Here is a 144179-nt window from a genome sequence, read left to right on the forward strand (position 1 = left end):
GGTAAACTCCAGATAAACTCCAGGTAAACTCCAGATAAACTCCAGGTAAACTCCAGGTAAACTCCAGGTAAACTCCAGGTAAACTCCAGGTAAACTCCAGATAAACTCCAGGTAAACTCCAGGTAAACTCCAGATAAACTCCAGGTAAACTCCAGATAAACTCCAGGTAAACTCCAGGTAAACTCCAGGTAAACTCCAGGTAAACTCCAGATAAACTCCAGGTAAACTCCAGGTAAACTCCAGGTAAACTCCAGGTAAACTCCAGGTAAACTCCAGATAAACTCCAGGTAAACTCCAGATAAACTCCAGGTAAACTCCAGGTAAACTCCAGGTAAACTCCAGGTAAACTCCAGGTAAACTCCAGGTAAACTCCAGATAAACTCCAGGTAAACTCCAGGTAAACTCCAGGTAAACTCCAGGTAAACTCCAGGTAAACTCCAGGTAAACTCCAGATAAACTCCAGGTAAACTCCAGGTAAACTCCAGGTAAACTCCAGGTAAACTCCAGGTAAACTCCAGATAAACTCCAGGTAAACTCCAGATAAACTCCAGGTAAACTCCAGGTAAACTCCAGGTAAACTCACTCCAGGTAAACTCCAGATAAACTCCAGGTAAACTCCAGGTAAACTCCAGGTAAACTCACTCCAGGTAAACTCCAGGTAAACTCCAGGTAAACTCCAGGTAAACTCACTCCAGGTAAACTCCAGATAAACTCCAGGTAAACTCCAGGTAAACTCCAAGTAAACTCCAGGTAAACTCACTCCAGGTAAACTCCAGATAAACTCAAGGTAAACTCCAGATAAACTCCAGGTAAACTCCAGGTAAACTCCAGGTAAACTCCAGGTAAACTCCAGGTAAACTCCAGGTAAACTCCAGGTAAACTCCAGGTAAACTCCATATAAACACTATGTAAACTCCAGGTAAACTCCAGGTAAACTCCATATAAACTCCAGGTAAACTCCATATAAACTCCAGGTAAACTCCAGGTAAACTCCAGGTAAACTCCAGGTAAACTCCAGGTAAACTCCAGGTAAACTCCAGATAAACTCAAGGTAAACTCCAGATAAACTCCAGGTAAACTCCAGGAAAACTCCAGGTAAACTCCAGGTAAACTCACTCCAGGTAAACTCCAGATAAACTCCAGGTAAACTCCAGATAAACTCCAGGTAAACTCCAGGTAAACTCCAGGTAAACTCCAGGTAAACTCCAGGTAAACTCCAGATAAACTCCAGGTAAACTCCAGGTAAACTCCAGGTAAACTCCAGGTAAACTCCAGGTAAACTCCAGGTAAACTCCAGGTAAACTCCAGGTAAACTCCAGGTAAACTCCAGATAAACTCCAGGTAAACTCCAGGTAAACTCCAGGTAAACTCCAGGTAAACTCCAGGTAAACTCCAGGTAAACTCCATATAAACTCCAGGTAAACTCCATGTAAACTCCAGGTAAACTCCAGGTAAACTCCAGGTAAACTCCAGGTAAACTCCAGGTAAACTCCAGGTAAACTCCAGATAAACTCCAGGTAAACTCCAGATAAACTCCAGGTAAACTCCAGGTAAACTCCAGGTAAACTCCACGTAAACTCCAGGTAAACTCCAGGTAAACTCCAGGTAAACTCCAGATAAACTCCAGGTAAACTCCAGGTAAACTCCAGGTAAACTCCAGGTAAACTCCAGGTAAACTCCAGATAAACTCCAGGTAAACTCCAGATAAACTCCAGGTAAACTCCAGGTAAACTCCAGGTAAACTCCAGGTAAACTCCAGGTAAACTCCAGATAAACTCCAGGTAAACTCCAGATAAACTCCAGGTAAACTCCAGGTAAACTCCAGGTAAACTCCACGTAAACTCCAGGTAAACTCCAGGTAAACTCCAGGTAAACTCCAGGTAAACTCCAGGTAAACTCCAGGTAAACTCCAGGTAAACTCCAGGTAAACTCCAGGTAAACTCCAGGTAAACTCCAGGTAAACTCCAGGTAAACTCCATATAAACTCCATGTAAACTCCAGGTAAACTCCATGTAAACTCCAGGTAAACTCCATGTAAACTCCAGGTAAACTCCAGGTAAACTCCAGGTAAACTCCAGGTAAACTCCATATAAACTCCAGGTAAACTCCAGGTAAACTCCAGGTAAACTCCAGGTAAACTCCAGGTAAACTCCAGGTAAACTCCAGGTAAACTCCAGGTACACCAACATATAAGAGAGGGTTGATAAGACACATGCAACAGTCAGGTTTCTTTATTTCGAAACTTCTCGCCAACGCAGCAGCCTTCTTCAGCCGAGTACACAGCAGCCTTCTTCAGCCGAGTACACAGCAGCCTTCTTCAGCCGAGTACACAGCAGCCTTCTTCAGCCGAGTACACAGCAGCCTTCTTCAGCCGAGTACACAGCAGCCTTCTTCAGCCGAGTACACAGCAGCCTTCTTCAGCCGAGTACACAGCAGCCTTCTTCAGCCGAGTACACAGCAGCCTTCTTCAGCCGAGTACACAGCAGCCTTCTTCAGCCGAGTACACAGCAGCCTTCTTCAGCCGAGTACACAGCAGCCTTCTTCAGCCGAGTACACAGCAGCCTTCTTCAGCCGAGTACACAAGATTTAGCAGCAGAAGATACGTGAACACGATGTTATCAGTCCATCAGCCTTGTAGACGAAGTTGGGAGGTGGTCAGTCCCTCAGCCTGGGGAAGAGTCCAGCACCATGGTCTGGAACAAGGTGGTCAGTCCCTCAGCCTGGAGAAGAGTTCAGCTTCATGGTCTGGAACAAGGTGGTCAGTCCCTCAGCCTGGAGAAGAGTTCAGCTTCATGGTCTGGAACAAGGTGGTCAGTCCCTCAGCCTGGAGAAGAGTTCAGCTCCATGGTCTGGAACAAGGTGGTCAGTCCCTCAGCCTGGAGAAGAGTTCAGCTTCATGGTCTGGAACAAGGTGGTCAGTCCCTCAGCCTGGAGGAGAGTTCAGCTCCATGGTCTGGAACAAGGTGGCCAGTCCCTCAGCCTGGAGAAGAGTTTAGCTCCATGGTCTGGAACAAGGTGGTCAGTCCCTCAGCCTGGAGAAGAGTTCAGCTTCATGGTCTGGAACAAGGTGGTCAGTCCCTCAGCCTGGAGAAGAGTTCAGCTCCATGGTCTGGAACAAGGTGGTCAGTCCCTCAGCCTGGAGAAGAGTCCAGCACCATGTTCTGGAACAAGGTGGTCAGTCCCTCAGCCTGGAGAAGAGTTCAGCTTCATGGTCTGGAACAAGGTGGTCAGTCCCTCAGCCTGGAGAAGAGTTCAGCTTCATGGTCTGGAACAAGGTGGTCAGTCCCTCAGCCTGGAGAAGAGTTCAGCTTCATTGTCTGGAACAAGGTGGTCAGTCCCTCAGCCTGGAGAAGAGTTCAGCTTCATGGTCTGGAACAAGGTGGCCAGTCCCTCAGCCTGGAGAAGAGTTCAGCTCCATGGTCTGGAACAAGGTGGTCAGTCCCTCAGCCTGGAGAAGAGTCCAGCTCCATGATCTGGAACAAGGTGGTCAGTCCATCAGCCTGGAGAAGAGTCCAGCTCCATGGTCTGGAACAAGATGGTCAGTCCCTCAGCCTGGAGAAGAGTTCAGTTCCATGTCTGGAACAAGGTGGTCAGCCCCTTAGCCTGGAGAAGAGTCCAGCACCATGGTCTGGAGAAAGGTGGTCAGTCCCTCAGCCTGGAGAAGAGTCCAGCTCCATGGTCTGGAACAAGGTGGTCAGTCCCTCAGCCTGGAGAAGAGTTCAGTTCCATGGTCTGGAACAAGGTGGTCAGTCCCTCAGCCTGGAGAAGAGTCAAGCTTCATGGTCTGGAACAAGGTGGTCAGTCCCTCAGCCTGGAGAAGAGTTCAGTTCCATGGTCTGGAACAAGGTGGTCAGCCCCTCAGCCTGGAGAAGAGTCCAGCTCCATGGTCTGGAAAAGGGTGGTCAGTCCCTCAGCCTGGAGAAGAGTCCAGCACCATGGTCTGGAGCAAGGTGGTCAGTCCCTCAGCCTGGAGAAGAGTCCAGCTCCATGGTCTGGAACAAGGTGGTCAGTTCCTCAGCATGGAGAAGAGTCCAGCTTCATGGTCTGGAACAAGGTGGTCAGTCCCTCAGCCTGGAGAAGAGTTCAGCACCATGGTCTGGAACAAGGTGGTCAGTCCCTCAGCCTGGGGAAGAGTCCAGCTCCATGGTCTGGAACAAGGTGGTCAGTCCCTCATCCTGGAAAAGAGTTCAGCTCCATGGTCTGGAACAAGGTGGTCAGCCCCTTAGCCTGGAGAAGAGTCCAGCACCATGATCTGGAACAAGGTGATCAGTCCCTCAGCCTGGAGAAGAGTCCAGCTCCATGGTCTGGAACAAGGTGGTCAGTCCCTCAGCCTGGAGAAGAGTCTAGCACCATGGTCTGGAACAAGGTGGTCAGTCCCTCAGCCTGGAGAAGAGTTCAGCTCCATGGTCTGGAACAAGGTGGTCAGTCCCTCAGCCTGGAGAAGAGTCCAGCTCCATGGTCTGGAACAAGGTGGTCAGTCCCTCAGCCTGGAAAAGAGTTCAGCACCATGGTCTGGAAGACGATGAGGGTAATAGTAGGCCTATAACGTGTACTGAGGAGGTCTTCAAGACCCCAGCAGTAACAGCAACAGCAGAAGGAGCAGCAGCAGCAGCAGTAGCTGCAGTGATAAGCAGGTACACGCACACATACATATATTAAGCGAGCTTCCGCAATCACTATCTACTGTTATTCTGCACTGCTTGGCACTGCCACTGCTTCATATTAACTGCCTGGCACTGCTACTACTCCACAACTCACTGCCTGGCACTGCCACTGCTTCATATTCACTGCCTGGCACTGCTACTACTCCACTACTCACTGCTTGGCACTGCCACTGCTCCACATTCAGTGCCTGGCACTGCCACTTCTCCACAACTCACTGCTCCAGAACATACATGGAGCCAGGAATGGCTTCCAACATATCCATAGTTCTAAGCATCATCTTGGTAAGTACACCACCTCATAGACCACCTCATGTGGCTGATAATCCCACATAATCACCTCATAACCCTCATCATGCTGATAATCCCACATAACCACGTAAATCTAAATGATTGTGGAGGTCCTGTGAATGCCATGAATGCTGTGTGTATGCTGTGTATACCATAATATATCCCCTGGATAGGGACAGGCTTAGAGCTCAGATGAGTACTAGTAAATACTCACAGAGTTAGCTATATTGCTAATCTAGATTGGTTAAGTTAGTGAGCTTAAAACCTTTTTAATATAGGAGGGTTTTGTAGGCTGGAATTAGCTAGTGGAGAATACAGGTACTTCTCAGTGTATATATTGTATGCTTTCAGATTATTAGTAGTAGTAGTTATAGTAGTAATGGCAGTAGTAGTAGTAGTAGTAGTAGTAGTAGTAGTAGTAGTAATTGTAGTAGTAGTAGTAGTTGTAGTAGTAGTAGTAGCAGTAGTAGTAGTAGTAGTAGTAGTAGTAGTAGTAGTAGTAGTAGTAGTAATTGTAGTAGTAGTAGTAGTAGTAGTAGTAGTAGTAATTGTAGTAGTAGTAGTAGTTGTAGTAGTAGTAGTAGCAGTAGTAGTAGTAGTAGTAGTAGTAGTAGTAGTAATTGTAGTAGTAGTAGTAGTTGTAGTAGTAGTAGTAGCAGTAGTAGTAGTAGTAGTAGTAGTAGTAGTAGTAGTAGTAGTAGTAGTAGTAGTAGTAGTAGTAGTAATTGTAGTAGTAGTAGTAATAGTAGTAGTAGTAGTAATAGTAGTAGTAGTAATTATAGTAGTAGTAGTAGTAGTAGTAGTAGTAGTAGTAATTATAGTAGTAGTAGTAGTAGTAATAGTAGTAGTAGTAGTAGTAGTAGTAGCAGTAGTAGTAGTAATTATAGTAATTATAGTAATTATAGTAATTATCGAACAGGCGATAAATGACATGCCCATGCACTCTGCCCCAGGGCCAGACTCATGGAACTCCATGTTCATCAAGAACTGCAAGAAGCCCCTATCACGAGCCTTTTCCATCCTATGGAGAGGGAGCATGGACACGGGGGTCGTCCCACAGTTACTAAAAACAACAGACATAGCCCCACTCCACAAAGGGGGCAGTAAAGCAACAGCAAAGAACTACAGACCAATAGCACTAACATCCCATATCATAAAAATCTTTGAAAGGGTCCTAAGAAGCAAGATCACCACCCATCTAGAAACCCATCAGTTACACAACCCAGGGCAACATGGGTTTAGAACAGGTCGCTCCTGTCTGTCTCAACTATTGGATCACTACGACAAGGTCCTAAATGCACTAGAAGACAAAAAGAATGCAGATGTAATATATACAGACTTTGCAAAAGCCTTCGACAAGTGTGACCATGGCGTAATAGCGCACAAAATGCGTGCTAAAGGAATAACAGGAAAAGTCGGTCGATGGATCTATAATTTCCTCACTAACAGAACACAGAGAGTAGTAGTCAACAGAGTAAAGTCCGAGGCAGCTACGGTGAAAAGCTCTGTTCCACAAGGCACAGTACTCGCTCCCATCTTGTTCCTCATCCTCATATCCGACATAGACAAGGATGTCAGCCACAGCACCGTGTCTTCCTTTGCAGATGACACCCGAATCTGCATGACAGTGTCTTCCATTGCAGACACTGCAAGGCTCCAGGCGGACATCAACCAAATCTTTCAGTGGGCTGCAGAAAACAATATGAAGTTCAACGATGAGAAATTTCAATTACTCAGATATGGTAAACATGAGGAAATTAAATCTTCATCAGAGTACAAAACAAATTCTGGCCACAAAATAGAGCGAAACACCAACGTCAAAGACCTGGGAGTGATCATGTCGGAGGATCTCACCTTCAAGGACCATAACATTGTATCAATCGCATCTGCTAGAAAAATGACAGGATGGATAATGAGAACCTTCAAAACTAGGGAGGCCAAGCCCATGATGACACTCTTCAGGTCACTTGTTCTATCTAGGCTGGAATATTGCTGCACACTAACAGCACCTTTCAAGGCAGGTGAAATTGCCGACCTAGAAAATGTACAGAGAACTTTCACGGCGCGCATAACGGAGATAAAACACCTCAATTACTGGGAGCGCTTGAGGTTCCTAAACCTGTATTCCCTGGAACGCAGGAGGGAGAGATACATGATTATATACACCTGGAAAATCCTAGAGGGACTAGTACCGAACTTGCACACGAAAATCACTCACTACGAAAGCAAAAGACTTGGCAGACGATGCAACATCCCCCCAATGAAAAGCAGGTGTGTCATTAGCATGTTAAGAGACCATACAATAAGTGTCAGGGGCCCGAGACTGTTCAACTGCCTCCCAGCACACATAAGGGGGATTACCAACAGACCCCTGGCAGTCTTCAAGCTGGCACTGGACAAGCACCTAAAGTCAGTTCCTGATCAGCCGGGCTGTGGCTCGTACGTTGGTTTGCGTGCAGCCAGCAGCAACAGCCTGGTTGATCAGGCTCTGATCCACCAGGAGGCCTGGTCACAGACCGGGCCGCGGGGGCGTTGACCCCCGGAACTCTCTCCAGGTAAACTCCAGGTCCAGGTAGTAGTAGTAGTAGTAGTAGTAGTAGTAGTAATAGTAGTAGTAGTAGTAGTAATAGTAGTAGCAATATTGGTAGTAGTAGTAAAAGTAGTAGTAGTAGTAGTAGTAGTAGTAGTAGTAGTAATAGTAGTAGTAGTAGTAGTAATAGTAGTAGTAGTAGTAGTAGTAGTAGTATAGTAGTAGTAGTAGTAGTAATATAGTAGTAGTAGTAGTAGTAGTAATAATAGTAGTAGTAGTAGTAATAGTAGTAGTAGTAGTAGTAGTAGTAATAGTAGTAGTAGTAGTAATAATAGTAGTAGTAGTAGTAATAGTAGTAGTAGTAGTAGTAGTAATAGTATAGTAGTAGTAGTAGTAGTAGTAGTAGTAGTAGTAGTAGTGATAGTAGTAGTAGTAGTAGTGATAGTAGTAGTAGTAGTAGTAGTGATAGTAGTAGTAGTAGTAGTAGTGATAGTAGTAGTAGTAGTAGTAGTAGTAGTGATAGTAGTAGTAGTAGTAGTAGTAGTAGTAGTAGTGATAGTAGTAGTAGTAGTAGTAGTGATAGTAGTAGTAGTAGTGATAGTAGTAGTAGTGGTAATCAAACAGTGTAATAAGTAAGTGTTGTATCCACAGATGATGGTGAAGTGTGAAGCCTCTCTACCCGCATGTGAGGTCAACTGTATCATTCCTGATACCTTAGTTGCCGACCCCTTCGATTGTAATAAATACTACATATGTACGTCAGATGGTGACTACATTAAGGACCCAGTTTCCTGTCCCGACAACCAACTCTTTGAACCAGTCGACCAACGATGTGTGGATCCCAATGTTGTAGAAGTCATCTGTCCTTCTGACTGTGAGAGATGTACCTATAACTGTGATGATGCTATTGTCAAAAAGGCAGCAAATGAGTTCGACTGCTTGTCTTATTACGACTGTAGTAATTTCCTGCCAGTGCTAATACAGTGTGAAAATGGCTTATATTTTGATGGTAATACCTGCCAGGATGATATAAGCAAGTGCTGTGCATGTAGGAAATTCTGTACCCAAGAATATCTTGGATATAACATTTCTGATTTACATAACTGTACTAACTATTATCGTTGTGATGAAGTGGGGTTCCCAGACGAGAGTCATCATGTTCACTGTACCTTAGGATATTTCGACGAAGCGACACAGTCGTGTTCAACTAGTAACGACTGTGAGAATGCATGTCGAGACAACCATGGTTGTACTTACGAATATGTCTGTTCGGAAATTGGCTATTTCCCTAAGTGTACTGAGGGTTGTTCCAGGCATTATTACAGTTGTGATGCCTCTCATATTAACCAGCTAGCAGAGACAATTACTTGTTCTGATAGCATGCTTCTCCATCCTGATCTGATGTTGTGTGTTGAACCTATATTGTGCCCTTATCCCCAAGAATAATAAGAATTCTGTAAGGTTATTGTCTACTAACCCATTGGTGCACTAGAGTGCACGTAAGAACAAGCTTGAGATGATGCTCTTCTTAATCTGGATTGAATGGTGGCTGTACAAACAGACATAGTTGGCAGTGTGAGTGCACTCATGGTATACAGCCCTTGAAAGCGGGACTAAGAAAAAGAAATTCTCAAAACACAATTCTCCAAATTAGGATAATTAGGTTAATTAAACAAGGAGAGAAGTAAACAGCAACTATTATAAAACCGCAGTTTACAAAAACTCAACCCCATCCAGCAACTCTCAGTTCACGGTACAGTACCACCATGGTACATTCAATCATCTCAACAAAGTGACCAACAATCACATTCTCTCCCAACACACTAAGAAATCTCTCTACCAAGAAACACAAACATTCAGCTACACGAGACACACCAGAAGTTTACCAGATACCATGTGAAGACTGCAACCAAGTATACATGGGACAAACAGGACGAACACTGTCTACCAGATACCATGTGAAGACTGCAACCAAGTATACATGGGATAGACAGGACGAACACTGTCTATCAGCTACCATGTAAAGACTGCAACCAAGTATACATGGGACAAACAGGACGAACACTGTCTACCAGATACCATGTGAAGACTCCAACCAAGTATACATGGGACAAACAGGACGAACACTGTCTACCAGATACCATGTGAAGACTGCAACCAAGTATACATGGGATAGACAGGACGAACACTGTCTATCAGCTACCATGTAAAGACTGCAACCAAGTATACATGGGACAAACAGGACGAACACTGTCTACCAGATACCATGTGAAGACTGCAACCAAGTATACATGGGACAGACAGGACGAACACTGTCTACCAGCTACCATGTAAAGACTGCAACCAAGTATACATGGGACAGACAGGACGAACACTGTCTACCAGCTACCATGTAAAGACTGCAACCAAGTATACATGGGACAAACAGGACGAACACTGTCTACCAGCTACCATGTAAAGACTGCAACCAAGTATACATGGGACAGACAGGACGAACACTGTCTACCAGCTACCATGTAAAGACTGCAACCAAGTATACATGGGACAAACAGGACGAACACTGTCTACCAGCTACCATGTAAAGACTGCAACCAAGTATACATGGGACAGAGAGGATGAACACTGTCTACCAGCTACCATGTAAAGACTGCAACCAAGTATACATGGGACAGAGAGGATGAACACTGTCTACCAGCTACCATGTAAAATTGCAACCAAGTATACATGGGACAAATAGGACAAACACTGTCTACAAGGACCATTAAACACAATAACAGGATAACCCAGCCATTTCTCAACATGTCATCATCAATAATCACAACATTCACTGGGAAGCTGCCACCATCAAACACAAAATACTCTTCAGTACCTGTCTTCTCACCCCGCCACTGCTTGACACCTCCCTACACTCACCTGTACAGGGAAAGGTGTAACCTTCCCTGTGTTCTTGTTCTCACTTCATTTATGTATCTGCTGAAGAGGACCCCAGAAGGGGGTCAAAATATACAAATTAATTAATCTTCTGAGTTTCTGTCTCCAAGTGTGTTATTATTGAGCACTGACAAGTGCCCAAGTATATATATATATATATATATATATATATATATATATATATATATATATATATATATATATATATATATGCAAGGAATTCGCGAGAGCATGCGAAATATACACAAACACTGATCTCTGGCTGAAGGAGACTCGAACCTACGAACCTTAGGACAAGGTACGCAGTGCTTTACCAATCTACCCACACTGGACCAATACCTTGGCGTGTAGCACGAGCTACACGTTTGATCCAAGGCAGCCAGCTTTCAGGGAGAAGGCTTACAGCTTTTCATCTCATCCCCTGCATGCATCAGCCTTACTAGAGATTTGAACAATGCAAGGAATTCGCGAGAGCATGCGAAATATACACAAACACTGATCTCTGGCTGAAGGAGACTCGAACCTACGAACCTTGCATTGTTCAAATCTCTAGTAAGGCTGATGCATGCAGGGGATGAGATGAAAAGCTGTAAGCCTTCTCCCTGAAAGCTGGCTGCCTTGGATCAAACGTGTAGCTCGTGCTACACGCCAAGGTATTGGTCCAGTGTGGGTAGATTGGTAAAGCACTGCGTACCTTGTCCTAAGGTTCGTAGGTTCGAGTCTCCTTCAGCCAGAGATCAGTGTTTATATATATCTAGATATATATATATATATATATATATATATATATATATATATATATATATATATATATATATCTAGGCCTTTCGTTTTGCAATCAACACATCATCAGGAGCTTGCAGTGTTGCAGAAAAGTACATGAAATCTGAGCAAACACTTTCAGAGTGAGCATTTTTGCTAGATTGAGGGAAACAGTAGAGGGTAAGTGCTCTAGGCATGCCAGCCAGTGCCCAGTACCCAGTGCCCAGTGCCAGGTACCTGGAAGACTGAATATTTCTTAAGTAAGTTTATTCAGGTATACACAAATACAGTTACATAAATTATCATACATAGCAGTGTATATGTAGTTATATACATTATCATACATAGCAGTATAATAATAATAATATCTTTATTTACTACAAGTACATGTACAAGGTATACAAGTACATGTACAAGTACATGTACAAGGTATACAAGTACATGTACAAGGTATACAGTCCTAGCTGACAACAATGACATACTACTATATAGAAACTCCCTTGTTATGCTCCACATTTCGGTACATTTCGGGCAAATTAGGTCAGTGTCCCAGGATGCGACCCACACCAGTCAACTAACACCCAGGTACCCATTTTACTGATGGGGAACATAGACAACAGGTGGAAAGAAACACGTCCAATGTTTCTACTCTGGCTGGGAATCGAACCCAGGCCCTCACCGTGTGAAGCGAGAGCGTTAACCACCAGGCCACCAGAGACAACCTCCAGGATAACCCCAAAAGAGTCAAAGTGACTTAGTATTTCCATTCCATTATAAGCCCACCAGCAGCCCACAAGCACTGATATTGTCGTGGCAGCCCAACAAGGATAACAATTAGTGGTATGACAATCATCAACAATTCTGTCAACTTCAGTATGATGTAAAAGACATGGCATTGTAAATACAGATGTCTGGCAACTATATAAGCATTTTTTGTACCTTGGAAAAAGAGGTCCACCAGTGATTCATTTAAAAGTAGAGACATTTTGGAGGCAGTTGAACAGTCTTGGGCCTCTGACACTTATTGTGTTGTCTCTCAACGTGCTAGTGACACCCTGAGTTTTGTTTGATGCTTTCAGTCAACCTGGATAAACCAGCATGTACCTGAGGTGAACTAAGTCACCCTTGGTAAACCAGCATGTACCTGAGGTTGAGTGGGTCACCCTTGGTAAACCAGCGAGTACCTGAGGTGAAGTGGGTCACCCTGGGTAAACCAGCGAGTACCTGAGGTTGAGTGGGTCACCCTGGGTAAACCAGCAAGTACCTGAGGTGAAGTGGGTCACCCTGGGTAAACCAGCAAGTACCTGAGGTGAAGTGGGTCACCCTGGGTAAACCAGTGTGTACCTGAGGTGACATGGGTCCACCTCTGTAAATATGAGGATCTGACCATTTGGCTGCTTCCAAAGACTCATTTTGATATAGTTACATGATAGATACTTTCAATTATAGGTATTCAAGGTTATAGGAGACAGGAGGAAATACTTATTGGGGGCACTAACCCCCAGACACACCCAGGTATACTCCAGGTATACTCCAAGCATACTCCAGGTAGACTACAGGCATACACCAGGTATACTCCAAGCATACTCCAGGTATACTCCAAGCATACTCCAGGTAGACTACAGGCATACTCCAGGTATACTCCAAGCATACTCCAGGTATACTCCAAGCAAACTCCAGGTACGCTCCAGGTATATTCCAAGTATATAACAACCCAAAACCAAATCCTCAGTCACTATAACACATCTTTAGAATGGAAATTAATTAGGTTTGATCCGAGGCACGGAGAACTGCTCCGGTTCCTTGAATCACAGAAAAATGATGAGGAAGGCGAAGAATGTGTATTGCGTCGTTCAGGTGAACGTTCTCACGGGTAATTTGATGCCTCGTTTATCACCATGGGAATGACGAGTGTGTATCAGTTCACTGGTGAACACATGAACGACAATAACACTCCGGTAGATCTCAAGAACCACAGAGTTCATTTCTTCAAGGCAAATGTTAGAATCCGTGTTGTTTACGATATCTTCCCAGCTTGTTTCATTTAGGACATGGTTGACTTGGTCCCATTGTATGTTTTTGATACTGAAATTGAATTTTGTGATATACAGTCCAACTCCCCCTTGTTGCCTGTTTAGTCTGTCGCATCGGAATAGGTTATAACCTGGGATCCATATTTCGTTGTCGTAATGATCCTTTATCTGGGTCACTGTGAATGCTGTAAACATCGCATTTGACTCCGTGAGCAGCCCCTTGATGTAAGGAATTTTGTTGTTTTTTGACGGTTTTAGACCCTGTATATTTGCAAAGACAAATGTCGTTATATTGGTGGAATTTAGGGGGGTTTTATTTGCTGACTCTAATATCTGTTGTTCTGGGGTAGAGGCCAATGTCCGTGCCTCTGCTCCAGAAGTGTTTTCAGGTGGTGTAGGATTATTGTCATTTCTTGCCAGTCTTTTTTCCCTTCTGGCCCTAAAAAACCTCTGTCCCTGGAGAGGTTGTGGCTCCCCCCATTTGTTTCCCATAGTCTGGCTGGTCTGTGTCTTCTAGTCCCCTTAAGTTGATGTGCCTGGCAGTATGCACTGTAGCGTTTTCTTTCATGGCTTGACGAGTGACGCATTTCTGGGTGAAATAAGTTGCAAAAAGTTGCACTCTCTTGTTGTCATGTGGATGCGGAAGTTTTCTGGGATGCTCAGAGGTGCATGTCCCACCTGTTTTACCAGATATACCCTGCCTGGCAGCAGTGATAAGCAGATACACGCACACATGCATATATTAAGCGAGGTTCCACAGTCACTGTCTACTGTTATTCTTCACTGCTTGGCACTACTACTACTTCATATTCACTGCCTGGCACTGCCACTGCTACTGCTCCATTACTCACTGCCTGGCACTGCCACTGCCACTGCTCCATTACTCACTGCCTGCCACTGCCACTGCTCCATTACTCACTGCCTGGCACTGCCGCTGCCACTGCTCTATTACTCACTGCCTGCCACTGCCACTGCTCCATTACTCACTTCCTGGCACTGCCACTGCCACTGCTCCATTACTCACTGCCTGCCACTGCCACTGCTCCATTACTCACTGCCTGGCACTGCCACTGCCACTGCTCCATTACTCACTGCCTGCCACTGCCACTGCTCCATTACTCACTGCCTGGCACTGCCACTGCCACTGCTCCATTACTCACTGCCTGCCACTGCCACTGCTCCATTACTCACTGCCTGCCACTGCCACTGCTCCACAACATACATGCAGCCAGGAATGGCTTCCAACATACCCATAGTTCTAACCATCATCCTGGTAAGTACACCACCTCATAGACCACATTATGTTGTTGATAATCACACATGATCACCTGATAATCCTCATCATGTTGCTAGTAATCCCATATAGTATGTCAACACTGCCTTTCCTGGTCCTTGTATTACCATTGTGGTCCTTGTATTACCATTGTGGTCCTTGTATTACCATTGTGGTCCTTGTATTGCCATTGTGGACCTTGTATTACCATTGTGGACCTTGTATTACCATTGTGGACCTTGTATTACCATTGTGGTCCTTGTATTACCATTATGGACCTTGTATTACCATTGTGGTCCTTGTATTACCATTGTGGTCCTTGTATTACCATTGTGGACCTTGTATTACCATTGTGGACCTTGTATTACCATTGTGGACCTTGTATTACCATTGTGGACCTTGTATTACCATTGTGGACCTTGTATTACCATTGTGGACCTTGTATTACCATTGTGGTCCTTGTATTACCATTGTGGTCCTTGTATTACCATTGTGGACCTTGTATTACCATTGTGGTCCTTGTATTACCATTGTGGACCTTGTATTACCATTGTGGTCCTTGTATTACCATTGTGGTCCTTGTATTACCATTGTGATCCTTGTATTACCATTGTGGACCTTGTATTACCATTGTGGACCTTGTATTACCATTGTGGACCTTGTATTACCATTGTGGACCTTGTATTACCATTGTGGTCCTTGTATTACCATTGTGGTCCTTGTATTACCATTGTGGTCCTTGTATTACCATTGTGGTCCTTGTATTACCATTGTGGTCCTTGTATTACCATTGTGGACCTTGTATTACCATTGTGGTCCTTGTATTACCATTGTGGTCCTTGTATTACCATTGTGGTCCTTGTATTACCATTGTGGACCTTGTATTACCATTGTGGTCCTTGTATTACCATTGTGGTCCTTGTATTACCATTGTGTTCCCTGTATTACCATTGTGTTCCCTGTATTACCATTGTGGACCTTGTATTACCATTGTGGACCTTGTATTACCATTGTGTTCCCTGTATTACCATTGTGGACCTTGTATTACCATTGTGGACCTTGTATTACCATTGTGGTCCTTGTATTACCATTGTGGTCCTTGTATTACCATTGTGTTCCCTGTATTACCATTGTGGACCTTGTATTACCATTGTGGTCCTTGTATTACCATTGTGGACCTTGTATTACCATTGTGGTCCTTGTATTACCATTGTGGACCTTGTATTACCATTGTGGTCCTTGTACTACCATTGTGGTCCTTGTATTACCATTGTGGAAATTGTATTACCATTGTGGTCCTTGTATTACAATTGTGGACCTTGTATTACAATTGTGGTCCTTGTATTACCATTGTGGACCTTGTATTACCATTGTGGTCCTTGTATTACCATTGTGGACCTTGTATTACCATTGTGGACCTTGTATTACCATTGTCGACCTTGTATTATCATTGTGGACCTTGTATTACCATTGTCGACCTTGTATTACCGTTGTGGACCTTGTATTACCATTGTGGACCTTGTATTACCATTGTGGACCTTGTATTATCATTGTGGACCTTGTATTACCATTGTCGACCTTGTATTACCGTTGTGGACCTTGTATTACCATTGTGGACCTTGTATTACCAATGTGGACCTTGTATTACCATTGTGGACCTTGTATTACCATTGTGGACCTTGTATTACCATTGTGGACCTTGTATTACCGTTGTGGACCTTGTATTACCATTGTCGACCTTGTATTACCATTGTCGACCTTGTATTACCGTTGTGGACCTTGTATTACCATTGTGGACCTTGTATTACCATTGTGGTCCTAGAATAACAATTACAATGGATAATGGTTAGTCATTCTAGACGTACGACCTGACTACTATAAGCCCGGCCCCTTCAAGAAGACTCCAGGAAAGACTAGTTGAAGTGAGGACTAGAGAAGAGAACCAGCTACGAACCAGGGATGAACCAGCGACGGACCAGGGATGAACCAGCGGCGGACCAGGGATGAACCAGCAGGGGACCAGGGATGAACCAGCGGCGGACCAGGGATGAACCAGCGACGGACCAGGGATGAACCAGCAGGGGACCAGGGATGAACCAGCAGGGGACCAGGGATGAACCAGCGACGGACCAGGGATGAACCAGCAGGGGACCAGGGATGAACCAGCGACGGACCAGGGATGAACCAGCGACGGACCAGGGATGAACCAGCGACGGACCAGGGATGAACCAGCGACGGACCAGGGATGAACCAGCGGGGGACAAGGGATGAACCAGCGGCGGACCAGGGTTGAACCAGCGACGGACCAGGGATGAACCAGCGACGGACCAGGGATGAACAAGCGACGGACCAGGGATGAACCAGCGGCGGACCAGGGATGAACCAGCGACGGACCAGGGATGAACCAGCGACGGACCAGGGATGAACCAGCGACGGACCAGGGATGAACCAGCGACGGACCAGGGATGAACCAGCGACGGACCAGGGATGAACCAGCGACGGACCAAGGATGAACCAGCCACGGACCAGGGATGAACCAGCGACGAACCAGGGATGAACCAGCGACGGACCAGGGATGAACCAGCGACGGACCAGGGATGAACAAGCGACGGACCAGGGATGAACCAGCGACGGACCAGGGATGAACCAGCGACGGACCAGGGATGAACAAGCGACGGACCAGGGATGAACCAGCGACGGACCAGGGATGAACCAGCGACGGACCAGGGATGAACAAGCGACGGACCAGGGATGAACCAGCGACGGACCAGGGATGAACCAGCGACGGACCAGGGATGAACCAGCGACGGACCAGGGATGAACCAGCGACGGACCAGGGATGAACAAGCGACGGACCAGGGATGAACCAGCGACGGACCAGGGATGAACCAGCGACGGACCAGGGATGAACCAGCGACGGACCAGGGATGAACAAGCGACGGACCAGGGATGAACCAGCGACGGACCAGGGATGAACAAGCGACGGACCAGGGATGAACCAGCGACGGACCAGGGATGAACAAGCGACGGACCAGGGATGAACCAGCGACGGACCAGGGATGAACAAGCGACGGACCAGGGATGAACCAGCGACGGACCAGGGATGAACAAGCGACGGACCAGGGATGAACCAGCGACGGACCAGGGTTGAACCAGCGACGGACCAGGGATGAACCAGCGACGGACCAGGGATGAACCAGCGACGGACCAGGGATGAACCAGCAGGGGACCAGGGATGAACCAGCGGCGGACCAGGGATGAACCAGCGGGGGACAAGGGATGAACCAGCGACGGACCAGGGATGAACCAGCAGGGGACCAGGGATGAACCAGCGGCGGACCAGGGATGAACCAGCGACGGACCAGGGATGAACCAGCGACGGACCAGGGATGAACCAGCGGCGGACCAGGGATGAACCAGCGACGGACCAGGGATGAACCAGCGACGGACCAGGGATGAACCAGCGACGGACCAGGGATGAACCAGCGACGGACCAGGGATGAACCAGCAACGGACTAGGGATGAACCAGGGATGAACCAGGGATGAACCAGGGATGAACCAGGGATGAACCAGGGATGAACCAGGGATGAACCAGGGATAAACCAGGAATAAACCAGGAATAAACCAGGGATGAACCAGGGATGAACCAGGGATGAACCAGGGATGAACCAGGGATGAACCAGGAATAAACCAGGAATAAACCAGGGATGAACCAGGGATGAACCAGGGATAAACCAGGAATAAACCAGGAATAAACCAGGGATGAACCAGGGATGAACCAGGGATGAACCAGGGATGAACCAGGGATGAACCAGGGATAAACCAGGGATAAACCAGGGATAAACCAGGGATGAACCAGGGATGAACCAGGGATAAACCAGGGATGAACCAGGGATGAACCAGGGATGAACCAGGGATGAACCAGGGATGAACCAGGGATAAACCAGGGATGAACCAGGGATGAACCAGGGATGAACCAGGGATGAACCAGGGATGAACCAGGGATGAACCAGGTATGAACCAGGGATGAACCAGGGATGAACCAGGGATGAACCAGGGATGAACCAGGGATGAACCAGGGATGAACCAGGGATGAACCAGGGATGAACCAGGGATGAAGCAGGTATGAACCAGGGATGAACCAGGGATGAACCAGGGATGAACCAGGGATGAACCAGGGATGAACCAGGTATGAACCAGGGATGAATCAGGTATGAACCAGGGATGAACCAGGGATGAACCAGGGATGAACCAGGGATGAACCAGGTATGAACCAGGGATGAACCAGGTATGAACCAGGGATGAACCAGGGATGAACCAGGGATGAACCAGGTATGAACCAGGGATGAACCAGGTATGAACCAGGGATGAACCAGGGATGAACCAGGGATGAACCAGGGATGAACCAGGGATGAACCAGGTATGAACCAGGGATGAACCAGGGATGAACCAGGGATGAACCAGGTATGAACCAGGGATGAACCAGGGATGAACCAGGTATGAACCAGGGATGAACCAGGGATGAACCAGGGATGAATCAGGTATGAACCAGGGATGAACCAGGGATGAACCAGGGATGAACCAGGTATGAACCAGGGATGAACCAGGGATGAACCAGGGATGAACCAGGGATGAACCAGGGATGAACCAGGTATGAACCAGGGATGAACCAGGTATGAACCAGGGATGAACCAGGGATGAACCAGGGATGAACCAGGGATGAACCAGGGATGAACCAGGAATGAACCAGGGATGAACCAGGGATGAACCAGGTATGAACCAGGGATGAACCAGGGATGAACCAGGGATGAACCAGGGATGAACCAGGGATGAACCAGGGATGAACCAGGGATGAACCAGGAATAAACCAGGGATGAACCAGGGATGAACCAGGAAAAAACCAGGGATGAACCAGGGATGAACCAGGGATGAACCAGGGATGAACCAGGGATAAACCAGGAATAAACCAGGAATAAACCAGGGATGAACCAGGGATGAACCAGGGATGAACCAGGGATGAACCAGGGATGAACCAGGGATAAACCAGGAATAAACCAGGAATAAACCAGGGATGAACCAGGGATGAACCAGGGATGAACCAGGGATGAACCAGGTATGAACCAGGGATGAACCAGGGATAAACCAGGAATAAACCAGGAATAAACCAGGAATAAACCAGGGATGAACCAGGGATGAACCAGGGATGAACCAGGTATGAACCAGGGATGAACCAGGGATAAACCAGGAATAAACCAGGAATAAACCAGGGATGAACCAGGGATGAACCAGGGATGAACCAGGTATGAACCAGGGATGAACCAGGGATAAACCAGGAATAAACCAGGAATAAACCAGGAATAAACCAGGGATGAACCAGGGATGAACCAGGGATGAACCAGGTATGAACCAGGGATGAACCAGGGATAAACCAGGAATAAACCAGGAATAAACCAGGGATGAACCAGGGATGAACCAGGGATGAACCAGGGATGAACCAGGGATGAACCAGGGATGAACCAGGTATGAACCAGGGATGAACCAGGGATGAACCAGGGATGAACCAGGTATGAACCAGGGATGAACCAGGGATGAACCAGGGATGAACCAGGTATGAACCAGGGATGAACCAGGGATGAACCAGGGATGAACCAGGGATGAACCAGGGATGAACCAGGGATGAACCAGGAATAAACCAGGGATGAACCAGGGATGAACCAGGAATAAACCAGGGATGAACCAGGGATGAACCAGGTATGAACCAGGGATGAACCAGGGATGAACCAGGGATGAACCAGGGATAAACCAGGAATAAACCAGGAATAAACCAGGGATGAACCAGGGATGAACCAGGGATGAACCAGGGATGAACCAGGGATGAACCAGGGATGAACCAGGGATAAACCAGGAATAAACCAGGAATAAACCAGGGATGAACCAGGGATGAACCAGGGATGAACCAGGGATGAACCAGGGATGAACCAGGGATAAACCAGGAATAAACCAGGAATAAACCAGGGATGAACCAGGGATGAACCAGGGATGAACCAGGGATAAACCAGGAATAAACCAGGAATAAACCAGGGATGAACCAGGGATGAACCAGGGATGAACCAGGAATAAACCCGGGATGAACCAGGGATAAACCAGGAATAAACCAGGGATGAACCAGGGATGAACCAGGGATGAACCAGGAATAAACCCGGGATGAACCAGGGATAAACCAGGAATGAACCAGGGATGAACCAGGGATGAACCAGGGATGAACCAGGGATGAACCAGGGATGAACCAGGGATGAACCAGGGATGAACCAGGGATGAACCAGGGATGAACCAGGGATGAACCTAACATCAGGAATATGAACAGCAGGAGTAGGCCGTTGTCCAGTGATTTATTTTTGGCTAGTTGGTGGAGGCTAGCTAGCTGACTGGCTGGCTAGATGGCGGGCTAGATGGCTGGCTACCTGGCTGGCTAGATGGCGAGCTAGATGGCTGGCTACCTGGCTGGCTAGATGGCGGGCTAGATGGCTGGCTACCTGGCTGTCTAGATGGCGGGCTAGATGGCTGGCTACCTGGCTGGCTAGATGGCAGGCTAGATGGCTGGCTACCTGGCTGGCTAGATGGCAGGCTAAATGGCTGCCTACCTGGCTGGCTAGATGGCAGGCTAGATGGCTGGCTACCTGGCTGGCTAGATGGCAGGCTAAATGGCTGCCTACCTGGCTGGCTAGATGGCGGGCTAGATGGCTGGCTACCTGGCTGGCTAGATGGCAGGCTAAATGGCTGCCTACCTGGCTGGCTAGATGGCGAGCTAGATGGCTGGCTAGGTGGCAGGCTAGCTTGATGGCTGGCTAGATGGCTGGCGCATGACTCGTGGAGCTCCGTGTTCATCAAGAACTGCAAGAAGCCCCTATCACGAGCCTTTTCCATCCTATGGAGAGGGAGCATGGATACGGGGGTCGTCCCTCAGTTACTAAAAACAACAGACATAGCCCCACTCCACAAAGGGGGCAGTAAAGCAACAGCAAAGAACTACAGACCAATAGCACTAACATCCCATATCATAAAAATCTTTGAAAGGGTCCTAAGAAGCAAGATCACCACCCATCTAGAAACCCATCAGTTACACAACCCAGGGCAACATGGGTTTAGAACAGGTCGCTCCTGTCTGTCTCAACTATTGGATCACTACGACAAGGTCCTAAATGCACTAGAAGACAAAAAGAATGCAGATGTAATATATACAGACTTTGCAAAAGCCTTCGACAAGTGTGACCATGGCGTAATAGCGCACAAAATGCGCGCTAAAGGAATAACAGGAAAAGTCGGTCGATGGATCTATAATTTCCTCACTAACAGAACACAGAGAGTAGTCGTCAACAGAGTAAAGTCCGAGGCAGCTACGGTGAAAAACTCTGTTCCACAAGGCACAGTACTCGCTCCCAGTGTTCCACAAGGCACAGTACTCGCTCCCAGTGTTCCACAAGGCACAGTACTCGCTCCTATCTTGTTTCTCATCCTCATATCTGACATAGACAAGGAAGTCAGCCACAGCACCGTGTCTTCCTTTGCAGATGACACCCGAATCTGCATGACACTGCAAGGCTCCAGGAGGACATTGCAGACACTGCAAGGCTCCAGGAGGACATTGCAGACACTGCAAGGCTCCAGGAGGACATTGCAGACACTGCAAGGCTCCAGGCGGACATCAACCAAATCTTTCAGTGGGCTGCAGAAAACAATATGAAGTTCAACGATGAGAAATTTCAATTACTCAGATATGGTAAACATGAGGAAATTAAATCTTCATCAGAGTACAAAACAAATTCTGGCCACAAAATAGAGCGAAACACCAACGTCAAAGACCTGGGAGTGATCATGTCGGAGGATCTCACCTTCAAGGACCATAACATTGTATCAATCGCATCTGCTAGAAAAATGACAGGATGGATAATGAGAACCTTCAAAACTAGGGAGGCCAAGCCCATGATGACACTCTTCAGGTCACTTGTTCTATCTAGGCTGGAATATTGCTGCACACTAACAGCACCTTTCAAGGCAGGTGAAATTGCCGACATAGAAAATGTACAGAGAACTTTCACGGCGCGCATAACGGAGATAAAACACCTCAATTACTGGGAGCGCTTGAGGTTCCTAAACCTGTATTCCCTGGAACGCAGGAGGGAGAGATACATGATTATATACACCTGGAAAATCCTAGAGGGACTAGTACCGAACTTGCACACGAAAATCACTCACTACGAATGCAAAAGACTTGGCAGACGATGCAACATCCCCCCAATGAAAAGCAGGGGTGTCATTAGCACGTTAAGAGACCATACAATAAGTGTCAGGGGCCCGAGACTGTTCAACTGCCTCCCAGCACACATAAGGGGGATTACCAACAGACCCCTGGCAGTCTTCAAGCTGGCACTGGACAAGAACCTAAAGTCGGTTCCTGACCAGCCGGGCTGTGGCTCGTACGTTGGTTTGCGTGCAGCCAGCAGCAACAGCCTGGTTGATCAGGCTCTGATCCACCAGGAGGCCTGGTCACAGACCGGGCCGCGGGGGCGTTGACCCCCGGAACTCTCTCCAGGTAAACTCCAGGTAATTATATTTATTTATTTATTATATCATTTATCATATTTAACAATATTAACATCGCAAATATCAATGGTTAGGTGTTAGTCACATAAACATGTCACTTTATCTATACATTAAACAAGTGTTATTTTTGCAGGTGTTGGCGGTGAAAAAACAGACAGCAGTTAAAAACTGTGCCGTTTCTTGTTCCTCTGCTGGATCACTTGCTGCAGACCCCTTCGACTGTCAGAATTACTACGTGTGTTTGAGCTCCACTTCCTACAGTGACTTTCCAAATTCCTGCCCTGATGGTGAGAATTTTGACAGTGTTCACCAGGTGTGCACGACTTCAGCAGTGACTTGCCCTTCTTTCTGCTTAAAGTGCACATACGACTGTACAAAAAAAATTGTTAATAAGGCATCAGACCAGTACAATTGTTCCGTATACTATGAGTGCAGTGGGACGACTCCACTGAAGATGGAGTGCCCATCAGGCCTGTATTTTGATGGTCACATTTGCCAGACAGATATGAAGAAATGCTGTTCATGTCGACCAGATTGCACTGGTGCTCCAATTGGTCAAAAGTATCCAGATTATCGTAATTGCACTAATTATTATCTTTGTACAGCAAGTGGAATACCAGACGAAGCTTATCACTTTCACTGTCCAACTGGTAACTTCGACGTTGTACAACAAATCTGTGTAGAAGGCGCTAAATGTGAAACCCAGTGCGATGAGGTTCCATATTGTGATGATTCCTACATATGTGCTTCAGTTGGGTACTTCCCTAGGTGCTATGGCATGTGTGACACATATTATTACCTATGTGATATAAATATGATCGGCCAGCCAGGAGAACTCTTGGTTTGCTCAGATGGGAAAGTCATCGACCCTGACATAGTAAAGTGTGTTGATCCAGAAGATTGTCCTTACTAACACTCCTGAAGGATCCTTGAAGTTTGTACACTAGGTTCCTTACTGCAGGATCCTTCAGTCTTATACACCAGGATCCTCACCGCAGGATCCCACTGGTGTTTTTAAGGTCCCCACTACTGTTATTAAGGTCCCCACAACTGTTATTAAGGTCCCCACTACAGTTATTAAGGTCCTCACTACTGTTATTAAGGTTCCCACTACTGTTATTAAGGTCCCCACTACTGTTATTAAGGTCCCCACTACTGTTATTAAGGTCCCCACAACTGTTATTAAGGTCCCCACTACTGATATTAAGGTCCCAGTACTGTTCTTAAGGACCCACTACTGTTATTAAGGTCCCACTACTGTTATTAAGGTCCTCACTGCTGTTATTAAGGTCCTCACTACTGTTATTAAGGTCCCCACTACTACTATTAAGGTCCCCATAACTGTTATTAAGGTCCTCACTACTGTTATTTAGGTCCCCACTACTGTTATTAAGGTCCTCACTACTGTTATTAAGGTCCTCACTACTGTTATTAAGGTCCCCACTACTGTTATTAAGGTCCCCACTACTGTTATTAAGGTCCCCACTAATGTTATTAAGGTCCAAACAACTGTTATTAAGGTTCCCACTACTGTTATTAAGGTCCCCACTCTGTTATTAAGGTCCCCACTACTGTTATTAAGGTCCCCACAACTGTTATTAAGGTCCCCACTACTGATATTAAGGTCCCAGTACTGTTCTTAAGGACCCACTACTGTTATTAAGGTCCCACTACTGTTATTAAGGTCCTCACTGCTGTTATTAAGGTCCTCACTACTGTTATTAAGGTCCCCACTACTACTATTAAGGTCCCCATAACTGTTATTAAGGTCCCCACTACAGTTATTAAGGTCCTCACTACTGTTATTTAGGTCCCCACTACTGTTATTAAGGTCCTCACTATTGTTATTAAGGTCCTCACTACTGTTATTAAGGTCCCCACTACTGTTATTAAGGTCCCCACTACTGTTATTAAGGTCCCCACTACTGTTATTAAGGTCCAAACAACTGTTATTAAGGTCCCACTACTGTTATTAAGGTCCCCACTACTATTATTAAGGTCCCACTACTGTTATTAAGGTCCTCACTACTGTTATTAAGGTCCCCACTGGTGTTATTAAAGTCTCCACTGGTGTTATTAAGGTCCCCACTGGTGTTATTAAGGTCCGCACTGGTGTTATTAAGGTCCCCACTGGTGTTATTAAGGTCCCACTACTGTTATTAAGGTCCCCACTACTGTTATTAAGGTCCCCACTGGTGTTATTAAGGTCCTCACTACTGTTATTAAGGGCTCCACTACTGTTATTAAGGTCCCCACTACTGTTAGTAAGGTCAAACTACTGTTATTAAGGTCCCCACTACTGTTATTAAGGTCCCCACTGGTGTTATTAAGGTCCCACTACTGTTATTAAGGTCCCCACTACTGCTATTAAGGTCCCCACTACTGTTATTAAGGTCCCCACTACTGTTATTAAGGTCCCCACTACTGTAATTAAGATCCCCACTACTGTTATCAAAGTTCTTACAACTGTTATTAAGGTCCCCACTACTGCTATTAAGGTCCCTACTACTGTTATTAAGGGCCCCACTGGTGTTATTAAGGTCCCCACTGGTGTTATTAAGGTCCCACTACTGTTATTAAGGTCCCACTATTGTTATTAGGGTCCCCACTTCTGTTATTAAAGTCCCACTACTGTTATTAAGGTCCCTACTACTGTTATTAAGGTCCCCACTACTGTTATTAAGGTCCCACTACTGTTATTAAGGTCCCCACTGGTGTTATTAAGGTCCCCACTACTGTTATTAAGGTCCCCACTGGTGTTATTAAGGTCCTTCTATTGTTATTAAGGTCCCCACTGGTGTTATTAAGGTCCCACTACTGTTATTAAGGTCCCCACTACTGTTATTAAGGTCCCCACTGGTGTTATTAAGATCCCACTACTGTTAGTAAGGTCCCCACAACTGTTATTAATGTCTCACTACTGTTATTAAGGTCCCCACTGGTGTTATTAAGGTCCCCGCTGGTGTTATTAAGGTCCCCACTGGTGTTATTAAGGTCCCACTACTGTTAGTAAGGTCCCCACAACTGTTATTAATGTCTCACTACTGTTATTAAGGTCCCCACTGGTGTTATTAAGGTCCCCACTGGTGTTATTAAGGTCCCCACTGGTGTTATTAAGGTCCCCACTGGTGTTATTAAGGTCCCCACTGGTGTTATTAAGGTCCCCGCTGGTGTTATTAAGGTCCCCACTGGTGTTATTAAGGTCCCCACTGGTGTTATTAAGGTCCCCACTTGTGTTATTAAGGTCCCCACTGGTGTTATTAAGGTCCCCACTGGTGTTATTAAGGTCCCCACTGGTGTTATTAAGGTCCCCACTGGTGTTATTAAGGTCCCCACTGGTGTTATTAAGGTCCCCACTGGTGTTATTAAGGTCCCCACTGGTGTTATTAAGGTCCCCACTGGTGTTATTAAGGTCCCCACTGGTGAATTTTGTTTAATAAAAATATTCACACTGTACCCACTGGAGTAATTTCATCCATGTGTCTTTTAGAAGTATTTAATAACAAAAAATGGACTATTGATTTATGGCTTCATCAGTCCACCAATGACTGAGGTAATCGATTCCAATCTGAGGGACTGATTACCTCCAAGTCCTTCTGATCTTCATCATTCTTCTCCGTATTGGACTGATGAAGCCACTGATTAGCGAAACATCTCCACAATAAAGACCCCCAGTTGTATGACCCCCAGGTGTATGACCCCCAGGTGTATGACCCCCAGGTGTATGACCCCCAGGTGTATGACCCCCAGGTGTATGACCCCCAGGTGTATGACCCCCAGGTGTATGACCCCCAGGTGTATGACCCCCAGGTGTATGACCCCCAGTTGCATAACCCCCAGTTGTATAACCCCCAGGTGTATGACCCCCAGGTGTATGACCCCCAGATGTATGACCCCCAGGTGTATGACCTCCGCTGGAGCTATTGTCTACGCCAGGATAACCTTACGAGGTTTGGCTTAGTTGTTAATTAGGTACGGTGACTACAGGTGCTAGTTTGTCTAGTTAGGTACAGGAAGGTACTGGAGCCAAATACTGAGGGTAAAGGCTGGTATGGACGCTTCGTACCAATCATTGTTACGTTATACCTTTGAAGAGTTTCGAGAGTTTATCTACTCTCTGAGACCGGCCATGGGCCAGGCTTGGATAATGCATTAACTACAGGTCGATCAACTGCTCCTGGAGAGGATGGTATAACCTATGATATAGGTCGATCAACTGCTCCTGGAGAGGATGGTATAACCTATGATATAGGTCGATCAACTGCTCCTGGAGAGGATGGTATAACCTATGATATAGGTCGATCAACTGCTCCTGGAGAGGATGGTATAACCTATGATATTCTCAGAACTCTAAGGCACGTGCCTGATAACCCTTTGTTGGCACTGTATAATCTCAGTTACATTGAGGGCGTTCTTCCTACTTCCTGGACCAATAGTCTCATTGTGCCTATCCCTAAGCCACAACAGCAACATCCCCCCAATGAAAAGCAGGGGTGTCACTAGCACGTTAAGAGACCATACAATAAGTGTCAGGGGCCCGAGACTGTTCAACTGCCTCCCAGCACACATAAGGGGGATTACCAACAGACCCCTGGCAGTCTTCAAGCTGGCACTGGACAAGCACCTAAAGTCAGTTCCTGATCAGCCGGGCTGTGGCTCGTACGTTGGTTTGCGTGCAGCCAGCAGTAACAGCCTGGTTGATCAGGCTCTGATCCACCAGGAGGCCTGGTCACAGACCGGGCCGCGGGGGCGTTGACCCCCGGAACTCTATCCAGGTAAACTCCAGGTAAACAGCCTGATACATTTAGGCCGATCTCCTTAACTAATTGTCTTGTAAATCTTCTGACAGAAAGATACTTAAGACTGTACTACAGAATCAGACATCAACTTTCCCCCTACCTCTATGGGTTCATGACAGGTAACAGTGTGCAGAACTGTATTTCCACCTTTCTCACTGCACACACCTCTACTAGTTTTACCACTTTTCTTGATCTAAAATCTGCATTTGATATTGCGAACAGAACCGTTATACTACATGAACTAGCCAAAATGAATATTGGTGGTAGCTTACTCTGCTGGATAATAGGATACTTGTCAAATAGAGTATCCTCTGTCCTTTACCAAGGCTTCAGAAGTGAGTCTAAAGAAATGTCTTTAGGTACACCGCAGGGAGGAGTTCTTAGTCCCATGCTATTTAATATTCTGATTAATGCTCTACCTGCCTCACCTAAACATATAGCTATTAGCTATGCTGATGATATCATGATCCATACAACAGGGCATAAGATGAGTACCATTCTTAATGAAGTTAAAGCAATTTGTAATCGACTAGGCCTCATAATGTCTTCCGGTGGCCTGGTGGCTAAAGCTCCGGCTTCACACACGGAGGGCCCGGGTTCGATTCCCGGCGGGTGGAAACATTCGACACGTTTCCTTACACCTGTTGTCCTGTTCACCTAGCAGCAAATAGGTACCTGGGTGTTAGTGGACTGGTGTGGGTGGCATCCTGGGGGACAAGATTAAGGACCACAATGGAAATAAGTTAGACAGTCCTCGATGACGCACTGACTTTCTTGGATTATCCTGGGTGGCTAACCCTCCGGGGTTAAAAATCCGAACGAAATCTTATCTTATCTTAAAACTAAGATATTAACAAGCAAACGACATCCCCCACCCATCTATTTGCAGGGTGAAATCATTAGCTACGTTAAAACTTACAGATATCTTGGTGTAGATGTACCCTTTAACAAATCCACTATACCACAACTAAACAAGAAATGTAAAGCTAGGCTAAATGCTCTCAAAGTTGTTGCTGGCTACAACCCCAACTATGGTGCAAATGTTGCTGGCTACAACCCCAACTATGGTGCTAATGTTGCTGGCTACAACCCCAACTATGGTGCTAATGTTGCTGGCTACAACCCCAACTATGGTGCTAATGTTGCTGGCTACAATCCCAACTATGGTGCAAATGTTGCTGGCTACAACCCCAACTATGGTGCTAATGTTGCTGGCTACAACCCCAACTATGGTGCTAATGTTGCTGGCTACAACCCCAACTATGGTGCTAATGTTGCTGGCTACAATCCCAACTATGGTGCTAATGTTGCTGGCTGCAACCCCAACTATGGTGCTAATGTTGCTGGCTACAACACCAACTATGGTGCTAATGTTGCTGGCTACAACCCCAAGTATGGTGCTAATGTTGCTGGCTACAACACCAACTATGGTGGTAATGTTATTGGCTACAACACCAACTATGGTGCTAATGTTGCTGGCTGTAACCCCAACTATGGTGCTAATGTTGCTGGCTACAACCCCAACTATGGTGGTAATGTTGCTGGCTACAACCCCAACTATGGTGCTAATGTTGCTGGCTGCAACCCCAACTATGGTGCTAATGTTGCTGGCTACAACCCCAACTATGGTGGTAATGTTGCTGGCTACAACACCAACTATGGTGCTAATGTTGCTGGCTGCAACCCCAACTATGGTGCTAATGTTGCTGGCTACAACCCCAACTATGGTGGTAATGTTGCTGGCTACAACCCCAACTATGGTGCTAATGTTGCTGGCTACAACCCCAACTATGGTGCTAATGTTGCTGGCTACAACCCCAACTATGGTGCTAATGTTGCTGGCTACAATCCCAACTATGGTGCTAATGTTTCTGGCTACAACCCCAACTATGGTGCTAATGTTGCTGGCTACAACCCCAACTATGGTGCTAATGTTGCTGGCTACAACCCCAACTATGGTGCTAATGTTGCTGGCTACAACCCCAGCTATGGTGCTAATGTTGCTGGCTACAACCTCCACTATGGTGCTAATGTTGCTGACTACAACCCCAACTATGGTGCTAATGTTGCTGGCTACAACCCCAACTATGGTGCTAATGTTGCTGGCTACAACCCCAACTATGGTGCTAATGTTGCTGGCTGCAACCCCAACTATGGTGCTAATGTTGCTGGCTACAACCCCAACTATGGTGCTAATGTTGCTGGCTACAACCCCAACTATGGTGCTAATGTTGCTGGCTACAACCTCCAGTATGGTGCTAATGTTGCTGGCTACAACCCCAACTATGGTGCTAATGTTGCTGGCTGCAACCCCAACTATGGTGCTAATGTTGCTGGCTACAACCTCCACTATGGTGCTAATGTTGCTGGCTACAACCCCAACTATGGTGCTAATGTTGCTGGCTGCAACCCCAACTATGGTGCTAATGTTGCTGGCTACAACCTCCACTATGGTGCTAATGTTGCTGGCTACAACCCCAACTATGGTGCTAATGTGAGAATCGTGAGAATGATGTACATAGCCTATGTTAGGTCCTTAATTGATTATGCTGCTCCCATGTTGATATTAGCTAGAGAAAGTTCTCTCCGACCCTTGGAGTTAATGCATAATGAAGCTCTCAGGATTATTCTTGGTTGTCCCAGATCTACAAAAGTTCTTAACATGAGGAAGGAGCTTGGTATTTCTAGTATCAGTGATAGAATTGTTGAGATTAGCACTGTACTCGGTATTAGAATGTTGAGAAACGAACCAGACACTGTCACAGTGAATCTTACCAAGTGTCTAGAGGTGAATACACACAGATCTAAATGGATTGTTAAAACGTGCAATTGCATTAAGTTTTATAACCTGCATGAACTGTATCACTGTAGGCAACAAGAGCATTTCACCCCTCCATGGAAGATGTGTTCATTTAATATCACATACCTACAAGTCCCTCCCAAGAAGATCATTGCTAGTAATCCCTTCCTTAAATCTCTTGTTAGAGCAACTGCTCAAGAAGAAATTTCTCACCTAGCTGGTAGTAATAAGTTATCACAAGTTATATACACTGATGGATCTAAACAGGAGTCTTCTGGCAGGGCTGCATCTGCTCTTGTTGCCACCTCCAGCAGGAGTCTTCTGGCAGGGCTGCATCTGCTCTTGTTGCCACCTCCAGCAGGAGTCTTCTGGCAGGGCTACATCTGCTCTTGTTGCCACCTCCCTAGTTAAGAACGATAATAAATTTGTTGAGTTAGGCATAAGAATTAACAACTGGGCGTCTACACTGCAAACTGAATTGTTTGCAATCCTAATGGCGCTAAAGCTAACCTATGACACTGAGCTTGACTCTATCATCATTACTGATTCTATGTCATCATTGAAGGCTCTTGGCTCATATAATAACTCCAACAACATGCTCATTGGGGAAGCCAGGTATAGATACTCAAAAATTAGGGACAAAGGAATTAATGTACAATTGCTATGGATCCCATCACACATTGGATTACTCCTTCATGATAAAGTTGATATGTTAGCCAAGAAGAGTATCGAGAAGGAGAATGTAGAATATAACTTTGGTATAACTGTGTCTAGCATTAGGAATAATATTAGGAGAGAAGTAAATAATGAAAATGATTGTTATAGGAATGCAGTTAGAAGCCTGAGTAGATCTATAACCCACTATGATAACATGAACGTAGATAAGTATGTTTATGGAGCAACTTGCAATGTGAACAGACTGACTGATGTTGTAGTGGCCAGGCTTAGTCTTGGTTACAAGTACTGACTGATGTTGTAGTGGCCAGACTTAGTCTTGGTTACAAGTACTGACTGATGTTGTAGTGGCCAGACTTAGTCTTGGTTACAAGTACTGACTGATGTTGTAGTGGCCAGACTTAGTCTTGGTTACAAGTACTGACTGATGTTGTAGTGGCCAGACTTAGTCTTGGTTACAAGTACTGACTGATGTTGAAGTGGCCAGGCTTAGGCTTGGTTACAAGTACTGACTGATGTTGTAGTGGCCAGGCTTAGGCTTGGTTACAAGTACTGACTGATGTTGTAGTGGCCAGGCTTAGGCTTGGTTACAAGTACTGACTGATGTTGTAGTGGCCAGGCTTAGGCTTGGTTACAAGTACTGACTGATGTTGTAGTGGCCAGACTTAGGCTTGGTTACAAGTACTGACTGATGTTGTAGTGGTCAGACTTAGGCTTGGTTACAAGTACTGACTGATGTTGTAGTGGCCAGACTTAGGCTTGGTTACAAGTACTGACTGATGTTGCAGTGGTCAGACTTAGTCTTGGTTACAAGTATTGACTGATGTTGTAGTGGCCAGACTTAGTCTTGGTTACAAGTACTGACTGATGTTGTAGTGGCCAGACTTAGTCTTGGTTACAAGTATTGACTGATGTTGTAGTGGCCAGACTTAGTCTTGGTTACAAGTATTGACTGATGTTGTAGTGGCCAGACTTAGGCTTGGTTACAAGTACTGACTGATGTTGTAGTGGTCAGACTTAGGCTTGGTTACAAATACTGACTGATGTTGTAGTGGCCAGACTTAGTCTTGGTTACAAGTACTGACTGATGTTGTAGTGGCCAGACTTAGTCTTGGTTACAAGTATTGACTGATGTTGTAGTGGCCAGACTTAGTCTTGGTTACAAGTATTGACTGATGTTGTAGTGGCCAGACTTAGGCTTGGTTACAAGTACTGACTGATGTTGTAGTGGTCAGACTTAGGCTTGGTTACAAATACTGACTGATGTTGTAGTGGCCAGACTTAGGCTTGGTTACAAGTACTGACTGCTGTTGTAGTGGTCAGACTTAGGCTTGGTTACAAGTACTGACTGATGTTGTAGTGGCCAGACTTAGGCTTGGTTACAAGTACTGACTGATGTTGTAGTGGTCAGACTTAGGCTTGGTTACAAATACTGACTGATGTTGTAGTGGCCAGACTTAGGCTTGGTTACAAGTACTGACTGATGTTGTAGTGGTCAGACTTAGGCTTGGTTACAAGTACTGACTGATGTTGTAGTGGTCAGACTTAGTCTTGGTTACAAGTACTGACTGATGTTGTAGTGGCCAGACTTAGTCTTGGTTACAAGTACTGACTGATGTTGTAGTGGCCAGACTTAGGCTTGGTTACAAGTACTGACTGATGTTGTAGTGGCAAGACTTAGTCTTGGTTACAAGTACTGACTGATGTTGTAGTGGCCAGACTTAGTCTTGGTTACAAGTACTGACTGATGTTGTAGTGGCCAGACTTAGTCTTGGTTACAAGTACTGACTGATGTTGTAGTGGCCAGACTTAGGCTTGGTTACAAGTACTTCTGGCAGTTTGGGAGACACACAGATGATGATCAAACTAAATGTAAATTATGTGATCAGGCATATGGTCACTCTCTTGAACACTATGTGCTTAATTGTCCACTTATTGAGGAATACAGAGACAGACAGTATAATAACCTATGTGACATGTCAAGATATCTTATTAATGAAAATAAGATACCAGATATACTAAGCAAATTTCCTAAATTTGCTTGAAACAGATAAGTGAACTATAGATATGTAGATATAAATCCATATGTATTCCTGTTAACCCTTTGGGGCCTAGTTCCTAGGCCTTTTGTGTATCCATATGCTCTCGCGCTACCGTCCACAGGATGGATATGGGGTGCACAATAAACTAGCCACTTCGGTGGCAAAATCTAAATCTAATCAGTGGCCCTATAACCCACAACAACAACAACAATGATACAACATACACTGTCAGTGGCCCTATAACCCACAACAATGATACAACATACACTGTCAGTGGCCCTATAACCCACAACAACAACAACAATGATACAACATACACTGTCAGTGGCCCTATAACCCACAACAAAAACAACAACAACAATGATACAACGTACACTGTCAGTGGCCCTATAACCCACAACAAAAACAACAACAATGATACAACTTACACTGTCAGTTGCCCTATAACCCACAACAACAACAACAACAACAATGATACAACTTACACTGTCAGTGGCCCTATAACCCACAACAACAACAATGATACAACATACACAGTCAGTGGCCCTATAACCCACAACAACAACAATGATACAACATACACAGTCAGTGGCCCTATAACCCACAACAACAACAATGATACAACGTACACTGTCAGTGGCCCTATAACCCACAACAACAACAATGATACAACATACACAGTCAGTGGCCCTATAACCCACAACAACAACAATGATACAACGTACACTGTCAGTGGCCCTATAACCCACAACAACAACAATGATACAACATACACTGTCAGTGGCCCTATAACCCACAACAACAACAACAACAACAACAACAATGATACAACGTACACTGTCAGTGGCCCTATAACCCACAACAACAACAACAACAACAACAACAACAACAATGATACAACGTACACTGTCAGTGGCCCTATAACCCACAACAACAACAATGATACATCATACACTGTCAGTGGCCCTATAACCCACAACAACAACAATGATACAACGTACACTGTCAGTGGCCCTATAACCCACAACAACAACAATGATACAACATACACTGTCAGTGGCCCTATAACCCACAACAACAACAATGATACAACATACACTGTCAGTGGCCCTATAACCCACAACAACAACAATGATACAACATACACTGTCAGTGGCCCTATAACCCACAACAACAACAATGACCACAAATTGACCACTGTCTGGAAAACCTTCCAGCTCCTGCACCCAACATCTTGCTCCTGGGGGATTTCAACTTATTTTTTATTGTTTTTTTTTTATTATCACACCGGCCGATTCCCACCAAGGCAGGGTGGCCCGAAAAAGAAAAACTTTCACCATCATTCACTCCATCACTGTCTTGCCAGAAGGGTGCTTTACACTACAGTTTTTAAACTGCAACATTAACACCCCTCCTTCAGAGTGCAGGCACTGTACTTCCCATCTCCAGGACTCAAGTCCGGCCTGCCGGTTTCCCTGAATCCCTTCATAAATGTTACTTTGCTCACACTCCAACAGCACGTCAAGTATTAAAAACCATTTGTCTCCATTCACTCCTATCAAACACGCTCACGCATGCCTGCTGCAAGTCCAAGCCCCTCGCACACAAAACCTCCTTTACCCCCTCCCTCCAACCCTTCCTAGGCCGACCCCTACCCCGCCTTCCTTCCACTACAGACTGATACACTCTTGAAGTCATTCTGTTTCGCTCCATTCTCTCTACATGTCCGAACCACCTCAACAACCCTTCCTCAGCCCTCTGGACAACAGTTTTGGTAATCCCACACCTCCTCCTAACTTCCAAACTACGAATTCTCTGCATTATATTCACACCACACATTGCCCTCAGACATGACATCTCCACTGCCTCCAGCCTTCTCCTCGCTGCAACATTTATCACCCACGCTTCACACCCATATAAGAGCGTTGGTAAAACTATACTCTCATACATTCCCCTCTTTGCCTCCAAGGACAAAGTTCTTTGTCTCCACAGACTCCTAAGTGCACCACTCACTCTTTTTCCCTCATCAATTCTATGATTCACCTCATCTTTCATAGACCCATCCGCTGACACGTCCACTCCCAAATATCTGAATACGTTCACCTCCTCCATACTCTCTCCCTCCAATCTGATATTCAATCTTTCATCACCTAATCTTTTTGTTATCCTCATAACCTTACTCTTTCCTGTATTCACCTTTAATTTTCTTCTTTTGCACACCCTACCAAATTCATCCACCAATCTCTGCAACTTCTCTTCAGAATCTCCCAAGAGCACAGTGTCATCAGCAAAGAGCAGCTGTGACAACTCCCACTTTGTGTGTGATTCTTTATCTTTTAACTCCACGCCTCTTGCCAAGACCCTCGCATTTACTTCTCTTACAACCCCATCTATAAATATATTAAACAACCACGGTGACATCACACATCCTTGTCTAAGGCCTACTTTTACTGGGAAAAAATTTCCCTCTTTCCTACATACTCTAACTTGAGCCTCACTATCCTCGTAAAAACTCTTCACTGCTTTCAGTAACCTACCTCCTACACCATACACTTGCAACATCTGCCACATTGCCCCCCTATCCACCCTGTCATACGCCTTTTCCAAATCCATAAATGCCACAAAGACCTCTTTAGCCTTATCTAAATACTGTTCACTTATATGTTTCACTGTAAACACCTGGTCCACACACCCCCTACCTTTCCTAAAATCTCCTTGTTCATCTGCTATCCTATTCTCCGTCTTACTCTTAATTCTTTCAATTATAACTCTACCATACACTTTACCAGCAAATAATATTGTTGCAGTAATAACACCAGGAGGCAGCTCTGATGAAAACTCACACTCACGCGAGTTTTTAAATCTCTGCACAAAATTCAATTTAACCAGCAAATAATAGAGCCTACTAGACTGGAGAATACACTAGACCTCATCTTCACTAACAATGATGATCTGATAAGAAATATCACCATATCAAAAACAATATACTCAGATCACAACATAATTGAGGTTCAGTCATGTATGCGCGGAGCCCCAGACCGACATAATGAGATTAGTCACGAGGGAGCATTCACCAAATTCAACTTCAATAACAAAAACATAAAGTGGGACCAAGTAAACCAAGTCCTAACCGATATAAGCTGGGAAGATATACTAAGCAACTGTAGTGATACTGGTCCTGTGGGGAGCAGCAGCAGGATAATACTGCACCACCTCTAGGGGCCCTTAACAACAACAACAGTTTGGTGTGCGTCATGGGCACCAACATATGGTGTGTGATTCTCTCCTACTTTATCCATTTATCACCGATGCAGATTACATGGTGAGTTTAAATATGTGGCCTGTAGTTATAACTTTTCTCTTGACATATGCAAGACATCACCATCCCTGTAGAAGCCATTATTAGATGTACTAGTCATTATATTTTGTTGTTGCAGAAGTACTATGAAGATTCTATGTTCAATAAAGCCTAGAGATAAGGCCTGTGTTTCTATCACAACAGCAACACAGACCCCAACTTATGCCTAGAACAGATTAACTCGGTGGCACTCGATGTATGCACAAGGCTTATTCCTCTAAGAAAAAGGAGGAGTAGATGTAAAACAGAAAGAGACAGGCGCTCCCTTTACAGGCGACGGAAAAGAATAACAGAGCGGCTAAAAGAGGTCAATATATCTGAAATGCGTAGGGAGACACTGGTCAGAGAAATAGCAAGCATCGAACTTAAGCTAAAAGAATCCTTTAGGAGTCAGGAATCGCGGGAAGAACTAAAAGCCATAAATGAAATCGAAAGAAACCCAAAGTATTTCTTCTCCTATGCCAAATCAAAATCGAGAACAACGTCCAGTATTGGGCCCCTACTTAAACAAGATGGGTCCTACACAGATGACAGCAAGGAAATGAGTAAGCTACTCAAGTCCCAATATGACTCAGTTTTTAGCAAGCCGCTAACCAGACTGAGAGTCGAAGATCAAAATGATTTTTTTATGAGAGAGCCACAAAATTTGATTAACACAAGCCTATCCGATGTTATCCTGACGCCAAATGACTTCGAACAGGCGATAAATGACATGCCCATGCACTCTGCCCCAGGGCCAGACTCATGGAACTCTGTGTTCATCAAGAACTGCAAGAAGCCCCTATCACGAGCCTTTTCCATCCTATGGAGAGGGAGCATGGACACGGGGGTCGTCCCACAGTTACTAAAAACAACAGACATAGCCCCACTCCACAAAGGGGGCAGTAAAGCAACAGCAAAGAACTACAGACCAATAGCACTAACATCCCATATCATAAAAATCTTTGAAAGGGTCCTAAGAAGCAAGATCACCACCCATCTAGAAACCCATCAGTTACACAACCCAGGGCAACATGGGTTTAGAACAGGTCGCTCCTGTCTGTCTCAACTATTGGATCACTACGACAAGGTCCTAAATGCACTAGAAGACAAAAAGAATGCAGATGTAATATATACAGACTTTGCAAAAGCCTTCGACAAGTGTGACCATGGCGTAATAGCGCACAAAATGCGTGCTAAAGGAATAACAGGAAAAGTCGGTCGATGGATCTATAATTTCCTCACTAACAGAACACAGAGAGTAGTCGTCAACAGAGTAAAGTCCGAGGCAGCTACGGTGAAAAGCTCTGTTCCACAAGGCACAGTACTCGCTCCCATCTTGTTCCTCATCCTTATATCCGACATAGACAAGGATGTCAGCCACAGCACCGTGTCTTCCTTTGCAGATGACACCCGAATCTGCATGACAGTGTCTTCCATTGCAGACACTGCAAAGCTCCAGGCAGACATCAACCAAATCTTTCAGTGGGCTGCAGAAAACAATATGAAGTTCAACGATGAGAAATTTCAATTACTCAGATATGGTAAACATGAGGAAATTAAATCTTCATCAGAGTACAAAACAAATTCTGGCCACAAAATAGAGCGAAACACCAACGTCAAAGACCTGGGAGTGATCATGTCGGAGGATCTCACCTTCAAGGACCATAACATTGTATCAATCGCATCTGCTAGAAAAATGACAGGATGGATAATGAGAACCTTCAAAACTAGGGAGGCCAAGCCCATGATGACACTCTTCAGGTCACTTGTTCTATCTAGGCTGGAATATTGCTGCACACTAACAGCACCTTTCAAGGCAGGTGAAATTGCCGACCTAGAAAATGTACAGAGAACTTTCACGGCGCGCATAACGGAGATAAAACACCTCAATTATTGGGAGCGCTTGAGGTTCCTAAACCTGTATTCCCTGGAACGCAGGAGGGAGAGATACATGATTATATACACCTGGAAAATCCTAGAGGGACTAGTACCGAACTTGCACACGAAAATCACTCACTACGAAAGCAAAAGACTTGGCAGACGATGCACCATCCCCCCAATGAAAAGCAGGGGTGTCACTAGCACGTTAAGAGACCATACAATAAGTGTCAGGGGCCCGAGACTGTTCAACTGCCTCCCAGCACACATAAGGGGGATTACCAACAGACCCCTGGCAGTCTTCAAGCTGGCACTGGACAAGCACCTAAAGTCAGTTCCGGATCAGCCGGGCTGTAGCTCGTATGTTGGTTTGCGTGCAGCCAGCAGCAACAGCCTGGTTGATCAGGCTCTGATCCACCAGGAGGCCTGGTCTCAGACCAGGCCGCGGGGGCGTTGACCCCCGGAACTCTCTCCAGGTAAACTCCAGGTAAACAACAATTATACTACATACACTGTCAGTGGCCCTATAACCCACAACAACAACAACAACAACAATGATACAACATACACTGTCAGTGGCCCTATAACCCACAACAACAACAACAACAACAATGATACAACGTACACTGTCAGTGGCCCTATAACCCACAACAACAACAACAACAACAACAATGATACAACATACACTGTCAGTGGCCCTATAACCCACAACAACAACAACAACAACAACAACAATGATACAACATACACTGTCAGTGGCCCTATAACCCACAACAACAACAACAACAACAACAACAATGATACAACATACACTGTCAATGGCCCTATAACCCATCAACAACAACAATAATACAACTTACACTGTCAGTGGCCCTATAACCCACAACAACAACAACAACAACAACAATGATACAACATACACTGTCAGTGGCCCTATAACCCACAACAACAACAATGATTCAACATACACTGTCAATGGCCCTATAACCCACAACAACAACAATAATCTCCGGTCAACTGGCCGGTGAATTAAGAGTATTCATCTAGTTGTGGTTGCGGGGGGTCGAGTCACAGCTCCTGGCCCCGTGAGTATAAGTCCACGTTACTGATGACATCTATCCTGGTAATATGTCTCATAGGTTGTTATATTATGTAATTTTCCGTCAGGATATTCTCATTCACACCAGGTGTTGTATGATCTCCCAGGTGTTGTATGATCTCCCAGGTGTTGTATGATCTCCCAGGTGTTGTATGATCTCCCAGGTGTTGCATGATCTCCCAGGTGTTGTATGATCTCCCAGGTGTTGTATGATCTCCCAGGTGTTGTATGATCTCCCAGGTGTTGTATGATCTCCCAGGTGTTGTATGATCTCCCAGGTGTTGTATGATCTCCCAGGTGTTGTATGATCTCCCAGGTGTTGTATGATCTCCAGGTGTTGTATGATCTCCCAGGTGTTGTATGATCTCCCAGGTGTTGTATGATCTCCCAGGTGTTGTATGATCTCCCAGGTGTTGTATGATCTCCCAGGTGTTGTATGATCTCCCAGGTGTTGTATGATCTCCCAGGTGTTGTATGATCTCCCAGGTGTTGTATGATCTCCCAGGTGTTGTATGATCTCCCAGGTGTTGTATGATCTCCCAGGTGTTGTATGATCTCCCAGGTGTTGTATCTCCCAGGTGTTGTATGATCTCCCAGGTGTTCTATGATCTCCCAGGTGTTGTATGATCTCCCAGGTGTTGTATGATCTCCCAGGTGTTGTATGATCTCCCAGGTGTTGTATGATCTCCCAGGTGTTGTATGATCTCCCAGGTGTTGTATGATCTCCCAGGTGTTGTATGATCTCCCAGGTGTTGTATGATCTCCCAGGTGTTGTATGATCTCCCAGGTGTTGTATGATCTCCCAGGTGTTGTATGATCTCCCAGGTGTTGTATGATCTCCCAGGTGTTGTATGATCTCCCAGGTGTTGTATGATCTCCCAGGTGTTGTATGATCTCCCAGGTGTTGTATGATCTCCCAGGTGTTGTATGATCTCCCAGGTGTTGTATGATCTCCCAGGTGTTGTATGATCTCCCAGGTGTTGTATGATCTCCCAGGTGTTGTATGATCTCCCAGGTGTTGTATGATCTCCCAGGTGTTGTATGATCTCCCAGGTGTTGTATGATCTCCCAGGTGTTGTATGATCTCCCAGGTGTTGTATGATCTCCCAGGTGTTGTATGATCTCCCAGGTGTTGTATGATCTCCCAGGTGTTGTATGATCTCCCAGGTGTTGTATGATCTCCCAGGTGTTGTATGATCTCCCAGGTGTTGTATGATCTCCCAGGTGTTGTATGATCTCCCAGGTGTTGTATGATCTCCCAGGTGTTGTATGATCTCCCAGGTGTTGTATGATCTCCCAGGTGTTGTATGATCTCCCAGGTGTTGTATGATCTCCCAGGTGTTGTATGATCTCCCAGGTGTTGTATGATCTCCCAGGTGTTGTATGATCTCCCAGGTGTTGTATGATCTCCCAGGTGTTGCATGATCTCCCAGGTGTTGTATGATCTCCCAGGTGTTGTATGATCTCCCAGGTGTTGTATGATCTCCCAGGTGTTGTATGATCTCCCAGGTGTTGTATGATCTCCCAGGTGTTGTATGATCTCCCAGGTGTTGTATGATCTCCCAGGTGTTGTATGATCTCCCAGGTGTTGTATGATCTCCCAGGTGTTGTATGATCTCCCAGGTGTTGTATGATCTCCCAGGTGTTGTATGATCTCCCAGGTGTTGTATGATCTCCCAGGTGTTGTATGATCTCCCAGGTGTTGTATGATCTCCCAGGTGTTGTATGATCTCCCAGGTGTTGTATGATCTCCCAGGTGTTGTATGATCTCCCAGGTGTTGTATGATCTCCCAGGTGTTGTATGATCTCCCAGGTGTTGTATGATCTCCCAGGTGTTGTATGATCTCCCAGGTATTGTATGATCTCCCAGGTGTTGCATGATCTCCCAGGTGTTGTATGATCTCCCAGGTGTTGCATGATCTCCCAGGTGTTGTATGATCTCCCAGGTGTTGTATGATCTCCCAGGTGTTGTATGATCTCCCAGGTATTGTATGATCTCCCAGGTGTTGCATGATCTCCCAGGTGTTGTATGATCTCCCAGGTGTTGCATGATCTCCCAGGTGTTGTATGATCTCCCATGTGTTGTATGATCTCCCAGATGTTGTATGATCTCCCAGGTGTTGTATGATCTCCCAGGTGTTGTATGATCTCTCAGGTGTTGTATGATCTCCCAGGTGTTGTATGATCTCCCAGGTGTTGTATGATCTCCCAGGTGTTGTGTGATCTCCCAGGTATTGCATGATCTCCCAGGTGTTTCATGATCTCCCAGGTGTTGTATGATCTCCCAGGTGTTGTATGATCTCCCAGGTGTTGTATGATCTCCCAGGTGTTGTATGATCTCCCAGGTGTTGTATGATCTCCCAGGTGTTGTATGATCTCCCAGGTGTTGTATGATCTCCCAGGTGTTGTATGATCTCCCAGGTGTTGCATGATCTCCCAGGTGTTGTATGATCTCCCAGGTGTTGTATGATCTCCCAGTTGTTGTATGATCTCCCAGGTGTTGTATGATCTCCCAGGTGTTGTATGATCTCCCAGGTGTTGTATGATCTCCCAGGTGTTGTATGATCTCCCAGGTGTTGTATGACCTCCCAGGTGTTGTATGATCTCCCAGGTGTTGTATGATCTCCCAGGTGTTGTATGATCTCCCAGGTGTTGCATGATCTCCCAGGTGTTGTATGATCTCCCAGGTGTTGTATGACCTCCCAGGTGTTGTATGATCTCCCAGGTGTTGTATGATCTCCCAGGTGCTGTATGATCTCCCAGGTGTTGTATGATCTCCCAGGTGTTGTATGATCTCCCAGGTGTTGCATGATCTCCCAGGTGTTGTATGATCTCCCAGGTGTTGTATGATCTCCCTGGTGTTGTATGATCTCCCAGGTGTTGCATGATCTCCCAGGTGTTGTATGATCTCCCAGGTGTTGCATGATCTCCCAGGTGTTGCATGATCTCCCAGGTGTTGTATGATCTCCCAGGTGGCAATATAAACACAAATGCAGTATAATGTGATCCTTTATTGACTACGTTTCGCCCACACAGTGGGCTTTTTCAAGTCACAAACAGAACTACCTGGGGTGGAAGGAACGCGAGTATTTATAGTCCAGCTGAGGTCAGGTGAAGAATGCTGCATCTGATGATGTACCGAGTGGGGTTATAGAGTCTAAAAACTTGGGTAGCTTGGAAAGGAGATTGGATAAGTTGTGAGCAGACCTTCTACAGTGTTCTTATGTGGGATAGCGATGAAGAAGTTTCTTGGCAAGTGGTTCAGCTATGTTATAGAAGCCACTATTCTGGTTGAAGTTGTCGGATATAGAAATGAGTGATGATTCCAGGATTCTTCGGTATTGAGTGTTGTGTTCTGTGGCGATAAGTCTTGAGTTTCTGTAGTTTATCAAGTGGTTGTGTGAATTACGGTGTTGTACGCAGGCATTCCTTGTGTCGTCAGACCTGCTTGCATATTGGTGTTCTGAAATACGTGTTTGGAGGTCCCTTGATGTTTCGCCCACGTATAACTTGTTGCAGTCATTACAAGGGATTATGTATACCCCTGCAGAGGATGGAGGCTTGTCCTGTCTACTACTGGTGATGTCCTTGATGGTCGTGGTTGTGGAGGTAGATACTTAGAATGATGTTTTGGCAAAGATGTTGGAAACATGTTTGGCAATGGAGTTGGTGGGAAGGACTATGTATCTCTTCTCGGCAGTGTCTTCTCTGGGTGTGTTGAAGATGTTTAATGCCCGTCGTCTGCAGTCTCTGATGAAGTGACGAGGATAGTGGAGTTTAGAAAATACTTGTTTAATCATCGTGCATTCTTCCTCAAGGAACTCGTTGCTGCAGATTCTGAGTGCACGCAGGAAGAAGCCTATAATTACACCACGTTTGGTTTTGGTGTCGTGGTGAGAGTAGAAGTGGAGAAGATCGTTTTGGTTGGTGGGTTTTCGATAGACTTTAAAACGAAGTTCATGGTCAGCTTCGCAGAGCAGAACATCAAGGAAAGGAAGAGTGTTGTCGACTTCTTCTTCAAGTGTGACCTGGGTTGAGGGCTCGACCTGGTTGAGCTTGTCTTGGAGAGCTTGAACGTTGAAGCGTCTGGGAGTTATGAGGAGAATGTTGGTGTTGTATGGAGGTGTTGTATGATCTCCCAGGTGTTGTATGATCTTCCAGGTGTTGTATGATCTCCCAGGTATTGTATGACCCCCAGGTGTTGTATGATCTTCCAGGTGTTGTATGATCTCCCAGGTGTTGTATGATCTCCCAGGTGTTGTATGATCTCCCAGGTGTTGTATGATCTCCCAGGTGTTGTATGATCTCCCAGGTGTTGTATGATCTCCCAGGTGTTGTATGATCTCCCAGGTGTTGTATGATCTCCCAGGTGTTGTATGATCTCCCAGGTGTTGTATGATCTCCCAGGTGTTGCATGATCTCCCAGGTGTTGCATGATCTCCCAGGTGTTGTATGATCTCCCAGGTGTTGTATGATCTCCCAGGTGTTGTATGATCTCCCAGGTGTTGTATGATCTCCCAGGTGTTGTATGATCTCCCAGGTGTTGTATGATCTCCCAGGTGTTGTATGATCTCCCAGGTGTTGTATGATCTCCCAGGTGTTGTATGATCTCCCAGGTGTTGTATGATCTTCCAGGTGTTGTATGATCTCCCAGGTGTTGTATGATCTCCCAGGTGTTGTATGATCTCCCAGGTGTTGTATGATCTCCCAGGTGTTGTATGATCTCCCAGGTGTTGTATGATCTCCCAGGTGTTGTATGATCTCCCAGGTGTTGTATGATCTCCCAGGTGTTGTATGATCTCCCAGGTGTTGTATGATCTCCCAGGTGTTGTATGATCTCCCAGGTGTTGCATGATCTCCCAGGTGTTGCATGATCTCCCAGGTGTTGTATGATCTCCCAGGTGTTGTATGATCTCCCAGGTGTTGTATGATCTCCCAGGTGTTGTATGATCTCCCAGGTGTTGTATGATCTCCCAGGTGTTGTATGATCTCCCAGGTGTTGCATGATCTCCCAGGTGTTGTATGATCTCCCAAGTGTTGTATGATCTCCCAGGTGTTGTATGATCTCCCAGGTGTTGTATGATCTCCCAGGTGTTGTATGATCTCCCAGGTGTTGTATGATCTCCCAGGTGTTGTATGATCTCCCAGGTGTTGTATGATCTCCCAGGTGTTGTATGATCTCCCAGGTGTTGTATGATCTCCCAGGTGTTGTATGATCTTCCAGGTGTTGTATGATCTCCCAGGTGTTGCATGATCTCCCAGGTGTTGTATGATCTCCCAGGTGTTGTATGATCTCCCAGGTGTTGTATGATCTCCCAGGTGTTGTATGATCTCCCAGGTGTTGTATGATCTCCCAGGTGTTGTATGATCTCCCAGGTGTTGCATGATCTCCCAGGTGTTGTATGATCTCCCAGGTGTTGTAGTGATCTCCCAGGTGTTGTATGATCTCCCTGGTGTTGTATGATCTCCCAGGTGTTGTATGATCTCCCAGGTGTTGTATGATCTCCCAGGTGTTGTATGATCTCCCAGGTGTTGTATGATCTCCCAGGTGTTGTATGATCTCTCAGGTGTTGTATGATCTCCCAGGTGTTGTATGATCTCCCAGGTGTTGTATGATCTCCCAGGTGTTGTATGATCTCCCAGGTGTTGTATGATCTCCCAGGTGTTGTATGATCTCCCAGGTGTTGTATGATCTCCCAGGTGTTGTATGATCTCCCAGGTGTTGTATGATCTCCCAGGTATTGTATGATCTCCCAGGTGTTGCATGATCTCCCAGGTGTTGTATGATCTCCCAGGTGTTGCATGATCTCCCAGGTGTTGTATGATCTCCCAGGTGTTGTATGATCTCCCAGATGTTGTATGATCTCCCAGGTATTGTATGATCTCCCAGGTGTTGCATGATCTCCCAGGTGTTGTATGATCTCCCAGGTGTTGTAGTGATCTCCCAGGTGTTGTATGATCTCCCAGGTGTTGTATGATCTCCCAGGTGTTGTATGATCTCCCAGGTGTTGTATGATCTCCCAGGTGTTGTATGAACTCCCAGGTGTTGTATGATCTCCCAGGTGTTGTATGATCTCCCAGGTGTTGTATGATCTCCCAGGTGTTGTATGATCTCCCAGGTGTTGTATGATCTCCCAGGTGTTGTATGATCTCCCAGGTGTTGTATGATCTCCCAGGTGTTGTATGATCTCCCAGGTGTTGTATGATCTCCCAGGTGTTGTATGATCTCCCAGGTGTTGTATGATCTCCCAGGTGTTGTATGATCTCCCAGGTGTTGTATGATCTCCCAGGTGTTGTATGATCTCCCAGGTGTTGTATGATCTCCCAGGTATTGTATGATCTCCCAGGTGTTGCATGATCTCCCAGGTGTTGTATGATCTCCCAGGTGTTGCATGATCTCCCAGGTGTTGTATGATCTCCCATGTGTTGTATGATCTCCCAGGTGTTGTATGATCTCCCAGGTGTTGTATGATCTCCCAGGTGTTGTATGATCTCCCAGGTGTTGTATGATCTCCCAGGTGTTGTATGATCTCCCAGGTGTTGTATGATCTCCCAGGTGTTGTGTGATCTCCCAGGTATTGCATGATCTCCCAGGTGTTTCATGATCTCCCAGGTGTTGTATGATCTCCCAGGTGTTGTATGATCTCCCAGGTGTTGTATGATCTCCCAGGTGTTGTATGATCTCCCAGGTGTTGTATGATCTCCCAGGTGTTGCATGATCTCCCAGGTGTTGTATGATCTCCCAGGTGTTGTATGATCTCCCAGGTGTTGCATGATCTCCCAGGTGTTGTATGATCTCCCAGGTGTTGTATGATCTCCCAGTTGTTGTATGATCTCCCAGGTGTTGTATGATCTCCCAGGTGTTGTATGATCTCCCAGGTGTTGTATGATCTCCCAGGTGTTGTATGATCTCCCAGGTGTTGTATGACCTCCCAGGTGTTGTATGATCTCCCAGGTGTTGTATGATCTCCCAGGTGTTGTATGATCTCCCAGGTGTTGCATGATCTCCCAGGTGTTGTATGATCTCCCAGGTGTTGTATGACCTCCCAGGTGTTGTATGATCTCCCAGGTGTTGTATGATCTCCCAGGTGCTGTATGATCTCCCAGGTGTTGTATGATCTCCCAGGTGTTGTATGATCTCCCAGGTGTTGCATGATCTCCCAGGTGTTGTATGATCTCCCAGGTGTTGTATGATCTCCCAGGTGTTGTATGATCTCCCAGGTGTTGCATGATCTCCCAGGTGTTGTATGATCTCCCAGGTGTTGCATGATCTCCCAGGTGTTGCATGATCTCCCAGGTGTTGTATGATCTCCCAGGTGGCAATATAAACACAAATGCAGTATAATGTGATCCTTTATTGACTACGTTTCGCCCACACAGTGGGCTTTTTCAAGTCACAAACAGAACTACCTGGGGTGGAAGGAACGCGAGTATTTATAGTCCAGCTGAGGTCAGGTGAAGAATGCTGCATCTGATGATGTACCGAGTGGGGTTATAGAGTCTAAAAACTTGGGTAGCTTGGAAAGGAGATTGGATAAGTTGTGAGCAGACCTTCTACAGTGTTCTTATGTGGGATAGCGATGAAGAAGTTTCTTGGCAAGTGGTTCAGCTATGTTATAGAAGCCACTATTCTGGTTGAAGTTGTCGGATATAGAAATGAGTGATGATTCCAGGATTCTTCGGTATTGAGTGTTGTGTTCTGTGGCGATAAGTCTTGAGTTTCTGTAGTTTATCAAGTGGTTGTGTGAATTACGGTGTTGTACGCAGGCATTCCTTGTGTCGTCAGACCTGCTTGCATATTGGTGTTCTGAAATACGTGTTTGGAGGTCCCTTGATGTTTCGCCCACGTATAACTTGTTGCAGTCATTACAAGGGATTATGTATACCCCTGCAGAGGATGGAGGCTTGTCCTGTCTACTACTGGTGATGTCCTTGATGGTCGTGGTTGTGGAGGTAGATACTTGGAATGATGTTTTGGCAAAGATGTTGGAAACATGTTTGGCAATGGAGTTGGTGGGAAGGACTATGTATCTCTTCTCGGCAGTGTCTTCTCTGGGTGTGTTGAAGATGTTTAATGCTCGCCGTCTGCAGTCTCTGATGAAGTGACGAGGATAGTGGAGTTTAGAAAATACTTGTTTAATCATCGTGCATTCTTCCTCAAGGAACTCGTTGCTGCAGATTCTGAGTGCACGCAGGAAGAAGCCTATAATTACACCACGTTTGGTTTTGGTGTCGTGGTGAGAGTAGAAGTGGAGAAGATCGTTTTGGTTGGTGGGTTTTCGATAGACTTTAAAACGAAGTTCGTGGTCAGCTTCGCAGAGCAGAACATCAAGGAAAGGAAGAGTGTTGTCGACTTCTTCTTCAAGTGTGACCTGGGTTGAGGGCTCGACCTGGTTGAGCTTGTCTTGGAGAGCTTGAACGTTGAAGCGTCTGGGAGTTATGAGGAGAATGTTGGTGTTGTATGGAGGTGTTGTATGATCTCCCAGGTGTTGTATGATCTTCCAGGTGTTGTATGATCTCCCAGGTATTGTATGACCCCCAGGTGTTGTATGATCTTCCAGGTGTTGCATGATCTCCCAGGTGTTGTATGACCCCCAGGTGTTGTATGACCCCCAGGTGTTGTATGACCCCCAGGTGTTGTATGACCCCCAGGTGTTGTATGACCTCAGGTGTTGTATGTCCCCCAGGTGTTGTATGACCCCCAGGTGTTGTATGACCCCCAGGTGTTGTATGACCCCCAGGTGTTGTATGACCCCCAGGTGTTGTATGACCCCCAGGTGTTGTATGACCCCCAGGTGTTGTATGACCCCCAGGTGTTGTATGACCCCCAGGTGTTGTATGACCCCCAGGTGTTGTATGATCTCCCAGGTGTTGTATGACCCCCAGGTGTCATACAACTCCACTTGATCCAAATGGAGTGATCTTCCACTTCCTCTTATCAAACCTGTGACTACCTTCCCTTTTCCCTAGTTCCTGTATGACTCCCTACAGGTTTAGTACTTCCCCATGGCAATAATAATCATAATTTGGACTAAGTACTGGGTACATATTGACTGGCAGGTGCTGGGGGCCTTGATTTCAAAATTTTGATAATTCGTCCTTGAAGGTGGTGATTTGATGTCCATGAAGGGCTGTTGATCCAAATAATTTAAAGCCATCCTTCCCTTGGAACAAACCTCTTACCTCCTAAAGTGGTGTTCCCTTTGTTATCAAGGTTAAGCTGACCTTGAAGACAAGAAACTGATTTTTTGTCCTTACAAACCCCTCAAAGGGTCCTTTATGCTGGTGAGGGGCTCTTGATCTTAGGAACTGGACCAATACTTCAGTTTCTTGGATCAAACGTGAGTGTCTTCCATTCCCCGACACACTACATGACCCCTATGGGTTTAGTGCTCCCCGTGACTAATAATAATATTCTTGCAAATCTTTAACTTCAGCAATACGCTGATCACCATATCAAGAATATAGGCCTATGAAGGGATTAATAGGCTTGTCTAGAATTAAGCACAATTGTGAGACAATACCTCTGGTAGACTTCAGTATCTGTTATCGTCACCGTAAATTGTACTAATTACAATATTTATGCAACGTCTCTATTAAAAATCGTTCTACGTAATATTTTTGCAAACTATTATAAATTGTAATAAATTTAATATTTTTTTTTGCTAATTTTTTTTGTGAAAATGCATAATTAATATTTACTATGCCGTAAACTGTATCTAGTCTTAACTATTGTGTCGGGACTAGTACGTTTTAGTCTGCCAGAAATATACACTATCTTAGTGGCTGTATTTTGCATCCAACATTACAATAAGTGTCAGGGGCCCGAGACTGTTCAACTGCCTCCCAGCATACATAAGGGGGATTACCAACAGACCCCTGGCAGTCTTCAAGCTGGCACTGGACAAGCACCTAAAGTCGATACCTGACCAGCCGGGCTGTGGCTCGTACATTGGATTGCGTGCAGCCAGCAGTAACAGCCTGGCTGATCAGGCTCTGATCCATCAGGAGGCCTGATCACAGACCGGGCCACGGGGGCGTTGACCCCCGGAACTGAATATTAAAATGGTATAAAATACCGACAGGTTGGTAGGTAAGACACATATGCAACAGTTAGGTATCTAACTGTTGCATATGTGTCTTACCTAACACCCCCGGAACTCTCTCCAGGTAAACTCCAGGTATAAACTGTATGTTGTGTACTGCGTAAAGAAATAAATTCAAGTACACGAGGCCCCATTTGTATGGCTCGTTTTTTCACATTATGGAATGCATCTAAAACGCTGCCTAATAGTGTGTTTACACTATCATATATTAAGTACTCAATACAGCTTGGCATAACAAAAATAAATCAAAATAAATACAGCCTCTCCTCACTTAACGACGGAGTTTCGTTCCTAAGACCATGTCGTTAAACGAATTTGTTGCTAAGTGAGGAGCATATTATAATGGTAGTGGGTTTGTGTCAGCCATCTTTGATATTGTTTTAACCCTTAAATGGTCCAAACGTATATATACGTTTTTTCAACATCTGAAAGTATGTAAAAATACGTAGATCTTTTTTTTTTGTTTTACATTTGAAAACGTGTAAAAAAAACTTTTATCTAGATTTTTTTTGTTACATTTGAAAATATGTAAAATAAAGTAGATCTACTTTTGTAGTTACAAATTTGAACGTCGATCTGTTTGGACCGTTTAACCCTTAAACGGTTCAAACAGATCGACGTTCAAATTTGTATTGCTACAAAAGTAGATCTACTTGTGTACATTAACCCTTAAACTTTAAGGGTTAATGTACACAGTACATACAATACTTATCTTAAAATACAGCATTGGTCGTCCTTCCCTTACGCAATTGTTGTGTGAAAACGACTGAAAAGCAGCAAAAGCACTGAACATAACGAACAGTAACTCAGTTGAAAGCCAATCAAAATGGGGAACACCGACAAGAGTTGCTGTATGTGTAGTGACCTATATAAGCAACTTATAGGATTAAATAGCTACACTCAATTAATGCACCAACCTGGATCACACAGTTCTCAAGTCATCATACATGACCATATACTATGTATCTGCTCTGATAACATTACAGTAGAACCCCCATATCTGTGGATTCACTTTCTATGGTTTACCGTCACCTGAAAATAACCCTTAATTTCACTTAATAATTACCCAGAAGCTGTTGAAGTGTTTCCCATCAGTGAAAAGTGATAATTCTTATCTTACTGTATGTAATTTATCAATTAAACATTATCATAAGTATGTAAATGAAAAATGACCTGACCAGCCAGGTCAGGTTACATGTGGCCAGCAGTAACAGGCTGGTTGATCAGACCCTGATCCACCACAAAGCCTGGTTACAGACTGGGCTGCAGGGGGTGTTGACCCCTGAAGCCCCTTTCCAGGTATATAGGCTTCACTACTTTTTGTGATTTTGGTCATCCATGGTAGGTCTAGGAAGGCATCCCCCGGGGATGCCAGACCGCTACCATAGTCAGGGATCATTATTATTATAATCTATGGGTTTAGCGCTCTCGGTTGAGTGCTAAACCCATAGAATTATACAGCTTCAAGCGTTGTTACCACAGCTTTTAGTGATCATTTAATCACTTACTGCACCAGGAAAATCATTAGAGAGCCAGATAGGCCTACACAGGACAATAAAAATTAGGTCAACTATAAGCTTCAGTAAAGGAACACTGATAAACAAACAACTTTATTTCTCTCTGCAGTATACAAAATATAGTTTACAGGTAATAAAATACTGTTAAGCACAAAATAAAGTCACTACGATGAAGTGTACTTCAGGTAGACTAATGCTAGTGTTCACACGATACTTAAGACTTCGCACAGGTTACTGAGTACGTACACAAACAAATTTAGACGTTAACCCTTAAACTGTCCGAACGTAGATCTATGTTTGGACAGTTTAAGGGTTAAAAACAGTACAAACACCAAGACAATTTATTTAAGATTGAATTATGAATACAAGTAATGAGAATAATAATACAGTAGGATCTCCATATCCATTGATTCAGTATCTGTTGTCTCAGTTATCCACAGTTTACTGTAGCCCTGAGAAAACTCTTAATTTAGCATAATAAAGACCACGAAGTGCAAAAGTAGTAATGGTGACAGTTGTTTAAAGCCCAAGAGAAGCTGTGAAGTGCTTCCCATCAATGAAAAAATAATAATTCTTCACTTACTGTGTAATTTATCAATTAAACCTTATAATAGGTATGTATAGGACTTATATACAGTGGTCCCTCAATAATCGTCCAGCCTGAAAGTCGTCCATTTCGGAAATAGTCCCGTTATTTCGTCTAAACATTGGCTCGCAAATGGTCCGTTAGCTCGCTAATCGTCTTTCGTCCTGGACGTGTATTCACGGCTCTGAGCCACCTCAGCCTCCCTTCCCAGCCAGTGTGCCATTGTTTACCAGTGAGCGACGGTCCCCTCACGTGTTCATACGAAATATTTCATAATATTCCATTCGTTTTAGTGCTTGCAAGTACTAAATAAGCTACCATGGCTCCAAAGAAAGCTCCTAGTGCCAAGCGCCAAACCTTTGGTAAAGAAGGTGAGAAATATGATTGAATTTAAGAAAAACATCATTGAACAATATGAAAGTGGCGTACTTGTGGCCGAACTGGCCAAGATGTATAACAAACCCCATACAACCATATCTTCCATCGTGGCAAAGAAAAAGGAAATAAAGGAAGCTGTTGTTGGAGAAAATTGTGGCCAGATTGTGTCCACAAGAGGGATTTTGAAGGGTTTGTGGCTGACCCTGATGAGCCTATGTCAGTTGTGAACTCTATTGTGGCATTGGGGAGTTCCATGGGGTTGGATGCGAGTTTGGAGGATGTGGAAGAGTTGGTGGAAGACCACAATGAAGAGCTCACCACTGAGGAGCTGCAAGAGCTTCAGCAGGAACAGCAACAGATTGCAGCTCAGAATCTTGCTGCAGAGGAGGAGGAAGAGAGATGGAAGAAGTTGCCTTCTTCAGAAATTAAGGAGATTTTTGAAATATGGGGTAAGATGGAAAGATTTATGGAGAAACATCACCCTGAGAAGGATGTTGGAAGCCATATTGGCAACTTGTACAGTGACAGAGTCTTGCCCCATTTTAGGGAAGTGTTAAAGATACTCCAGAAACAGAGCTCTCTGGACAGTTTTTTTGCAAGACAGGACTCCAGTGACTCTCAAGCTGGTCCTAGTTGCATTAAGAAACAGAGAAGACAAGCAACCCCAGAAAAGCAATTGGTACCTGAGGTGTTGCTGGAAGGGGATTCCCCTTCCAAACTATAAACAATCCACTCTCTCTCCTCCTCCAGTCTCCCATACACTAAGAAGAATCACCAATAAAGGTAAGTGTTATGCTGTTAATGTTTCATTCATCATGTCCCATTGTATTGTTTATGTACTACATCTATGTTTCATGTAAAAAATTGTTTTGTTTTAATACTTCTGGGTGTCAGCAACGGATTAATTGTATTTACATTATTTCTTATGGGGAAAATTGATTCGAAAATCGTCTATTTCGATAATAGTCCAACTTCCAGGAACGGATTATGGACGATAATTGAGGGACCACTATATAGAGTTTGCTACTATCCTGAGTTTGTTACCATCCAATGTTTGTTACTGTCCAGGGTTTGTTACTATCCAGGGTTTGCTACTATCCAGGGTTTGTTACTATCCAGGGTTTGCTACTATCCAGGGTTTGTTACTATCCAGGGTTTGTTACTATCCAGGGTTTGTTACTATCCAGGGTTTGTTACTATTCAGGGTTTGTTACTATTCAGGGTTTGTTACTATCCAGGGTTTGTTACTATCCAGGGTTTGTCATTATCCAGGGTTTGTTACTATCCAGAGCTTGTCACTATCCAGAGCTTGTCACTATCCAGAGCTTGTCACTATCCAGAGCTTGTCACTATCCAGAGCTTGTCACTATCCAGGTTTTGGTATCCACGGCAGGTCCCTGGGACGTATCCCTGTGGATATGGGGGTCCTATTGTATTGATAATTATTACCACATTTGTGGTTGGGCAAACTGTTAAAGATATTTAACACAAACATATTTTGCAGTGCTAAATGAATTCCAAAGGTTAAGGAAGAGAGTGCAGAGGCATATAAAAGGAGCAGAAGCAAGGCACAGTTGTTCACAAATTGAAGAATGTAAGAATAACCCCAGAAATCTCTGGCAACAACTAAAACAGCTGGAGTATAGCCATAAACCTGTAGACAGATCTAACAGAGATAAATATTGATAATGCAGTATGCCATGAAACTAGAGGGGTGGCAAATTATTTTAATTAATTCTACATAACTCTTGCTGCATGACTCTTGTGGGTTTAGCATTTAGTTATGATTATAGTAATTATAATCTACACAACTGCTGCATCAACACTGGTCAGTAAACTGCCAGTTGCACTGAATACCTTTAACACAAACTTCAATAAGTTTTAAACTTACTACAGCAATAAAGACGTCACCCCAAACAGTCGTTAACTAGTAGATGTATCTTACGACTTCTTGTGAAAAGAAGTGTAAACTTGTGTTGTAGGCAGATGACAGTGCTCTGTTAGTGTCAGGTAAAGACCCACAAGATATAGCTAATTTACTATAACTAGAACTAGAGTCCTGTAGCAAATGGTTATTAGTCAACAAACTACAGCGTCTCCTCACTAAGCAACATACTCGATTATCAATGCCTTGAACTTACGATGGGCTCCTTGACCAGTATACATACCTAAATAATATATATTAGAGCTGATTTCCTCTATTCTGTTTATTACAATATACAGTACACTACTGTATAAACATTTAAAAATATACCAGAAATGTTATAAATGTTGCAAATGTGACATTAAAACAGTATCAAAGATGGTTGACATAAACTCACCACAATTATAATACGATCCTCATTTAGCCACAAATTCGTTTACCAACGTGGTCTTAGGAATGCAACTCTGTCATTAAGTGAGGAGAGGCTATATTGTTGCACCTCAGCAAAACAGAAGCCATACACTTTTAATGTCTGGTGTAATGGGGAACCCATCACGTCAGTGTAATGGGGAACCCATCATGTCAGTGTAATGGGGAACCCATCATGTCAGTGTAATGGGGAACCCATCATGTCAGTGTAATGGGGAACCCATCATGTCAGTGTAATGGGGAACCCATCATGTCAGTGTAATGGGGAACCCATCATGTCAGTGTAATGGGGAACCCATCACGTCAGTGTAGTGGGGAACCCATCACGTCAGTGTAGTGGGGAACCCATCACGTCAGTGTAATGGGGAACCCATCACATCAGTGTAATGGGAAACCCATCAAGTTAGGCACAGTGTCTACCTACTGAGGCACAGTGTCTACCTACTGAGGCACAGTGTCTACCTACTGAGGCACAGTGTCTAGCTCTTATACGATGCTATATAGATTATTCTTGTTCTTCATGGTATTCTGGTTTAACCAAAAAAAAAAAAAATGACAGACTACAAATTATCCAGAACATAATGAGATTCATCTTAGGCCCAAAAGAGAGTGTAGGCCTACAGAATTACAACAACTGGATATACTGACTCTTGAAGACAGTTAAATCATGTTTATAAAATTGCTTTCATGCCTAACAATATTTTATTACACATCGACTACATTATTTTTGCCCTGCGTAAAAATTAAAATTTGAATTTGACAAAAATACGCAGCTAGGTATCCAGGGTTTGTCTTGAGTCGCTGTTTTAATGCACTTTTCTCCTTCATTAAACAAAATTATTAACTGAGAAATTATGTTACATCACCTTTATGCTTCACCTGTTCTTATTTCTCACTTATCTTGAATTATTCAATGTATGTAAAGCACTAAATCCACATGGGTTATTGAGAGCAAGGAGTGTTGCAGACTCAATCATTAATTCATCCTCTGAGGACAACATGGATACATTTTAATATACTCTAGGTAATTCAATTGTTTTAAGACAAACTATACACCTTATAAACCAGGAAACGGATGGGTTTTGAACCTGTAACAAGTGAGTCCTAATACAGCAAGTCCTTGACTTGCACATTGCCAATCTTCTGTATTGTTTATCGTATCATTATTATACACAATAATGTATAATAACGTATAATAATTGTGTATAATATCATTATTATACATTATTGCATATAATATCATTATTATACAGAAGGTCCTCAATGTGTTTGTAAGTTGAAGAATTAACGTACACACAAGCCAGTGTGTTAACACATTGGCCAGTGTGTTAACACTTTGGCCAGTGTGTTAACACACTGGCCTGTGTGTATTATGACACTTGCCATGAGTTTAAAACCCTACTTGTTCCATAATTTATTAACAGTCGTGCTACTATGATTTCGTGAATCATACATCTCATATCTTGTAACATACTAAACCCAAAAATGGATTAAAAAAAGTTTATTACAATACATGCTTCTTGTCTTCGATTCAAAAATAATTTTAACACATTGAAAAAGTTACATTTATAAAGAGTAGACAATACGTACACTTGTGTTCGTCTTCCAGTGTACACTTGTGTTCATCTTCCAGTGTACACTGAGTTTACATTTATCCCAATCTTACAGTATAGTATACACTGAGGCATTTGTCTCTCCGTGTATTCCGAGTGTACATTAATTCCTCTCACAGTATATACACACTGAGAGGTATTCCTCTCACAGGATATATACACTGAGAGGTATTCCTCTTACAGGATATATACACTGAGAGGTATTCCTCTTACAGGATATATACACTGAGAGGTATTCCTCTTACAGGATATATACACTGAGAGTTAGTAGTCTCAGTGCATATATCTCACAGGACATATGCACTGAGATGTATTCTTCCCACAGTATATATACACAGATATTCCTCTCAGTATATATACAGTGAGGTATTCCTCTCACAGTATATATACACTGAGGTTATTATCTCTCAGTATATGCCGAGTATACAGTAGAAGTTAAAGCATCCTTGACCGGCCATACGCAGCCTCTCGGGTAAAACATCTTGCAACAGAATAAGCTTATGGAGGAAATACACAGGTTACAAAAGTATTAACTGGGGAAACACGTCACTCTGATAAAGCTCTCAGTCTTGAGGTCGGGGAACTGGGGTAAATTACCCCAAATGGGGTAAAAATGAAAATCACGAGGAAAACAAAGGTTCAGTGAACATAAAACTGCAGTTTATATTTCATTTTATTTTCTAATTTTGTATTTATTTTTAAAGTTGCTTTTTTGCTTGTATGATTGTATTCTCCATACAAATGGACACTATAAACTATTTTGAATTCGAGTTCTGTTTGTGTTTTCTGGATTCTGTAGACTTTAAAGTCTAGTGGGGAATTTCGCTCTCCATAAACTTGTTTTGGGGTAATACCCCCAAAAAGTTCACCGACCTCTGTTACACACAGAGCAAACCATTTCACTATGATAAAACTCTATACAGAGCAACACATTTCCCCAATGGAAGATTCTTCAGCGAGTTTCATGGATCCATAGCATGGACATTATTATATATAAAAAATGCTTGTCTTAGAGTGAAAGTCATCCCATTAAGCGTACATTCTAGCAGAGTACGTTCTGTCACTCATTGGTACTCACATCAACCAATATGCAGCCTTAATGACCCTCGTGTGGTTGATAAACATTAACCTGATAAACCAACCAGCCAACCAATCATAAAAAATAACACATTACCTGGCGCTTATGCAACTGCACAACTCAAAAAAAATAACAGGTGGTCCTTGACTTACAATGGTGTTATGATCGTCCTAAGTTAAAAATATTGTAAGTCAAATATGAATATGAGATGATAAATAAATAAATACCTACTGTCAATGAATAGGTAAACAAATAATTACACTAAATACCAGTATTGAAAATTAAATAAATAGATACAAATCTGGTTCATACAGCTGCTATGGTCAGTGACCCCAAATGTTAACCCTTAAACTGCCCAAACGTAGATCTACGTTTGTGCGCGTAGTGCTCCGACCTTAATTTTCTCCATAAGAAACAATGTAAAATGTAGATCTACGTTCAGAGCGCTACGCGTGCAAATGTAGATCTACGTTTAGACAGTTTAAGGGTTAAGCAAGAAGCCAGCGGTGGAAGAGATCATTTTTTCCTTATCGAATGCATCTAAAATGCCTGTTAATGTGTTTACAATATTATGTATTGAGTGCTCAATACAGCTAGGCATAAAAATTCAAATAAATACACTGTCCATACAAAACCTACCAAAAATATGGCGCCAGTCCTTCCCTTATGCAACTGTTGTATGAAAACGGTAATAATGGAGGAAAAGTGATAAAAGCATCGAGCATAATGAATAATAACTCCAGTGAAAGAAAATGAAAAGATAGAACACCAGAAAGTGAGAGCTGTATGTGCAGGGCCCTCCTTTATGTCCAGGGCCCTCCTGTACGTCCAGGGCCCTCCTGCACATGCAGGGCCCTCCTGTACTTGCAGGGCCCTCCTGTACTTGCAGGGCCCTCCTGTACTTGCAGGGCCCTCCTGTACTTGCAGGGCCCTCCTGTACATGCAGGGCTCTCCTGTACATGCAGGGCCCTCCTGTACGTGCAGGGCTCTCCTGTACATGCAGGGCCCTCCTGTACGTGCAGGGCCCTCCTGTACGTGCAGGGCTCTCCTGTACGTGCAGGGCTCTCCTGTACGTGCAGGGCTCTCCTGTACGTGCAGGGCCCTCCTGTACGTGCAGGGCTCTCCTGTACATGCAGGGCCCTCCTGTACGTGCAGGGCCCTCCTGTACGTCCAGGGCCCTCCTGTACGTCCAGGGCCCTCCTGCACAAGTTTATCCTATCAATAATTGTACAGTACTGAATGCGCATCACTATTACATCATCGTAAAGTTGAAACATCATAAGTCGGACCATTATAAAGCAAGGAACACCTGTGTGTAAACAACTACCTTCTGTTTTTATTAACACATTCTTTACTATATAATAATGAAACTTTTCAAGTTTCTTGAGTGTAAGCGTATCACAGAGTTAATAAACAGGAAGCTTATCAGCTGTATCTGTTGCAATGTTGCTCATTCTTGAGTGGTTTCATGCAGTGCAACATATGATAGAGTTGCTTCTCAGAAACCACAATACAGTATGTAAAGTAAAAGGACACAAGTGCAACTAATGTGACATTTTTTGTGGCAACGTTTCGCTCTCCAGGAGCTTTATCAAGCTTGATAAAGCTCCTGGAGAGCGAAACGTTGCCACAATAAATGTCACATTAGTTGCACTTGTGTCCTTTTACTTTACATATTGTCGGTAATTCTACCAACTTTATTACACAATACAGTAGAACCTTTGTATCTGCGGATTAAGTTTCCATGGTTTATCATGGCCCAAAAATAATCCTTAATTTTGCTTAATAATGACCCTAAAGCACAATAGTAGTGATGGTGGCAGGACTTCAAAGCCTAAGAGAAGCCTTGAAGTGTTTCCCATCAGCGAAAAAGTGAATTCTCGACTCACTGTGCATAATTTATCAATTAAACTCTCGTAGCTATGAAAATCAACAACTTATATAAATAGGGTTCACTACTATCACTGTTTTGGGAAACCAAGGTCGGTCTTGGAACGTATCGCACGCAAATACCAGGCCACTACTGTAGATCCGTCCTCTAAACTTTTTCCATACACAATACGATGTAGGAGCTTTTTACATGACCTAAACAGCAACAACAATTATACTATGTTAGGTTAATGTAACATAAATTAACCTATGTTTACACATCGTTAACCACCAATTAGAAAATGTACAAAAGGGTTTTGTTAACGAACACAAGACACACTATCAATGCATAACTTTCTTGCATTGTATTTCATGAAGTGGTAAATCTAGGTGAGTCATGCAACACAAATGTTAAGGTTCAGTCCTCCATTAGACCTCTGGCTATCTTCAAGACCCCCTGGTTGTCTTCAAGACCCCCTGGTTGTCTTCAAGACTCCTGGTTGTCTTCAAGACCCCCTGGTTGTCTTCAAGACTCCTGGTTGTCTTCAAGACCCCCTGGTTGTCTTCAAGACCCCCTGGTTGTCTTCAAGACCCCTGGTTATCTTCAAGACCCCTGGTTGTCCTCAAGAGGGAGCTGGACAGACACACAGTACCTGACCAGCCAGGCTGTGGTTCCTACACTGGTTTATGTGCTGCCAGCAGTAACAACCTGGTTGATCAGGTCCTGATCCACCACCAGGCCTGGGCCACAGAAGCCTTGACCCCCTGAGCCTCCTCCAGGGGCTCAGGGGGTCAGACCTTTCACAGCAGTGAGAAGCACTCAACAACTTTATCCATTACATCAGTTTCAAATAGCAATAATCGTACCTCGGATAAACCTCACTGGTTACGATAATGCCACTGTGCTAAGCTTCCATTACATACATGTCGCAGTTGTCACTCGGCATAAAAACATTAATATTATTCAAAAAATTATTTTCAACATATTGGCCATTTCCCATAAAGGCAGGTGACCCAAAAAAGAAGAAACACTTGCACCATCACTCACTCCATGACTGTCTTTCTAGAGGCCACGACTCAAGTTTTATGTAATAATATGTCCAAATATACTTAGCATCTCGACCTTACATAGCACAAAGTATTACTGAATATTGAAGATTACAGAACTTGGCTCACATCGTCACATCACATTCAGTTTATGTTAAAAATACTGTATTAACATCAATTAATGTTGGCATATTATTTGAGCAAAGTCACAGCAAGAAAATGTTTGTTCGAAATAACTTAAAAATAACAATGGTAAAAAACATAAGCATTTTAGAGATTGAAGTCCATGAATTAATATTCTTAATCGCCTTTAACCGAGAAGAACAGTTGTTGGATGCCGATGGTGAGCGACTCTGTGGATGAGGAAGAAATATATGATTAGAGTTTGTAACAAGATCACACTATTACAATAAATAATAATAATTATAATATAATAATAATCTTCATTTCTACAAGGACAGTGGACCCCCGCCTTATGATATTATTTCATTCCAGAAGTCTGTTCGGGTGCCGTTACTGACCGAATTTGTTCCCATAAGGAATATTGTGAATTAGATTAGTCTGTTTCAGACCCCCAAAAATACACGTACAAAGGCACTTACAAAAATACACTTACATAACTGGTCGAGTTGGGAGCTGATCGTAAGGCGGGGATCCACTGTACATATACAAGGTATACAGACTATAGCTGACATCAATGACATACAACTACGTATATAGAAAGCCTCTTGTTAGGCTGAGCATTTCTTGCAAATTAGGTCAATTTTGTCCCCAGGATGAGACACCATTAGGTACTTACTGCTAGGTGAACAGTGACAGCAGGTGTAAGGTGACTAACACCCAGGTACCTACTTACTACTCAGCTCCTCGGTTCAACTTGCAGGCCTGTCCCAAAACTGCATATGAAAAGGTATTCCCTAAAATACCTTTTTCAGAATTCATTCTGAATATGTTTTAATTCATTTAAATTCCATTCTGAATTCTGATGTTTATATACCTTTTATATACCTTTGAGGAGTTTCGAGAGTCTTCTCCCAAAGCCCGGCCATAGGCCAGGCTCATTTTTATTGACCAGTAATAAAGATACTGTAACAGATTAAACTTTTAATGGGCCATATTGCTCTAAGTAATCCCAACTATTTTTTAAGTCTAAAAAATTTTCATTATTTTTTATTTTCATAACAGGATATTGTAACAACACAATTGCAAACAGCTCAGGGAATGGGTGGGGTTTGAACTCATGGCAAGTAGCCACCTGGCCCAGTCATAAACACACTGGCCTGGAGTTCAACAACTCACCATGGGTTCAACCCTTACTCTTTCTGTGTCGTCAAAACACGACACCGTACACAATGGTATTGTATATTTACCGAGCGCCCTTTTGATGAACTGTGGCTTATTCTGCCAGTAGATAAATAGGAAATATGCAGGGATGCCCGAAGCTGTGATGAGGATACCCATGCCCACTTCAAGAGGTCGAACATAGAGCGGAAGAAACACCAGGAAGCCGCAGATCAGCAGGAAAATAATCGGAATGATAATGTTGATCTGTAGGTAATAAAAAATTAATTATTTGAAAGGAACTTTGGAGTATTTTTTTTACCCAAATTTTCTCCAATTTTGTTTTATACTAATCACATCCTTCTGGCTCTAGTATATCACTTCAATTTATGTTTAATTTTGAATATTAAAGTATACATTGTATGTTTTTTTTTTTTCACCGAACCAGCTGTATCCCACTGAGACAAGGTGACCTAAAAAGATGAACAAAAGTTTTTCTTTTTAAATTTAGTAATTTATACAGGAGGAGGAGGCCTGGTCACAGACCGGGCCGCGGGGGCGTTGACCCCCGGAACTCTCTCCAGGTAAACTCCAGGAGAAGGTGTGAAATATTACTAAAATCTAAAGGAGAAACATTAGCACATTTCCTTTGATGCATTTTTGTTTTATTTACTTCTCCGAGGCTATACAGGACAGGTTTATTTACTTCTCCGAGGCTATACAAGACAGGTTTATTTAAGAACATAAGAACATAAGAACGAAGGAACACTGCAGAAGGCCTACTGGCCCATGCGAGGCAGGTCCAAGTCTCCTACCGGCTTAAGCCAATGCACCCAACCTAGTCAGGTCAGGTCACATTGACTTAAGGGAGGAACACGGCAACCGACCTGGTAGCACAAGCTATCAGGTCTAACTCACACCCACCCACATCTACTCATGTATTTATCAAACCTATTTTTAAAGCTACACAACGTTCTGGCCTCTATAACGGTACTTGGGAGTTTGTTCCACTCATCCACAACTCTATTACCAAACCAGTACTTTCCTATATCCTTCCTGAATCTGAATTTTTCCAACTTAAAACCATTGCTGCGAGTCCTGTCTAGGCTAGATATTTTCAGCACACTATTTACATCCCCTTTATTTATTCCTGTCTTCCATTTATACACCTCAATCATATCCCCCCTAATTCTACGTCTTTCTAGAGAGTGCAGTTTCAGGGCCCTTAGTCTATCCTCATAGGGAAGGTTTCTGATACATGGGATCATCTTTGTCATCCTCCTTTGTACATTTTCCAGAGAATTTATATCCATTCTGTAATACGGTGACCAAAACTGTGCAGCATAATCTAAATGAGGCCTAATCAAGGATGTATAGAGTTGAAGAACAACCTGAGGACTCCTATTATTTATGCTTCTTGATATGAAGCCAAGGATTCTATTAGCTTTATTGCGAACACTTATGCACTGTTGTCTTGGTTTCAGATTACTGCTAACCAGAACTCCTAAATCTTTTTCGCAATCCGTAATATTAAGATCTACATTATTTAGTTTATATGTGGCATGGTTATTGTCCTGTCCAACATTTAGAACTTTGCATTTGTCTATATTAAACTGCATCTGCCACTTCTCCGACCACTGCATCAGTCTATTCAAATCTTCCTGGAGTGCTCGAATGTCCTCGTCAGAATGAATTCGACGGCCTATTTTGGTGTCATCGGCAAACTTGCCGATGTCGCTCTTTATGCCCTCATCTATGTCGTTTATGTAGATTGTGAACAGCAGGGGGCCCAACACTGACCCCTGTGGAACACCGCTCGTGACGCTTCCCCACTCTGATTTCTCCCCATTTATGCAAACTCTCTGCTGCCTATTTGTCAACCATGCCTCTATCCAGGAAAAAATTTCTCCTCCTATTCCATGTGCTTTAATTTTCCTCAATAGTCTCTGATGTGGGACCCTGTCAAAAGCCTTACTGAAGTCCATATACACAATATCATATTCATTACCATGATCTACCTCCTCAAATACCTTAGTGAAAAAAGTTAATAAATTCGTAAGGCAGGAACGCCCCTTTGTAAAACCATGCTGAGATTCGTTGATTAATTTATGCTTTTCAAGATGGCTACGAACTGCCTCGGCAATTATTGATTCCATAAATTTTCCCACTATGGAGGTTAGGCTTATTGGTCTATAGTTCGAAGCTAAGGACCTGTCACCTGTTTTGAAAATAGGTATCACATTTGCCATTTTCCACTTATCTGGCACCATGCCAGTTTGTAGTGATATGTTGAAAAGATTAGCCAAAGGTGTGCTAAGCTCCTCTTTACATTCCTTTAGAACCCTTGCATACAGTTCATCAGGGCCTGGGGATTTGTTAGGTTTTAATTTATCTATTTACTTCTCCAAGGCTATACAAGACAGGTTTATTTACTTCTCCGAGGCTATACAAGACAGGTTTATTTACTTCTCCGAGGCTATACAAGACAGGTTTATTTACTTCTCCAAGGCTATACAAGACAGGTTTATTTACTTCTCCGAGGCTATACAAGACAGGTTTATTTACTTCTCCGAGGCTATACAAGACAGGTTTATTTACTTCTCCGAGGCTATACAAGACAGGTTTATTTACTTCTCCAAGGCTATACAAGACAGGTTTATTTACTTCTCCGAGGCTATACAAGACAGGTTTATTTACTTCTCCGAGGCTATACAGGACAGGTTTATTTACTTCTCCGAGGCTATACAGGACAGATTTATTTACTTCTCCGAGGCTATACAGGACAGGTTTATTTACTTCTCCGAGGCTATACAGGACAGATTTATTTACTTCTCTGAGGCTATACAAGACAGGTTTATTTACTTCTCCGACACTATACAAGACGGGTTTATTTACTTCTCCGACACTATACAAGACAGGTTTATTTACTTCTCCGACACTATACAAGACGGGTTTATTTACTTCTCTGACACTATACAAGACAGGTTTATTTACTTCTCCGACAACATACAAGACAAGTTTATTTACTTCTCCGACACTATACAAGACGGGTTTATTTACTTCTCCGACACTATACAAGACGGGTTTATTTACTTCTCCGACACTATACAAGACAGGTTTATTTACTTCTCCGACACTATACAAGACAGGTTTATTTACTTCTCCGACACTATACAAGACAGGTTTATTTACTTCTCCGACACTATACAAGACGGGTTTATTTACTTCTCCGACACTATACAAGACAGGTTTATTTACTTCTCCGACACTATACAAGACAGGTTTATTTATTTGTCCGACACTATACAAGACGGGTTTATTTACACATGATGCGTTGTTTATACAGCAATGAGTGACACTTGAGAACACGTTGAAAGCCTGTGGTTATGTAGGGTATTTTTGGCAAGCTTAGGCCTATTTTAAGCCTACAAGAGCATATTACTGTACATGATTATAAGTTATAGTCTAGCAAGATTATAGGTACTATTTATTACATTAGTTGACATTATAGGTACTATCTTTTACATCAGATAACATTATAGGTACTATCTTTTATATCAGATAACATTATAGGTACTATCTCTTACATCAGATAACATTATAGGTACTATCTCTTACATCAGATAACATTATAGGTACTATCTCTTACATCAGATAACATTATAGGTACTATCTCTTACATCAGATAACATTATAGGTACTATCTCTTACATCAGATAACATTATAGGTACTATCTCTTACATCAGATAACATTATAGGTACTATCTCTTACATCAGATAACATTATAGGTACTATCTCTTACATCAGATAACATTATAGGTACTATCTCTTACATCAGATAACATTATAGGTACTATCTCTTACATCAGATAACATTATAGGTACTATCTCTTACATCAGATAACATTATAGGTACTATCTCTTACATCAGATAACATTATAGGTACTATCTCTTACATCAGATAACATTATAGGTACTATCTCTTACATCAGATAACATTATAGGTACTATCTCTTACATCAGATAACATTATAGGTACTATCTCTTACATCAGATAACATTATAGGTACTATCTCTTACATCAGATAACATTATAGGTACTATCTCTTACATCAGATAACATTATAGGTACTATCTCTTATATCAGATAACATTATAGGTACTATCTCTTACATCAGATAACATTATAGGTACTATCTCTTACATCAGATAACATTATAGGTACTATCTCTTACATCAGATAACATTATAGGTACTATCTCTTACATCAGATAACATTATAGGTACTATCTCTTATATCAGATAACATTATAGGTACTATCTCTTATATCAGATAACATTATAGGTACTATCTCTTACATCAGATAACATTATAGGTACTATCTCTTATATCAGATAACATTATAGGTACTATCTCTTATATCAGATAACATTATAGGTACTATCTCTTACATCAGATAACATTATAGGTACTATCTCTTACATCAGATAACATTATAGGTACTATCTCTTACATCAGATAACATTATAGGTACTATCTCTTACATCAGATAACATTATAGGTACTATCTCTTACATCAGATAACATTATAGGTACTATCTCTTACATCAGATAACATTATAGGTACTATCTCTTACATCAGATAACATTATAGGTACTATCTCTTACATCAGATAACATTATAGGTACTATCTCTTACATCAGATAACATTATAGGTACTATCTCTTACATCAGATAACATTATAGGTACTATCTCTTACACCAGATAACATTATAGGTACTATCTCTTACATCAGATAACATTATAGGTACTATCTCTTACATCAGATAACATTATAGGTACTATCTCTTACATCAGATAACATTATAGGTACTATCTCTTATATCAGATAACATTATAGGTACTATCTCTTACATCAGATAACATTATAGGTACTATCTCTTACATCAGATAACATTATAGGTACTATCTCTTACATCAGATAACATTATAGGTACTATCTCTTACATCAGATAACATTATAGGTACTATATCTTACATCAGATAACATTATAGGTACTATCTCTTACATCAGATAACATTATAGGTACTATATCTTACATCAGATAACATTATAGGTACTATCTCTTACATCAGATAACATTATAGGTACTATCTCTTACATCAGATAACATTATAGGTACTATCTCTTACATCAGATAACATTATAGGTACTATCTCTTACATCAGATAACATTATAGGTACTATCTCTTACATCAGATAACATTATAGGTACTATCTCTTACATCAGATAACATTATAGGTACTATCTCTTACATCAGATAACATTATAGGTACTATCTCTTACATCAGATAACATTATAGGTACTATCTCTTACATCAGATAACATTATAGGTACTATCTCTTACATCAGATAACATTATAGGTACTATCCTTTATAATAGACAGGTCATCCCACACACCCACATATACAGCTGGATCCTATCTGTATACTATACACTTTTTTTTTCCAGTATAAGGTTGTCATCACAAGCGCTGTATATAATTTTCCTAGCATCAGTCTGTATGCTAATTCAAGAGATCATTGACTATCTAGCGATGTATTACTCGATTTTCAATTTAATAGTCTGTGTATAAAAAACTTACCACAGGTGGGGTTAGAACCTGCGTTCAGAGAGTCTTAAAACTCCAGACCGACACGTTAGCCATTACGTGTCATTACAATTTCATGAGTCTAGTCTGCGTATAGTTCTTAGAAGGCTTTGAGAATTAGGATTAGCCAGCCAAAAATGCAATGTATACAAGTGATTTTATTTTGTATTTAACTATTTAACAATGTTTTATTATAAATAATAATAATAATAAATATTTATTTCGTTGCAAATCTCACAATGTGTAGTTTACATGTTTTAAAATGTTAATTACAAGGAAGGCCTCTAGCATGCCTAGGCATTTTGGGCAGACTAATACTAATTCTTGCTCTAAATTGACACAGGTTATGGAGCAGTACAGTTATATGTAAACTACATTAGTGATGAACAAAAAGGCAGAATACCATGACTGGAATAATACACAAATAACTTGCACAGAGGAGAAAGAATCTTAAGACAATATTTTGGTCCAGTTTAGGCCATTAATTAGTGACACACTTACTACTTAATGGTACAAGTCATACCAAATAGTTGTCAAAAGTTTCTTTCTCCTATGTGCGAGTTATTTGTGTATTGTTCCAGTATATGTACTGCATAAAGAAATCAAAATTCTATTGTACATTAACCCTTTCAGGGTTTCCGACGTACTAGTATGGCTTACGCACCAGGGTTATTGACGTACTAGTACACCTAAATTCTAGCTCCTTCAGATCTAGCAGGAGAAAGCTGGTAGGCCTACATATGACAGAATGGGTCTATGTGGTCAGTGTGTGCAGTATAAAAAAAATCCTGCAGCACAGTGCATAATGAGAACCATGTTTTTGGTTTAAAACAGCGACTTTGCACTGTATTTTCATATGGTATTTATGGTTGTATTCTAGTTTTCCTGGTCTCATTTTGTAGAATGGAAGACATATTACAGAAATTGAGATGATTTTGATTGGTTTCACAATGAAAAGTAACTTGAAATTGAGCTCAAAGTAGCAGAAATGTTCGATTTTTGCCGAAGTTCAAGAGTAAACAAATCATGCCAAGCGTCCAATACACGTCAACTGGTGAGTCTAATATTCTTTCACAAGTGCGCTGATATTATTTATACCATTTCTACACTAATGCAGTAGTCTGCATAACAGTAAATCTTCTATTTTTTGTGAGAATAATAATTCAAAGTCGAAAGCAAAAGAAATGTAAGAGGAGCCTGGGGATGTGACTAATGAACAGAGGAAATGTTATTTTAGTGCCAGGAATGTCTGTCTTGTTTATTCTGGACCCTATTTGGAAATTGGCATCTTTTGAAATTTGTGTGAAATTGGCAAAATTGCTAATTTCTGACCACTGTATTGGATAGTTGGAATCAGTAAACGGGCAGTTTCTTGTACTCATTTGATAGAAAAAATGGAGTTCTAGCAAAATAGTTATGATTTTTTTGACTAGTACACTGGAATTGGCCGAAAATAGGGCTCAATGTGGGCGAAATCATCGATGCATAAACATCGTCAAGACCGCTAACTTTGCAAGAGCATAATTCCATAAGTTTTCCATCAAATTTCACACTTTTGGTGTCATTATGATCGGGAAAAGATTCTCTATCTTTTCATAAGAAAAAATCATTTTTTTTTTTTCAAAAAAATTTTCGACCCTGAGAACAAGTTTAGGAGAGGGCCTCTCGACCCTGAAAGGGTTAAACAATCAACAGAAATCAACAATATTCAACAATAACCAACAATAACCAAACAGTTAAACACCAACTTACTTTGATAGGTCTTTTCATATCAGGTTGTCTCCACCTCAAGAACAATAGTCCCGCTATGCTGCACAGGATAAACATACTCTCCACGAAACTAGCATATTCGATCAGGCTGTAGATGTTCGTTGTACACAAGTACACCAACGATAGAAGACCCTGAGAACATAAAAGTCGCAATTAGTAATGAGATATTTGTGCATCAGTGGAAATTGTCCCATAGTAGACAAGTATACACACCACAAGTACACAAGAATATACACAAGTATACACACAAGTATACACACCACCACACCACCCTAATACGTACCTCCAGGATTAGGAGTGTCAGAAGCAACTTTAGTCCACAGTGATTAAAAATTTTGGGTCTACTGTATAAGAAGGGTTTTTTAAATAATAATACAGTGGACCCTCGACTAATGATATTAATTGGTACCCGAGAATGATTATCGTTAGTCAAGTTTTTTTAACGTTAGTCAAGGCAGCATGTTAGAGTTAACGTATCGTTGGTCGAATTTAACGTTAGTCGATGCCATCATTGGTCGAGGGTCCACTGTATAGGGTAATTCAATACAAAATAATAGTTAAAATAATAATTGAAAGGTTATTAGGGTATCATGTAGGCCTATAACAGTTCCAGCTTTAGGGACCTCATAGCAGTCCAAGCTTCAGGGATCCATAACAGTCCAAGCATCAGGGACCCCATAACAGTTCCAGCTTCAGGGCCACAAAAATGTAGGTTCCCCTTTGGCCACCACTGACATACATCTTGACCTATCCAGGATGCCACCCACAACAGTCACCTAACACCCAGGTACCTACTTACTGCTAGGTGAGCTGACTCAACCCCTGCAACCACAAATAAACGAGTAAATAGGCAAGTATATTAATGGGAAGGCGGCAATTAAATGAATGATGGTGAACAAGTTTCTTCTTTTTTGCGGGTCACTAGAGTGGCCTCTTACACCCTTATACTTTACTCCCTCACCTATACCTTAAATTTCAGTTTCACTTTCACCTGTCATTTACCTCATACCTCTCTCAGGAAAGACAGACGGAATGTCATTAAAAAATACAGTAGAACCCCCATATCCATGGATTCAGTTTCCAAGGTCTACCATGGCCCAAAAATAACCCTTAATTTTGCTTAATAATGACCCAATAGTAGTGACAGCAACAGCTTTTCAGAACCTAAGAGAAGCCGTGAAGCGCTTCCCATGTGTAATTTATGAATTAAACATTATCATAGGTATGTATATGAATGAAAAATGACATATATCGGATTCGCTACTTTCCACAGTTTCAGGCATACATGGTAGGACTTGGAACATATTCCCCGCAGATATGGAGGTCGTACTCACAAGAAACACCAGCGATGTGGTCGGAGTATTGCATTTGCAGTTGATTAATGCCAGGCAGTCTGGGAAGTGACCTTGACGAGCTCCGACGAAACACAACCTGACGGCAAGAAAAAGATATCAGTGTTGTAATAAGGTAAAATAATGAATAATTAAAATTTACCGCTCCATAACATATGTCTAGTTCTAAGTAGTGCATAAACATTAGGCCTAATCTGCCAGAAATGTTCAGGCATGTTAGTGGCTTTCTTTGTGGTTAACAATATTTTATAACATGTAAATCACACATTGTAAACTTTGCAGAAAAATAAAACTTTGAATCTGAGAAAATATTTTTAAACCCTACAAAGAAACGGCACCAACAAGCCCACACCCGGGTGACTGATGCACCAATAACAAATAACCCACACACAGGAGAATGAGACTAATGGCAATGTTTTGGTTTGACTCAGACTATTAATTAGACCCACACTTCACTCTTCTGCATCACTAATTAATGGTCCAAGTTGAACTGAGACACTGTCGTAAGTTTCAGTCTCCTATGTGTCAGTATTGACTACTTAATATATGATAGTGTAAACACATCATCATTTAAGATGCACTGGATTATGAAAAAATGCTCTTTACCACCCACTGGCAATTTCTGCTTACCATATAGGGTCAGGAACCTAAGAGCCATATAAACAAGGCCTCCTGTACAGAACATGAGATGTACATGTACGGTATACAGTAATGACAAGATGTACAATTAGACATGCTTGCAGCATCTGGGTATCTTTATTTATAGACGTTTTGCCATCCAGTGGCTTTATCAATACAAATTCAAGGACATAATGTGAAGACTATAGAACTATATACACTGGAGGGTAAAAAGTCTACAAATAATGGTACCCTGATGTTGCATGCGTTTAATTTGTTAGAAAAAGTGACACTACATGTATTCCCTCTTTCATTGCATTTTAATCACCTGTGAGACCTATAGCTCACAGGGGACAAATTCTAACCAAATTTTTATAGAACTGTTTGGGAAACGTGAAGTGTTACTGTAGTACTGTCATGCCTCTGGCAAGACAGTGGCCGGGGAGGGACGGTGATAACGTTTCATCGTTTTTGGATCACTCTAGGCCAGTGGGAAATGGCAAGTGTGTTAAAAATAAATTTGAAAAGACAGCTAGGGAGTGAATAATGGTGAATGCGTTTTCTTGAGTTATCCTACCTTGGTGGGAAACAGATAATATACAAACAACTTCTACTGCTACTATTACTAATACTATCACTACTACTACTACTACTACTATTATCAAAACAGCAAGAGAATGAATGAGGATGAATGTGTTTCTGTCTTCAGGACATTCTACCTTAATAAGCAACATCCAATGGTATGAACGAATTTATTAACACATTGGCTGCCTCCCACCAAGGCAGGGCAGCCCAAAAAAGAAAAAACACTCATCATGACTCACTCCACCACTGTCTTGCCAGAGGTGTGCAGATACTGTAGTTCAAAAACTGGAATACATATCTCCAGCCATCATTTACATTAACATCCATGGGGAAGTGGAGAAGAATTCTTCCTCCATCAGCCATAAGATACTACAAAGACCACCATGGACATAAGTCACTTTCACTGACTTTTTTGGGTTATCTTGGTGGATAATTTACACTATGTATGTTAATTGTACTTATGTCTACCTCTACCTACATCAACTAACGTATTTACTTACTAAGAGGCAACCAAAATACCATCAGCAAGGTACTGGAGTATACCTGGAGAGAGTTTCAGGGGGTCAACGCCCCCGAGGCTCAGTCTAAGACCAGGCCTCATGGTGGATCAGGGTCTGATCAGCCAGGCTGTTACTGCTGGCTGCACACAAACTGATGTATGAACCACAGCCCAGCTAGTCAGGTACTGACTTTAGGTGCCTGTCCACCTCCTGTATAAATTATTAAGTGTAAAAAGAAAAATTTTCGATACTTCTTTGTCAGGTTGCGCTGCCTTGTGGAGATGTGCATCAAAATAAAACTAACATGCCGTAATAAGACTAACCTTGAAGATGTCATAATGTGCACTGACAAACCACCGAAGGCCGACAGCGCCACCAAAATTGGCATTATCCAACTTCCTTGTGCCAGAAGCTTATCAGCAAAGGTCTGTCAAGAAGAGAAACTGTCAATATGATGCAGTACAACATGTAAACAAATTATATTTGTGGAAAAATTTATATACAGTGGAACCTTGAAAATCGAACGTACCAAATATCGAACCTTTCGAAAATAAGACCATTTTTCGGACAAACTGTGTACCAAAAATCGAACGAATTTCAAATTTCGGACCGCCGGGTACGGGACCTGTCTGCTGGCCCACTCTGTCCACGTCCCCGCGCAGGCGCCATGAGCAGTCTAGCTTTGTTTATGCTTGAGTGAACAGTAACCTGAGCTCTCATTCACACATTTTACGATTATTTAATTATGTTTAGTGCTTGTGAGGCTGTGAAATAAGCTGCCATGGGCCCAAAGAAACTTGCTAGTGGTACCCCTGTGGTAAAGAAAGTGAGAAACACCATAGATGTGAAGAAGGAAATAATACAGAAGTATGAGACTGGAGTGAGACTTGTTGAGCTTGCCAGGATGTACAGAGGACTGTGGACAGTTATTTTGTGAGACAGAAACAGAGGACTGTGAACAGTTATTTTGTGAGACAGAAACAGACGACTGTGGAGTTTTGTGAGACAAACAGATGACTGTGGACAGTTACTTTGTGAGACAGAAACAGACGACTGTGGAGTTATTTTGTGAGACAAACAGACGACTGTGGAGAGTTATTTTGTGAGACTGAAACAGATGACTGGAGTTATTTTGTGAGACAGAAACAGACAACTGTGGACAGTTATTTTGTGAGACAGAAACAGACAACTGTGGACAGTTATTTTGTGAGACAGAAACAGACGACTGTGGAGTTATTTTGTGAGACAGAAGCAGATGACTGTGAAGTTATTTTGTGAGAGAGAAACAGAGGACTGTAGACAGTTATTTTGTGAGACTGGGGTCCATTGACTCTCAAGCTGGTCCTAGTGGCATTAAAAGACAGAGAAGGGAAGTAACCCCAGAGAGGACTTTACCAGAAGTCCTCATGGAGGGGGATTCTCCTTCCAAACACTAACCCGAACTCCCTCTCTCCTCCTCCCTATCTTCCAGATGTCATCACCAATCTTCAATAAAGGTAAGTAAAAATTTTATTTTATATGTATTACTATACATAATTAAAAACTATAGCATTTGTTGTATGTAAAACTGTAATTAATCTCTATAAAATGTATTTTTTGTGTGAATATTTTTGGGTTTCAGGAACGGATTGATTGTATTTCTATTATTTCTTATGGGAAATATTACTTTGAATTTCAGACTTTTCAAAATTAGAACTAGCCCCTAGAACGGATTAAGTTCGATTTTTGAGGTTCCACTGTAGTTTCTAATTGATTTAATCAGAATTGTAGTTTATTTTATATGAAGGAGAGAGTTTTGTTTGTGAGGCTGTGTATAACATGAAAAACAAAACACCAATAGGCTTATAGTTGAATGAACTAAAAGGCCTATGAACTCTTAAGCTGTGATAAACAACTACATTGGTACCTCGGGATATGAATTTATTTTGTTCCAAACGGCTGTTCAAGTGCCGATACTGAACAAATTTGTTCCTATAAAGAATAATGTAAATTAGATTATTCTGTTCCAGACCCCCAAAAATACACTTACAAAAGCACTTACATAAATACACTTACACAATTGTTCGAGTTTTGAGCTATTCGTATCCCGAGGTACCACTGTATAATGTTTGTATCCTGAGGTACCACTGTATAATGTTTGTATCCCGAGGTACCACTGTATAATGTTTGTATCCTGAGGTACCACTGTATCATGTTTGTATCCTGAGGTACCACTGTATAATGTTTGTATCCCGAGGTACCACTGTATAATGTTTGTATCCTGAGGTACCACTGTATAATGTTTGTATCCCGAGGTACCACTGTATAATGTTTGTATCCCGAGGTACCACTGTATTAGGGAATAAACAAAAGGTTTTATAATACTGTACTAATAATAATAATAATAATAATAATAATAATAATAATAATAATAATGATACATACCACAGCAATTGCATCCGAGGCTAACATAGCTGTTGGTGTAAGAACGGCCAGGTAAGCAATATTGGCTAATACATAGACCAGCGTCACCAGCGGCAGCGATATATATATGGCCCGAGGCAAGTTACTGAAAAATAATGAAATATATACTTTAAAGTATCTTGTGTAATCTAATTTTAAGTAAAGACACAATAAACTTAGGTTAAACTTAATAAAACCCAAAAACTGTACGTTTTTTTTCAGTGTTTCTAAGTTCTTTTGGATTAAATAAAAAGAGATACAGTACATTTGAATTCACTAGGCAGCAGTAAATATTTTGTATTGTGGTAATATAAATGAAAATACATAATATGCCTACCTCTGAATTCCATAGGCAGTAGTAAATATGTGTATAGTGTTAATACAAATAAAAATTAAATACTAAACAACTATGCTACAATCTGAAGGTAAATCTTTACAAGACGATGCATGACCCTTGTAGGTTTAGCACTTGTTTATGGTTGTAATAATAACAGTTTACAAGACATTTCCGTCCAACCTCGACCACTGTCACTTTACGAGTACCAGCGATCCATCACTACTGAAACACTGACTAAGGATTCACTTTTAGTTTATGTTAGGTAAGGTAAAGTTAGTTTAGCAGAAACTCAACACGAAACAGTAAAACTCACACGAAAGGATTCTGCAACTCTTCCGTCATGAAATTGAGGTAGTTCCATCCAGCATATGAGAAAATGCCGGAGTAGAAGGAGACAGCAATCTGGCCAGGCTCAGTCGAGGTGCCCTCGAAGGCATTATCAAAGTTCTGTGTATTTCCTAACAGAAAAAATAAATCTTTCTTAAAAATAATTATAATAATAATTAATAATAATAAACCATACCACCGGCGGGATTTGAACCGGCGGTCAGAGTCTCAAAACTCCAGACCGTCGCATTAGTAATAATAATAATGTGCAGAAATCTGTATATCAAATATTGTCACCTTATTCATACAAACTCATACTCTCTGGTCTGTTGTATAGTGTATTTCTTTCAGTAAATATACAAATACAGAAATAAAAAATCACAATACAGTGACTGAATTAATCCATAATAAATCTCATGTTGCAAAATGAAATTAATGATGATGTTTTTGATCAAACTTAGAGCAAGTTGGACTCAAACTTTACAAGTTCATTCTTGTATGTACATGTTATCTTTTTATTATACCAGTACTCTAGACTGCTATCTGTGTATTATACCAGTACTCTAGACTGTTATCTGTGTATTATACCAGTGCTCTAGACTGTTATCTGTGTACTATACTAGTACTCTAGACTGTTATCTGTGTACTATACTAGTACTCTAGACTGTTATCTGTGTATTATACCAGTACTCTAATCTGTTATCTGTGTACTATACCAGTACTCTAGACTGTTATCTGTGTACTATACCAGTACTCTAGACTGTTATCTGTGTACTATACCAGTACTCTAGACTGTTATCTGTGTACTATACCAGTACTCTAGACTGTTATCTGTGTACTATACCAGTACTCTAGACTGTTATCTGTGTACTCTACCAGTACTCTAGACTGTTATCTGTGTACTCTACCAGTACTCTAGACTGTTATATATGGTTCAGAAACTTCGTATCATAGCAATTATTGTTTAGTACAAGAACACACTTGTAACTAGTGCAACGTTTTGTTGTGGCAATGTTTCACTCTCCAGGAGCCTGACACAGCTCCTGGCAGAAACATTGTCACTATGGCAATGTTTCACTCTCCAGGAGCCTGACACAGCTCCTGGCAGAAACATTGCCACTAAAATGTCATTAGTCACATCTGTGACCTTTTACCAGACATTCTGTCGGTAATTCTACCATTATCTGAAATACTCCACATAATTATGGGCTTTCAACATTCACCTCAATATTACCATTTTCTTTTTTAGCACACTAGCCGTTTCCCACCAAGTGAATGTGACCCGAAAAGGAAGAAACACTTCCATCATCATTCACTCCATCACTGTCTTGCAGAGGTTCCCACCTTCAGTGCAGGCACTGTACTTCCCACCTCCAGGACTCAAGTCTGGATAACCTGAATCCCTTCATGTTACCTTGTTCTCACTCCAACAGCACGTCAAGTCCTAAAAGCCATTTGTCTCTATTCACTCCTATCTAACATGTTCATGCATGCTTACTGGAAGTTCAAGCCCCTCACACACAAAACCTCCTATACCCCCTCCCTCCAACCTTTCCCAGGATGACCCCTACCCTGCCTTCCCTCCACTACAGATTTACGCACTTTTCCAAATCATCCTATTTTGCTCCATCCTCTCAAAATGTCCAAACAACTTCAACAACCCCTCCTCAGCACCACCTCAACAACCCCTCCTCAGCACCACCTCAAGAAACCCCCTCAGTCCTCTGAATAATACGTTCAGTAACCGCGCACCGCCTTCCAGTCTCCAAGCTACAGATTCTCTGCATTTGTATTTGTAATAACAAGTACCGAACTTAAACAAATTACTGAATTTGTAACAGAAAATACTGAACTTACCCATAAATAAGTGGACCATACCAGCAACAATAACAATTAGAAGAGCACCGATCTTGGTCACCATGAAGACATCTTGAAGTTTAGTCGTTACCCGAACATTCCAGCAATTGATGAATGTTAAGAATGCTGTTCGAGATCAACATTCATACATTAGAAATCTGTTGTAGGTCATTCTTATTATTACTACTGTAACCTCTCTTATAAAACTATTGTCTATAGTGGGATTTTTTGTAGATAGTTTTTATAATGTGAATTTTTGTAAATGTAATTGAATGAAGGCTTATACTTTTTTTTTTTTTGTAAATAGGATTGAGTGAAGGTTTTTATTATTTTTTTCATAAATGTAATTGAATAAAGGTTTTTATTATGGTTTTTCTTTTGTATATATAATTAAATGAAGGCTTTTATATAATTTTTTATAAATATGGTCACAAAAGTACTTTCAAAATTCAATGGCAAGTTAAAAGGGCATCATAGACTGTAGTATTCAATTTTGAATGCATTCTTTCAAATATACAGTGGACCCCGGTTTACGATATTATTTCACTCCAGTAGTATGTTCAGGTGCCAGTACTGACCGAATTTGTTCCCATAAGAAATATTGTGAAGTAGATTAGTCCATTTCAGACCCCCAAACATACACGTACAAACGCACTTACATAAATACACTTTCATAATTGGTCGCATTCAGAGGTGATCGTAAAGCGGGGGTCCACTGTATTTACAAAACCACGGCATAATGAGCAATCCTGTGAGTTTGTGTAACACTTATTTAAGACACACACACACACACACACACACACACACAACTGTGCACAATAGACTCCACCAAATAGCTATCAAGTTTGTACAATCCATAATTTGGGTTATATACTGTATTCCTATTATGTTTGAAGAGATGATTCAATTATGTTTCTTTCCATGATGGAACTGTTGGGTAAAATTATCTGGGCAGCAGCCCACCCCAGTGGGTGATTGCAAGAAATGACAAGGTTGAAGCTAGCATTCGACTCCCGGCCCGTCCTGATTGAGTACTGGTACTAGGCTAATCTGGTTTCCAGAGGTTTACCTGTTTGACCAATATATGAGGGCACAGAGCACATGGGACCTTGTAAACACCACCAATATTTTTAGATGGTGTGTTTTTAATCGACCTCTGTTCCACTGTCCCAGTGTTTTTGAAAGTAAGATTAATAATGAACTTTTTTAGTACCTCACGCAAGTAGAATAAAATTCTCATTGTATGGTCAAACTAGTATGTTATTCCTAGCAGTCACTTCCTTAGGTTCAGTCCTGTAGAAAGTTTACCCAGCTGACAGTACGCCCTTCTCGGCAAAATCCCTGGGGTATCTCTGTTTCTAAATACTCTGAACTGCAGATACGCAAAGTTCTCAGGAACGCTGAAGAAAACACTCCTTTTGACCTTAAATTCATGACTGGAATGGTAATGAATGTATGACACATTGGTGGACCTCCTGTAAACTGTAAATTTTTATGTTGTCATACACTCATTACTATTCTAGTCATGTCTAGGATTAAAGAAGTATATTCCTTTAATTGTTCTGGTAGCCTTGCAGATCTACAGTCCGGAGTGTATTTCGAAAATATCACGGCACTGCTGAATAATAAGGGAGAATTATCTGATATATAATAAGTATTTTTGATAACTTACATATGGCAAGTGCTGCGATGAGCCGGACAGAAGAGTCTGGCATATCACAGTTGGGGAAAAAAGGCTGAATGACGTATTTGGCAAAAGTTAGGCCCATGATGGCATTGGTCGTAGGCCTGAAATGAAATATAAATATGATAACAGAGAGAGAGAGAGAGAGAGAGAGAGAGAGAGAGCGATAGAGAGAGTGAGAAAGAGAGAGAGAGAGAGCGATAGAGAGAGAGAGCGATAGAGAGAGAGTGAGAGAGAGAGAGAGAGAGAGCGATAGAGAGAGAGTGAGAGAGAGAGAGAGAGAGCGATAGAGAGAGAGTGAGAGAGAGAGAGTGTAACAGAGTACTAAGCAACTTAGTAACAGAGTAATAAACAATAAATCGTATTGGTTATTATTGTATTATAATTAATTTTTTTCACCAAACTGATCATATCCCACAGAGGAAGGGTGATCTAAAAAGAAAAAAGAAAAGTTTCTCTTTTTAACTTTAGTAATACATACAGGAGAAGGTGTTACTAGCCCCTTGCTCCCGGCATTTTAGTCGCCTCTTACAACACCCACGGAGGTAAGAGGAAATAAACAAGAGCAGGAAAAAGTAAGAAAACAGAAGAAAACCCAGAGGGGTGTGTATATATATGCTTGTACATGTATGTGTAGTGTGACCTAAGTGTAAGTAGAAGTAGTAAGATATACCTGTAATCTTGGACATTTATGAGACAGACAAAAGACACCAGCAATCCTACCATCATGTAAAACAATTACAGGCTTTCGTTTTACACTCACTTGGCAGGACGGTAGTACCTCCCTGGGTGGTTGCTGTCTACCAACCTACTACCACAGGATGGTAGTACCTCCCTGGGCGGTTGCTGTCTACCAACCTACTACCACAGGATGGTAGTACCTCCCTGGGTGGTTGTTGTCTACCAACCTACTACCACAGGACGGTAGTACCTCCCTGGGTGGTTGTTGTCTACCAACCTACTACCACAGGATGGTAGTACCTCCCTGGGCGGTTGCTGTCTACCAACCTACTACCACAGGATGGTAGTACCTCCCTGGGTGGTTGTCTACCAACCTACTACCACAGGACGGTAGTACCTCCCTGGGTGGTTGTTGTCTACCAACCTACTACCACAGGATGGTAGTACCTCCCTGGGTGGTTGTTGTCTACCAACCTACTACCACAGGATGGTAGTACCTCCCTGGGTGGTTGCTGTCTACCAACCTACTACCACAGGACGGTAGTACCTCCCTGGGTGGTTGTCTACCAACCTACTACCACAGGATGGTAGTACCTCCCTGGGTGGTTGCTGTCTACCAACCTACTACCACAGGACGGTAGTACCCCCCTGGGTGGTTGTTGTCTACCAACCTACTACCACAGGATGGTAGTACCTCCCTGGGTGGTTGTTGTCTACCAACCTACTACCACAGGACGGTAGTACCTCCCTGGGTGGTTGCTGTCTACCAACCTACTACCACAGGATGGTAGTACCTCCCTGGGTGGTTGTTGTCTACCAACCTACTACCACAGGACGGTAGTACCTCCCTGGGTGGTTGTTGTCTACCAAGCTACTACCACAGGATGGTAGTACCTCCCTGGGTGGTTGTTGTCTACCAACCTAATACCACAGGACGGTAGTACCTCGTTGGGTGGTTGTTGTCTACCAACCTACTACCACAGGATGGTAGTACCTCCCTGGGTGGTTGTTGTCTACCAACCTACTACCACAGGACGGTAGTACCTCCCTGGGTGGTTGTCTACCAGCCTACTACCACAGGATGGTAGTACCTCCCTGGGTGGTTGTTGTCTACCAACCTACTACCACAGGACGGTAGTACCTCCCTGGGTGGTTGTTGTCTACCAACCTACTACCACAGGATGGTAGTACCTCCCTGGGTGGTTGTTGTCTACCAACCTACTACCACAGGACGGTAGTACCTCCCTGGGTGGTTGTTGTCTACCAACCTACTACCACAGGATGGTAGTACCTTCCTGGGTGGTTGCTGTCTACCAACCTACTACCACAGGATGGTAGTACCTCCCTGGGTGGTTGCTGTCTACCAGCCTACTACCACAGGATGGTAGTACCTCCCAGGGTGGTTGTTGTCTACCAACCTACTACCACAGGACGGTAGTACCTCCCTGGGTGGTTGTTGTCTACCAACCTACTACCACTGGATGGTAGTACCTCCCTGGGCGGTTGTTGTCTACCAACCTACTACCAAATGATGGTAGTACCTCCCTGGGTGGTTGTTGTCTACCCTTCTACCACAGGACAGTAGTACCTCCCTGGGTGGTTGTTGTCTACCAACCTACTAATACAGGACGGTAGTACCTCCCTGGGTGGTTGTTGTCTACCAGCCTACTACCACAGGATGGTAGTACCTCACTGGGTGGTTGTTGTCTACCAACCTACTACCACAGGACGGTAGTACCTCCCTTGGTGGTTGTCTACCAACCTACTACCACAGGATGGTAGTACCTTCCTGGGTGGTTGTTGTCTACCAACCTACTACCACAGGACGGTAGTACCTCCCTGGGTGGTTGTTGTCTACCAACCTACTGCCACAGGACGGTAGTACCTCCTTGGGTGGTTGTTGTCTACCAACCTACTACCACAGGACGGTAGTACCTCCCTGGGTGGTTGTTGTCTACCAACCTACTACCACAGGATGGTAGTACCTCCCTGGGTGGTTGTCTACCAACCTACTACCACAGGATGGTAGTACCTCCCTGGGTGGTTGCTGTCTACCAACCTACTACCACAGGATGGTAGTACCTCCCTGGGTGGTTGTTGTCTACCAACCTACTACCAAAGGACGGTAGTACCTCCCTGGGTGGTTGTCTACCAACCTACTACCACAGGATGGTAGTACCTCCCTGGGTGGTTGTTGTCTACCAACCTACTACCACAGGACGGTAGTACCTCCCTGGGCGGTTGTCTACCAACCTACTACCACAGGACGGTAGTACCTCCCTGGGTGGTTGTTGTCTACCAACTTACTACCACACGACGGTAGTACCTCCCTGGGTGGTAGTTGTCTACCAACCTACTACCACAGGACGGTAGTACCTCCCTGGGTGGTTGTTGTCTACCAACCTACTACCACAGGAAGGTAGTACCTCCCTGGGTGGTTGTCTATCAACCTACTACCACAGGATGGTAGTACCTCCCTGGGTGGTTGCTGTCTACCAACCTACTACCACAGGATGGTAGTACCTCCCTGGGTGGTTGCTGTCTACCAACCTACTACCACAGGACGGTAGTACCTCCCTAGGTGGTTGCTGTCTACCAACCTACTACCACAGGACGGTATTACCTCCCTGGGTGGTTGTCTACCAACCTACTACAACAGGATGGTAGTGCCTCCCTGGGTGGTTGCTGTCTACCATCCTACCACCACAGAACAGTAGTACCTCCCTGGGTGGTTGTTATCTACCAACCTACTACCACAGGACGGTAGTACCTCCCTGGGAGGTTGCTGTCTACCAACCTACTACCACAGGATGGTAGTACCTCCCTGGGTGGTTGCTGTCTACCAACCTACTACCACAAGACGGTAGTACCTCCCTGGGTGGTTGCTGTCTACCAACCTACTACCACAGGATGGTAGTACCTCCCTGGGTGGTTGTCTACCAACCTACTACCACAGGATGGTAGTACCTCCCTGGGTGGTTGCTGTCTACCAACCTACTACCACAGGACGGTAGTACCTCCCTGGGTGGTTGTCTACCAACCTACTACCACAGGATGGTAGTACCTCCCTGGGTGGTTGCTGTCTACCAACCTACTACCACAGGACGGTAGTACCTCCCTGGGTGGTTGTCTACCAACCTACTACCACAGGATGGTAGTACCTCCCTGGGTGGTTGTTGTCTACCAACCTACTACCACAGGACGGTAGTACCTCCCTGGGAGGTTGTTGTCTACCAACCTACTACCACAGGATGGTAGTACCTCCCTGGGTGGTTGCTGTCTACCAACCTACTACCACAGGACGGTAGTACCTCCCTGGGAGGTTGCTGTCTACCAACCTACTACCACAGGATGGTAGTACCTCCCTGGGTGGTTGCTGTCTACCAACCTACTACCACAAGACGGTAGTACCTCCCTGGGTGGTTGCTGTCTACCAACCTACTACCACAGGATGGTAGTACCTCCCTGGGTGGTTGTCTACCAACCTACTACCATAGGACGGTAGTACCTCCCTGGGTGGTTGCTGTCTACCAACCTACTACCACAGGACGGTAGAACTTCCCTGGGTGGTTGCTGTCTACCAACCTACTACCACAGGATGGTAGTACCTCCCTGGGTGGTTGCTGTCTACCAACCTACTACCACAGGACGGTAGTACCTCCCTAGGTGGTTGTTGTCTACCAACCTACTACCACAGGACGGTATTACCTCCCTGGGTGGTTGTCTACCAACCTACTACCACAGGACGGTAGTACCTCCCTGGGATGTTGCTGTCTAGAAACCTACTACCACAGGATGGTAGTACCTCCCTGGGTGGTTGCTGTCTACCAATCTACTACCACAGGACGGTAGTACCTCCCTGGGTGGTTGCTGTCTACCAACCTACTACCACAGGATGGTAGTACCTCCCTGGGTGGTTGTCTACCAACCTACTACCACAGGATGGTAGTACCTCCCTGGGTGGTTGCTGTCTACCAACCTACTACCACAGGACGGTAGAACCTCCCTGGGTGGTTGCTGTCTACCAACCTACTACCGCAGGATGGTATTACCTCTCTGGGTGGTTGCTGTCTACCAACCTACTACCACAGGATGGTAGTACCTCCCTGGGTGGTTGCTGTCTACCAACCTACTACCACAGGACGGTAGTACCTCCCTGGGTGGTTGTTGTCTACCAACCTACTACCACAGGATGGTAGTACCTCCCTGGGTGGTTGCTGTCTACCAACCTACTACCACAGGATGGTAGTACCTCCCTGGGTGGTTGTCTACCAACCTACTACCACAGGATGGTAGTACCTCCCTGGGTGGTTGTTGTCTACCAACCTACTACCACAGGATGGTAGTACCTCCCTGGGTGGTTGTTGTCTACCAACCTACTACCACAGGACGGTAGTACCTCCCTGGGTGGTTGTTGTCTACCAACCTACTACCACAGGATGGTAGTACCTCCCTGGGTGGTTGCTGTCTACCAACCTACTACCACAGGGCGGTAGTACCTCCCTGGGTGGTTGTTGTCTACCAACCTACTACCACAGGATGGTAGTACCTCCCTGGGTGGTTGTTGTCTACCAACCTACTACCACAGGATGGTAGTACCTCCCTGGGTGGTTGTTGTCTACCAACCTACTACCACAGGACGGTAGTACCTCCCTGGGCGGTTGTCTACCAACCTACTACCACAGGACGGTAGTACCTCCCTGGGTGGTTGTCTACCAACCTACTACCACAGGATGGTAGTACCTCCCTGGGTGGTTGTTGTCTACCAACCTACTACCACAGGACGGTAGTACCTGCCTGGGTGGTTGTCTACCAACCTACTACCACAGGACGGTAGTACCTGCCTGGATGGTTGTTGTCTACCAACCTACTACCACAGGACGGTAGTACCTCCCTGGGCAGTCGCTGTCTACCAGCCTACTACCACAGGATGGTAGTACCACCCTAGGCAGTCGCTGTCTACCAGCCTACTACCACAGGATGGTAGTACCACCCTGGGCAGTCGCTGTCTACCAGCCTACTACCACAGGATGGTAGTACCACCCTGGGCAGTCGCTGTCTACCAGCCTACTACCACAGGATGGTAGTACCACCCTGGGCAGTCGCTGTCTACCAGCCTACTACCACAGGATGGTAGTACCACCCTGGGCGGTCGCTGTCTACCAGCCTACTACCACAGGATGGTAGTACCTCCCTGGGCGGTTGCTGTCTACCAGCCTACTACCACAGGATGGTAGTACCACCCTGGGCGGTCGCTGTCTACCAGCCTACTACCACAGGATGGTAGTACCACCCTGGGCGGTCGCTGTCTACCAGCCTACTACCACAGGATGGTAGTACCACCCTGGGCGGTCGCTGTCTACCAGCCTACTACCACAGGATGGTAGTACCACCCTGGGCGGTCGCTGTCTACCAGCCTACTACCACAGGATGGTAGTACCACCCTGGGCGGTCGCTGTCTACCAGCCTACTACCACAGGATGGTAGTACCACCCTGGGCGGTCGCTGTCTACCAGCCTACTACCACAGGACGGTAGTACCACCCTGGGCAGTCGCTGTCTACCAGCCTACTACCACAGGATGGTATTACCACCCTGGGCGGTCGCTGTCTACCAGCCTACTACCACAGGACGGTAGTACCACCCTGGGCGGTCGCTGTCTACCAGCCTACTACCACAGGATGGTAGTACCTCCCTGGGCGGTCGCTGTCTACCAGCCTACTACCACAGGATGGTAGTACCTCCCTGGGCAGTCGCTGTCTACCAGCCTACTACCACAGGATGGTAGTACCACCCTGGGCGGTCGCTGTCTACCAACCTACTACCACAGGACGGTAGTACCTCCCTGGGCGGTTGCTGTCTACCAGCCTACTACCACAGGACGGTAGTACCTCCCTGTGCGGTTGCTGTCTACCAGCCTACTACCACAGGACGGTAGTACCGCCCTGGGCAGTCGCTGTCTACCAGCCTACTACCACAGGATGGTAGTACCTCCCTGGGCAGTCGCTGTCTACCAGCCTACTACCACAGGATGGTAGTACCACCCTGGGCGGTCGCTGTCTACCAGCCTACTACCTTACAATTAAAATTATCATTAGTAATTAATTCATTCAGTAATATGGTTATAGAAGAACACAAGAGACAGGAACTCACACAAAAATAAGGTTTGCGTCCCAGAGGAACATAGTAGGTGGTCAGTACCTCAGTCATGATAGTAGGTGGTCAGTACCGTGTCGCTGGCAGCCAGAACTCCTATACGTTTTTGGGGCATATTTAACCTGTCAGACACCAAAAATTTTAAATTTATTTTTAAAATTATGTTTGGTTACATGTTATAAATATATATGATTTTTTTTTTACAGAATCCCGGTGTTTTTTTTTTTTTTTTTTTGAGTAGATATTCTGATTTTTAGGAGTGCCCTGGGATTTTTTAGGTATTCAGTCTCTTAGCCTTGGTAAAAGGCTTGGTAGTAGGTGATCAGTACCTCAGTGATGATAGTAGGTGGTCAGTACCTCAGTCATGATAGTAGGTGGTCAGTACCTCAGTCATGATAGTAGGTGGTCAGTACCTCAGTCATGATAGTAGGTGGTCAGTACCTCAGTCATGATAGTAGGTGGTCAGTACCTCAGTCATGATAGTAGGTGGTCAGTACCTCAGTCATGATAGTAGGTGGTCAGTACCTCAGTCATGATAGTAGGTGGTCAGTGTCATGAGTAGGTGGTCAGTACCTCAGTCATGATAGTAGGTGGTCAGTACCTCAGTCATGATAGTAGGTGGTCAGTACCTCAGTCATGATAGTAGGTGGTCAGTACCTCAGTCATGATAGTAGGTGGTCAGTACCTCAGTCATGATAGTAGGTGGTCAGTACCTCAGTCATGATAGTAGGTGGTCAGTAGTCATGATAGTAGGTGGTCAGTCCTCAGTCATGATAGTAGGTGGTCAGTCCTCAGTCATGATAGTAGGTGTTCAGTACCTCAGTCATGATAGTAGGTGGTCAGTACCTCAGTCATGATAGTAGGTGGTCAGTACCTCAGTCATGATAGTAGGTGGTCAGTACCTCAGTCATGATAGTAGGTGGTCAGTACCTCAGTCATGATAGTAGGTGGTCAGTACCTCAGTCATGATAGTAGGTGGTCAGTACCTCAGTCATGATAGTAGGTGGTCAGTACCTCAGTCATGATAGTAGGTGGTCAGTGCATCAGTCAGTCATGATAGTAGGTGGTCAGTACCTCAGTCATGATAGTAGGTGGTCAGTACCTCAGTCATGATAGTAGGTGGTCAGTACCTCAGTCATGATAGTAGGTGGTCAGTCAGTCATGATAGTAGGTGGTCAGTACCTCAGTCATGATAGTAGGTGGTCAGTACCTCAGTCATGATAGTAGGTGGTCAGTACCTCAGTCATGATAGTAGGTGGTCAGTACCTCAGTCATGATAGTAGGTGGTCAGTACCTCAGTCATGATAGTAGGTGGTCAGTACCTCAGTCATGATAGTAGGTGGTCAGTACCTCAGTCATGATAGTAGGTGGTCAGTACCTCAGTCATGATAGTAGGTGGTCAGTACCTCAGTCATGATAGTAGGTGGTCAGTACCTCAGTCATGATAGTAGGTGGTCAGTACCTCAGTCATGATAGTAGGTGGTCAGTACCTCAGTCATGATAGTAGGTGGTCAGTACCTCATGATAGTAGGTGGTCATGATAGTAGGTGGTCAGTACCTCAGTCATGATAGTAGGTGGTCAGTACCTCAGTCATGATAGTAGGTGGTCAGTACCTCAGTCATGATAGTAGGTGGTCAGTACCTCAGTCATGATAGTAGTTGGTCAGTACATGATAGTAGGTGGTCTCAGTCATGATAGTAGGTGGTCAGTACCTCAGTCATGATAGTAGGTGGTCAGTACCTCAGTCATGATAGTAGGTGGTCAGTACCTCAGTCATGATAGTAGGTGGTCAGTACCTCAGTCATGATAGTAGGTGGTCAGTACCTCAGTCATGATAGTAGGTGGTCAGTACCTCAGTCATGATAGTAGGTGGTCAGTACCTCAGTCATGATAGTAGGTGGTCAGTACCTCAGTCATGATAGTAGGTGGTCAGTGATAGTAGGTGGTCATACCTCAGTCATGATAGTAGGTGGTCAGTACCTCAGTCCTCAGTCATGATAGTAGGTGGTCAGTACCTCAGTCATGATAGTAGGTGGTCAGTACCTCAGTCATGATAGTAGGTGGTCAGTACCTCAGTCATGATAGTAGGTGGTCAGTACCTCAGTCACGATAGTAGGTGGTCAGTCCTCAGTCATGATAGTAGGTGGTCAGTACCTCAGTCATGATAGTAGGTGGTCAGTACCTCAGTCATGATAGTAGGTGGTCAGTACCTCAGTCATGATAGTAGGTGGTCAGTACCTCAGTCATGATAGTAGGTGGTCAGTACCTCAGTCATGATAGTAGGTGGTCAGTACCTCAGTCATGATAGTAGGTGGTCAGTACCTCAGTCATGATAGTAGGTGGTCAGTACCTCAGTCATGATAGTAGGTGGTCAGTACCTCAGTCATGATAGTAGGTGGTCAGTACCTCAGTCATGATAGTAGGTGGTCTCAGTCATGATAGTAGGTGGTCAGTACCTCAGTCATGATAGTAGGTGGTCAGTACCTCAGTCATGATAGTAGGTGGTCAGTACCTCAGTCATGATAGTAGGTGGTCAGTACCTCAGTCATGATAGTAGGTGGTCAGTACCTCAGTCATGATAGTAGGTGGTCAGTACCTCAGTCATGATAGTAGGTGGTCAGTACCTCAGTCATGATAGTAGGTGGTCAGTACCTCAGTCATGATAGTAGGTGGTCAGTACCTCAGTCATGATAGTAGGTGGTCAGTACCTCAGTCATGATAGTAGGTGGTCAGTACCTCAGTCATGATAGTAGGTGGTCAGTACCTCAGTCATGATAGTAGGTGGTCAGTATAGTAGGTGGTCAGTACCTCAGTCATGATAGTAGGTGGTCAGTACCTCAGTCATGATAGTAGGTGGTCAGTATAGTAGGTGGTCAGTACCTCAGTCATGATAGTAGGTGGTCCCTCAGTCATGATAGTAGGTGGTCAGTACCTCAGTCATGATAGTAGGTGGTCAGTACCTCAGTCATGATAGTAGGTGGTCAGTACCTCAGTCATGATAGTAGGTGGTCAGTACCTCAGTCATGATAGTAGGTGGTCAGTACCTCAGTCATGATAGTAGGTGGTCAGTACCTCAGTCATGATAGTAGGTGGTCAGTACCTCAGTCATGATAGTAGGTGGTCAGTACCTCAGTCATGATAGTAGGTGGTCAGTACCTCAGTCATGATAGTAGGTGGTCAGTACCTCAGTCATGATAGTAGGTGGTCAGTACCTCAGTCATGATAGTAGGTGGTCAGTACCTCAGTCATGATAGTAGGTGGTCAGTACCTCAGTCATGATAGTAGGTGGTCAGTACCTCAGTCATGATAGTAGGTGGTCAGTACCTCAGTCATGATAGTAGGTGGTCAGTACCTCAGTCATGATAGTAGGTGGTCAGTACCTCAGTCATGATAGTAGGTGGTCAGTACCTCAGTCATGATAGTAGGTGGTCAGTACCTCAGTCATGATAGTAGGTGGTCAGTACCTCAGTCATGATAGTAGGTGGTCAGTACCTCAGTCATGATAGTAGGTGGTCAGTACCTCAGTCATGATAGTAGGTGGTCAGTACCTCAGTCATGATAGTAGGTGGTCAGTACCTCAGTCATGATAGTAGGTGGTCAGTACCTCAGTCATGATAGTAGGTGGTCAGTACCTCAGTCATGATAGTAGGTGGTCAGTACCTCAGTCATGATAGTAGGTGGTCAGTACCTCAGTCATGATAGTAGGTGGTCAGTACCTCAGTCATGATAGTAGGTGGTCAGTACCTCAGTCATGATAGTAGGTGGTCAGTACCTCAGTCATGATAGTAGGTGGTCAGTACCTCAGTCATGATAGTAGGTGGTCAGTACCTCAGTCATGATAGTAGGTGGTCAGTACCTCAGTCATGATAGTAGGTGGTCAGTACCTCAGTCATGATAGTAGGTGGTCAGTACCTCAGTCATGATAGTAGGTGGTCAGTACCTCAGTCATGATAGTAGGTGGTCAGTACCTCAGTCATGATAGTAGGTGGTCAGTACCTCAGTCATGATAGTAGGTGGTCAGTACCTCAGTCATGATAGTAGGTGGTCAGTACCTCAGTCATGATAGTAGGTGGTCAGTACCTCAGTCATGATAGTAGGTGGTCAGTACCTCAGTCATGATAGTAGGTGGTCAGTACCTCAGTCATGATAGTAGGTGGTCAGTACCTCAGTCATGATAGTAGGTGGTCAGTACCTCAGTCATGATAGTAGGTGGTCAGTACCTCAGTCATGATAGTAGGTGGTCAGTACCTCAGTCATGATAGTAGGTGGTCAGTACCTCAGTCATGATAGTAGGTGGTCAGTACCTCAGTCATGATAGTAGGTGGTCAGTACCTCAGTCATGATAGTAGGTGGTCAGTACCTCAGTCATGATAGTAGGTGGTCAGTACCTCAGTCATGATAGTAGGTGGTCAGTACCTCAGTCATGATAGTAGGTGGTCAGTACCTCAGTCATGATAGTAGGTGGTCAGTACCTCAGTCATGATAGTAGGTGGTCAGTACCTCAGTCATGATAGTAGGTGGTCAGTACCTCAGTCATGATAGTAGGTGGTCAGTACCTCAGTCATGATAGTAGGTGGTCAGTACCTCAGTCATGATAGTAGGTGGTCAGTACCTCAGTCATGATAGTAGGTGGTCAGTACCTCAGTCATGATAGTAGGTGGTCAGTACCTCAGTCATGATAGTAGGTGGTCAGTACCTCAGTCATGATAGTAGTACCTCAGTCATGATAGTAGGTGGTCAGTACCTCAGTCATGATAGTAGGTGGTCAGTCATGATAGTAGGTGGTCCTCAGTCATGATAGTAGGTGGTCAGTACCTCAGTCATGATAGTAGGTGGTCAGTACCTCAGTCATGATAGTAGGTGGTCAGTACCTCAGTCATGATAGTAGGTGGTCAGTACCTCAGTCATGATAGTAGGTGGTCAGTACCTCAGTCATGATAGTAGGTGGTCAGTACCTCAGTCATGATAGTAGGTGGTCAGTACCTCAGTCATGATAGTAGGTGGTCAGTACCTCAGTCATGATAGTAGGTGATAGTCAGTACCTCAGTCATGATAGTAGGTGGTCAGTACCTCAGTCATGATAGTAGGTGGTCAGTACCTCAGTCATGATAGTAGGTGGTCAGTACCTCAGTCATGATAGTAGGTGGTCAGTACCTCAGTCATGATAGTAGGTGGTCAGTACCTCAGTCATGATAGTAGGTGGTCAGTACCTCAGTCATGATAGTAGTAGTCATGATAGTAGGTGGTCAGTCCTCAGTCATGATAGTAGGTGGTCAGTACCTCAGTCATGATAGTAGGTGGTCAGTACCTCAGTCATGATAGTAGGTGGTCAGTACCTCAGTCATGATAGTAGGTGGTCAGTACCTCAGTCATGATAGTAGGTGGTCAGTACCTCAGTCATGATAGTAGGTGGTCAGTACCTCAGTCATGATAGTAGGTGGTCAGTACCTCAGTCATGATAGTAGGTGGTCAGTACCCCAGTCATGATAGTAGGTGGTCAGTACCTCAGTCATGATAGTAGGTGGTCAGTACCTCAGTCATGATAGTAGGTGGTCAGTACCTCAGTCATGATAGTAGGTGGTCAGTACCTCAGTCATGATAGTAGGTGGTCAGTACCTCAGTCATGATAGTAGGTGGTCAGTACCTCAGTCATGATAGTAGGTGGTCAGTACCTCAGTCATGATAGTAGGTGGTCATCATAGTAGGTGGTCAGTACCTCAGTCATGATAGTAGGTGGTCAGTACCTCAGTCATGATAGTAGGTGGTCAGTACCTCAGTCATGATAGTAGGTGGTCAGTACCTCAGTCATGATAGTAGGTGGTCAGTACCTCAGTCATGATAGTAGGTGGTCAGTACCTCAGTCATGATAGTAGGTGGTCAGTACCTCAGTCATGATAGTAGGTGGTCAGTACCTCAGTCATGATAGTAGGTGGTCAGTACCTCAGTCATGATAGTAGGTGGTCAGTACCTCAGTCATGATAGTAGGTGGTCAGTACCTCAGTCATGATAGTAGGTGGTCAGTACCTCAGTCATGATAGTAGGTGGTCAGTACCTCAGTCATGATAGTAGGTGGTCAGTACCTCAGTCATGATAGTAGGTGGTCAGTAGTCATGATAGTAGGTGGTCAGTCAGTCATGATAGTAGGTGGTCAGTACCTCAGTCATGATAGTAGGTGGTCAGTACCTCAGTCATGATAGTAGGTGGTCAGTACCTCAGTCATGATAGTAGGTGGTCAGTACCTCAGTCATGATAGTAGGTGGTCAGTACCTCAGTCATGATAGTAGGTGGTCAGTACCTCAGTCATGATAGTAGGTGGTCAGTACCTCAGTCATGATAGTAGGTGGTCAGTACCTCAGTCATGATAGTAGGTGGTCAGTACCTCAGTCATGATAGTAGGTGGTCAGTACCTCAGTCATGATAGTAGGTGGTCAGTACCTCAGTCATGATAGTAGGTGGTCAGTACCTCAGTCATGATAGTAGGTGGTCAGTACCTCAGTCATGATAGTAGTACCTCAGTCATGATAGTAGGTGGTCAGTACCTCAGTCATGATAGTAGGTGGTCAGTACCTCAGTCAGTAGTAGGTGGTCCCTCAGTCATGATAGTAGGTGGTCAGTACCTCAGTCATGATAGTAGGTGGTCAGTACCTCAGTCATGATAGTAGGTGGTCAGTACCTCAGTCATGATAGTAGGTGGTCAGTACCTCAGTCATGATAGGTGGTCAGTCCCTCAGTCATGATAGTAGGTGGTCAGTACCTCAGTCATGATAGTAGGTGGTCAGTACCTCAGTCATGATAGTAGGTGGTCAGTACCTCAGTCATGATAGTAGGTGGTCAGTACCTCAGTCATGATAGTAGGTGGTCAGTACCTCAGTCATGATAGTAGGTGGTCAGTACCTCAGTCATGATAGTAGGTGGTCAGTACCTCAGTCATGATAGTAGGTGGTCAGTACCTCAGTCATGATAGTAGGTGGTCAGTACCTCAGTCATGATAGTAGGTGGTCAGTACCTCAGTCATGATAGTAGGTGGTCAGTACCTCAGTCATGATAGTAGGTGGTCAGTACCTCAGTCATGATAGTAGGTGGTCAGTACCTCAGTCATGATAGTAGGTGGTCAGTATGGTACCACTATGACCCCGCCTCCGCCTGCTTCACCTCACCTCACTACTTCGACTAGTGGATGGTACCACTATGACCCCGCCTCCGCCTGCTTCACCTCACCTCACTACTTCGACTAGTGGATGGTTCCACTATGACCCCGCCTCCGCCTGCTTCACCTCACCTCACTACTTCGACTAGTGGATGGTACCACTATGACCCCGCCTCCGCCTGCTTCACCTCACCTCACTACTTCGACTAGTGGATGGTACCACTATGACCCCGCCTCCGCCTGCTTCACCTCACCTCACTACTTCGACTAGTGGATGGTACCACTATGACCCCGCCTCCGCCTGCTTCACCTCACCTCACTACTTCGACTAGTGGATGGTACCACTATGACCCCGCCTCCGCCTGCTTCACCTCACCTCACTACTTCGACTAGTGGATGGTACCACTATGACCCCGCCTCCGCCTGCTTCACCTCACCTCACTACTTCGACTAGTGGATGGTACCACTATGACCCCGCCTCCGCCTGCTTCACCTCACCTCACTACTTCGACTAGTGGATGGTACCACTATGATCCCGCCTCCGCCTGCTTCACCTCACCTCACTACAGTATATAAGCCACGTCTACGGCCCTATGCTGTACATTCTACAAGATTGATGGACTGAACACATCAACTCCAGGCCGAGGGACTGATTACCTCAAACTCCTCCTCTCCTTACGCCTTCCTCTTTGTATTGGACTGATGAAGCCACTGTGTGGCGAAACGTTTCCTGAATAAAGATTCCCATATGCTGCATAAGTGTCTCAATCTTCAACTTGTCGGTTTTTCAAACCATTCATCACTACTAATAAGTGCCAGATAAAGTATGTAGTGATGCCAAGTGCCTCATATAGGTGGTAAGAGAGGGTATATAAATAAGTAATGTCAGTGGGTACAGAGTATGTTGGGAAGTGAATTCAGTGGTGGTGAGGGAGGGGAGGATAATGATGGCGTAGAGAAGAAATACAAGGAGGAGGGAACAGGAAGTACTATACGAGAATTTGAGAGAGAGAGAGAGAGAGAGAGAGGAGTTCCTACTTACTGCTAGGTCAACAAAATACCTTTCTTCAGTGGACTGCTCACAGAGTCAATTGCAATGTTGGTGGCTTTCACAGAGACCCACATAAAGGATCACGTTGATAGTGAAATGTGGATCCCAGGTTATAACTTATTCTGATGCGACAGAAAAAACAGGCAACATGGGGGGGTTGACCTGTGTATCACAGTCGCTCATAAGCTCGGAATTACTAAACGCCACGTATGGTGTAGTTGAAGTTTTGGCAGTGAAGACTGACAACCAAAACCTGGTCATTGTGGTGTTATACAAGCCTCCAGATACAATTTCCCAACGATTCCAGGAACAGCTTTTGAAAACTGTCTGGAAAATCTCCCAACTCCTGCCCCAAACATCTTGCTGCTGGGGGATTTCAACTCAAGACACCTAAAATGGAGGAGTGTAGCAAATGTTTAAGCAGAGATAACACCAGGAGGCAGCAGCAGCTCAGATGAAAACTAACACACACACATAAGCTATTAAATCTCTGCAACAAATTCACCTTAAACCAGCAAATAGAGGAGCCAACAAGACTGGAAAATACACTGGACCTCATCTTCACTAATAATGATGACCTGTAATGAAATGTAACAGTATCAAAGACAATACACTCGGATCACAACATAACAGAAGTACAGACATGTATGTGCAGGGCTCCTGACCAGCATAATGTGGTCAGTTATGAAGGTGCCTTCACCAAATTCAACTTCAATAGTAAAAACATACAGTGGGGTCAAATCAACCATGTCCTAAATCAAACAAGCTGAGAAGATATAAGCAAAGATCCGAACCTGTACCTAAAAAGAATTAACTCCGTGGCACTTGAGGTCTGCTCAGGGCACATTTCCCTAAGAAAAAAGAAGAAACGTCAACCAAAAAGAGAGAAACATTCCCTATATAGACGAAGGCGAAGAATCACAGAGCTGCTGAGAGGAGCCAGTGTATGTGAAACTCAGGAGGAACTGGCCAGAGAAATAGAAAATCTCGAACTTAAGCTTAATGAATCATACAGGAGACAAGATAAACAGGAGGAACTTATAATAAATGAAATTGAAGGAAAATCAAATTAGTTCTTTTCTTATGCCAAATCTAGGGCAAAAACCACATCCAGTATTGGACCCTTCTTAAACGAGATGGGTCTTACACAGATGAAAACAAAGAAATGAGTGAGATACTCAAGTCTCGATATAACTTACTGTTTATTGGGCCAATAATCAGACTAAGAGTCGATAATCTAAAGGAGTTTTTCATGCCAGATTCAAAATTTGGTTAATTCAAGAATTTCTGATAGAATCCTAACACCAAAAGACTTCGAAAAAGCAGTAATTAACATGGCCATGTACTCTGCCCCAGGTCCAGACTCTTGGGACTCTGTCTTCATCAAGAACTGCAAGAAACCCCTTTCACGTGCCTTAAATATTCTATAGATGAATAGTTCAGAGAACCGACATGTTCATAAATTAGACACATGTGCAACTCTTGGGTATCTTTATTGAGAAAACGTTTCACCACACAGTGGCTTCATCAGTCCATACAAAGGAGAATGGTGAAGAACAGGAGTTTGAGGTAATCAGTCCCTCAACCTTGAGTCGATGTGGTCAGTCCATCAATCTTGAAAAGAATACCGCATGTCTGCAGAGAAGTAGCTTATATACCGTAGGCAGGAGAGGTGCAGCAGTCGTAGGTGGTGTCACATCTGACCAATGTGGAAGTAGGTCGTGCCCAAGGGTTAGGCAAGTGAAGAATTCCCAAGTACTATTAAGATCCCAAGAAGTTGCAGTGTCTGACACTGTTCCTCATCCTCATATCTGACATAGACAGAGATGTAAGCCATAGCACCGTGTCTTCCTTTGCTGAGATTCCTTAGTCTGCATGACAGTGTCCTCCATTGCAGACACTGCAAGGCTCCAGGTGGACATAACCAAATCTTTAAATGGGCTGCAGAAAACAATATGAAGTTCAATGACGAGAAATTTCAATTACCCAGATATGGAAAACTTGTGGAAATAAAAACTGGATTGGAATATAAAACAAATTCTAACCACATAATAGAGCGAAAAACTAATGTGAAGGACCTGGGAGTGATAATGTCAGAGGATCTCATTTTCCAAGTTCACAACAATGTATCTACCTCATCTGCTAGGAAAATGATAGGATGGATAATGAGAACCTTCAAAACTAGGGACGCCAAGCCCATGGTGATTGTCTTCAAATTGATTGTTCTCTCCAGGCTGGAATATTGATGTACACTAACGTCCCTTTTCAAGGCTGGTGAAATTGCTGGCCTGGAGAATGTACAGAGAACTTTCACCTCACATGTAAATATCATAAAACGTACACCTAAATTACTGGGAATGGTTGAAGTCCCTTGACCTGTAGTCCTTGAAATCCAGACGAGAAAGATACATGATAATATACACTTGGAAAATCCTCAAGAAACTGGTCCCAATCTGTACACAAAAATCACTCCCTACGACAGCAAAAGACTTGGCAGGAGATGCAACATTCCTCACATGAAAAACTGGGCCGCTAAGAGATGACAATAAGTGTCAGGGGCCCAAGACTGTTCAGCTGCCTCTCATCATAAATAAGGGGGATTACCAAAAGGCCCCTGGTTGTCTTCAAGACCCCTGGTTGTCTTCAAGACCCCTGGTTGTCTTCAACACCCCTGGTTGTCTTCAAGATCACTGGTTGTCTTCAACACCCCTGGTTGTCTTCAAGATCCCTGGTTGTCTTCAACACCCCTGGTTGTCTTCAAGACCCCTGGTTGTCTTCAAGATCACTGGTTGTCTTCAACACCCCTGGTTGTCTTCAACACCCCAGGTTGTCTTCAACACCCCTGCTTGTCTTCACCCCTGGTTGTCTTCAAGACCCCTGGTTGTCTTCAAGATCCCCTGGTTGTCTTCAAGACCCCTGGTTGTCTTCAACACCCCTGGTTGTCTTCAACACCCCTGGTTGTCTTCAACACCCCTGGTTGCCCTCAAGACCCCTGGTTGTCCTCAAGACCTCTGGTTGTCTTCAAGACCCCTGGTTGTCTTCAAGACCCCTACTGTCTTCAAGACCCCTGGTTGTCTTCAACACCCCTGGTTGTCTTCAACACCCCTGGTTGTCTTCAACACCCCTGGTTGTCCTCAAGACCCCTGGTTGTCCTCAAGACCCCTGGTTGTCCTTAAGACCTCTGGTTGTCTTCAAGACCCCTGGTTGTCTTCAAGATCCCTGGTTGTCTTCAACACCCCTGGTTGTCTTCAAGATCCCTGGTTGTCTTCAACACCCCTGGTTGTCTTCAAGACCCCTGGTTGTCTTCAAGATCCCCTGGTTGTCTTCAAGACCCCTGGTTGTCTTCACCACCCCTAGTTGTCTTCAACACCCCTGGTTGTCTTCAAGATCCCTGGTTGTCTTCAACACCCCTGGTTGTCTTCAACACCCCTGGTTGTCTTCAACACCCCTGGTTGTCTTCAACACCCCTGGTTGTCTTCAACACCCCTGGTTGTCTTCAAGATCCCCTGGTTGTCTTCAACACCCCTGGTTGTCTTCAAGACCCCTGGTTGTCTTCAACACCCCTGGTTGTCTTCAACACCCCTGGTTGCCCTCAAGACCCCTGGCTGTCTTCAACACCCCTGGTTGTCTTCAACACCCCTGGTTGTCTTCAACACCCCTGGTTGTCCTCAAGACCCCTGGTTGTCCTCAAGACCCCTGGTTGTCCTCAAGACCCCTGGTTGTCCTCAAGACTCCTGGTTGTCCTCAAGACCCCTGGTTGTCCTCAAGACCCCTGGTTGTCCTCAAGACCCCTGGTTGCCTTCAAGACCCCTGGTTGTCTTCAAGACCCCCCCTGGTTGTCTTCAAGACCCCTGGTTGTCAAGACACCTGGTTGTCTTCAAGAGGGAGCTGGACAGACACACAGTACCTGACCAGCCAGGCTGTGGTTCCTTCATTGGGTTACGTGCGACCAGCAGTAACAACCTGGTTGATCAGGTCCTGATCCACCATTAGGCCTGGTCATGGACCGGGCCACGGGGGCCTTGACCCCCGGAACACCAACCAGATACACTCCCTCCTCCAGGTAACAGGTACCAAGAAACATACCCACCATCTGTACCCACCCCCAGGATGTAACCCAGGCTCTTCGCTTGTGAGCCCCAGGCTCCACCAGTCAAGCAGGAAGCTTATCTGGGTACACCAGGGCATGTTGCTGTGACCTTCACTAACTTATCCGGGTACACCAGGGCATGTTGCTGTGACCTTCACTAACTTATCTGGGTACACCAGGGCATGTTGCTGTGACCTTCACTAACTTATCTGGGTACACCAGGGCATGTTGCTGTGACCTTCACTAACTTATCTGGGTACACCAGGGCATGTTGCTGTGACCTTCACTAACTTATCTGGGTACACCAGGGCATGTTGCTGTGACCTTCACTAACTTATCTGGGTACACCAGGGCATGTTGCTGTGACCTTCACTAACTTATCTGGGTACACCAGGGCATGTTGCTGTGACCTTCACTAACATCAACACTGACCTTCAACGTGGCCACTTTTTCTAGATCTCTAGTTGGCTGAGAGACTATTGTAGGGGTATCGTAGAGGCTTTATAAGGGGTATCGTAGGAGTATCATAAGAGTATCGTAGGGATACCGTAGAAATATGGGAGTATCGTAGAAGTATACAAGTATCATAAGTGTATCGTACAAGTATCATGCAAGTATCGTAGGAGTATTGTGCAAGTATCGTAGGAGTATTGTACAAGTATCGTAGGGGTATCGTACAAGTATCGTAGAAGTACCATACAAGTATCGTAGGGGTATCGTATAAGTATACAAGTAGCGTAAAAGTACCATACAAGTATCGTAGGGGTATCGTACAAGTATCGTAGGGGTATCGTAGAAGTATCGTACAAGTATCGTAGGGGTATCGTACAAGTATACAAGTAGCGTAGAAGTACCATACAAGTATCGTAGGGGTATCGTACAAGTATTATAGGGGTATCGTAGAAGTGCCATACAAGTATGGTACATGTTACAAGTATCGCACAAGTATGGTACAAGTATGGTACAAGTATCGTACATGTTACAAGTATGGTACAAGTATCGTACATGTTACAAGTATGGTACAAGTATCGTACATGTTACAAGTATGGTACAAGTATCGTACATGTTACAAGTATGGTACAAGTATCGTACATGGTACAAGTATGGTACAAGTATCGTACATGTTACAAGTATGGTACAAGTATCGTACATGTTACAAGTATGGTACAAGTATCGTACATGTTACAAGTATGGTACAAGTATCGTACATGGTACAAGTATCGTACATGTTACAAGTATGGTACAAGTATCGTACATGGTACAAGTATGGTACAAGTATCGTACATGTTACAAGTATGGTACAAGTATCGTACATGTTACAAGTATGGTACAAGTATCGTACATGTTACAAGTATGGTACAAGTATCGTACATGTTACAAGTATGGTACAAGTATCGTACATGGTACAAGTATGGTACAAGTATCGTACATGTTACAAGTATGGTACAAGTATCGTACATGTTACAAGTATGGTACAAGTATCGTACATGGTACAAGTATCGTACATGGTACAAGTATCGTACATGTACAAGTATGGTACAAGTATCGTACATGTTACAAGTATGGTACAAGTATCGTACATGGTACAAGTATCGTACATGTACAAGTATGGTACAAGTATCGTACATGTTACAAGTATGGTACAAGTATCGTACATGTTACAAGTATGGTACAAGTATCGTACATGTTACAAGTATGGTACAAGTATCGTACATGTTACAAGCATGGTACAAGTATGGTACAAGTATGGTACAAGTATCGTACATGGTACAAGTATGGTACAAGTATCGTACATGGTACAAGTATGGTACAAGTATCGTACATGGTACAAGTATGGTACAAGTATCGTACATGGTACAAGTATCGTACATGTTACAAGTATGGTACAAATATCGTACATGTTACAAGTATGGTACAAGTATCGTACATGTTACAAGTATGGTACAAGTATCGTACATGTTACAAGCATGGTACAAGTATCGTACATGGTACAAGTATGGTACAAGTATCGTACATGGTACAAGTATCGTACATGTTACAAGTATGGTACAAGTATCGTACATGTTACAAGTATGGTACAAGTATCGTACATGGTACAAGTATCGTACATGTTACAAGTATGGTACAAGTATCGTACATGGTACAAGTATGGTACAAGTATCGTACATGTTACAAGTATGGTACAAGTATCGTACATGTTACGAGTATGGTACAAGTATCGTACATGTTACAAGTATGGTACAAGTATCGTACATGTTACGAGTATGGTACAAGTATCGTACATGTTACAAGTATGGTACAAGTATCGTACATGTTACAAGTATCGTACATGTTACAAGTATGGTACAAGTATCGTACATGTTACAAGTATGGTACAAGTATCGTACATGGTACAAGTATCGTACATGTTACAAGTATGGTACAAGTATCGTACATGTTACAAGTATCGTACATGTTACAAGTATCGTACATGTTACAAGTATCGTACATGTTACAAGTATCGTACATGTTACGAGTATGGTACAAGTATCGTACATGGTACAAGTATCGTACATGTTACAAGTATCGTACATGTTACAAGTATGGTACAAGTATCGTACATGTTACAAGTATCGTACATGTTACAAGTATGGTACAAGTATCGTACATGTTACAAGTATGGTACAAGTATCGTACATGTTACAAGTATCGTACATGTTACAAGTATGGTACAAGTATCGTACATGGTACAAGTATCGTACATGTTACAAGTATCGTATATGTTACAAGTATGTTACAAGTATCGTACATGTTACGAGTATGGTACAAGTATCGTACATGGTACAAGTATCGTACATGTTACAAGTATCGTATATGTTACAAGTATGTTACAAGTATCGTACATGTTACGAGTATGGTACAAGTATCGTACATGGTACAAGTATCGTACATGTTACAAGTATCGTACATGTTACAAGTATGGTACAAGTATCGTACATGGTACAAGTATGGTACAAGTATCGTACATGTTACAAGTATGGTACAAGTATCGTATATGTTACAAGTATGGTACAAGTATCGTATATGTTACAAGTATGGTACAAGTATCGTACATGTTACAAGTATGGTACAAGTATCGTACATGTTACAAGTATGGTACAAGTATCGTACATGTTACAAGTATGGTACAAGTATCGTACATGGTACAAGTATGGTACAAGTATCGTACATGTTACAAGTATGGTACAAGTATCGTACATGTTACAAGTATGGTACAAGTATCGTACATGTTACAAGTATGGTACAAGTATCGTACATGTTACAAGTATGGTACAAGTATCGTACATGTTACAAGTATGGTACAAGTATCGTACATGGTACAAGTATGGTACAAGTATCGTACATGTTACAAGTATGGTACAAGTATCGTACATGTTACAAGTATGGTACAAGTATCGTACATGTTACAAGTATGGTACAAGTATCGTACATGTTACAAGTATGGTACAAGTATCGTACATGTTACAAGTATGGTACAAGTATCGTACATGTTGCAAGTATGGTACAAGTATCGTATATGTTACAAGTATGGTACAAGTATCGTATATGTTACAAGTATGGTACAAGTATCGTACATGTTGCAAGTATGGTACAAGTATCGTATATGTTACAAGTATGGTACAAGTATCGTACATGTTGCAAGTATGGTACAAGTATCGTATATGTTACAAGTATGGTACAAGTATCGTATATGTTACAAGTATGGTACAAGTATCGTATATGTTACAAGTATGGTACAAGTATCGTACATGTTACAAGTATGGTACAAGTATCGTATATGTTGCAAGTATGGTACAAGTATGGTACAAGTATCGTACATGTTACAAGTATGGTACAAGTATCGTATATGTTACAAGTATGGTACAAGTATGGTACAAGTATCGTACATGTTACAAGTATGGTACAAGTATCGTATATGTTACAAGTATGGTACAAGTATCGTACATGTTACAAGTATGGTACAAGTATCGTACATGGTACAAGTATCGTACATGGTACAAGTATCGTACATGTTACAAGTATCGTACATGGTACAAGTATGGTACAAGTATCGTACATGTTACAAGTATGGTACAAGTATCGTATATGTTACAAGTATGGTACAAGTATCGTACATGGTACAAGTATCGTACATGTTACAAGCATGGTACAAGTATCGTATATGTTACAAGTATGGTACAAGTATCGTACATGGTACAAGTATCGTACATGTTACAAGTATGGTACAAGTATCGTACATGTTACAAGTATGGTACAAGTATCGTACATGTTACAAGTATGGTACAAGTATCGTACATGTTACAAGTATGGTACAAGTATCGTACATGTTACAAGTATGGTACAAGTATCGTATATGTTACAAGCATGGGACAAGTATCGTACATGTTACAAGCATGGTACAAGTATCGTACATGTTACAAGTATGGTACAAGTATCGTACATGTTACAAGTATGGTACAAGTATCGTACATGTTACGAGTATGGTACAAGTATCGTACATGTTACAAGTATGGTACAAGTATGGTACAAGTATCGTACATGTTACAAGTATGGTACAAGTATCGTACAAGTATGGTACAAGTATCGTACATGGTACAAGTATGGTACAAGTATCGTACAAGCATGGTACAAGTATCGTAATTCAGAAACATCCTGCCATGGTGGTGAATGGGCTGGTTATGTCCAGTGGTTCGACCTTGACATCGTTAAGTAGGTAATGACAGCGTCTGATGGCATTAACATCCGCGCCAAGATTGTGAGTAAGTCGCAGCGCAGGGCCCCTGTGTGCACCATAACATGTGCACACTGTGTGCACCATAACATGTGCACACTGTGTACCATAACATGTGCACACTGTGTGTGTACCATAACATGTGCACACTGTGTGTGTACCATAACATGTGCACACTGTGTGTACCATAACATGTGCACACTGTGTGTGTACCATAACATGTGCACACTGTGTGTGTGTACCATAACATGTGCACACTGTGTGTGTGTACCATAACATGTGCACACTGTGTATGTACCATAACATGTGCACACTGTGCGTGTACCATAACATGTTCACACTGTGTGTGTACCATAACATGTGCACACTGTGTGTGTACCATAACATGTGCACACTGTGTGTGTACCATAACATATGCACACTGTGTGTGCACCATAACATGTGCACACTGTGTGTGCACCATAACATGTGCACACTATGTGTGTACCATAACATGTGCACACTGTGTGTGCACCATAACATGTGCACACTGTATGTGTACCATAACATGTGCACAGTGTGTGTGTACCATAACATGTGCACACTGTGTGTGCACCATAACATGTGCACACTGTATGTGTACCATAACATGTGCACAGTGTGTGTGTACCATAACATGTGCACACTGTGTGTGTACCATAACATGTGCACACTGTGTGTGTACCATAACATGTGCACACTGTGTGTGTACCATAACATGTGCACACTGTGTGTGTACCATAACATGTGCACACTGTGTGTGTACCATAACATGTGCACACTGTGTGTGTACCATAACATGTGCACACTGTGTGTGTACCATAACATGTGCACACTGTGTGTGTACCATAACATGTGCACACTGTGTGTGTACCATAACATGTGCACACTGTGTGTGTGTACCATAACATGTGCACACTGTGTTTACCATAACATGTGCACACTGTGTGTGTACCATAACACGTGCACACTGTGTGTGTACCATAACATGTGCACACTGTGTGTGTGTACCATAACATGTGCACACTGTGTGTGTGTACCATAACATGTGCACACTGTGCGTATGTGTGTACCATAACATGTGCACACTGTGTGTGTGTACCATAACATGTGCACACTGTGTGTACCATAACATGTGCACACTGTGTGTGTGTACCATAACATGTGCACACTGTGCGTATGTGTGTACCATAACATGTGCACACTGTGTGTGTGTACCATAACATGTGCACACTGTGTGTACCATAACATGTGCACACTGTGTGTGTGTACCATAACATGTGCACACTGTGTGTGTACCATAACATGTGCACACTGTGTGTGTACCATAACATGTGCACACTGTGTGTGTGTACCATAACATGTGCACACTGTGTGTGTACCATAACATGTGCACACTGTGTGTGTACCATAACATGTGCACACTGTGTGTGTGTACCATAACATGTGCACACTGTGTGTGTACCATAACATGTGCACACTGTGTGTACCATAACATGTGCACACTGTGTGTACCATAAAATGTGCACACTGTGTGTGTACCATAAAATGTGCACACTGTGTGTAACATAACATGTGCACACTGTGTGTGTACCATAAAATGTGCACACTATGTGTGTACCATAAAATGTGCACACTGTGTGTACCATAACATGTGCACACTGTGTGTGTGTGTACCATAACATGTGCACACTGTGTGTGTACCATAACATGTGCACACTGTGCGTATGTGTGTACCATAACATGTGCACACTGTGTGTGTGTACCACAACATGTGCACACTGTGTGTGTGTGTACCATAACATGTGCACACTGTGTGTGTGTGTGTACCATAACATGTGCACACTGTGTGTGTGTACCATAACATGTGCACACTGTGTGTGTGTACCATAACATGTGCACACTGTGTGTACCATAACATGTGCACACTGTGTGTGTACCATAACTTGTGTACACTGTGTGTGTACCATAACATGTGCACACTGTGTGTGTACCATAACATGCGCACACTGTGTTTGTGTGTGTACCATAACATGCGCACACTGTGTGTGTGTGTACCATAACATGCGCACACTGTGTTTGTGTGTGTACCATAACATGCGCACACTGTGTGTGTGTGTACCATAACATGCGCACACTGTGTGTGTGTACCATAACATGCGCACACTGTGTGTGTACCATAACATGCGCACACTGTGTGTGTGTGTGTACCATAACATGTGCACACTGTGTGTGTGTACCATAACATGTGCACACTGTGTGTGTGTACCATAACATGTGCACACTGTGTGTGTGTACCGTAACATGTGCACACTGTGTGTGTGTGTGTACCATAACATTCGCACACTGTGTGTGTGTGTCTCATTTTGGTCACATAGGACCACTAACTAGCCTCCATGACCACTAACTAGCAACAAGAACCACTAACTTGCCACTAGGACCACTAACTAGCCACCAGGACCACTAGTCACTTGGACCACTAACTAGCCACCAGGACCACTAGTCACTTGGACCACTAACTAGCCACCAGGACCACTAGTCACTTGGACCACTAACTAGCCACCAGGACCACTAGTCACTTGAACCACTAACTAGCCACCAGGACCACTAGTCACTTGGACCACTAACTAGCCACCAGGACCACTAGTCACTTGGACCACTAACTAGCCACCAGGACCACTAGTCACTTGGACCACTAACTAGCCACCAGGACCACTAACTAGCCACCAGGACCACTAGTCACTTGGACCAGTAACTAGCCACCAGGACCACTAGTCACTTGGACCACTAACTAGCCACCAGGACCACTAGTCACTTGGACCACTAACTAGCCTCCATGACCACTAACTAGCAACAAGAACCACTAACTTGCCACTAGGACCACTAACTAGCCACCAGGACCACTAGTCACTTGGCCCACTAACTAGCCAGCAGGACCACTAGTCACTTGGACCACTAACTAGCCACCAGGACCACTAGTCACTTGAACCACTAACTAGCCACCAGGACCACTAGTCACTTGGACCACCACTAACTAGCCACCAGGACCACTAGTCACTTGGACCACTAACTAGCCACCAGGACCACTAGTCACTTGAACCACTAACTAGCCACCAGGACCACTAGTCACTTGGACCACTAACTAGCCACCAGGACCACTAACTAGCCACTAGGACCACTAGTCACTTGGACCACTAACTAGCCTCCATGACCACTAACTAGCAACAAGAACCACTAACTTGCCACTAGGACCACTAACTAGCCACCAGGACTAGTCACTTGGACCACTAACTAGCCTCCATGACCACTAACTAGCAACAAGAACCACTAACTTGCCACTAGGACCACTAACTAGCCACCAGGACCACTAACTAGCCACCAGGACCACTAGTCACTTGGACCACTAACTAGCCACCAGGACCACTAGCCACTTGGACCACTAACTAGGACCACTAGTCACTTGGACCACTAACTAGCCACCAGGACCACTAACTAGCCACCAGGACCACTAGTCACTTGGACCACTAACTAGCCACCAGGACCACTAGCCACTTGGACCACTAACTAGCCACAGAGAAGAAGCTGCATCCTGACATTTATCTTAATTCTAAGATGACCCATAAAAAGGACCTCAAAGACGTATTTTAAGAAGCTGCGGTTGATAGCCAAGACTCCAGGCTGAGGGACTGATTACCTCAAACTACTACTGATCTTCACCCATTCTTCTCCGTATTGGACTGATGAAGCCACTGACTGGTGAAACCTTCCAGTAATACAGATAAGCAAGTGCTTCACTAGTCTCTCATTGCTTAAATCATTTTATGTACCACAGTGAACTTAGGGCATCAGGGACCCCTATATGTGCGTAACTTAGTAAGTTAGTCAGTCAGTACGTTAGTAAGGAAGTAACTTAGTAAGTTAGTCAGTCAGTAAGTTAGTAAGGAAGTAACTTAGTAAGTTAGTCAGTCAGTAAGTTAGTAAGTAAGTAACTTAGTAAGTTAGTCAGTCAGTAAGTTAGTAAGGAAGTAACTTAGTAAGTTAGTCAGTCAGTAAGTTAGTAAGGAAGTAACTTAGTAAGTTAGTCAGTCAGTAAGTTAGTAAGGAAGTAAGTTAGTAACTTAGTAAGTTAGTCAGTAAGTTAGTAAGGAAGTAACTTAGTAAGTTAGTCAGTCAGTAAGTTAGTAAGGAAGTTAGTAAGGAAGTAACTTAGTAAGGAAGTAACTTAGTAAGTTAGTCAGTCAGTAAGTTAGTAAGGAAGTAAGTTAGTAACTTAGTAAGTTAGTCAGTCAGTAAGTTAGTAAGGAAGTAAGTTAGTAAGTTAGTCAGTAAGTTAGTAAGGAAGTAAGTTAGTAAGTTAGTCAGTCAGTAAGTTAGTAAGGAAGTAACTTAGTAAGTTAGTCAGTCAGTAAGTTAGTAAGGAAGTTAGTAAGGAAGTAACTTAGTAAGGAAGTAACTTAGTAAGTTAGTCAGTCAGTAAGTTAGTAAGGAAGTAAGTTAGTAACTTAGTAAGTTAGTAAGGAAGTAACTTAGTAAGTTAGTCAGTCAGTAAGTTAGTAAGGAAGTTAGTAAGGAAGTAACTTAGTAAGTTAGTCAGTCAGTAAGTTAGTAAGGAAGTAAGTTAGTAACTTAGTAAGTTAGTAAGTTAGTAACTTAGTAAGTTAGTAAGTTAGTAAGGAAGTAACTTAGTAAGTTAGTCAGTCAGTAAGTTAGTAAGTTAGTAAGGAAGTAACTTAGTAAGTTAGTCAGTCAGTAAGTTAGTAAGTTAGTAAGGAAGTAACTTAGTAAGTTAGTCAGTCAGTAAGTTAGTAAGGAAGTAAGTTAGTAACTTAGTAAGTTAGTCAGTAAGTTAGTAAGTTAGTCAGTCAGTAAGTTAGTAAGGAAGTAACTTAGTAAGTTAGTCAGTCAGTAAGTTAGTAAGTTAGTAAGGAAGTAACTTAGTAAGTTAGTCAGTCAGTAAGTTAGTAAGGAAGTAACTTAGTAAGTTAGTCAGTCAGTAAGTTAGTAAGGAAGTTAGTAAGGAAGTAACTTAGTAAGTTAGTCAGTCAGTAAGTTAGTAAGGAAGTAAGTTAGTAACTTAGTAAGTTAGTAAGGAAGTAAGTTAGTCAGTCAGTAAGTTAGTAAGGAAGTAAGTTAGTCAGTCAGTAAGTTAGTAAGGAAGTAAGTTAGTAACTTAGTAAGTAAGTAAGGAAGTAAGTTAGTCAGTCATTAAGTTTGTTTAGGTACAGGTACACATAACAGCTATCATACATTCTGTATATTACCATTGTATTACCATTGTGGTCCTTGTATTACCATTGTGGTCCTTGTATTACCATTGTGGTCCTTGTATTACCATTGTGGTCCTTGTATTACCATTGTGGACCTTGTATTACCATTGTGGTCCTTGTATTACCATTGTGGTCCTTGTATTACCATTGTGGTCCTTGTATTACCATTGTGGTCCTTGTATTACCATTGTGGACCTTGTATTACCATTGTGGTCCTTGTATTACCATTGTGGACCTTGTATTACCATTGTGGACCTTGTATTACCATTGTGGTCCTTGTATTACCATTGTGGACCTTGTATTACCATTGTGGACCTTGTATTACCATTGTGGTCCTTGTATTACCATTGTGGTCCTTGTATTACCATTCTGGACCTTGCATTACCATTGTGCACCTAGTATTACCATTGTGGTCCTTGTATTGCCATTGTGGACCTTGTATTACCACTCTGGACCTTGTATTACCATTGTGGTCCTTGTATTACCATTGTGGTCCTTGTATTACCACTGTGGTCCTTGTATTACCACTGTGGTCCTTGTATTACCATTGTGGACCTTGTATTACCATTGTGGACCTTGTATTACCATTGTGGACCTTGTATTACCATTGTGGACCTTGTATTACCATTGTGGACCTTGTATTACCATTGTGGACCTTGTATTACCACTGTGGACCTTGTATTACCACTGTGGTCCTTGTATTACCACTGTGGTCCTTGTATTACCATTGTGGTCCTTGTATTACCACTGTGGTCCTTGTATTACCATTGTGGACCTTGTATTACCATTGTGGTCCTTGTATTACCATTGTGGTCCTTGTATTACCATTGTGGTCCTTGTATTACCATTGTGGACCTTGTATTACCATTGTGGACCTTGTATTACCATTGTGGACCTTGTATTACCATTGTGGACCTTGTATTACCATTGTGGTCCTTGTATTACCACTGTGGTCCTTGTATTACCACTGTGGTCCTTGTATTACCATTGTGGTCCTTGTATTACCATTATGGACCTTGTATTACCATTGTGGTCCTCGTATTACCATTGTGGTCCTTGTATTACCATTGTGGTCCTTGTATTACCACTGTGGTCCTTGTATTACCACTGTGGTCCTTGTATTACCATTGTGGTCCTTGTATTACCATTATAGACCTTGTATTACCACTGTGGTCCTTGTATTACCATTGTGGTCCTTGTATTACCACTGTGGTCCTTGTATTACCTCCGTGGTCCTTGTATTACCATTGTGGACCTTGTATTACCATTGTGGTCCTTGTATTACCATTGTGGTCCTTGTATTACCACTGTGGTCCTTGTATTACCACTGTGGTCCTTGTATTACCATTGTGGTCCTTGTATTACCATTGTGGTCCTTGTATTACCATTGTGGTCCTTGTATTACCATTGTGGTCCTTGTATTACCACTGTGGTCCTTGTATTACCATTGTGGTCCTTGTATTACCATTGTGGTCCTTGTATTACCATTGTGGTCCTTGTATTACCATTGTGGTCCTTGTATTACCATTGTGGTCCTTGTATTACCACTGTGGTCCTTGTATTACCATTGTGGTCCTTGTATTACCATTGTGGACCTTGTATTATCATTGTGGTCCTTGTATTACCATTGTGGTCCTTGTATTACCATTGTGGTCCTTGTATTACCACTGTGGTCCTTGTGTTACCATTATGGACCTTGTATTACCATTGTGGTCCTTGTATTACCATTATGGACCTTGTATTACTATTATGGTCCTTGTATTACCATTATGGTCCTTGTATTACCATTATGGTCCTTGTATTACCATTATGGTCCTTGTATTACCATTATGGTCCTTGTATTGCCATTGTGGACCTTGTATTACCATCATGGACCTTGTATTACCATTGTCGACCTTGTATTACCATTATGGACCTTGTATTACCATTATGGTCCTTGTATTACCATTGTGGTCCTTGTATTACCATTATGGACCTTGTATTACCATTATGGACCTTGTATTACCATTATGGACCTTGTATTACCATTATGGTCCTTGTATTACCATTGTGGTCCTTGTATTACCATTATGGTCCTTGTATTACCATTGTGGTCCTTGTATTACCATTATGGACCTTGTATTACCATTATGGTCATTGTATTACCATTATGGTCCTTGTATTACCATTATGGTCCTTGTATTACCATTGTGGTCCTTGTATTACCATTATGGTCCTTGTATTACCATTATGGTCCTTGTATTACCATTATGGTCCTTGTATTACCATTATGGTCCTTGTATTACCATTATGGTCCTTGTATTACCATTATGGTCCTTGTATTGCCATTATGGACCTTGTATTACGACTGTGGTCCATTTTTCTGGGCCCTCTCACCCATGTACAAGTCCCACTTAAATCCAATCCCTCTCACCCATGTACAAGTCCCACTTAAATCCAATCCCTCTCACCCATGTACAAGTCCCACTTAAATCCAATCCCTCTCACCCATGTACAAGTCCCACTTAAATCCAATCCCTCTCACCCATGTTCAAGTCCCACTTAAATCCAATCCCTCTCACCCATGTACAAGTCCCACTTAAATCCAATCCCTCTCACCCATGTACAAGTCCCCAGTTATATCCAGCCTCTCTCACCCATGTACAAGTCCCACTTAAATCCAATCCCTCTCACCCACGTACAAGTCCCACTTAAATCCAATCCCTCTCACCCATGTTCAAGTCCCACTTAAATCCAATCCCTCTCACCCATGTACAAGTCCCACTTAAATCCAATCCCTCTCACCCATGTACAAGTCCCCAGTTATATCCAGCCTCTCTCACCCATGTACAAGTCCCACTTAAATCCAATCCCTCTCACCCATGTACAAGTCCCACTTAAATCCAATCCCTCTCACCCATGTTCAAGTCCCACTTAAATCCAAGCCCTCTCACCCATGTACAAGTCCCATTTAAATCCAAGCCCTCTCACCCATGTACAAGTCCCACTCAAATCCAACCCCTCTCACTCACATGCAAGTCCCACTTAAATCCAACCCCTCTCACTCATATACAAGTCCCACTCAAATCCAACCCCTCTCACTCACATGCAAGTCCCACTTAAATCCAACCCCTCTCACTCACATACAAGTCCCACTCAAATCCAACCCCTCTCACTCACATGCAAGTCCCACTCAAATCCAACCCCTCTCACTCACATACAAGTCCCACTTAAATCCAACCCCTCTCACTCATATACAAGTCCCACTCAAATCCAACCCCTCTCACTCACATACAAGTCCCACTTAAATCCAAACCCTCTCACTCATATACAAGTCCCACTCAAATCCAACCCCTCTCACTCACATACAAGTCCCACTTAAATCCAACCCCTCTCACTCACATACAAGTCCCACTCAAATCCAACCCCTCTCACTCACATACAAGTCCCACTTAAATCCAATCCCTCTCACTCACATACAAGTCCCACTTAAATCCAACCCCTCTCACTCACATACAAGTCCCACTCAAATCCAACCCCTCTCACTCACATACAAGTCCCACTTAAATCCAACCCCTCTCACTCACATACAAGTCCCACTTAAATCCAATCCCTCTCACTCACATACAAGTCCCACTTAAATCCAACCCCTCTCACTCACATACAAGTCCCACTCAAATCCAAGCCCTCTCATGTACACATCTATCCTAAATCTGAAGGTAGCCAAGTTGTTAACTTTGTAAGAAGGTCGTGATGAGTCTGGGTCGTTCACCTTCTGCAGTGTAGGTAAATGGTTCACAGTGGCTTCATCAGTCCAATACAGAGAAGAATAGTTGAAGATCAGAAGTAGTTTGAGGTAATCAGTCCCTCAATATTTTCGAGACCGATTACTTCAAACTTCAGATTCCCACCATTCTTCTTTGTATGGGACTGAGGAAGTCCCTGTGGGGAGAAACTTTTCCACAATAAACGTAAGTGTTTATAAGTGTCTAGATGACGTGTCCAGAGCTATTGTGGTTACCTGTCTGCAACACTGTCATCTAGTGTTGCTGCAACACTTAACACCAGTATTTAATCCATCCTTAATCTGGTCCATCCTTAATCTGGTCCATCCTTAATCTGGTCCATCCTTAATCTGGTCCATCCTTAATCTGGTCCATCCTTAGTCTGGTCCATCCTTAATCTGGTCTATCCTTAATCTGGTCTATCCTTAATCTGGTCCATCCTTAATCTGGTCTATCCTTAATCTGGTCTATCCTTAATCTGGTCCATCCTTAATCTGGTCCATCCTTAATCTGGTCCATCCTTAATCTGGTCTATCCTTAATCTGGTCTATCCTTAATCTGGTCCATCCTTAGTCTGGTCCATCCTTAATCTGGTTTATCCTTAATCTGGTCTATCCTTAATCTGGTCCATCCTTAATCTGGTCTATCCTTAATCTGGTCCATCCTTAATCTGGTCCATCCTTAATCTGGTCCATCCTTAATCTGGTCCATCCTTAATCTGGTCCATCCTTAATCTGGTCTATCCTTAATCTGGTCTATCCTTAATCTGGTCCATCCTTAATCTGGTCCATCCTTAATCTGGTCCATCCTTAATCTGGTCCATCCTTAGTCTGGTCTATCCTTAATCTGGTCCATCCTTAATCTGGTCTATCCTTAATCTGGTCCATCCTTAATCTGGTCCATCCTTAGTCTGGTCTATCCTTAATCTGGTCCATCCTTAATCTGGTCTATCCTTAATCTGGTCCATCCTTAATCTGGTCCATCCTTAGTCTGGTCTATCCTTAATCTGGTCCATCCTTAATCTGGTCCATCCTTAGTCTGGTCCATCCTTAGTCTGGTCTATCCTTAATCTGGTCCATCCTTAATCTGGTCCATCCTTAATCTGGTCTATCCTTAATCTGGTCCATCCTTAATCTGGTCCATCCTTAATCTGGTCCATCCTTAATCTGGTCTATCCTTAGTCTGGTCTATCCTTAATCTGGTCCATCCTTAGTCTGGTCTATCCTTAATCTGGTCCATCCTTAGTCTGGTCTATCCTTAATCTGGTCTATCCTTAATCTGGTCCATCCTTAATCTGGTCCATCCTTAATCTGGTCCATCCTTAATCTGGTCCATCACTAATCTGGTCTATCCCTAATCTGGTCTATCCCTAATCTGGTCCATCCCTAATCTGGTCCATCCTTAATCTGGTCCATCCTTAATCTGGTCCATCCTTAATCTGGTCCATCTCTATCTCACTGGCCCGGCTGTTGTCTCTAATCTCACTGTCCTGAGTCCAGGAACAGGACTCTGTGTCCCACATTTCCTCGCCAGAGTCCTTGGTTGAGTCCTTGCAACACTCTCGTGTCCTCTAGAAAAGTAAGTCATGTGCAACAGCTGTCATGTTGCGCTGTGTGTGGAGCTGTATCAAGTTATGAGGGGACTGGGGTTGAATCAAAGCTCCTGGCCCCTGTACTCACCTATACGAGGCTGCAGGGGTCAAGTCACTGCTCCTGGCCCCTGTACTCACCTATACGAGGCTGCAGGGGTCAAGTCACTGCTCCTGGCCCCTGTACTCACCTATACGAGGCTGCAGGGGTCAAGTCACTGCTCCTGGCCCCTGTACTCACCTATACGAGGCTGCAGGGGTCAAGTCACTGCTCCTGGCCCCTGTACTCACCTATACGAGGCTGCAGGGGTCAAGTCACTGCTCCTGGCCCCTGTACTCACCTATACGTACTCACTCTATACGAGGCTGCAGGGGTCAAGTCACTGCTCCTGGCCCCTGTACTCACCTATACGAGGCTGCAGGGGTCAAGTCACTGCTCCTGGCCCCTGTACTCACCTATACGAGGCTGCAGGGGTCAAGTCACTGCTCCTGGCCCCTGTACTCACCTATACGAGGCTGCAGGGGTCAAGTCACTGCTCCTGGCCCCTGTACTCACCTATACGAGGCTGCAGGGGTCAAGTCACTGCTCCTGGCCCCTGTACTCACCTATACGAGGCTGCAGGGGTCAAGTCACTGCTCCTGGCCCCTGTACTCACCTATACGAGGCTGCAGGGGTCAAGTCACTGCTCCTGGCCCCTGTACTCACCTATACGAGGCTGCAGGGGTCAAGTCACTGCTCCTGGCCCCTGTACTCACCTATACGAGGCTGCAGGGGTCAAGTCACTGCTCCTGGCCCCTGTACTCACCTATACGAGGCTGCAGGGGTCAAGTCACTGCTCCTGGCCCCTGTACTCACCTATACGAGACTGCAGGGGTCAAGTCACTGCTCCTGGCCCCTGTACTCACCTATACGAGGCTGCAGGGGTCAAGTCACTGCTCCTGGCCCCTGTACTCACCTATACGAGGCTGCAGGGGTCAAGTCACTGCTCCTGGCCCCTGTACTCACCTATACGAGGCTGCAGGGGTCAAGTCACTGCTCCTGGCCCCTGTACTCACCTATACGAGGCTGCAGGGGTCAAGTCACTGCTCCTGGCCCCTGTACTCACCTATATGAGGGTACAGGAGTTCAGTCACAGCTCCTGGCCCTTGTACTCACTTATATGAGGGTACAGGGGTCACGTCACTGCCGGTGGGGGTGGGGGTGTGATTGGCACTGAATCTGGCACTGCCCCAGGGTACAGTGCCAACACCATCATAGAGGTGTGAGCTGGAGCAGCCAATAAGGTCTATGTATGTTGCTGGGTGTGTTATGTGGTCTGGCATCATGCCTTTAGTGGTCCTCTAGTGGTCCACTAATACTGCCTCTAGTGGTTCACTAATACTGCCTCCAGTGGTCCACCAGTACTGCCTCTTATGGGTCACCAGTACTGCCTCCTGTGGGTCACCAGTACTGCCTCTAGTGGGTCACCAGTACTGCCTCTAGAGTTCCACCAGTGCTGCCTCTAGTGCGCCACCAGTACTGCCTCTAGTGGTCCACCAGTACTGCCTCTAGTGGGTCACCAGTACTGCCTCTAGTGGGTCACCAGTACTACCTCTAGTGGTCCACCAGTACTGCCTCTAGTAGGTCACCAGTACTGCCTCTGGTGGTCCACCAGTACTGCCTCTAGTGGGTCACCAGTACTGCCTCTAGTGGTCCACCAGTACTGCCTCTAGTGGGTCACCAGTACTGCCTCTAGTGGGTCACCAGTACTACCTCTAGTGGTCCACCAGTACTGCCTCTAGTAGGTCACCAGTACTGCCTCTGGTGGTCCACCAGTACTGCCTCTAGTGGGTCACCAGTACTGCCTCTAGTGGGTCACCAGTACTGCCTCTAGTGGTCCACCAGTACTGCCTCTTGTGGGTCACCAGTACTGCCTCTAGTGGGTCACCAGTACTGCCTCTAGTGGGTCACCAGTACTGCCTCTAGTGGGTCACCAGTACTGCCTCTAGTGTTCCACCAGTACTGCCTCTAGTGAGTCACCAGCACTGCCTCTAGTGGTCCACCAGTACTGCCTCTAGTGGTCCACCAGTACTGCCTCTAGTGGGTCACCAGTACTGCCTCTAGTGGGTCACCAGTACTGCCTCTAGAGTTCCACCAGTACTGCCTCTAGTGGTCCAGCAGTACTGCCTCTAGTGGGTCCACCAGTACTGCCTCTAGTGGTCCACCAGTACTGCCTCTAGTGGTCCACCAGTACTGCCTCTAGTGATCCACCAGTACTGCCTCTAGTGGGTCACCAGTACTGCCTCTAGTGGTCCACCAGCACTGCCTCTAGTGGTCCACCAGCACTGCCTCTAGTGGTCCACCAGCACTGCCTCTAGTGGGTCACCAGTACTGCCTCTAGTGGGTCACCAGTACTGCCTCTAGTGGGTCACCAGTACTGCCTCTAGTGGGTCATCAGTACTGCCTCTAGTGGGTCACCAGTACTGCCTCTAGTGGGTCACCAGTACTGCCTCTAGTGGGTCACCAGTACTGCCTCTAGTGGGTCATCAGTACTGCCTCTAGTGGGTCACCAGTACTGCCTCTAGTGGGTCACCAGTACTGCCTCTAGTGGATCAGTACTGCCTCTAGTGTTACACCAGTACTGCCTCTAGTGGGTCACCAGTACTGCCTCTAGTGGGTCACCAGTACTGCCTCTAGTGGGTCACCAGTACTGCCTCTAGTGGATCAGTACTGCCTCTAGTGGTCCACAAGTACTGCCTCTAGTGGGTCACCAGTACTGCCTCTAGTGGGCCACCAGTACTGCCTCCAGTACTGCCTCTAGTGGGTCACCAGTACTGCCTCTAGTGGGTCACCAGTACTGCCTCTAGTGGGTCACCAGTACTGCCTCTAGTGGGTCACCAGTACTGCCTCTAGTGGGTCACCAGTACTGCCTCTAGTGGGTCACCAGTACTGCCTCTAGTGGGTCACCAGTACTGCCTCTAGTGGGTCACCAGTACTGCCTCTAGTGGGTCACCAGTACTGCCTCTAGTGGGTCACCAGAACTGCATCTAGTGGTTCTGCCTCTAGTGGGTCACCAGTACTGCCTCTAGTGGGTCACCAGTACTGCCTCTAGTGGGTCACCAGTACTGCCTCTAGTGGGTCACCAGTACTGCCTCTAGTGGGTCACCAGTACTGCCTCTAGTGGGTCACCAGTACTGCCTCTAGTGGGTCACCAGTACTGCCTCTAGTGGTCCACCAGTACTGCCTCTAGTGGGTCACCAGTACTGCCTCTAGTGGGTCACCAGTACTGCCTCTAGTGGGTCACCAGTACTGCCTCTAGTGGGTCACCAGTACTGCCTCTAGTGGGTCACCAGTACTGCCTCTAGTGGGTCACCAGTACTGCCTCTAGTGGGTCACCAGTACTGCCTCTAGTGGGTCACCAGTACTGCCTCTAGTGGGTCACCAGTACTGCCTCTAGTGGGTCACCAGTACTGCCTCTAGTGGGTCACCAGTACTGCCTCTAGTGGGTCACCAGTACTACCTCTAGTGGGTCACTACTGCCTCTAGTGGGTCATCAGTACTGCCTCTAGTGGTCCACTACTGCCTCTAGTGGGTCACCAGTACTGCCTCTAGTGGTCACCAGTACTGCCTCTAGTGGTCACCAGTACTGCCTCTAGTGGGTCACTACTGCCTCTAGTGGGTCACCAGCACTGCCTCTAGTGGGTCATCAGTACTGCCTCTAGTGGGTCACCAGTACTGCCTCTAGTGGGTCACCAGTACTGCCTCTAGTGGGTCACCAGTACTGCCTCTAGTGGGTCACCAGTACTGCCTCTAGTGGTCCACCAGTACTGCCTCTAGTGGGTCACCAGTACTGCCTCTAGTGGGTCACCAGTACTGCCTCTAGTGGGTCACCAGTACTGCCTCTAGTGGGTCACCAGTACTGCCTCTAGTGGGTCACCAGTACTGCCTCTAGTGGGTCACCAGTACTGCCTCTAGTGGGTCACCAGTACTGCCTCTAGTGGTCCACCAGTACTGCCTCTAGTGGTCCACCAGTACTGCCTCTAGTGGTCCACCAGTACTGCCTCTAGTGGTCCACCAGCACTGCCTCTAGTGGGTCACCAGTACTGCCTCTAGTGGGTCACCAGTACTGCCTCTAGTGGGTCACCAGTACTGCCTCTAGTGGGTCACCAGTACTGCCTCTAGTAGGTCACCAGTACTGCCTCTAGTAGGTCACCAGTACTGCCTCTAGTGGGTCATCAGTACTGCCTCTAGTGGTCCACCAGTACTGCCTCTAGTAGGTCACCAGTACTGCCTCTAGTGGGTCACCAGTACTGCCTCTAGTGGGTCACCAGTACTGTCTCTAGTGGTCCACCAGCACTGCCTCTAGTGGGTCACCAGTACTGCCTCTAGTGGGTCACCAGTACTGCCTCTAGTGAGTCACCAGTACTGCCTCTAGTGGTCCACCAGTACTGCCTCTAGTGGTCCACCAGTACTGCCTCTAGTGGTCCACCAGTACTGCCTCTAGTGGTCCACCAGTACTGCCTCTAGTGGTCCACCAGTACTGCCTCTAGTGGTCCACCAGTACTGCCTCTAGTGGTCCACCAGTACTGCCTCTAGTGGTCCACCAGTACTGCCTCTAGTGGGTCACCAGTACTGCCTCTAGTGGTCCACCAGTACTGCCTCTAGTGGTCCACCAGTACTGCCTCTAGTGGTCCACCAGTACTGCCTCTAGTGGTCCACCAGTACTGCCTCTAGTGGGTCACCAGTACTGCCTCTAGTATATCTAAACAAATACTCTTCCATACCTTCTCTAAATCTAAATTTTTCTAATTTGAATCCATTATCTCGAGTTCTTTCTTGAAGGGATATCCTCAGTCCCTCAGTCTTGTAGTGTTGAGGTGGTCAGTCCCTCAGTCTTGTAGTGTTGAGGTGGTCAGTCCCTCAGTCTTGTAGTGTTGAGGTGGTCAGTCCCTCAGTCTTGTAGTGTTGAGGTGGTCAGTCCCTCAGTCTTGTAGTGTTGAGGGGGTCAGTCCCTCAGTCTTGTAGTGTTGAGGTGGTCAGTCCCTCAGTCTTGTAGTGTTGAGGTGGTCAGTCCCTCAGTCTTGTAGTGTTGAGGTGGTCAGTCCCTCAGTCTTGTAGTGTTGAGGTGGTCAGTCCCTCAGTCTTGTAGTGTTGAGGTGGTCAGTCCCTCAGTCTTGTAGTGTTGAGGTGGTCAGTCCCTCAGTCTTGTAGTGTTGAGGGGGTCAGTCCCTCAGTCTTGTAGTGTTGAGGTGGTCAGTCCCTCAGTCTTGTAGTGTTGAGGTGGTCAGTCCCTCAGTCTTGTAGTGTTGAGGTGGTCAGTCCCTCAGTCTTGTAGTGTTGAGGTGGTCAGTCCCTCAGTCTTGTAGTGTTGAGGGGGTCAGTCCCTCAGTCTTGTAGTGTTGTGGTGGTCAGTCTCTCAGTCTTGTAGTGTTGAGGTGGTCAGTCCCTCAGTCTTGTAGTGTTGAGGTGGTCAGTCCCTCAGTCTTGTAGTGTTGAGGTGGTCAGTCCCTCAGTCTTGTAGTGTTGAGGGGGTCAGTCCCTCAGTCTTGTAGTGTTGAGGGGGTCAGTCCCTCAGTCTTGTAGTGTTGAGGGGATCAGTCCCTCAGTCTTGTAGTGTTGAGGGGGTCAGTCCCTCAGTCTTGTAGTGTTGAGGTGATCAGTCCCTCAGTCTTGTAGTGTTGAGGTGGTCAGTCCCTCAGTCTTGTAGTGTTGAGGTGGTCAGTCCCTCAGTCTTGTAGTGTTGAGGTGGTCAGTCCCTCAGTCTTGTAGTGTTGAGGGGGTCAGTCCCTCAGTCTTGTAGTGTTGAGGTGGTCAGTCCGTCAGTCTTGTAGTGTTGAGGTGGTCAGTCCCTCAGTCTTGTAGTGTTGAGGTGGTCAGTCCGTCAGTCTTGTAGTGTTGAGGGGGTCAGTCCCTCAGTCTTGTAGTGTTGAGGTGGTCAGTCCCTCAGTCTTGTAGTGTTGAGGTGGTCAGTCCCTCAGTCTTGTAGTGTTGAGGGGATCAGTCCCTCAGTCTTGTAGTGTTGAGGTGGTCAGTCCCTCAGTCTTGTAGTGTTGAGGGGATCAGTCCCTCAGTCTTGTAGTGTTGAGGGGATCAGTCCCTCAGTCTTGTAGTGTTGAGGGGGTCAGTCCCTCAGTCTTGTAGTGTTGAGGTGGTCAGTCCCTCAGTCTTGTAGTGTTGAGGTGGTCAGTCCCTCAGTCTTGTAGTGTTGAGGTGGTCAGTCCGTCAGTCTTGTAGTGTTGAGGTGGTCAGTCCCTCAGTCTTGTAGTGTTGAGGTGGTCAGTCCCTCAGTCTTGTAGTGTTGAGGTGGTCAGTCCCTCAGTCTTGTAGTGTTGAGGTGGTCAGTCCCTCAGTCTTGTAGTGTTGAGGTGGTCAGTCCCTCAGTCTTGTAGTGTTGAGGTGGTCAGTCCCTCAGTCTTGTAGTGTTGAGGTGGTCAGTCCCTCAGTCTTGTAGTGTTGAGGGGGTCAGTCCCTCAGTCTTGTAGTGTTGAGGTGGTCAGTCCCTCAGTCTTGTAGTGTTGAGGTGGTCAGTCCCTCAGTCTTGTAGTGTTGAGGTGGTCAGTCCCTCAGTCTTGTAGTGTTGAGGTGGTCAGTCCCTCAGTCTTGTAGTGTTGAGGTGGTCAGTCTCTCAGTCTTGTAGTGTTGAGGTGGTCAGTCCCTCAGTCTTGTAGTGTTGAGGTGGTCAGTCCCTCAGTCTTGTAGTGTTGAGGTGGTCAGTCCCTCAGTCTTGTAGTGTTGAGGTGGTCAGTCCCTCAGTCTTGTAGTGTTGAGGTGGTCAGTCCCTCAGTCTTGTAGTGTTGAGGTGGTCAGTCCCTCAGTCTTGTAGTGTTGAGGTGGTCAGTCCCTCAGTCTTGTAGTGTTGAGGTGGTCAGTCCCTCAGTCTTGTAGTGTTGAAGGGGTCAGTCTCTCAGTCTTGTAGTGTTGAGGGGGTCAGTCCCTCAGTCTTGTAGTGTTGAGGTGGTCAGTCCCTCAGTCTTGTAGTGTTGAGGTGGTCAGTCCCTCAGTCTTGTAGTGTTGAGGTGGTCAGTCTCTCAGTCTTGTAGTGTTGAGGTGGTCAGTCCCTCAGTCTTGTAGTGTTGAGGTGGTCAGTCCCTCAGTCTTGTAGTGTTGAGGTGGTCAGTCCCTCAGTCTTGTAGTGTTGAGGGGGTCAGTCCCTCAGTCTTGTAGTGTTGAGGGGGTCAGTCCCTCAGTCTTGTAGTGTTGAGGGGGTCAGTCCCTCAGTCTTGTAGTGTTGAGGTGGTCAGTCCCTCAGTCTTGTAGTGTTGAGGTGGTCAGTCCCTCAGTCTTGTAGTGTTGAGGGGATCAGTCCCTCAGTCTTGTAGTGTTGAGGGGGTCAGTCCCTCAGTCTTGTAGTGTTGAGGTGGTCAGTCCCTCAGTCTTGTAGTGTTGAGGGGATCAGTCCCTCAGTCTTGTAGTGTTGAGGGGATCAGTCCCTCAGTCTTGTAGTGTTGAGGGGGTCAGTCCCTCAGTCTTGTAGTGTTGAGGTGGTCAGTCCCTCAGTCTTGTAGTGTTGAGGTGGTCAGTCCCTCAGTCTTGTAGTGTTGAGGTGGTCAGTCCCTCAGTCTTGTAGTGTTGAGGTGGTCAGTCCCTCAGTCTTGTAGTGTTGAGGTGGTCAGTCTCTCAGTCTTGTAGTGTTGAGGTGGTCAGTCCCTCAGTCTTGTAGTGTTGAGGTGGTCAGTCCCTCAGTCTTGTAGTGTTGAGGTGGTCAGTCCCTCAGTCTTGTAGTGTTGAGGTGGTCAGTCCCTCAGTCTTGTAGTGTTGAGGTGGTCAGTCCCTCAGTCTTGTAGTGTTGAGGTGGTCAGTCCCTCAGTCTTGTAGTGTTGAGGTGGTCAGTCCCTCAGTCTTGTAGTGTTGAGGTGGTCAGTCCCTCAGTCTTGTAGTGTTGAGGTGGTCAGTCCCTCAGTCTTGTAGTGTTGAGGTGGTCAGTCCCTCAGTCTTGTAGTGTTGAGGTGGTCAGTCCCTCAGTCTTGTAGTGTTGAGGTGGTCAGTCCCTCAGTCTTGTAGTGTTGAGGGGATCAGTCCCTCAGTCTTGTAGTGTTGAGGGGGTCAGTCCCTCAGTCTTGTAGTGTTGAGGTGGTCAGTCCCTCAGTCTTGTAGTGTTGAGGGGGTCAGTCCCTCAGTCTTGTAGTGTTGAGGGGATCAGTCCCTCAGTCTTGTAGTGTTGAGGGGGTCAGTCCCTCAGTCTTGTAGTGTTGAGGTGGTCAGTCCCTCAGTCTTGTAGTGTTGAGGTGGTCAGTCCGTCAGTCTTGTAGTGTTGAGGTGGTCAGTCCCTCAGTCTTGTAGTGTTGAGGTGGTCAGTCCCTCAGTCTTGTAGTGTTGAGGTGGTCAGTCTCTCAGTCTTGTAGTGTTGAGGTGGTCAGTCCCTCAGTCTTGTAGTGTTGAGGTGGTCAGTCCCTCAGTCTTGTAGTGTTGAGGTGGTCAGTCCCTCAGTCTTGTAGTGTTGAGGTGGTCAGTCCCTCAGTCTTGTAGTGTTGAGGTGGTCAGTCCCTCAGTCTTGTAGTGTTGAGGTGGTCAGTCCCTCAGTCTTGTAGTGTTGAGGGGGTCAGTCCCTCAGTCTTGTAGTGTTGAGGTGGTCAGTCCCTCAGTCTTGTAGTGTTGAGGTGGTCAGTCCCTCAGTCTTGTAGTGTTGAGGTGGTCAGTCCCTCAGTCTTGTAGTGTTGAGGTGGTCAGTCCCTCAGTCTTGTAGTGTTGAGGTGGTCAGTCTCTCAGTCTTGTAGTGTTGAGGTGGTCAGTCCCTCAGTCTTGTAGTGTTGAGGTGGTCAGTCCCTCAGTCTTGTAGTGTTGAGGTGGTCAGTCCCTCAGTCTTGTAGTGTTGAGGTGGTCAGTCCCTCAGTCTTGTAGTGTTGAGGTGGTCAGTCCCTCAGTCTTGTAGTGTTGAGGTGGTCAGTCCCTCAGTCTTGTAGTGTTGAGGTGGTCAGTCCCTCAGTCTTGTAGTGTTGAGGTGGTCAGTCCCTCAGTCTTGTAGTGGTGAAGGGGTCAGTCCCTCAGTCTTGTAGTGGTGAAGGGGTCAGTCTCTCAGTCTTGTAGTGTTGAGGTGGTCAGTCCCTCAGTCTTGTAGTGTTGAGGTGGTCAGTCCCTCAGTCTTGTAGTGTTGAGGTGGTCAGTCCCTCAGTCTTGTAGTGTTGAGGGGGTCAGTCCCTCAGTCTTGTAGTGTTGAGGGGGTCAGTCCCTCAGTCTTGTAGTGTTGAGGGGGTCAGTCCCTCAGTCTTGTAGTGTTGAGGTGGTCAGTCCCTCAGTCTTGTAGTGTTGAGGTGGTCAGTCCCTCAGTCTTGTAGTGTTGAGGTGGTCAGTCCCTCAGTCTTGTAGTGTTGAGGGGATCAGTCCCTCAGTCTTGTAGTGTTGAGGGGGTCAGTCCCTCAGTCTTGTAGTGTTGAGGGGGTCAGTCCCTCAGTCTTGTAGTGTTGAGGTGGTCAGTCCCTCAGTCTTGTAGTGTTGAGGTGGTCAGTCCCTCAGTCTTGTAGTGTTGAGGTGGTCAGTCCCTCAGTCTTGTAGTGTTGAGGGGGTCAGTCTCTCAGTCTTGTAGTGGTGAGGGGGTCAGTCCCTCAGTCTTGTAGTGTTGAGGGGATCAGTCCCTCAGTCTTGTAGTGTTGAGGTGGTCAGTCTCTCAGTCTTGTAGTGTTGAGGTGGTCAGTCTCTCAGTCTTGTAGTGTTGAGGTGGTCAGTCCCTCAGTCTTGTAGTGTTGAAGGGGTCAGTCTCTCAGTCTTGTAGTGTTGAGGTGGTCAGTCCCTCAGTCTTGTAGTGTTGAGGTGGTCAGTCCCTCAGTCTTGTAGTGTTGAGGTGGTCAGTCCCTCAGTCTTGTAGTGTTGAGGTGGTCAGTCCCTCAGTCTTGTAGTGTTGAGGGGGTCAGTCCCTCAGTCTTGTAGTGTTGAGGTGGTCAGTCCCTCAGTCTTGTAGTGTTGAGGTGGTCAGTCTCTCAGTCTTGTAGTGTTGAGGTGGTCAGTCCCTCAGTCTTGTAGTGTTGAGGGGGTCAGTCTCTCAGTCTTGTAGTGTTGAGGGGGTCAGTCTCTCAGTCTTGTAGTGTTGAGGTGGTCAGTCCCTCAGTCTTGTAGTGTTGAGGTGGTCAGTCCCTCAGTCTTGTAGTGTTGAGGTGGTCAGTCCCTCAGTCTTGTAGTGTTGAAGGGGTCAGTCCCTCAGTCTTGTAGTGTTGAGGTGGTCAGTCCCTCAGTCTTGTAGTGTTGAGGTGGTCAGTCTCTCAGTCTTGTAGTGTTGAGGTGGTCAGTCCCTCAGTCTTGTAGTGTTGAGGTGGTCAGTCCCTCAGTCTTGTAGTGTTGAGGTGGTCAGTCTCTCAGTCTTGTAGTGTTGAAGGGGTCAGTCTCTCAGTCTTGTAGTGTTGAAGGGGTCAGTCTCTCAGTCTTGTAGTGTTGAGGTGGTCAGTCCCTCAGTCTTGTAGTGTTGAGGTGGTCAGTCCCTCAGTCTTGTAGTGTTGAGGTGGTCAGTCCCTCAGTCTTGTAGTGTTGAGGGGGTCAGTCCCTCAGTCTTGTAGTGTTGAGGTGGTCAGTCCCTCAGTCTTGTAGTGTTGAGGTGGTCAGTCCCTCAGTCTTGTAGTGTTGAGGGGGTCAGTCCCTCAGTCTTGTAGTGTTGAGGGGGTCAGTCCCTCAGTCTTGTAGTGTTGAGGTGGTCAGTCCCTCAGTCTTGTAGTGTTGAGGTGGTCAGTCCCTCAGTCTTGTAGTGTTGAGGTGGTCAGTCCCTCAGTCTTGTAGTGTTGAGGTGGTCAGTCCCTCAGTCTTGTAGTGTTGAAGGGGTCAGTCCCTCAGTCTTGTAGTGTTGAGGTGGTCAGTCCCTCAGTCTTGTAGTGTTGAGGTGGTCAGTCCCTCAGTCTTGTAGTGTTGAGGTGGTCAGTCTCTCAGTCTTGTAGTGTTGAAGGGGTCAGTCCCTCAGTCTTGTAGTGTTGAGGTGGTCAGTCCCTCAGTCTTGTAGTGTTGAGGTGGTCAGTCCCTCAGTCTTGTAGTGTTGAGGTGGTCAGTCCCTCAGTCTTGTAGTGTTGAGGTGGTCAGTCCCTCAGTCTTGTAGTGTTGAGGTGGTCAGTCTCTCAGTCTTGTAGTGTTGAGGTGGTCAGTCCCTCAGTCTTGTAGTGTTGAGGTGGTCAGTCCCTCAGTCTTGTAGTGTTGAGGTGGTCAGTCCCTCAGTCTTGTAGTGTTGAGGGGTCAGTCAGTCCTCAGTCTTGTAGTGTTGAGGTGGTCAGTCCCCCAGTCTTGTAGTGTTGAGGTGGTCAGTCCCTCAGTCTTGTAGTGTTGAGGTGGTCAGTCCCTCAGTCTTGTAGTGTTGAGGTGGTCAGTCCCTCAGTCTTGTAGTGTTGAGGTGGTCAGTCCCTCAGTCTTGTAGTGTTGAGGTGGTCAGTCCCTCAGTCTTGTAGTGTTGAGGTGGTCAGTCCCTCAGTCTTGTAGTGTTGAGGTGGTCAGTCCCTCAGTCTTGTAGTGTTGAGGTGGTCAGTCCCTCAGTCTTGTAGTGTTGAGGTGGTCAGTCCCTCAGTCTTGTAGTGTTGAGGTGGTCAGTCCCTCAGTCTTGTAGTGTTGAGGTGGTCAGTCCCTCAGTCTTGTAGTGTTGAGGTGGTCAGTCCCTCAGTCTTGTAGTGTTGAGGTGGTCAGTCCCTCAGTCTTGTAGTGTTGAGGTGGTCAGTCCCTCAGTCTTGTAGTGTTGAGGTGGTCAGTCCCTCAGTCTTGTAGTGTTGAGGTGGTCAGTCTCTCAGTCTTGTAGTGTTGAGGTGGTCAGTCCCTCAGTCTTGTAGTGTTGAGGTGGTCAGTCCCTCAGTCTTGTAGTGTTGAGGTGGTCAGTCCCTCAGTCTTGTAGTGTTGAGGTGGTCAGTCTCTCAGTCTTGTAGTGTTGAGGTGGTCAGTCCCTCAGTCTTGTAGTGTTGAGGTGGTCAGTCTCTCAGTCTTGTAGTGTTGAGGTGGTCAGTCCCTCAGTCTTTGTAGTGTTGAAGGGGTCAGTCTCTCAGTCTTGTAGTGGTGAAGGGGTCAGTCTCTCAGTCTTGTAGTGGTGAAGGGGTCAGTCTCTCAGTCTTGTAGTGGTGAAGGGGTCAGTCTCTCAGTCTTGTAGTGGTGAAGGGGTCAGTCTCTCAGTCTTGTAGTGTTGAGGTGGTCAGTCTCTCAGTCTTGTAGTGTTGAGGTGGTCAGTCTCTCAGTCTTGTAGTGTTGAGGTGGTCAGTCTCTCAGTCTTGTAGTGTTGAGGTGGTCAGTCTCTCAGTCTTGTAGTGTTGAGGTGGTCAGTCTCTCAGTCTTGTAGTGTTGAGGTGGTCAGTCCTCTCAGTCTTGTAGTGTTGAGGTGGTCAGTCCCTCAGTCTTGTAGTGTTGAGGTGGTCAGTCCCTCAGTCTTGTAGTGTTGAGGTGGTCAGTCTCTCAGTCTTGTAGTGTTGAGGTGGTCAGTCTCTCAGTCTTGTAGTGTTGAGGTGGTCAGTCTCTCAGTCTTGTAGTGTTGAGGTGGTCAGTCCCTCAGTCTTGTAGTGTTGAGGTGGTCAGTCCCTCAGTCTTGTAGTGTTGAGGTGGTCAGTCCCTCAGTCTTGTAGTGTTGAGGTGGTCAGTCTCTCAGTCTTGTAGTGTTGAGGTGGTCAGTCCCTCAGTCTTGTAGTGTTGAGGTGGTCAGTCCCTCAGTCTTGTAGTGTTGAGGTGGTCAGTCTCTCAGTCTTGTAGTGTTGAGGTGGTCAGTCTCTCAGTCTTGTAGTGTTGAGGGGGTCAGTCCCTCAGTCTTGTAGTGTTGAGGTGGTCAGTCCCTCAGTCTTGTAGTGTTGAAGGGGTCAGTCCCTCAGTCTTGTAGTGTTGAGGTCTTGGTCAGTCCCTCAGTCTTGTAGTGTTGAGGTGGTCAGTCTCTCAGTCTTGTAGTGTTGAGGTGGTCAGTCAGTCTCAGTCTTGTAGTGTTGAGGTGGTCAGTCCCTCAGTCTTGTAGTGTTGAGGTGGTCAGTCCCTCAGTCTTGTAGTGTTGAGGTGGTCAGTCTCTCAGTCTTGTAGTGTTGAGGTGGTCAGTCCCTCAGTCTTGTAGTGTTGAGGTGGTCAGTCCCTCAGTCTTGTAGTGTTGAGGTGGTCAGTCCCTCAGTCTTGTAGTGTTGAGGTGGTCAGTCCCTCAGTCTTGTAGTGTTGAGGTGGTCAGTCCCTCAGTCTTGTAGTGTTGAGGGGGTCAGTCCCTCAGTCTTGTAGTGTTGAGGTGGTCAGTCCCTCAGTCTTGTAGTGTTGAGGTGGTCAGTCCCTCAGTCTTGTAGTGTTGAGGTGGTCAGTCCCTCAGTCTTGTAGTGTTGAGGTGGTCAGTCCCTCAGTCTTGTAGTGTTGAGGTGGTCAGTCCCTCAGTCTTGTAGTGTTGAGGTGGTCAGTCCCTCAGTCTTGTAGTGTTGAGGGGGTCAGTCCCTCAGTCTTGTAGTGTTGAGGTGGTCAGTCCCTCAGTCTTGTAGTGTTGAGGTGGTCAGTCCCTCAGTCTTGTAGTGTTGAGGTGGTCAGTCCCTCAGTCTTGTAGTGTTGAGGTGGTCAGTCCCTCAGTCTTGTAGTGTTGAGGTGGTCAGTCTCTCAGTCTTGTAGTGTTGAGGTGGTCAGTCCCTCAGTCTTGTAGTGGTGAAGGGGTCAGTCCCTCAGTCTTGTAGTGTTGAGGTGGTCAGTCCCTCAGTCAGTCAGTCCCTCAGTAGTGTTGAGGTTGGTCAGTCTCTCAGTCTTGTAGTGTTGAGGGGTCAGTCTCTCAGTCTTGTAGTGTTGAGGGGTCAGTCTCTCAGTCAGTGGTGAAGGGGTCAGTCTCAGTCTTGTAGTGGTGAAGTGGTCAGTCTCTCAGTCTTGTAGTGTTGAAGGGGTCAGTCCCTCAGTCTTGTAGTGTTGAGGTGGTCAGTCTCTCAGTCTTGTAGTGTTGAGGTGGTCAGTCCCTCAGTCTTGTAGTGTTGAGGTGGTCAGTCCCTCAGTCTTGTAGTGTTGTGTGGGTCGGTCTCTCAGTCTTGTAGTCCTTGTAGTGTTGAGGTGGTCAGTCCCTCTCAGTCTTGTAGTGTTGAGGGGTCAGTCCCTCAGTCTTGTAGTGTTGAGGTGGTCAGTCCTCAGTCTTGTAGTGTTGACGGGGTCAGTCTCTCAGTCTTGTAGTGTTGAGGTGGTCAGTCCCTCAGTCTTGTAGTGTTGAGGGGGTCAGTCCCTCAGTCTTGTAGTGTTGAGGTGGTCAGTCCCTCAGTCTTGTAGTGTTGAAGGGGTCAGTCTCTCAGTCTTGTAGTGTTGAGGGGGTCAGTCCCTCAGTCTTGTAGTGTTGAGGTGGTCAGTCCCTCAGTCTTGTAGTGTTGAGGTGGTCAGTCTCTCAGTCTTGTAGTGTTGAGGGGGTCAGTCTCTCAGTCTTGTAGTGTTGAGGTGGTCAGTCCCTCAGTCTTGTAGTGTTGAGGTGGTCAGTCTCTCAGTCTTGTAGTGTTGAAGGGGTCAGTCTCTCAGTCTTGTAGTGTTGAGGTGGTCAGTCTCTCAGTCTTGTAGTGTTGAGGTGGTCAGTCTCTCAGTCTTGTAGTGTTGAGGTGGTCAGTCTCTCAGTCTTGTAGTGTTGAGGTGGTCAGTCCCTCAGTCTTGTAGTGTTGAGGTGGTCAGTCCCTCAGTCTTGTAGTGTTGAGGTGGTCAGTCCCTCAGTCTTGTAGTGTTGAGGTGGTCAGTCCCTCAGTCTTGTAGTGTTGAGGTGGTCAGTCCCTCAGTCTTGTAGTGTTGAGGTGGTCAGTCCCTCAGTCTTGTAGTGTTGAGGTGGTCAGTCCCTCAGTCTTGTAGTGTTGAGGTGGTCAGTCCCTCAGTCTTGTAGTGTTGAGGTGGTCAGTCCCTCAGTCTTGTAGTGTTGAAGTGGTCAGAGTCTTGTAGTGTTGAGGTGGTCAGTCCCTCAGTCTTGTAGTGTTGAGGTGGTCAGTCCCTCAGTCTTGTAGTGTTGAGGTGGTCAGTCCCTCAGTCTTGTAGTGTTGAGGTGGTCAGTCCCTCAGTCTTGTAGTGTTGAGGTGGTCAGTCCCTCAGTCTTGTAGTGTTGAGGTGGTCAGTCCCTCAGTCTTGTAGTGTTGAGGTGGTCAGTCCCTCAGTCTTGTAGTGTTGAGGTGGTCAGTCCCTCAGTCTTGTAGTGTTGAGGTGGTCAGTCCCTCAGTCTTGTAGTGTTGAGGTGGTCAGTCCCTCAGTCTTGTAGTGTTGAGGTGGTCAGTCCCTCAGTCTTGTAGTGTTGAGGTGGTCAGTCCCTCAGTCTTGTAGTGTTGAGGGGGTCAGTCCCTCAGTCTTGTAGTGTTGAGGTGGTCAGTCCCTCAGTCTTGTAGTGTTGAGGTGGTCAGTCCCTCAGTCTTGTAGTGTTGAGGTGGTCAGTCCCTCAGTCTTGTAGTGTTGAGGGTCTTGTAGTCAGTCCCTCAGTCTTGTAGTGTTGAGGTGGTCAGTCCCTCAGTCTTGTAGTGTTGAGGTGGTCAGTCCCTCAGTCTTGTAGTGTTGAGGTGGTCAGTCCCTCAGTGTTGAGGTGGTCAGTCCCTCAGTCTTGTAGTGTTGAGGTGGTCAGTCCCTCAGTCTTGTAGTGTTGAGGTGGTCAGTCCCTCAGTCTTGTAGTGTTGAGGTGGTCAGTCCCTCAGTCTTGTAGTGTTGAGGGGGTCAGTCCCTCAGTCTTGTAGTGTTGAGGGGGTCAGTCCCTCAGTCTTGTAGTGTTGAGGGGGTCAGTCCCTCAGTCTTGTAGTGTTGAGGGGATCAGTCCCTCAGTCTTGTAGTGTTGAGGTGGTCAGTCCCTCAGTCTTGTAGTGTTGAGGTGGTCAGTCCCTCAGTCTTGTAGTGTTGAGGGGATCAGTCCCTCAGTCTTGTAGTGTTGAGGTGGTCAGTCCCTCAGTCTTGTAGTGTTGAGGTGGTCAGTCCCTCAGTCTTGTAGTGTTGAGGGGGTCAGTCCCTCAGTCTTGTAGTGTTGAGGTGGTCAGTCCCTCAGTCTTGTAGTGTTGAGGTGGTCAGTCCCTCAGTCTTGTAGTGTTGAGGTGGTCAGTCCCTCAGTCTTGTAGTGTTGAGGGGTCAGTCTCTCAGTCTTGTAGTGTTGAGGTGGTCAGTCTCTCAGTCTTGTAGTGTTGAGGGGTCAGTCCCTCAGTCTTGTAGTGTTGAGGGGTCAGTCAGTCCAGTCTCAGTCTTGTAGTGTTGAGGGGGTCAGTCCCTCAGTCTTGTAGTGTTGAGGTCAGTCCCTCAGTCTTGTAGTGTTGAGGGGTCAGTCCTCAGTCTTGTAGTGTTGAGGTGGTCAGTCCCTCAGTCTTGTAGTGTTGAGGGGGTCAGTCCCTCAGTCTTGTAGTGTTGAGGGGGTGAGTCCCTCAGTCTTGTAGTGTTGAGGTGGTCAGTCCCTCAGTCTTGTAGTGTTGAGGGGGTCAGTCCCTCAGTCTTGTAGTGTTGAGGTGGTCAGTCACTCAGTCTTGTAGTGTTGAGGTGGTCAGTCCCTCAGTCTTGTAGTGTTGAGGTGGTCAGTCTCTCAGTCTTGTAGTGTTGAGGTGGTCAGTCTCTCAGTCTTGTAGTGTTGAGGTGGTCAGTCCCTCAGTCTTGTAGTGGTGAAGGGGTCAGTCCCTCAGTCTTGTAGTGTTGAGGTGGTCAGTCCCTCAGTCTTGTAGTGGTGAAGGGGTCAGTCCCTCAGTCTTGTAGTGTTGAGGTGGTCAGTCCCTCAGTCTTGTAGTGGTGAAGGGGTCAGTCTCTCAGTCTTGTAGTGTTGAGGTGGTCAGTCCCTCAGTCTTGTAGTGTTGAGGTGGTCAGTCCCTCAGTCTTGTAGTGTTGAGGGGGTCAGTCCCTCAGTCTTGTAGTGTTGAGGGGTCAGTCCCTCAGTCTTGTAGTGTTGAGGGGTCAGTCCCTCAGTCTTGTAGTGTTGAGGGGTCAGTCCCTCAGTCTTGTAGTGTTGAGGTGGTCAGTCCCTCAGTCTTGTAGTGTTGAGGTGGTCAGTCCCTCAGTCTTGTAGTGTTGAGGGGTCAGTCCCTCAGTCTTGTAGTGTTGAGGTGGTCAGTCCCTCAGTCTTGTAGTGTTGAGGTGGTCAGTCCCTCAGTCTTGTAGTGTTGAGGTGGTCAGTCCCTCAGTCTTGTAGTGTTGAGGTGGTCAGTCTCTCAGTCTTGTAGTGTTGAGGTGGTCAGTCCCTCAGTCTTGTAGTGTTGAGGTGGTCAGTCCCTCAGTCTTGTAGTGTTGAGGGGGTCAGTCCTCAGTCTTGTAGTGTTGAGGGGTCAGTCTCTCAGTCTTGTAGTGTTGAGGGGGTCAGTCCCTCAGTCTTGTAGTGTTGAGGTGGTCAGTCCCTCAGTCTTGTAGTGTTGAGGTGGTCAGTCCCTCAGTCTTGTAGTGTTGAGGGGGTCAGTCCCTCAGTCTTGTAGTGTTGAGGGGGTCAGTCCCTCAGTCTTGTAGTGTTGAGGGGGTCAGTCCCTCAGTCTTGTAGTGTTGAGGGGGTCAGTCCCTCAGTCTTGTAGTGTTGAGGGGGTTCAGTCCCTCAGTCTTGTAGTGTTGAGGGGATCAGTCCCTCAGTCTTGTAGTGTTGAGGGGGTCAGTCCCTCAGTCTTGTAGTGTTGAGGGGGTCAGTCCCTCAGTCTTGTAGTGTTGAGGGGGTCAGTCCCTCAGTCTTGTAGTGTTGAGGGGGTCAGTCCCTCAGTCTTGTAGTGTTGAGGGGGTCAGTCCCTCAGTCTTGTAGTGTTGAGGGGGTCAGTCCCTCAGTCTTGTAGTGTTGAGGGGGTCAGTCCCTCAGTCTTGTAGTGTTGAGGGGGCAGTTCCTCAGTCTTATACTGTTGAGGGGGTCAGTCCCTCAGTCTTGTAGTGTTGAGGGGGTCAGTCCCTCAGTCTTGTAGTGTTGAGGGGGTCAGTCCCTCAGTCTTGTAGTGTTGAGGGGGTCAGTCCCTCAGTCTTGTAGTGTTGAGGGGGTCAGTCCCTCAGTCTTGTAGTGTTGAGGGGGTCAGTCCCTCAGTCTTGTAGTGTTGAGGGGATCAGTCCCTCAGTCTTGTAGTGTTGAGGGGGTCAGTCCCTCAGTCTTGTAGTGTTGAGGGGGTTAGTCCCTCAGTCTTGTAGTGTTGAGGGGATCAGTCCCTCAGTCTTGTAGTGTTGAGGGGGTCAGTCTCTCAGTCTTGTAGTGTTGAGGGGATCAGTCCCTCAGTCTTGTAGTGTTGAGGGGGTCAGTCCCTCAGTCTTGTAGTGTTGAGGGGTCAGTCCCTCAGTCTTGTAGTGTTCAGAGTCTTGTAGTGTTGAGGGGTCAGTCCCTCAGTCTTGTAGTGTTGAGGGGGTCAGTCCCTCAGTCTTGTAGTGTTGAGGGGTCAGTCCCTCAGTCTTGTAGTGTTGAGGGGATCAGTCCCTCAGTCTTGTAGTGTTGAGGGGGTCAGTCCCTCAGTCTTGTAGTGTTGAGGGGGTCAGTCCCTCAGTCTTGTAGTGTTGAGGGGGTCAGTCCCTCAGTCTTGTAGTGTTGAGGGGGTCAGTCCCTCAGTCTTGTAGTGTTGAGGGGGTCAGTCCCTCAGTCTTGTAGTGTTGAGGGGGTCAGTCCCTCAGTCTTGTAGTGTTGAGGGGGTCAGTCCCTCAGTCTTGTAGTGTTGAGGGGATCAGTCCCTCAGTCTTGTAGTGTTGAGGGGATCAGTCCCTCAGTCTTGTAGTGTTGAGGGGGTCAGTCCCTCAGTCTTGTAGTGTTGAGGGGGTCAGTCCCTCAGTCTTGTAGTGTTGAGGGGGTCAGTCCCTCAGTCTTGTAGTGTTGAGGGGATCAGTCCTTCAGTCTTGTAGTGTTGAGGGGGTCAGTCCCTCAGTCTTGTAGTGTTGAGGGGGTCAGTCCCTCAGTCTTGTAGTGTTGAGGGGGTCAGTCCCTCAGTCTTGTAGTGTTGAGGTGGTCAGTCCCTCAGTCTTGTAGTGTTGAGGGGGTCAGTCCCTCAGTCTTGTAGTGTTGAGGGGGTCAGTCCCTCAGTCTTGTAGTGTTGAGGTGGTCAGTCCCTCAGTCTTGTAGTGTTGAGGGGATCAGTCCCTCAGTCTTGTAGTGTTGAGGGGGTCAGTCCCTCAGTCTTGTAGTGTTGAGGGGGTCAGTCCCTCAGTCTTGTAGTGTTGAGGGGATCAGTCCCTCAGTCTTGTAGTGTTGAGGGGGTGAGTCCCTCAGTCTTGTAGTGTTGAGGGGGTCAGTCCCTCAGTCTTGTAGTGTTGAGGGGGTGAGTCCCTCAGTCTTGTAGTGTTGAGGGGGTGAGTCCCTCAGTCTTGTAGTGTTGAGGGGGTCAGTCCCTCAGTCTTGTAGTGTTGAGGGGGTCAGTCCCTCAGTCTTGTAGTGTTGAGGGGGTCAGTCCCTCAGTCTTGTAGTGTTGAGGGGGTCAGTCCCTCAGTCTTGTAGTGTTGAGGGGGTCAGTCCCTCAGTCTTGTAGTGTTGAGGGGGTGAGTCCCTCAGTCTTGTAGTGTTGAGGGGATCAGTCCCTCAGTCTTGTAGTGTTGAGGTGGTCAGTCCCTCAGTCTTGTAGTGTTGAGGGGATCAGTCCCTCAGTCTTGTAGTGTTGAGGGGATCAGTCCCTCAGTCTTGTAGTGTTGAGGGGATCAGTCCCTCAGTCTTGTAGTGTTGAGGGGATCAGTCCCTCAGTCTTGTAGTGTTGAGGGGATCAGTCCCTCAGTCTTGTAGTGTTGAGGGGATCAGTCCCTCAGTCTTGTAGTGTTGAGGGGGTCAGTCCCTCAGTCTTGTAGTGTTGAGGGGATCAGTCCCTCAGTCTTGTAGTGTTGAGGGGATCAGTCCCTCAGTCTTGTAGTGTTGAGGGGATCAGTCCCTCAGTCTTGTAGTGTTGAGGGGATCAGTCCCTCAGTCTTGTAGTGTTGAGGGGATCAGTCCCTCAGTCTTGTAGTGTTGAGGGGATCAGTCCCTCAGTCTTGTAGTGTTGAGGGGGTCAGTCCCTCAGTCTTGTAGTGTTGAGGGGATCAGTCCCTCACTAACAGTAATAATTATAATTAGAGATGTGGTGTGTAACTATTGGATTTTAAAGGTTACTGCCACACGATAACACCTAAGATTGTCACCTTTAAAGTTGCCAAGAGTCGTGCAAGTGGTCTTGGCACTGTTGTTGGCACTGTTATTGGCACTGCTGTTGGCACATCAATACTAGCTTGTGCCTGCGAAATACAACCACTAAAACACGTCACAAGTATACATATACAGCATGTATACTACCTATATTTATATATATATATATATATATATATATATATATATATATATATATATATATATATATATATATATATAACTTTCAGTGTATATACACAAATATACACTTTTTAGTGTGTATACAGGGATATACACTTTCCAGTCTATATACACAGATATATACTCAGATATGCACTTGTCAGTGTATATACACTTAGTATATACAGGGATATACACCTGCCAGTGTATATACTGTTATGTCAGGTGAGGTTGGCTTAATAGAAGGTGGTAATGAGGGTCACCTGTGTCCCGCTGTCTTAATTAAGCAGTGATGACGAGGCCAGACAGTGTATAATGATCCTGGGCAGTTACAGTGTATAATGACCCTGGGCAGTTACAGTGTATAATGACCCTGGGCACTTAGTGTATAATGACCCTGGGCAGTTACAGTGTATAATGACCCTGGGCAGTTACAGTGTATAATGACCCTGGGCAGTTACAGTGTATAATGATCCTGGGCAGTTACAGTGTATAATGACCCTGGGCAGTTACAGTGTATAATGACCCTGGGCACTTAGTGTATAATGACCCTGGGCAGTTACAGTGTATAATGACCCTGGGCAGTTACAGTGTATAATGACCCTGGGCAGTTACAGTGTATAATGATCCTGGGCAGTTACAGTGTATAATGACCCTGGGCAGTTACAGTGTATAATGACCTTGGGCAGTTACAGTGTATAATGATCCTGGGCAGTTACAGTGTATAATGATCCTGGGCAGTTACAGTGTATAATGACCCTGGGCAGTTACAGTGTATAATGATCCTGGGCTGTTACAGTGTATAATGACCCTGGGCAGTTACAGTGTATAATGACCTTGGGCAGTTACAGTGTATAATGACCCTGGGCAGTTACAGTGTATAATGACCCTGGGCAGTTACAGTGTATAATGACCTTGGGCAGTTACAGTGTATAATGACCTTGGGCAGTTACAGTGTATAATGACCTTGGGCAGTTACAGTGTATAATGACCCTGGGCAGTTACAGTGTATAATGACCCTGGGCAGTTACAGTGTATAATGACCCTGGGCAGTTACAGTGTATAATGACCCTGTGCAGTTACAGTGTATAATGACCCTGGGCAGTTACAGTGTATAATGACCCTGGGCACTTAGTGTATAATGACCCTGGGCAGTTACAGTGTATAATGACCCTGGGCAGTTACAGTGTATAATGACCCTGGGCAGTTACAGTGTATAATGACCCTGGGCAGTTACAGTGTATAATGACCCTGGGCAGTTAGTGTATAATGACCCTGGGCAGTTACAGTGTATAATGACCCTGGGCAGTTACAGTGTATAATGACCCTGGGCAGTTAGTGTATAATGACCCTGGGCAGTTACAGTGTATAATGACCCTGGGCAGTTAAAGTGTATAATGACCCTGGGCACTTACAGTGTATAATGACCTCGTGCAGGTACAGTGTATAATGACCCTGGGCAGTTACAGTGTATAATGACCCTGGGCACTTACAGTGTATAATGACCCTGGGCTGTTACAGTGTATAATGACCCTGGGCAGTTACAGTGTATAATGACCCTGGGCAGTTACAGTGTATAATGACTCTAGGCAGTTACAGTGTATAATGACCTTGGGCAGTTACAGTGTATAATGACCCTGGGCAGTTACAGTGTATAATGACCCTGGGCACTTACAGTGTATAATGACACTGGGCAGTTACAGTGTATAATGACCCTGGGCAGTTACTGTGTATAATGACCTTGGGCAGTTAGTGTATAATGACCTTGGGCAGTTACAGTGTATAATGACCCTGGGCACTTACAGTGTATAATGACCCTGGGCACTTACAGTGTATAATGACCCTGGGCAGTTACAGTGTATAATGACCCTGGGCTGTTACAGTGTATAATGACCCTGGGCAGTTACAGTGTATAATGACCCTGAGCAGTTACGGTATATAATGACCCTGGGCTGTTACAGTGTATAATGACCTTGGGCAGTTACAGTGTATAATGACCCTGGGCTGTTACAGTGTATAATGACCTTGGGCAGTTACAATGTATAATGACCCTGGGCAGTTACAGTGTATAATGACCCTGGGCTGTTACAGTGTATAATGACCCTGTGCAGTTACAGTGTATAATGACCCTGTGCAGTTACAGTGTATAATGACCCTGGGCAGTTAGTGTATAATGACCCTGGGCAGTTACAGTGTATAATGAACCTGGGCACTTACAGTGTATAATGACCTTGGGCAGTTACAGTGTATAATGACCCTGGGCAGTTACAGTGTATAATGACCCTGGGCAGTTACAGTGTATAATGACCCTGGGCAGTTACAGTGTATAATGACCTTGGGCAGTTACAGTGTATAATGACCCTGGGCAGTTACAGTGTATAATGACCCTGGGCAGTTACAGTGTATAATGACCCTGGGCAGTTACAGTGTATAATGACCCTGGGCAGTTACAGTGTATAATGACCCTGGGCAGTTACAGTGTATAATGACCCTGGGTACTTAGTGTATAATGACCCTGGGCAGTTACAGAGTATAATGACCCTGGGCAGTTATAGTGTATAATGACCCTGGGCAGTTACAATGTATAATGACCTTGGGCAGTTACAGTGTATAATGACCCTGGGCAGTTACAGTGTATAATGGCCCTGGGCACTTAGTGTATAATGACCCTGGGCAGTTACAGAGTATAATGACCCTGAGCACTTAGTGTATAATGACCCTGGGCAGTTACAGTGTATAATGACCCTGGGCAATTACATTGTATAATGACCCTGGGCACTTAGTGTATAATGACCCTGGGCAGTTACCGAGTATAATGACCCTGGGCAGTTACAGTGTATAATGACCCTGGGCAGTTACAGAGTATAATGACCCTGGGCACTTAGTGTATAATGACTCTGGGCAGTTACAGAGTATAATAACCCTGGGCAGTTACAATGTATAATGACCCTGGGCAGTTACATTGTATGATGACCTTGGGCACTTAGTGTATAATGACCCTGGGCAGTTACAGAGTATAATGACCCTGGGCAGTTACAGTGTATAATGACCCTGGGCAGTTACAGAGTATAATGACCCTGGGCACTTAGTGTATAATGACCCTGGGCAGTTACAGAGTATAATAACCCTGGGCAGTTACAGTGTATAATGACCCTGGGCAGTTACAGTGTATAATGACCCTGAGCACTTAGTGTATAATGACCTTGGGCAGTTACAGAGTATAATGACCCTGGGCAGTTAGTGTATAATGACCCTGGACAGTTACTGTGTATAGTGACCCTGGGCACTTAGTGTATAATGACTCTGGGCAGTTTCAGTGTATAATGACCCTGGGCAGTTAGTGTATAATGACTCTGGGCAGTTACAGTGTATAATGACCCTGGGCAGTTAGTGTATAATGACTCTGGGCAGTTACAGTGTATAATGACCCTGGGCAGTTAGTGTATAATGACTCTGGGCAGTTACAGTGTATGATGACCCTGGGCAGTTAGTGTATAATGACTCTGGGCAGTTACAGTGTATAATGACTCTGGGCTGTTACAGTGTATAATGACCCTGGGCAGTTACAGTGTATAATGACCCTGGGCTGTTACAGTGTATAATGACCCTGGGCAGTTACAGTGTATAATGACCCTGGGCAGTTACAGTGTATAATGACCCTGGGCAGTTACAGTATATAATGACCCTGGGCAGTTACAGTGTATAATGACCCTGGGCAGTTAGTGTATAATGACTCTGGGCAGTTACAGTGTATAATGACCCTGGGCAGTTAGTGTATAATGACTCTGGGCAGTTACAGTGTATAATGACTGGGCTGTTACAGTGTATAATGACCCTGGGCAGTTACAGTGTATAATGACTCTGGGCTGTTACAGTGTATAATGACTCTGGGCAGTTACAGTGTATAATGACCCTGGGCAGTTACAGTGTATAATGACCCTGGGCAGTTAGTGTATAATGACTCTGGGCAGTTACAGTGTATAATGACCCTGGGCAGTTAGTGTATAATGACTCTTGGCAGTTACAGTGTATAATGACTCTGGGCTGTTACAGTGTATAATGACCCTGGGCAGTTACAGTGTATAATGACTCTGGGCAGTTACAGTGTATAATGACTCTGGGCAGTTACAGTGTATAATGACCCTGGGCAGTTAGTGTATAATGACTCTGGGCAGTTACAGTGTATAATGACCCTGGGCAGTTACAGTGTATAATGACTCTGGGCTGTTACATTATATAATGATGTGCTTTTGGGTGATGGTGACGCGTGTATGATGTGTATGATCAAGGTGTATGAAAGTGTATGATCAAGGTGTATGATGAAGGTGTATGATGGTGTATGATCAAGATGCATGATCAAGGTGTATGATCAAGGTGTATGATGAAGGTGTAGGATGAAGGTGTATGATCAAGGTGCATGATCAAGGTGCATGATCAAGGTGCATGATCAAGGTGTATGATCAAGGTGTATGATGAAGGTGTATGATGAAGGTGTATGATCAAGGTGTATGATGAAGGTGTATGATCAAGGTGTATGATCAAGGTGTATGATCAAGGTGTATGATGAAGGTGTATGATCAAGGTGTATGATCAAGGTGTATGATCAAGGTGCATGATCAAGGTGTATGATCAAGGTGTATGATGAAGGTGTAGGATGAAGGTGTATGATCAAGGTGCATGATCAAGGTGCATTATCAAGGTGTATGATCAAGGTGTATGATCAAGGTGTATGATCAAGGTGTATGATCAAGGTGCATGATCAAGGTGCATGATCAAGGTGTATGATCAAGTTGTATGATGTGTATGATCAAGGCGTATGATGTGTATGATCAAGGTGTATGATGTGTATGATCAAGGTGTATGATCAAGGTGTATGATCAAGGTGTATGATCATGGTGCATGATCAAGGTGTATGATCAAGGTGTATGATCAAGGTGTATGATCAAGGTGTATGATCAAGGTGCATGATCAAGGTGTATGATCAAGGTGTATGATGTGTATGATCAAGGCGTATGATGAAGGTGTATGATGAAGGTGTATGATGTGTATGATCAAGGCGTGTGATCATGGTGTATGATCAAGGTGTATGATGTGTATGATCAAGGCGTATATGTGTATGATCAAGGTGTATGATGTGTATGATCAAGGCGTATGTGTGTGATCATGGTGTATGATCAAGGTGCATGATCAAGGTGTATGATCAAGGTGCATGATCAAGGTGTATGATCAAGGTGTATGATCAAGGTGTATGATGTGTATGATCAAGGCGTATGATGTGTATGATCAAGGTGTATGATCAAGGTGTATGATCAAGGTGTATGATCAAGGTGTATGATCAAGGTGTATGATCAAGGTGCATGATCAAGGTGTATGATCAAGGTGTATGATGTGTATGATCAAGGCGTATGATGTGTATGATCAAGGTGTATGATGTGTATGATCAAGGTGTATGATCAAGGTGTATGATCAAGGTGTATGATCAAGGTGTATGATCAGTGTGTATGATCAAGGTGCATGATCAAGGTGTATGATCAAGGTGTATGATGTGTATGATCAAGGTATATGATGTGTATGATCAAGGTGTATGATGTGTATGATCAAGGTGTATGATGTGTATGATCAAGGTGTATGATGTGTATGATCAAGGTGTATGATGTGTATGATCAAGGTGTATGTGTATGATCAAGGTGTATGATGTGTATGATCAAGGTGTATGAGTATGATCAAGGTGTATGTGTATGATCAAGGTGTATGATGTGTATGATCAAGGTGTATGATGTGTATGATCAAGGTGTATGATGTGTATGATCAAGGTGTATTAGAGAAAAGGTTCTCACACTCCTGGCGTGGCCAGGAGCTATGACTCGAACCCTGCAACCAGTAACTACTACAGTAACTACCATAGTAACTACCACAGTAACTACCATAGTAACTACCACAGTAACTACCATAGTAACTACCACAGTAACTACCACAGTAACTACCACATTAACTACCATAGTAACTACCACAGTAACTACCATAGTAACTACCACAGTAACTACCATAGTAACTACCATAGTAACTACCACAGTAACTACCATAGTAACTACCACAGTAACTGCCTTAGTAGCAACCACAGTAACTACCATAGTAACTACCACAGTAACTGCCTTAGTAACAACCACAGTAACTACCATAGTAACTACCACAGTAACTACCATAGTAACTACCACAGTAACTACCATAGTAACTACCACAGTAACTACCACAGTAACTACCACAGTAACTACCATAGTAACTACCACAGTAACTACCATAGTAACTACCACAGTAACTACCATAGTAACTACCACAGTAACTACCACAGTAACTACCATAGTAACTACCACAGTAACTACCATAGTAACTACCACAGTAACTACCATAGTAACTACCACAGTAACTGCCATAGTAACAACCACAGTAACTACCATAGTAACTACCACAGTAACTACCATAGTAACTACCACAGTAACTACCATAGTAACTACCACAGTAACTACCATAGTAACTACCACGGTAACTACCATAGTAATTACCACAGTAACTACCATAGTAACTACCACAGTAACTACCATAGTAACTACCACAGTAACTACCATAGTAACTACCACGGTAACTACCATAGTAATTACCACAGTAACTACAATAGTAACTACCACAGTAACTACCACAGTAACTACCACGGTAACTACCATAGTAATTACCACAGTAACTACCATAGTAACTACCACAGTAACTACCATAGTAACTACCACGGTAACTACCATAGTAATTACCACAGTAACTACAATAGTAACTACCACAGTAACTACCACAGTAACTACCACAGTAACTACCACAGTAACTACCATAGTAACTATGTCTCTCTCTTACCAACACAACTACCACAGTAACTACCACAGTTACTGGTACTGGTACTACTGTGTTAGTGAAGGAAGGGATGACGTCCCTGTCTCTCTCTTACCAACACAACTACCACAGTAACCACCACAGTAACTACCACAGTTACTGGTACTGGTACTACTGTGTCAGTGAAGGAAGGGATGACGTCCCTGTCTCTCTCTTACCAACACAACTACCACAGTAACCACCACAGTTACTGGTACTGGTACTACTGTGTCAGTGAAGGAAGGGATGACGTCCCTGTCTCTCTCTTACCAACACAACTACCACAGTAACCACCACAGTTACTGGTACTGGTACTACAGTGTCAGTGAAGGAAGGTATGACGTCCCTGTCTCTCTCTTACCAACACAACTACCACAGTAACCACCACAGTAACTACCACAGTTACTGGTACTGGTACTACTGTGTCAGTGAAGGAAGGGATGACGTCCCTGTCTCTCTCTTACCAACACAACTACCACAGTAACCACCACAGTTACTGGTACTGGTACTACTGTGTCAGTGAAGGAAGGGATGACGTCCCTGTCTCTCTCTTACCAACACAACTACCACAGTAACCACCACAGTTACTGGTACTGGTACTACTGTGTCAGTGAAGGAAGGGATGACGTCCCTGTCTCTCTCTTACCAACACAACTACCACAGTAACCACCACAGTTACTGGTACTGGTACTACTGTGTCAGTGAAGGAAGGGATGACGTCCCTGTCTCTCTCTTACCAACACAACTATCACAGTAACCACCACAGTTACTGGTACTGGTACTACTGTGTCAGTGAAGGAAGGGATGACGTCCCTGTCTCTCTCTTACCAACACAACTACCACAGTAACCACCACAGTTACTGGTACTGGTACTACTGTGTTAGTGAAGGAAGGGATGACGTCCCTGTCTCTCTCTTACCAACACAACTATCACAGTAACCACCACAGTTACTGGTACTGGTACTACTGTGTTAGTGAAGGAAGGTATGACGTCCCTGTCTCTCTCTTACCAACACAACTACCACAGTAACCACCACAGTAACCACCACAGTTACTGGTACTGGTACTACTGTGTCAGTGAAGGAAGGTATGACGTCCCTGTCTCTCTCTTACCAACACAACTACCACAGTAACCACCACAGTAACTACCACAGTTACTGGTACTGGTACTACTGTGTCAGTGAAGGAAGGTATGACGTCCCTGTCTCTCTCTTACCAACACAACTACCACAGTAACCACCACAGTTACTGGTACTGGTACTACTGTGTCAGTGAAGGAAGGGATGACGTCCCTGTCTCTCTCTTACCAACACAGTGTAAGAATTCATTCTGTTCATTATAAAGATTACCTCACTGTAGAGTCTGTTATAGGTGTGGGCGTGCATTGTGGGTGTTGTGGTATTGTGGACGTGCATTGTGGGTGTTGTGGTATTGTGGGCGTGTTTGGTGCGTGGTGTGGGCGTGCATTGTGGGTGTTGTGGTATTGTGGGCGTGTTTGGTGCGTGGTGTGGGCGTGCATTGTGGGTGTTGTGGTATTGTGGGCGTGTTTGGTGCGTGGTGTGGGTGTGCATTGTGGGTGTTGTGGTATTGTGGGCGTGTTTGTTGCGTGGTGTGGGCGTGCATTGTGGGTGTTGTGGTATTGTGGGCGTGTTTGGTGCGTGGTGTGGCGTGCATTGTGGGTGTTGTGGTATTGTGGGCGTGTTTGGTGCGTGGTGTGGCGTGCATTGTGGGTGTTGTGGTCTCAGCCTTGTTCCTTATAACTCCGCCCACTCTACCAGCCCCAGGCTGAGGGACTCAGCCTACTCTACCAGCCCCAGGCTGAGGGACTGACCTCCTTATCACCCACTGACTTCTCTACATCTCTGTTTTGGACCGATGAAACCTCTGGTGAAAGTCTCCACAATACAGATTCCTAGGTGTTGCACACGTGTTTTAACCAACTTATATTTTATTATCACACTGGCCGATTCCCACCATGGCAGGGTGGCCCACCAAGGCAGGGTGGCCCACCAAGGCAGGGTGGGCCACCATGGCAGGGTGGCCCACCAAGGCAGGGTAGCCCACCAAGGCAGGGTGGCCACCAAGGCAGGGTGGCCCACCAAGGCAGGGTGGCCCACCAAGGCAGGGTGGGCCACCAAGGCAGGGTGGCCCACCAAGGCAGGGTAGCCCACCAAGGCAGGGTGGCCACCAAGGCAGGGTGGCCCACCAAGGCAGGGTGGGCCACCAAGGCAGGGTGGGCCACCAAGGCAGGGTGGGCCACCAAGGCAGGGTGGCCCACCAAGGCAGGGTGGCCCACCAAGGCAGGGTGGCCCACCAAGGCAGGGTGGCCACCAAGGCAGGGTGGCCACCAAGGCAGGGTGGCCACCAAGGCAGGGTGGCCACCAAGGCAGGGTGGCCCACCAAGGCAGGGTGGCCACCAAGGCAGGGTGGCCACCAAGGCAGGGTGGCCACCAAGGCAGGGTGGCCACCAAGGCAGGGTGGCCCACCAAGGCAGGGTGGGCCACCATGGCAGGGTGGCCCACCAAGGCAGGGTAGCCCACCAAGGCAGGGTGGCCACCAAGGCAGGGTGGCCCACCAAGGCAGGGTGGCCCACCAAGGCAGGGTGGGCCACCATGGCAGGGTGGCCCACCAAGGCAGGGTAGCCCACCAAGGCAGGGTGGCCACCAAGGCAGGGTGGCCCACCAAGGCAGGGTGGCCCACCAAGGCAGGGTGGGCCACCAAGGCAGGGTGGCCCACCAAGGCAGGGTGGGCCACCAAGGCAGGGTGGCCCACCAAGGCAGGGTGGCCCACCAAGGCAGGGTGGCCCACCTAGGCAGGGTGGCCACCAAGGCAGGGTGGCCTACCAAGGCAGGGTAGCCACTAAGGCAGGGTGGCCACCAAGGCAGGGTGGCCCACCAAGGCAGGGTGGCCACCAAGGCAGGGTGGCCACCAAGGCAGGGTGGCCACCAAGGCAGGGTGGCCACCAAGGCAGGGTGGCCCACCAAGGCAGGGTGGTCCACCAAGCCAGGGTGGCCACCAAGGCAGGGTGGTCCACCAAGGCAGGGTGGCCACCAAGGCAGGGTGGCCACCAAGGCAGGGTGGCCACCAAGGCAGGGTGGCCCGAAAAAGAAAAACTTTCACCATCATTCACTCCATCACTGTCTTGCCAGAAGGGTGCTTTACACTACAGTTTTTAAACTGCAACATTAACACCCCTCCTTCAGAGTGCAGGCACTGTACTTCCCATCTCCAGGACTCAAGTCCGGCCTGCCGGTTTCCCTGAACCCCTTCATAAATGTTACTTTGCTCACACTCCAACAGCACGTCAAGTATTAAAAACCATTTGTCTCCATTCACTCCTACCTGCTGGAAGTCCAAGCCCCTCGCACACAAAACCTCCTTTACCCAATCTCTCCAACCTTTCCTAGGCCGACCCCTACCCCGCCTTCCTTCCACTACAGACTGATACACTCTTGAAGTCATTCTGTTTCGCTCCATTCTCTCTACATGTCCGAACCACCTCAACAACCCTTCCTCAGCCCTCTGGACAACAGTTTTGGTAATCCCGCACCTCCTCCTAACTTCCAAACTACGAATTCTCTGCATTATATTCACACCACACATTGCCCTCAGACATGACATCTCCACTGCCTCCAGCCTTCTCCTCGCTGCAACATTCATCACCCACGCTTCACACCCATATAAGAGGGTTGGTAAAACTATACTCTCATACATTCCCCTCTTTGCCTCCAAGGACAAAGTTCTTTGTCTCCACAGACTCCTAAGTACACCACTCACCCTTTTTCCCTCATCAATTCTATGATTCACCTCATCTTTCATAGACCCATCCGCTGACACGTCCACTCCCAAATATCTGAATACATTCACCTCCTCCATACTCTCTCCCTCCAATCTGATATTCAATCTTTCATCACCTAATCTTTTTGTTATCCTCATAACCTTACTCTTTCCTGTATTCACCTTTAATTTTCTTCTTTTGCACACCCTACCAAATTCATCCACCAATCTCTGCAACTTCTCTTCAGAATCTC

General features: G+C 45.0%; 3 protein-coding genes, 1 long non-coding RNA gene and 1 pseudogene across 6 annotated transcripts; 2 read left to right on the forward strand and 3 right to left on the reverse strand.

Annotated features, from left to right (window-relative positions):
* Positions 1–4663: 4663 nt before the first annotated feature.
* On the forward strand, positions 4664–10501 carry LOC128704802 (uncharacterized). Its single transcript, XM_053799945.2, has 2 exons — positions 4664–4946; positions 8134–10501. The coding sequence occupies exons 1-2, from the start codon at positions 4896–4898 to the stop codon at positions 8926–8928; spliced, it is 846 nt and encodes a 281-aa protein (XP_053655920.2). The 5' UTR covers positions 4664–4895; the 3' UTR covers positions 8929–10501.
* A 3424-nt stretch (positions 10502–13925) lies between these two features.
* Positions 13926–26539, forward strand: LOC128704803 (uncharacterized). 3 transcript variants are annotated; one of them, XR_011394776.1, is made up of 3 exons: positions 13926–14481; positions 23217–25247; positions 25290–26539. XR_011394776.1 is itself a non-coding variant. In XM_070105422.1 (2 exons), the coding sequence occupies exons 1-2, from the start codon at positions 13942–13944 to the stop codon at positions 23994–23996; spliced, it is 1320 nt and encodes a 439-aa protein (XP_069961523.1). In that variant the 5' UTR covers positions 13926–13941; the 3' UTR covers positions 23997–26539. The 3 variants fall into 3 exon arrangements, 1 of the variants encoding a protein (XP_069961523.1); XR_011394777.1 differs by having other exon boundaries at positions 23217–24561; positions 24645–26539; XM_070105422.1 differs by having other exon boundaries at positions 23217–26539.
* A 24877-nt stretch (positions 26540–51416) lies between these two features.
* Positions 51417–85541, reverse strand: LOC128704804 (solute carrier family 7 member genderblind). Its single transcript, XM_070079488.1, has 10 exons — positions 85510–85541; positions 78665–78780; positions 76993–77118; positions 75122–75266; positions 74454–74577; positions 72353–72456; positions 70309–70405; positions 68957–69106; positions 61634–61811; positions 51417–60616 (listed from the first exon to the last, which is right to left on the reverse strand). The coding sequence occupies exons 1-10, from the start codon at positions 85539–85541 to the stop codon at positions 60564–60566; spliced, it is 1125 nt and encodes a 374-aa protein (XP_069935589.1). The 3' UTR covers positions 51417–60563.
* LOC138851076 (uncharacterized) lies at positions 51417–98775 on the reverse strand. Its single transcript, XR_011390959.1, has 2 exons — positions 97579–98775; positions 51417–59810 (listed from the first exon to the last, which is right to left on the reverse strand). It is a non-coding gene; the product is annotated as an uncharacterized lncRNA (long non-coding RNA).
* LOC128704815 (U4 spliceosomal RNA) lies at positions 60057–60128 on the reverse strand (annotated as a pseudogene).
* Positions 98776–144179: the final 45404 nt, after the last annotated feature.

Source organism: Cherax quadricarinatus, chromosome 99, assembly GCF_038502225.1.
Source record: "Cherax quadricarinatus isolate ZL_2023a chromosome 99, ASM3850222v1, whole genome shotgun sequence".
NCBI classification, from domain to species: Eukaryota; Metazoa; Arthropoda; class Malacostraca; order Decapoda; family Parastacidae; genus Cherax; species Cherax quadricarinatus.

What these genes read in the sequence shown, in the direction of transcription:
- LOC128704804 (XM_070079488.1), bottom strand. Translation starts at nt 85,541, where the DNA reads ATGTTCCTCTGGGACGCAAACCTTATTTTTGT. An exon ending in CATCGCAGCACTTGCCATAT is followed by an intron (nt 77,119 to 78,664) that starts GTAAGTTATCAA and finishes GATCTCGAACAG; the next exon opens with CATTCTTAACATTCATCAAT. An exon ending in CCTCGGATGCAATTGCTGTG is followed by an intron (nt 72,457 to 74,453) that starts GTATGTATCATT and finishes TCTTCTTGACAG; the next exon opens with ACCTTTGCTGATAAGCTTCT.
- LOC128704803 (XM_070105422.1), top strand. Translation starts at nt 13,942, where the DNA reads ATGCATATATTAAGCGAGGTTCCACAGTCACTGTCTACTGTTATTCTT. An exon ending in TAGTTCTAACCATCATCCTG is followed by an intron (nt 14,482 to 23,216) that starts GTAAGTACACCA and finishes TTATTTTTGCAG; the next exon opens with GTGTTGGCGGTGAAAAAACA.
- LOC128704802 (XM_053799945.2), top strand. Translation starts at nt 4,896, where the DNA reads ATGGAGCCAGGAATGGCTTCCAACATATCCATAGTTCTAAGCATCATC. An exon ending in TAGTTCTAAGCATCATCTTG is followed by an intron (nt 4,947 to 8,133) that starts GTAAGTACACCA and finishes TTGTATCCACAG; the next exon opens with ATGATGGTGAAGTGTGAAGC.